Below are 144,179 nucleotides of genomic sequence, written 5' to 3' on the forward strand. Positions count from 1 at the left end.
TTTTTCATGCTTTTCAGGGACCACAATGGAATAAATTATACCTTGTGTCATCATGGTTTTAACTATTAAAGCAAAAATGAAAACACACCAAACAAACATGTAAAATTGAATGCAATTCGAGGAAATGCCATCATGGCAACCTGTGACTGTTATTGGGAATCCACTTAATGATTGATCATGATACATAATCAAATTCAATGTAATCTAATAGAACTGTCAATGCGACAACCATGTGGCAAATGCAAAAGAGGCACATGATACAAAAGTCACATATCACATGATTTGTTTTCTCCATGCTGCCCATGATGTCTCTATGTAGGTCAGCGACAGCACGCAACAAACCTGCACTTTATACACAGACTAACACATCCAAAAAGGTTATATACCCAACTTCTGCATGAGTATTTCAGTGTACTGAGTGTATTATTAGTAGTTTATTATATTGCACTGATTGAAGAAAGGTCCCACCTACCTTAACTTTGCTCTGAATCAGGGTTGGCACAAGGATGGTCATCTGGTACGCGTTTGACAATGGAAAACACCAGACTCCTCTGTCACACACATTGAAGCAAAGAGATCCTTTTCTTGTATTCAGTTTCGCTCCACAGAAAGGAATTTGCCGTTAAGTAAATTTGACACTTCTTCATGTGTCGCTGCTCCTCCTAGCATCGCATGATGTGCTCCTCCTGCACAGAGTGAGTTCAAACAGAGACTGGCTGCCTCAGCTGACAGACTGTGTCTCTAAAGACCTCCCACCTCTCTCATGTACTCGACGAGATACAAAGTCCCGGACTTGGCAGATGTGTAGTGACAAATTGACTCTTGGGTTTTTAGATTCAATGCGGGCCTTTCTCTTCAACTTTTCTAGAAAATGTGTACCTGAGAGATTGGAAAAATTGGAAAACAGGAAAAAATGTGGGCCCTTGCAGTCGGTGCTAGTAACATCTGTTCTTGAATGTGGCCTATCCCTTTGTAAGTAATCTGCATTCAAAACACTGCATGGTCCACATCTTCCACAGCCTTTCTAATGGGAATCAATGACATGACCAAGGGACAAAAATAAGCCACTTTGACCTGGGAGATCTGCACATATAGATTACTTTGGAAATCTAGAGAGGAAAGCATGTTTGTTCAAGGCAGGTGAAGATGTAATTCCCTGCTGCTTATGGAATCCTGAATTTTGTAGTTTTTACCACTGTTATGTAGCACCCAATAAAGTGCAGCTTAGTAGGGTGGGTGTGTACTGCTATATATGTAAGACCTGAACTGACCCTAAAGAAAAAGACATGCACACACACACACACACACACACACACACACACACACACACACACACACACTCCTTTGTGAGCTATTTTCGATGGGGGAATTCTTCTGGTAAGAGATCAACGGACTCCAACAGAGAAAAAACCATTTGGCCTGGGACGTATTAACACAGGAAGTAAATTCCTACACTACACATTATAAACACATGTATTTCAGTCATTCAATACTGTAAAGTCATGCACTATTGCAAAATTACTGCTTTCTTCGCTTAGATTTTATTGAATGTGGGCAACTGTCTTTTTTAAAAAACAGCTCGACTTAAAGGGTAGTTTACTCTTTCATGTAGTTTCATGTAGTTTCATGAGGTCTGCTACGCTGGTTTCTTTTGGACTATGAATTGTTACAAGTGGAAACGATATCGGTTCTCTTTGATGATTGTTGCTATATCCAACTCTGGTGGTTGATGTCATTTAAGGTGCAAAAAGTAAGATAGTGTTGGATGGATACAAGATGGAAAAGAATAGATTCCAGCAACACTTGCAATACTGGGAACAAACATTTATTAGCAATTAGCAGCTTTGCTAATACATGTTTGTTCCCAGGACTGCAAGTGTTGCTGGAATCTATTCTTTTCCAGGGTTATCTGCCCATTCCATGCACCTTGTCAGTAAGTGAAGTTGTGCCAGAATGCCTTTTCATCCGTAGCACAAAATTACCATAATATATCTACAGGGGTTTGATAGAGTTGTTGATCTATACCAACGACTCGACGATTACTTTTCCAGGTGCTGAAATTTCTGCCCAGTAATACTCAATTTCAACAATGCCAAATAACATAAAAAAGGTGCATACCTGATAATAAAACAAAACAGATACAGCACCTTGGGAGTGCCCAATAATACTCTGGCACCTATACAGGCAATAGACAACAATACAATACATAGGGGAGGCTGATACAAAATGCAACAGCAAGCAAGCAGTAACTGTAAAAAATAAGTGGTGAAAATAGGGGTAGAGTACAACATTACAAAACAAATGATGGCCAGAATAAGTAAATTATGAGATTGTAAAACAAGGGATGGATGGTCATTATAAATATTGAGAAAATAATGCCCATCTCTTCCCATATGAAATATTGCAAAAGGGAAGACGGGTCACCAGAGAAAGGAGGGGTTCAGGAGGAGGACTGTTAAGGATCAGGCTAAGGCTACTGTGAGATTTTATATATTTTATAACCAAGACAATATCTTACTGTATTAGGCCACAATAAGCTGTGCCAGAGACCTGTCGATGTTGCAATGCCATGATCGCCAATAGAGGACGATAAAAGTAAAAGATTGCTTCATGCAACTTCTGGAAAGTCACTTTTTTCTAAATTGTTTTCAGCTTCACCTCGCCTATATAACTTGGCTATATAACAAATATTTACCAGAAACAGTGTGGATTTTGCCTTCAGAGAAATTTTCTTCCTCTGACTTTGGGATGTGTCAGAGTTGTTGCTTGGGCAGGATTTCAGGATGAGTAGTTTTGTTGACTCATACAGAGAGGAATGTTTTCGCATGAGTTTAAATATACTGTTGATAAAATGCCAATAAATCCATCTTCACCCTCACCTCGTTGCACACTGTCCCCAGATAAAATCTAAACCAGACAATTCATGGATGTGAGAGCAAGGAAGCGGCTAGACATGCTTGGACACTCACTGTCCCCTCACGGTGGCATGGAAGGACTTTCCTGAATTCCAAAAAGAAAGGCAGGGAAAAATCTGACAAGAGCATCTGATAAATATGAGTGCTTTTATTGTTTTATTATCTCTCCTACCTGCTAAATAAGCAGAAATGGCAGTCTTTGTCGAGCCAATCTTAAAATCGCTCTGAAGAGGCATGTTTTATCTCAGCAGGGTCATCTTTGTAGGGCTTTTTACGATAAGTTTTACCCTGATGCGAAGAAATACAGGATTCGAGGATCATCTCCAAACTGTGGTTTTCTGTGTGGAAAAGGAATACATATGGCTCTTTTACAACCACGACATACCTTGTCTTTACCTCCGACAACAGAATCCTGCAGGTCACGGATTACACACATAATGTATGTAACATAAATTCCTTTTGACACTTTAATTGTGACATTATCTCAGGTATTTGCTCCCAGTTGTCGCATGAAAATAGATACGTGGGTACCCATAAAGAAAAAAAAAATAAAGGAAACAATAAAGATGTGTTCATATTTCACTGTGGGTAACTTTAGTGGGAGTGCGCAGTGGGAAAAAGTCACAAAAAGTCAAAGTCGTAAGTCAAGCCATCCACTGCCATTGTAACTGGCATTGTAATTGTAAGGAAAGTGACTGCCAGATGTGAGACAACTGTGATTGTTTTATCTTTTGTTTACCTAGAAATAAAAATGTCTGGGTGAAATATTTGTAAAGAATCACAGAGATAAATTTTGTTTGACATATATGTCATGCTTCATGCATCAAAAATCTGTTTTCTATTCAGTCTTTACTTTCATATTCACAAAGAAGCAAAACGCATTTGACAGTGTTGGAAGGAAACAATGTGCATTATTCCAGTCAAGAATGATCCATGGAAATCCAATTAAACAAGTTTATTCTTGTTACGTCAATACAGATATGGATTTGACTGCTATTATAACGCTATATATATGCTATATGACAATATTATTGCTTAATAACTGTACTGTATGAAATTGCGTCAGCAGAACCACACATGGAGAAAACCTGCATTTACTAGTCAATGCTTACAAATTACAAATTGAAAAAAAAATTCAAAATGTAGTCAGTGCAACAGATACAAAATGTCTTTCTGATACTTCTACATCTTTTTCCCATACTTCACACCTATGCACTCTGCCCTACCTATTATTAAAAATAGGCTTAGATTGATCATGAGTGTTCAGAAAAGCAAGTGCACACTGAAATGTCTCAAGAAACACTGCGGGAGATAGAGAAAAAGAAGGAGAGGGAGATAGAGAAGACATGTCTGACGTGGAGCTTCCCGTCACACTGCTGTAGCGAAGCCTATCCGGTTACTGCGACGGTCAAACTCTGTGTAGTAGCGAGCAATGAAGTTGGCTCCCAAAATCCAGATGGGACCTGTAGGGGGCGGCACATCCAAGCCTCTGAAGGTGACAGTGCAGATGTCCCCTTCAAACTGTGACTGCTGGAGACACACAGGACCAGATCCGTTTAATCGCAAGTCAATTATAATATTAAGATATGAATATCTAAACGACTCATTCACCCTGCTTACCCATAAGATATAGTCCTCCTGGGTGAGTGCGTACTCCTGGCCACCCAGGTGAAAGGTGACACTGGGTAAAGTCTTCACAATGTCACAGTTTACTTTGTACTAAAGAAGAGAATGAGGAAAAAAAGGAAATTACAGTGATTTCAAGTATTTAATACATTGGATTTGATGCGCAATGCAAGATTTTTTAACCGACAAACAAGTCGTCGTTTCAGGGAAAGTATGTTGCGTGCGTAAGACTTACTCCACTTTCATCCAGCTGTGCTCCAATGGTTTTCATCAGCGCAGACACAGAAGAGGCAGGGCCTGTTATATAGGAGGAGCCTGTGTCAATCACAGCAGTGCAGCCCTCTTCACAGAACATCATCTCCGCCCCCACAGACACACTGAAGGAGAGGAAGGAGATCAGTGACAGAAAGGGCAAGAGATGCTGTCGCCGAATGTGTGTGGACAAGTTACGAAGCGGAGATCTCTCACCCTTTCATGGTGACGTCCCATTTGCCCGTCTCCTTGGTGTCCACATAGTTGAAGGCTCCAGTGTAGTAGTTTGGGTCCGTGCCTCCCAGCACCAGCTCTCCACCTGGAGAGTGCTTTGGGTCCCTGAAAACAATAAAGCACTCTCATCAGGGCTCTTCAGGCTCATCTGAGGACATACAGAGGCGTCATTCCTGTAAATATGAGACTTTAGGGAACATAGAGGTTTGTTTTTATGTTCCAAGCGGGCAAATTATCTCTGTACAGTATCACAATGTTGGTGGCTAGGGACAGCATGAATTGTTTGTGTTTGTGGCCGTGGTTTAGAGCAAGTAAGTACTGACAGGCTCAGTCATCTGAGGACATATTTACAGAGGTGTCGTTGTAAATATGTAAATATGTCACTTTAGGGAACATAGAGTTCTGTTCCTCTGTCCCAAGACGGTGATTGATAAGTCGTGTAGGCATAGAGGGTCATTCCTATGCTGGAATGCGATAAATCATAGGTATATAGGTTTGTTCCTATACTGCAGTATGATAAAAGAATATTTCTATTTTTCATTATCATCCTTGCTTACCTATTTTTCTTTATTTTTCGTTCTTTCATTCTTTATTTTTGTGATTTATGTGAGGCAGATTGAATGCCTTATTTATGAAATGCTCTGTATAAATAAGGTTTGCCTTGCCTTGCCTGTAACTCATTGTAAAAGAACACAGTATTGTACATATCCTACAGCAGAAATGTGTTAATGCGACTCAGACGAGGCTCCAGCGGGTCAGCTGGCACAGTTCAACCCACCTGCTGTAGTAGATGGAGAACACTTCTTCCTTGAGGACATGCTGAGACATGATGCGGTCAAACACCGGGGTGATTCCGTCGATGGCCACGTTGGGGTAACCCATCCCCAGCACCCCGTCGAACTTGGCGAAGATGAAGGGCATGGCAGACAGGGAGGTGGCTTCAGCAAACACCTGGACCACAGGGATCCCACCAACCTGCAGGAATAAAACATGGAAATGAGACTATCAATCAATTTGAAGTGCATTTATAAACAGAGGATAATTAAAGAATTTAGGTGTGCGTGTCACAAAGATCATCACTTTCAGAGGGCCTTGATTTCAAACTCACCACAACCACATCCTCGCTCAGGAATCCCCTAACATTTCCAGACGCATACTGAATGGAAAATCCAGTTCCGTTCTCAACGTGAGTCCGGGATTTGGAGCCATCATACCTGTTGTGAGTAACTAAGAGTTCAAAATTCACTGAGTCATAAAATCACCATGTATCTGGGAAGTCATGTTGTGCTTTTCTTTGTGTTTTTCTTCATAAAGAATCTAAGAAAATGCAATTATGTGTACTGCATCTCTGTGCGCATATGTGTGTGTTTGTGTGTGCATACATGCTCACTCACAACAGGCAGTGGAGAAAGGTGAGCAGCTGTGCGAGGGCACCCACAGGTTGGCTGAGCCTGTGTCAAACACCACATTGAACATCTGGGCAGGAGAGCCAATACTGATTTCCCCAAAGTACTGTGTCTGACGGGAATAAACACAAAAACAAGTCATTTTACAATAAAAACTCTGACTTTCATCCCATGCCAGTTTCATTTTGTTCTCATGCCTAAAGAAGTTCCAGAATTTATCCATTTTTTAAATACAATACAGACAAAAGTGCCAGCAGTGAAGTTCTGGTGTCTCACATCCAAGTAGTTGGTTAAAGGCGTGGGAACCGTCCCGTTGCTGGGGTCATCTGTGCTCTTCTGGGCCAGCTCAGCGAACACCTGGGCTGGTGAAACGCCCATCTCCCTCAGCGTCTCTCTGATAGTCGGCATCTTCTTTAGCGTGATCCTGGAAATAGAATGAGTGAGGAAATGTTCCCCCAGAGGACAGTAATGGAGTCATGGGGAGCGGGATGAGGACTTTGATGATAGCAGAAGTGTAGGAGAGGTCGGTAAATCACGCAGATGTATATTTTACATGCTGCACATTTGATACATATGTCCGAGCATGATCCAAGGGCAACAACGCCATGAGGTTGTAATAAAGTGCAGACTTTGGTTTCAGTGCCAGGCCAAAAAACACATTTTACAAAACAAAGAAAAATACCAAAAGGATTAGCTTTTATTATGAGCAAACAAAACAATTAATCAAGTAAAAATTAGTTCTTCTGTCTTTGTTTGTTGTCACTGTTTTGCTGTGTATTAGCAATGTGTTATGTGAATGCAGTGAAATATATACAGTACACCCTTACTCTGCAGGATGAGATTTTCACACTTTTGTCAAGCACACTGGTCTTTATATCACAATTTGAATAGCAGGCATATAAAACACTTAGAGAAAGAGTTGCTTACCTTCGCAAAGCATGGCTAGTGGTCATTGTCACTGATAGTGCAACCACACACACCCAGCAGTTCATCACTAGCGCCATGGTGAATTCTTTGAAGACAGGCCGGTGATGGAAGCAGGTTGTACAAATACAAAGTTGCTTTCCCCCAGCCTTGTTGTAACTCCACGTTTTCTGAGTCTGAGTCTGAGTCTGTGAAATCTCTCTGTCTTTGCAGCCGGCTCCCTTGCCTCTTTTTATACCGAGTCCCCTTCACGTCGCTCTGACCCACGAGGCCACTGGCTGTGGCTGGGAGCTTTCCTAGAAGTGACCACCGAAAACAAGCTCTGTTTCCCTCCCCCCCCCCTCTCCTGTCCATTCTTGGTCCCACAACCCCTCCCCTGATAAACAGGTCCCAGTGAGAGGTTTGAACTTTGACCTCTGGGGGAAAAAATGGGAGACAGAAAGCAGGGATGCAGAGCTCTTGAGAGCGCTGACTCGCTGGTCACCTTGTCTGCGGCGCTGTGAGAGGCTTTATGTGGATAGAAAGGTGCTCCAAACTGTCAGGACAGATTCACAGCTACTGATTACTAGGGTGTTACAAAACGTTCCACTAATTCACAAGTAATTTTACATTTTGATTAATTTGCTTGCCATTACATACTGCTCTACAAATGGCATTTGTTCGTAAATCTGTCGAACATGTATTATTTCATTAGATGGTGCCCGCCTTGCTGTTTTGGTGCAGATAGCAGTTTAATTGCCTCATGTAGTCTTGTCTGTTTTTCCCACAGCCATCCATTCCTTATCTGTGGAGTAGACAGGCTTCACACCCCTCTGTTTACACTCTAATGTAAAGTTAACTGCAGCTTGTCCACCGATTTAGTATTGATTCTCACATAAACATTTGGCGCACCAACGTAAGGGGGAAAGACAATAAACGTCTCTATGTTCAATTCAAGATCTTAAATACAAACTCTTGGCAGGAGATGGAGTCCATGTTGAGTATATTATGGGATGGAGGGGGATTGGCAGCGTTCCAGGTTTTCACAGCTCTCCCTGAGATGCACAGGCAAAGCACCTAATCACTTTCTGCTGATTCTCACTCTGTTTGCCTCAGGGAGGATTCCCACAGTATCTGGCCTGTCAGGACGGGGCCGCATGTTGGCACTGTACTGACCACCCAGTCGAGCCAGGAGATATGGGGGTCCATGTCAGGCACAAACTCAGACAGCCATAGCCGAGGTCAGAGGTCAGTCCGAGATATTCCCTGTGGGCCAAGCTGCCAGAAAACTGATAGCGTGGTCTGATGCAGCTTATAGAGGCAGTGATGACTTCCTACAGCATTGTAGCGCTCTTGATGATTTCATGAGGTGTGGCAATGACGCTTGTTTACTGGTGTGAGAAACATCTGAAATGTTTTGATGGGAAACAGATGATTGTGGAAGACCAGGTAAGAGGATGGATCAACAGCTTTTCCATCTGGACAACAACTGAGATCGCCTTTATTAGATTTGATGTCACCTCTTTGAAAAGAAAATAATCCATATTTTAATTTGTAAGAGGCCAGTGTACCTGTCCTATCCGTTCTCCAATTAAGCCTTGTAGACACATTTTGGCAGGATATCTTGGGGACACTCAGAGACATCTGACTCTTGACCCACATGGCAACATGGATGCCGACAAGTTTCTTTCCCACACTGCAGGACAGACCCATGCGTCACTCCTGCCTGGCCTCCCACCTCTCCAGCGAGTATCGGCTCCACTGGTGGGCATGGGAAATGTAAAACCTTCTCTTGGAAGACTGATAACTTTAGCTTCATATGTTTTGAAATGTCACTCATATTTGCTTGGAGACCTTTACGTCAGAACAAAACTCTTGTCACTGACCGTACAGAGGTCTTCAGTCAGCAGGCCCCTCAGAGCATATATGAGATCTATAGTTTTGTGAACTGAGATTACCTTGCAGTCATGTATTACCAAGACAAAACAAAAGACCTTTCTGTGACCGGGCTACAGAAGATGAGGTTGTTGGGAAAGGTGCAACAGCCCAAACCGCAAATTTGGACTTTCTGCTGACAGACACTCATCAGAGGCAGAATTCAAGAAGACGCATCTTGTAGGGTCGTCAGCTATCCATCATGATAAGGGAGATAAGAGGGGGAGCAGTGGTGGTTGGCAGGAAATGGGAATAGAGGGGAGTTACCATGCAAACAAACAGTTTGATGCCGGAACCCAGGCTCAGCGTAAACAAATCTAAACCAGCTGACATTAGCAATTAGATGCTAACAATGTATGTATTTGGCTTATGCAGTCGCATCATAAAAGTGCACAAATACCAGGAGAGGACAATTACTTTACCGTGAACTCTAAATTAGAGTTGAAGAGATTATGATTCCATCTGGAGACAACATGTGGGTGTTATATGTCTGAAAATATGTGAGATTTTTTGTTATAGTGCGGAATTAATAGTCACATTGTAATTAGCAAAATTCAGCATAGTGTATGACATATAATATCCATAAAAGAACTCACAGACACTGTATATGATGACAATAGTTGATGTATTTGTAGGCTGATACAGTGTAAGTCAGTGTAAGTCAGTGTTTTAATTTTTCCCTCTCTTTGTACTGTACCTTGTCTGGAGTAAACATGCCGTACCTTTCCCAGCCAACAGGGGGCAGCATTGGACTAAAAAACCCATCAGCCTTTGCTAAACACAGCAGACCGCACATGAAGCTTTGTGTTGTGAGCAGACTGAGACTTCACCTGAGGGAGTCAGCCTGTACCCTAATTCAATGCAAAGCCGAGGGTAGAGATTGTGTTTGTGGAGTGTGGGTGTGTGTGTGTGTGTGTGTGTGTGTGTGTGGGAGTGTGTGTGGGAGTGTGTGTGTGTAGGAGGGAGTGGGAGTGAGAATCAAAATTATTCACCTACTGTATCTTGAAATTCTGTGCCGGGTGAATTACTTACAATCAGGCTTTCCACACCTCAGACAGACAAGAAACAGTGTGTGTGTGTGTGTGTGTGTGTGTGTGACCCAGCTGGCAAAACACTTGAACACTGTCGAATTTATTGCAGCAACAACTACAGGTGTCTCCCTTGTTCGAGGTCAATCCTGCCTGACTAGTAGCACAGAAAAATAAAGAGATTTAATATCAGGTATTTGGGCAAATAGGACAAACTGTAGGGAATTTGTGAAAACTGAATCATACCTGGTGACTCATTCCTAAGTTTATCTATTAGCCGAGTTTCATTAAGCAGCGTGAGCAGTATGCATGTAATCTTTGGCCTACCTAGTAAAGATAACACAGTAAAATAGCTGGTTTGTGTCGAGCCACTCCAGTTAGATTCCCAGAGACTCCATTAGTGAAGCAGAACAGGTGCTCTATAAAGACAGAGGGAGAACATCTGGTGAAAACACAAGAAGCCATGGCAACTAATCTTGTTTTTCTACTTAGTGTTTGCGACACGACAAAGTGTCCCAGTCCATCTCCTGGGCCCATGAATATTTCATAACAGCAGGCCCACAGTTGCACAGTAATGTTGTGTGTCCATGCCCTGGATAAACCTTTGGATAGGCTTATTACTATTAAGCAGCTCTGATGGGTATTCGTTAGCCTCATACATCTTGTTGACAAGCCACTTCATTTCCTATTCATTTATACAGTCCCCAATGCAACACATACATCTGTATCCAGACACTAAGTTGTGGTTCTCGCTCCATAGAAAGACTAGTGTAGTGGTGATCCATTAGGGTTAATGACATTTGTGAAATGGATATTTTGCATTAAATAAGAAATATGAGTGTCAATTTTTTTTTCATTTGCGTGTGTGTGTGTGCGTGTCTGTGTGTTGTGCATGGGCAGTAGCATAAGTGAGTGTGTGTGTGTGTGTGTGTGTGTGTGTGTGTGTGTGTGGCGTTCTTTATGGCTCTGTGCACAGCATCACAAGATGATGATATCAACAGCAGCCAGCTGATATAAAAAGACACACAGCAGTGACTTTGGAACCAAAATGATTAAATAAATGAGAGAGCAAAGGCCTTGTACAAAGCTGTGTGAAGCCAACTGTTTTGTACTTCAAAGTCTTTGCTAATATCAAAAACGAGGCCAGTCGGGCTGCCAGCCGTGTGAACACATCCCATGGCTTATAGAAAGATCCAGCAATTAAAAGCTTGTTGCTTTGTTGAATAGTGCCATCCTTACAAATACATGCAATGCTTACTTGCTACAGAAACACAAACATATTGGCAATGGGCCGAGATATGCCTATATTCAGTGGCTTGATACGTCACTGTTGCTCTCTGTAGCTGATATTACTAAAGCGGGCATATTGCTAAAGAAATAGTAAGATTACAGCACAGGTTTCCAAAAGGGTTGACGTCCTAATTTGGCCTTCCAGATCTGACCACAGAGTCTATCTTAACATTACATTTTGCATTGTCACTGCCCTCTGTAGGCCAATGCTGGTATGCTATGAATGATGCTAATGAATAAATGCTCAATCCAAATTCTACAGAAATCAGTTAAATAGCTGTTGTTTCCTTCTCATGTTATGTATCATCTGTTCATGACATTAATTGAGGGCTCTAAAACACTGACAGCACACCATTTGTAGGAAAGACATCTCATATTTTGGGAGATGTCTCCATGTGGAAGCTCCATAGGAGTTTATAGGTCTTCCCTGGGGGATACATCCATCCTCTTTCCTCCTGTTGAAATAAATGCATTCAAGCCAGTAGTCCTTAAATCTGCTCTGTGCATCTCTGCGGCAGTGAACAACAAAGCTAGTATCTGTCAACACCATTGTATCTTTCAAGAGTCAAGCTTCTCAAGGCTGTTGTGGTTACCTTGGTCACATGACAGGATTGTGTGCACAGGATATCCCCCTGCAAAAAAAAATGCACTCTCCTCTAATTGCTTGGCTTTGCAACTTCCTCGACAACAAGCTTCCATATCCTCTCATCCAGCAAACATCCTCTCTATAGGGCTCAGAGTGAAAGTCTGACTCATCCCTGAAGGGAGATCAGGGAAATGTCTCACACTGTCATGGCATCACTTCTATTATTGGCCTCTGTCTCCGCTTAGTGACCATATGTATATTCTTAAAGTGATAATCTGTGGGATTCTTGCTTTTCTTGATTTTGGCGACACCCTTGGTAATAAGCCTTTCATTGCTTTGTTTTTTGCACCGCATTTCCCAGCAGCCATCACTGGACTGACAGCAGCTCCCACTGCCAACATGGTGATTTTGTTGCGAGATTTAGAGGCTTTTCAGTATGGAACGACCAAAATAAGGAAATTAAATTGCAAATGTGAACATTCAGAGGAGTGCATGGAAAACTAAATGTCAATGGAGTTTTCGTTTTCATTTTCATTTTGGCAGTAATAATGCATTTTCTAACATGTGAATGAAAATGAAATTCGGATTATTTGATTTTATTTTTATTATGGTCTCATATATGGGAATTGAAATTGCAATTCTATTTCATGATTTCAGTTGAATTATGTCACTTCTCAACTTCCATATTTCAGATCCCTATGATTGACCTATATAAGAGGCACATTGTTTACAACATTACATCAACTACATTACATAATAGACATTTGGCTAAGGATAATAAAATGGCTCTCTGAATGTTAGAGTTGTACGATCTAATCTAATCTAATAAACTGCAACTCAATGTTGGCACTAGCCCAAGACAATAAAAAAGACACTCAGTGTAGAGTCAGGCTAATAAATGATAGTGAAACTTACTAGTCGAAAATATAAAGAGACACGTCTGCATCTTTCATCAGTCCCTTCTCATCTTTGAATGCTTTTCATCTTGGAAAGGCAAAACTGATGTTCATTCCGCCCCTTTGCTTTTTAGCGTGCTTGCCTTCCTCTGAGTGCAGGCTGGTTTCTGTTTCCTTGGATTTTCAGTTGATGGAGTTTGAGTTTCTGTAGGTACTGGTCTTTTCTTTATCTGTTTGGCAATGGTGGCTATCACTGCTACCCACAACTTATAATTGTTGTTCTCGCAAGTGTTGTCATCATTTCGGGGCTTTCGGCCTAAGGTGAAAATGAATGGGGTTTTTGGATCCTGTTTGCCAATCATTCTGTTTTTAAAATGGGTGAAATAATCTAAGTTGAAATGACATATGACAAAGTTATTACATATTTTAACACATTGAAACCCCTTAGATCTTTTAATCATATTATGAATCATGTATGAATAAAGCAATTTTAGTGAACTTGCACAATTTTTGAAGTCTTGGAAGTCAGTAGAGGTATCTCTACATTCCTGTCAATCAGATTATCTTGTCTTTTCCCTTTTTCTATATTCTAGCTCAAAAATCTTTCATATACCTCCCTGTCCCATATACAGTACAAACCCACCTTCAGTTATTAGACTGACAGCCTTGTCAGGTGGAGGGAGGATGCCTTAAAGGCAAAAACGTCCCTCATTTGTCATTCACACCCCATGGGGTTTCACAGATAAGAGATTAAAATATGAATTGTGGGAGTGTGGTTCATTACTGTATCATTATTGCACACCACTGTTCATTAGCATACATTAATATGCTGCAGTATCCAGGGTCGGGTTGACCTTTGATCCCAGAGGAGCTCTGAAAGTGTTCTGGAGACAGAACAACCACCTGCAAAGCAAACAACCCAAACAACCCAAACACTCCCACATACACAGTGGGGAAAAATAGAAGCATCTCTGGTCCAAATAATTCTGAGATGCTGAGTGTGATCTCAATGTTTACAGCATGGAGAAATTCACAGCATTTGCAACAGATGTTTTTTGTTTAGTGTTAATGGGTGGTAGGTAAGCTAGATTCTGGGATTTGTCCAAGACAATGAGTGCCATAGTGATAAATAACATGATTTCAATGGTTAGGTGTGTTGTGTGGTGTTCAATTGTGGGATTTCAGTAGTTAAACATGAAGCTTTGTGTGAGTGTTAAATAAGTTCACATCAAAGATCCTCCAGCTCCTGGGAGGCTTCTGCGAAAGAGAACAACACTCATAATTTGCGGAGAGACTTTATGTTCTTTTTACTGGGTGAATTGAATCTCTAGGCATAACAAGGAGCTCCAGACACAGTTGTTTTGCTTGGAACTGCGAGTCAGAAGTAGAAGAAGTGGGAAAAGGAAGAAAGAGAAAAAATATGTTGATTGGTGAAATAGTTTTAAACCGAGCATGAGGTCTGCGGGTGATATGAGCCTCGTGGCTGGTAATAAAATACATCAGGGTGGGCTTTGTGTGTGTGTGTGTTAGTGTGGTTTTGCTTGTGCTTGTGTGTGTGTGTATGTGTGTGTGTGTGTGTGTGTGTGTGTGTGTGTGTGTGTGTGCGTGCACATGCCCACATGCATATGAACGACACAAAAGATTAAAAAGAAAAACAGAAAATGCACCTACAGTTGCTACAATCAAATAAATTAACAGTATCACAACAAATGGGACTGGAGCCAAACAGCGCACAGAGAAAGACTCAGATCTTGTGACGCCATGGGGAAAATACTTCAGTAACCAACTTAGCCTTCTGCAAATTCTGGTAGGTTGGCTCCAGATTATAGTCAACAGAACCTTAGTCTTTCCATTGCTGCCATGTTCTCTGTCCCTGAATAATTCAATATTGCTCACTGTCTGCTCCTCTTGTGCACTGCATGGTGAAGAAGCAGTGAAGGGGAAGGCTGGATGCATGGGGACAGGCCTGGTTTTCTGCGCCCGCAGCCAAGCGTGTGTCTTACGTAAGCGAAGGGGGTTGCAGGGCCAGTGTGTACAGCATCCAACCGCATGAAAACTCCTGTCGCTTTGTCATCGCGTGCCTCCCCCTCCCCACTCCCCCTCCCTCACTTCCTATCTCTTACAAGCTCGCTAATGCCCCAATTTTTAATCAGCGGTCAGAATCATCATCGTATGCGCCGTCTGACTCCTCACACTCGGCTCTCCGCTTCTGTTGTTCTGTCGACCTGATGCTGTCGGTCTTTGTCTCCATCTCTGCCTTCATCTCTGTTATCTCTCTCTCTCCCTCCCTCTCTCTCTTTCTCTCTCCCTCCATCCCCCCTCTTATCGGTCTTCTCTTAACAGGCAGACATTTTGTCAGATCAGGATCACCACTTTAAACTCCTCAAGAAGGATTTTTATTTTAAGAATTTTTGTTTTAATAATTCTTCTATGAAATGTTGCCACTATGGCTTCTTTATATGAGCAACTCCTATTCATGCATGCATCGTCTATACACCGAAAGGGAAGATTGTCTCATTCTCATTAAAATGCAACCGCAGCCACTGCATCTATAACAGGTTTCTCTAAAAGAGAAGATTTGAACCTTGTATCCTATGAGACATCTGGAATATGAGAATTCAGCTGGTAACTTCTGCATTATTTAACAAACCCTCGAGCCATCTGATTTCTCACAGGTGTATATGATGCTGTTTCTCATTATTTCACAGCACACAAACATCATGCCCCTCAGATGTTTCTCTGAATTACAAAATGGCATTGAATTAATCTTTCTGTTAACTTAATACACTTTGTACATCACACCTTGAAGTTGTTCTGCCTGCCTCGGCCTTCTCAGACTTTCTGGTTGTGAACAAAGCCAAATTTTTTCATGAAATGATAACACACTTTACCTGATACACCCATCAGGTGTATGGAAAATGGTATGTACTAGCAAATGCAATTGATAACACAAGCAGTGTGCAATGCGCAGTCAGGGCATGGTGTGTACTTTTTTCCACAAAGAACAGAAATAAATCTTGCTAAACACCACTGACCAGCTGTTCACTAATCTCTCTCACATGCAGAAGAGGGAGACTAACTGAACAGACATCAGCATGCCCAACACACACTACAGACCTGCTGTACTTTACAGTGGAAAGTCAGGAAGGTCTGACTCTCAGGTTTTCGGTTTGTGTGTTGTGTTCAGATCTGACTGTACATTCAGATTCATGAAGTATAAAATAAATACAGACTGACAATGAATAAATCTCTATAAATGTGAGAGAATAAAGATTGTTTTTAGAAGTGAATGGATGGGATTTAACTAAACACCTTAAGTTGTCCCAGTGTGGTCTCTCTGTTACTTTGTTGTCACCAGGGAGAGCTTTGATGCCGTATTCCTTTATTCCCCGGCCGCCACAGCAGATCGATACGATGTTTGACTCGCTGGTTAATATTTAATCACTCTGCATTGATTGTGGACGCATGGCATTCCAGAGGTTTGGACACCCAATTACTGTCACTCATAAAACTAAACACAGACTCTCTTACACAATACTGGAGGGTTTGCATTCATTATTTCAACAGTCTTTGCTGCAGGCTGGCCTCTATGTACCACTCAGAGTCATGCTTTTCTCATTATTCTTAACATGCTTTCTCATTATTCTTAACAAACTGACTGGGTAAACAGCGTGTTACTGTTTACTTTCTATTCTTATCAAAACAGTTTGTCCAAATTGCTTAATCTTGTTTAAAGTCTCTAAAAGGAACAGTTCTCCATTTACAGGCAACAATGAATAATGAGTAGAGCGTCACGCTGCTCTTGATCTCTGTCAAAAAGAGGGCCTCCATTATGTTATCTGGGCCTAGCAGACAGTCACCTCAAAGCACGATAATTTACTCTAATGCTCTTACCACAAAGACAACACTCCATCCATTTAAACGGTGCCATTATACAGATAAAGCCCGTGTATGGATTTGAGTTCAGATTGAGCCTGAGTTTTGCAGATGGCGATTCGGGAACAGTGTTCACCTTACCAGTCAGAGCGCATCACTGCCCTACATGTGTGTGACGCGTTGTGGCCGGCAGCGATTAGCGGCAAAGTTGTGACCGGCAGAACAGAGAAAAAAAGAGATGACATTGTGTTGTGTTGTGGGATCTTCAGTGCGTTTTGAATGTCATGCATGTTGTAGTGTTTACAGACATGGATGCATACATGACACAGGTGTAGAAGACATTTTAAAGAGATAAGCATGAATCAAATGAATACAGGCCATACAATCAAAACTAGAGCATGGCAGCCCTATTCAAGGCCTTTTGAGACCAATGCCATCCGTAAGCAAGACAAGCAGCAGAGATAAAAGTGCGATAGGCTCCGGTCCCACAGTTGAGTCACCATGCACACTCCCAGCACTCAACATTGAGATGAAATGGGATGGAAAGCTCCCTTTCATACAACGCTATTCAGGCCACTGCCCTCGCAGCCTGTGGTAGAGTGCCAGTTACTGTACTTTATCTCAACAGGCAGGAAACACACAGATATATTTTTTTTTCCCACAGTGCCATGTGTTTCTCACCTGATCCCATCTCACTCACTCCAAACTGTAGACTCCCCAAATAGTAATGTTATAAGATAATGTTATCGTCAGCTGTTAACAATGATTCATTTTTCTGTCTAATGTCAAACATGTTTTTTCGTCGCCGTCGGGTGAAAACCTCACATCTCTGAAATGTCAGCTATTCAGGAGCTAAGAAAAGACGCATTGTTTTTAGCTTGATGGCAGTGCATGTATCCTGTGGGTGTAGAAAGGGTTTCATAGAGGTCAGAGAATTTTCTCAAACCACACAGGGGAGAATTTAATCCTTCAATTGAGGCGAAAATTTTGAACAAATCTTTAAAAATGTAGGTCAATATAGTCCCACTCCCAACCCAGAGGAGAAATAAATCAGTGTTTTTAATCTAATTATAATACGAATTAATCAAGTTAAATGTAAGTGTTGCAACTCTCCCTTCCCATTATGAGAGGAAAAAAGGGAGAAAAAAAAGCAGGAGTTTAATGACCTGAAATTTCACAGCCAGGTCAAACCACAGGTTAATTACCCAGAAATTAGCCCTGTCCACGTCAAATGGATAAACAGTATGAAAACAACAAGGCTGTTTAGGTTCCCTTGTCAACAAATGGCACATGAATTTACATATCTCTTCTGTTGAGTAAAGATGAGCCAAAAGGTCAGAGGGCGGTGTGTGTGTCTCTAATCCTCTGTGGGAGGGAGGGGGGGAGGGGGGGGAGTCAGAGGGCGTGACTTGCCCTCTGAGTGGGTGGGTGACTCCCTCAGATTAATCAGGTAGGAGGCGACACGCGGCCCGGAGACTGATCTGCTTCATCCCTGCTGAGTTCATGCTGGCACACCATCATAAAATCCAAGTGGTTCACAGCAGGGAGATTACAGGGAGAAGTGATAGTGGTGACTGGTAAAAGTTATATATGGAGAACCCTTTCTTTTTAAATTCATACTTGCATGTGTTTGGATTTATTCAGAGAAAGGTGACCTAGCATATATCTACTCTTTCCAGCAACGTCCTCCCTCACTCACACAGTTACACACACTCCCACCAGGGGGACTGCCCTGTACAGCCACAGTCCTCTGCTGTTGTAAACTGAAACTAAAACTAAGATGAAACGAGGCGTAACACTGATTTAAAGATTAAACACTGTTGTAAACTGACAAAAATAAAGAAACTTAGAGACTAAAGCTGAACTGAAACCATCTTGTCTGGCCTACTTAAAAACTAAGATAAAATAAAAATGTAAGTGAAATGTTTTTAGTGTTTGTGTTTTTGTTTATGTGCAGGATAAAAAGGAGAATATATTTTGGGTGAAAATTTTTTAAGTGGTCTCAACTTTAAGTTCGCTGAGCATGTATTGAGAAAGTAATGTAAATACTTTTCATTATATTTTTACAACTTTCTGATTTATTGTTTGTATTACACAATACCTGTTTTTATACAAAATACCTGAACTTCTGTCATTATTATCATTTAAAATATAGGCTACCATCCCTACCAAAAACACAATAAATAAAACTGAAACTAAATTAAGACAAAACTAAAACTAAGCATTAGTTGCCACATTCAAATAAACAAATCCCTAGGGCCCTAACCCTAACTACAAAAAGACTACATTTATTAAAAAAAAGCAAGGCAGCAGGAAACTGAGGAGCTTTAACGCCAGCAAACACACCCTGACCATACAGGTCACTCACTGAGAGTGTCCTCACCTTTAACATCGTCTCCTGGTATGGGAACCTCTCAGTTAGACACAGGAACAAGCTGACCCAGGTGGTCAACCAGGCCAGCAAGATCATTGGAGACAAACAATTGCAATTCCAGAACCTACACAATTGGTCCAAAACCAAAAAGGCAACCCAGGTCTATAATGACCCCACCCACCCCCTTCACTCATCATTCCAGCCGTTGCCATCTGGCAGGAGACTCAAGGTCCCACTAGCCAGGAAAAATGGGCACAAGAAATCATTTGTGCCCTCTGCTGTGACTATTCTAAACAGGGACATAATAAAATAACCCCCCCGCCTCCCCCCCATAGCCCATGAGCACTGCTGCTGCTGTATGTAAAATGCTGTAAAATGTGTTTTATGTATTTTAGTTGCTCTTCACTGTCTGTTTTATTGTGTTGCCAAATTGCAGAAGACAAATTTCGATTTTATGTAAATTGAATGGACAATACAAAATTTCTTATCTTATCTTATCTTCTTAAATAACACAAGAAAAAGTAAACTGAAACTCACAATGAAAAGTAACTAAAACCAAACTGAAATTGAGATTAAAATTGAAAACTACATGAAAATAAATCATCCACTTTCTCCCTCCTATATCCCTGCTGGTTTGGGATTTGAACCTACAACCTGTCAGTTATAAACCTACTGTCATTAAGACTGCATTTAACTTTCACACTTTAACACTTGTGTAGAGCCTATACACGGTGTGTCAAAGTCCCTTTGTGCCATTATTTATGAATAAAGAGCAAAGCTCCTGAGGGGGATTAGATGTGGAGATCGCTGTAATCCGGTTGGAAAAGCGTGTGGGCAGAAAGGCAGGCAGGCAGGCAGAGGCAGAGACAGGGAGGGGCTTTAGGACCCAGTAGGTGGAGGGTCGGGTAGGATTTCCCCTCGTAGAGTAGCAGCTGGACGCATGCGTCCCCCTGTACTATTTATCCATTCCCAGTGCAGGAACAAATAGGATGAACTTGTCATGTTACCTGCTTAAAGGCGCCGCTGGTTGTGTGAAAAGCTCAGCCTACTTAACTGGATAGGTAAAGGTAACAGTTTCTGCTCATAGAAAGTTAAAAGAGGAAGAGAGCCGATAGAGGAGTCAAAACAAGGAGATTAAAGAGAAGAAGAGCCGGGTCTTTGCTTTGGTGAAAGTAAAGCGGGCAATCAGAGAGCGGATTAGATCCTCTCCCCTCTGATAGCGTGCGTGTTATTAAAGAAGATGTGGGAACAACAACAGAAACAACAACAATCGGGATTTTGATCCAATGGGATATTTACATCTGCAGCTTCGGGAAAGTATGCCTTGGTTTAGAAGAAGGGTGAAAATATTCCAACTTGGAGTGATGTCCAAGCAACCTGAAGTTGTCTGTGTTCTGGGACTATCTGTGTGCTATGCATTGGCTGATTTTTGTACCATTCCGCGGAACTAACGGGTTTGGTTTGGGCGTAAATCATCATGTCAAAAGTCATCCAGAAGAAGAACCACTGGATCACCAAAGTGAACGAGTGCGCAATTATCCGGGACGCCCGTGGGGAGCTGAATGCGGAGCTGTGCGGCGGAGCTGAGAAGGGAGAGTTTCCATACATTGGACAAGTTAGAGAGGATGCTGTGGTTTACCAGAGGGGTAAACTCCACGAAAGGGAATTGCTCTTGGAAGTTGAGGGGCTGTCCGTGTCTGGATTGCCACTCTATGACATATTGACTGTGATTAAGAGTTGCAAGGGTCCCATTAGGTTGAAAACTGTCCGTCAAGGTAAGTGAATGAAATACAGATCAAGGTGCTGATGAAAGAAACTCAGATAAAAGTCAAGTTACCACCACACACACACGCACACACACACACACACACACAGAGAGAGAGAGAGAGAGAGAGAGAGAGAGAGAGAGAGAGAGAGAGAGAGAGAGAGAGAGAGAGAGGTGAAAGCCCAGAGGAAGTTATTTTATAATTGCCATGTGGCACAGCATCTTAAGCACACAGTGAAATGGTGAACTACATGCATGTAAAGTAGGGCAGAGGAATGTGGCTCTCGCTGGTCATCTCGTTTCCAGCAGCATGGGATCATGGCTTGACATGAAGCTGCCCTGACAGTCATCCTGCCCCCGTTTGTCTGAGGCTGCCAAAGCCACACTGGGCCAGACCTGCAGGGTCAGAGATTAAGCCACTTAGAGCGACTGCAGCTCCACAGCCTCAGCTGTAGGCCGCTTCATTCACAAGATGCACTGACCAGAGACAGTGTGCTGCTCCCACATGTGAATGGAGCAAAATCACAAACTTTTGATGCTTGGTCCTCTTCCTAAAGACTCTTAGGATAAAGTCACCTCATAAGTTTCGTTGTTTAACTCTCACTGCAGGTAGAATCACAAACGGTGGTTCAGTTTGCAGTGACAGTTTCACGGTGCTTCATGGTGAAAGAGAGCATGTTATTGTCTAAGTGAAAGGTGTGTTTTTTGCGAACCCCTCAACAAAGTGATGGATGCAATCATGCTTGTGAGAGAGACACACCACTCATGGGCAGCTGGGGTTATTTCTGGAAGTGCTCACTGCCTGTTAGATGAGCTTGACCCATTGCCCACGGTCTGCTGTGCATCTGTCTGAGAGACAGCTGGAGGGAGAGAGATGCAGCCACTGATTGTAACCTCTGTTTTTTGTCAGTGTCTCAAGTATATTTTGCATGGCTTGGTGTTTTTGTTATTATCCATCCCAGCTGAGTCAGCATGTTATGTGGTCCTGTGTGAGCAGTTAACACTGGAACAACTCAAGGTTTAAGCTCTCATTTCAAAAGGCATAAGCTAGGTATATTTCACTTCAACTACCAGAAACAGCATTCTGTCTGCCATCAGCTTTCCATGCTGGTTCACACAAACACACACATACACACACACACGTACACATTGTGGACACACATTGTGCGCATTGATAGAGCTAAGAGTGCCTCTCTGGGAAAATCATTAACTGTGTTATATAACAGAGGGTTAGTTTCAGTGCAGCGTTATTGCCTAGTGATGTACTGTATGTCCATTAGTGGCTCCACAGTGAATGCTTGGCCTCTCAGGCTAAAGTCCTGACCCGTCTCACACTGGGACAGGAGCTCAGCTCTAAGCTCGCCTTCTGAGTGCAGAACGGACGTTTGGCCGCCGTTTATTTGACACATGATCACACTAGGCCTGTACTGCTATAATAGCACCATGGTAAATATTTAATATTTCTAAACAAATTTGAAACTGTTTTGAACTCTTGGGAAAACACTTCTTAACTGCTTCTTAACTCTGCTTCACAATGCATGTTTAGATGTGAAGGCAGCGGATCATCCGAGGCAAAGATAAAAGCAATTTGTCAGACTGTAAGCATGAAGAAAATCCTGAGCCCCCTTCATGCCTTTGCCATCCGTCTCTTGCATGAGTCAGCAGATTCCCCTTGACTCTAATTAAAAAGGGGGGGGGGGGGGGGGGGGTATTCTTTGACTACCTGAGTAGCTCTCTAGCTCACAAGACCTCCATTGTGCTTCAACCTGTTGGGCTCCCATGCAGAACCGGCCCCCAGGGAGAAGGGCGGTCCAGTCCCAGACCAGGTGACACGCTGTCGGGGCGGATCGGATCTCTCTCCCTTCCTCTCCAAAGGGCTGTGGGTCTTATTACAGGGCCCGATCAGCTCAGCAGGGGGAAACTCTATCAGTGTGAGCAGGTAGGCAGGTCATTGCTGTGGTAGACTGAGGCCCCGCAGGTGTGTTGCTCTCTCTCTCTGGAATGCAGCGTCGAGCCCCCTGAACGAAGCCTGAGCATTCCTGTGGAGAAGGTGGAATATTACACTGTGACTCCTGTGGCGTTGACTCTGTGACTGTGGTGTGTGTGTGTGTGTGTGTGTTTGTGTGTGCTTGACTTGAGTTTGTGCTATTGTGTTAACTCGGGCTTTTTGTTAAGCTTTGTGCAAACAACACTTCAAATTGGGCAGGAGTGAACGAGCAGTGAGAATGTAACAGGTTCAGTGGTTTCCATAAACATCAAACTGTTGTGCAGAAATATTAATGCTGCCAGGTCATATCAGGGCTGTGGAATAGAGAATAAAATGCTCAGTACTCAGAAAACAGAATTCACATGTTTACACATCTGATGTCTACTGATACAACTATAATGCCTATAGGCCTTTTGTTCTAATTGCATAGGCCTGGTGTACAAAAAGTGAATAGCTCAATAGTTAAATTATTCACGCCAAAATACATATTCACAGAAAGTACACAATGAAAGGCAAATATACTCATTGTGCAACTTTATCCTCTTTCTTTCCTCTTCAACAAGCTATAGAAACTTTATATTTATTTATATAAATCATGCTTTGTTTCCAGAGGCCCAGGTGAATGACAAAGAGATTTATAGAATGGCATAATGTTCAGGTTAAAGTACATGGAGACAGTATTTATTATTCAGCTATGCAATGCTGAAGAGGGGATATAAGGACTTTGACCCAGCAGAATAGCTCTTATCTCTTAATGTCAGTTGAAGCCGGCTCACAGGTGAAAGGTTTTTATCAGCAGTGTCTTGTCCTGCCAGGATTTCAATGACACAGCACTTGATAATGGTGGCATGCTTGTATATTTAGTAAAGCAAAGTTGTGCATCAAGCCATATCAGGTTAGTAGATTGACGATTATTGGTTCAATCTTACATTAAATCAGTCCTAATCTGAAATACTTTGTACACAAGTAATACAAAATCAAGATACAGGTTAGAACAAAACAGTGTTTGTGTTGCTCTGTTTTACACCTTGAAATTCCTCTTGGCAGTTCAGTTGTTTACCCTACTCTTAAACCACCAGCCCCCTCCAGCAGCCATACCTAAATTCTGGGACTTAGGGTGACCTGGATCCTGGGTGGGTGGTTGGCCAGGTGTCTGTCCGCTCTCAAGGAATACTGGGCCTCGGACACCTAGAGCTCAGCCCCCCCAACTTGAACACAGCCCAGGGGGATCGGGACTGCCTGCTGGGCGGGATGGATGCCAGACATTCCTGAGAAGTGGGGCCAGGAGGCTACTGGTACGCCCCACTGAATCATCTCATAAGCCCCTGTAACCCAAAAAGTGTCCATCTCTCTGCTGCTGCACCCCTCCTGTCAAGCCCCCGCACCCTCTTGCTTTCTCCCGTCGCCCCACTCACCCCTCGGCAGCAGGGTGGGATAGTGATTAGGGGTCTAACTGAAAGTCCTGGGTTCAAAACCTTGTGACAGGGAGCAACTGTCCTGCTGAAGTGTCCTTGAGCAAGACACTGAACCCCTACTAGCTCCTGCTGCTCTGTAGCTGAGCCTGACCTCTGACCTCACTGTGGAGGGAGGAAAAGATTCCTTCGGGGAATCAATACAGTATCACAAAACTGTCCCACTTTAGACCTGGAAATGCTATTCGAGATGCACATTTCTTCATATTTCTTTCATTTCTGGCACTATCTTTGATTGCACATATGAAAGCTGATTCAGTTACGTAAAGACAGAACTAACTTCTACCACTGAAAGCATGTCTCTGATTATAGCGCTTGGCTAAGAAGGCTTACACACATCCAGGGGATGTGAGAGCTTTTCAGGCATAGATCTTTTCTATGATGTGCTCATCTAGGAATGCAAGTTAAGTCCCACTTATATTTTCTTAACTATGAAGACTTTGTCAGTCTTGATTAAGTGCAGCCGACTGTGTAAGTATATCCCTGAAAGGCTTGTCAAAGGCTTGTGACATGAATCCCACAGCTAGCTCTCCTCCTCCTCTCTGTACAGCCTGCTTTTTTCCCAACCCTTCCTCAGCCTCCGTCCCCTTCTGTGCAGTCTCTCTCCAGCAGCCAACAGGCCTCTCAGATGTCCCCAATGTTCAGCCTATATAAGCCTGCTCTTATCCACAAACAATAGAACGTCACAGACCCAGAGTTTGAAAGTGTGCGAAACTCTAATAAGTAGGAGGTCTTTAAAAAAAAAAAGGTCACTCTAACCCATCTTCAAAGGAATCGTCAGAATAGCTGTGTGTGCCTGTGTGTGCATGTGTGTTTTAGGTTTCTTTTTGGCCTCAGTGAAATATGGGCTGACTGCCTAACATTGCTCTTAGCTGTGGCAGCACAGCAGCGAGAGTAGGGCAGCACCACCAGACACAAGCAGCTTGTGTTATTTAAGCTCACACAAAGGGCGGCGTAATTCAGAGATTCTGCCTCAGGTGTTGTGAGAATGAGGTTGGAATGGAATGGAGGCTGAAGGGGTAAAAGTGGATGTAAGGCTTCAGCTGTGGTTATATAAATAAGGCCATTCACAAATTCCAACCTAACTCAAAAAGCGCTGGACTCATTACCAAATAAATACATCAAATATATCAGAATTGGCCATCTATATTACTCTTATATTTTTTGCTGTGTTTGGATGTCATGTTATCATTCAAGCCTAATACTGTAGGTTTTTTATTTATTTTTCCAACAAAGTATTACATAGCTATCTAAAAAAAGTGAATTTCCCTGATTTCTCTCCACCTTTTCAGTACCTTTCTATGTCAGTATGTGGACTGGAAGTGTAGTGTGAGTGTGTGTGTGTGTGTGCATGTGTGTGAGTGCGTGCGTGTCAGTATGTTTGCACATGTGTTTGTCTGGAAGATGGATGGAGAGGTGCGTTGTTTCAGTGGTGCAGAAAACAGGTGTTACCCCACAGGGAGCCAGGATGTCTAGTCTGGCCCTGGATGCTCAGACACACACACACACACACTGAGAGAGAGAGCGAGAGAGAGCTTGCTGTGTTTGAAGTGGCTTCAAAATGTGGTCTGAATGCAGAGTGGGTATTTCTCATCGATATTCTCCTGTAATGAAGTGCTTGAAATGTAGAAATGACCTCGGCTTGAAAGGAATGCTCCGAGCGATAAAGAAGAGTAAATCCACTCTTAGGGCTGCCGGAGTATGCGTGTCTCTTGTCAGGTTCACATGCATGTTTACCTGTTTATCTACTGTATGAAGCGAACCAAAAGCAGCAAAAGAGGCAGGGTGTCAAGGTCAGAGCTGTCTGCGTCATCTCACACTACGTGCTCTACATCTGCTATATTTGTTCATGTTAATCCCACACATTTACTTCACCCTCATGTCTGTGTCTCTGCATTTAGGCATTTGTTTGTAGTTAAATTATGATTTCGCTTAAAAAACGAAACCACAATGATAGTACAGTAAAATTGGCTTTGAGCAAGAAGCACTAAATATATGTTTCAGGCTTGTATATTCATTTTTTTTTTTAGAGGTAACAATTTTCTTTGGAGGGGATGCGTGGACTGGTGTGCCTGCAAAATAAATTATCCATTGTGATTAAAGGAGTTTGAAACCAGCTCATGCTATTTGGTCACATTTCCCTCTCCTCTTTTTTTTTTTTTGTCAGTCTTAACTGTACTGTCTGAGTACTCACTTTCTCTGGAGTACCCCTCCTTCTTAAAACAAAAGGTTTATTGGATGCTGAGCACAAACATAACAGGTATATTTGTGCAGCACAATCAAAATGTTAGCCTGCGACCTCATGAGAAATGACTTGCTCCACTGCCTCAGTGTTGAAACTGCTTCATTAAAGGACAATGTATGCTGGTCCATGTGTTTTTCTCAAACTGGTGAATCATACTTAATTATAATTCTCTAATCTTTGGTATCAGGATGACTGCCCATATGTGGCAAGAAGTAGAGAAATAGAAACTGGAAAATAATGGCCGTCAGTATTGTTCCAAGCTGTCTGCTTTTGTTTGTTTATGCATCCAGTATGTGAGAAGTGGTTGGATTTCATATTTACGTGCCATTCAGGTGTAAAATTTGCATCGCTAACAATGAATAAGATGCATGCATATGCAGTATGGAAGTGATGCATGGAGCACATTGTGTATTTCACCCACATACGTAACATAATGCCATATGGCCATGCTTCAGATGGTAATTCCCAGTTTTCCATATTGATTGACAGGTTAGCCTATAATGAATTGCGGTTGTGCCCAATTAATGTGTGAAAAGGTGACATTGTAAATCCATACGCCTATTATGACATTCAGTACAACAATCATGACCTCTGAATGATAAGATGCCATAGAAATGTTTGATTTGCATAATGAATCACTAAATTATGGACAATAAGAGTAGGTGTTTTGACACCAGCCAGCTTGTGCGCAGACAGTCACGTCTCTATGTGATTCTCTCTGGTATTGCTGTGTTCTTATGAATAGCTGTGACCGATTGACAAAATAAATTACACTCTTATTTCTCTCATTTTTTTTCTTTGTGTCTCATCAAGATGCTTTTTTTGTCCAATAAAAAAAGGCTTTCCTTTGATGTTCCAAACAAGATCTGCCTAATCTGTACTCTGCTGAATGCATGCAGGTCTTCTGAGACTGGCATGGCATTCAGACTGAGAACACAGAAAGCCTTCAGCTGCAGGATCTTGATTTTGGTCCCCCAAGCATCTCGCCTCTTGGGGTGAAAATGCGAAAAAAGAGTTTGCAATAGCTTGTCATGATTTTTGGGCTAAGGTAATATTGAGATCCTTAATGATTTACAGATATTATATTGCAATTTGATAATTGAATTATTAGGATTTTTTTCTTTTTAAGTTTGACTTTATGGTCAAAAGCTAGAAAACTTATGTCTTAAAATCTGTGAATCAATTAAATTTAAGATCTTACAGACTTTCAGACATTTTTTTCTGAAACCTGTATTTTTTTTAATATTCATTAACAGAGTAGAAAAACATATAAAACTATCAACATGTAATGTAATTGTATCATAACATGTTGAGGGAGAAGTTTTCACAATTAGGGTTGTAACGATTCACCGATTTGAATCAGTGCACCGTGCTGAATGTCTAAGATACAGCTGCATCGATTCAAACAGCTTGTATCGGGCAAAAGTTGCTAAATCGATGCAGGCTTCTCTCTTGGCTTGGAAAAGCCCGATATATGACATGCATATCTTTTTTTTATTTTAGGACCTAATAATGCCATTTACTCCTCGTGTGTCATTTAGTCTGTGCGTGTTTCTCTCTCTCCGAGTCCATATACTTGTCTCTGCCCGTGTTTTTCCCTGCTCCTCTGACCATTGTTTTGTCAAGAATGACGACCCACGGACAGCAAATACGTGCCTCATCAAATACGTATATAAATTTCAAGTGTAGGCCCACTTTGGGTTTTGGAAATTTGATCCAAGTGTGGCAATATGCAAAACTTGCTGAGCAGCAGTGAAGTATACAGGTAGCAGGACTAACTCACTGTGGAACTTCCTGCCCCTCTCCACCTGCAGCTAGCAGCAGTGCAACGAAAAAGCGATCAAACTGTTCTGCCTCCACTCGCCAACTGCTCTGCACGGTCAAAATCCATCACTGAAGCTATTGCACATGTAAACATAGCAGCATGGTATTATTAATAAACAATGGCATGTTTGAAAGGATTATTTTTAGGGGACGGGCTTTCGTTTTGTACTATCAACAAATGAGATTCCAAATAGGATGTTATCATGAAGCCATTTTTATGTACTTCTTCCTGGCAAAACTGTAGTGCCAGGAAAATGGAACTGCATTATATTGAATTACATCATATTGTATTGCATTGAGACAGGGCTGAATTTAATTCTTTTGAATTGTTGGCTGAGTAAAATGTATCTTTGGTGCATTGAAGATGCATAATCGGTCTCAGAAGGAGAGATACAGCTTTCACTCTATCAATGTTTTCTCAAATGTGATAAAATGAGAGATGCTGTGACTGGCAGCTTATTTTGGGGGGGATATATAAACACATAACAACACATAGTTATGTTTCAGGCATCTGAAAGGCAGGAATTTGAAGTAGGTGAAGCATGAAGGCCTCGTTGCTATTCTGACTTTCTTAGGCATGGTGTTATCTGGTCGGGTTTTATAGTTTTTTAACAGTGGTCATGCAGTCCTGAGTTGAAGTGCTCTTACACAATGTTTTCCAGTCAGGCGTGTAGTGGAGGTTAAACTGTTTATCCACCTTTTTATTTGTGGAATAGACCACCTTTTTAGGCTGCCATGAATCTTTAGGAAATTAATTTATAGTATACATCATACTAAGCAGTGTTTGAAGTTCCCTGGTTTCCTGATTTGGTAAGTCGTTTTATTTCACAACATTAGATTGTTTAGTTTAAGTTTTGCATATTGTTTGTTGCACTGTTTCACTGCAAGTGGGATTAATCCTTTGTCAAGGCTGTAGTTGGCCTTGCTAAGTGCATGTTCACAGTAGTTAAGTTGTTGTGGTGAGCTATTATTAGTGATTTGATTTTATTACATTATTTGCCAAGACAGTTTAACTGTATTTGTTGGAACTGTGGAAAAGAAACCTGGTTCTTCTTCTCATAAGTGAGAGGATTTAAAGCACAGTGACGGCTAGCTAAGGTTGGTGCCTGTAAGACACATCTGATACTGTAGCGAGGCTTTCTGTTGCACCTCACACAGGCGAGTGGCACTTGCTGATAGAGAGTCAGTGATTGAATGCATTCAGAGCAGAGTCTCAGGACTTAGGTGGGAATAGTATACTGTCCATATCCCGTCACTGTTTTGAGTACGGTTCTGTGATGTGAAAGGTTCAGTGCTGTTTTGATTCTCTTCCCCGCTCTTCTCGCTGCTGGCTTTAAATAGCCAGACACTCAAGAGAAACGCTGACAGTCTACAGTCTCCACCCAGCCCACAGGAATAGCCCGATGATTTGAATCAGGTGATCTAGAAAGAAAAGTATATTGGGACACAGCGAAAAAAACATGCCATGGGATTCTCGCTGTCACCTTTCTCTCTCTCTCTCTGTCTTTATCTCTCTCTCCCCCTCCGTCTCTCTGTTGCACAAACATGCATGTGCACTCACTTAAACACTCGCACATACACACATACAAATGCTTCTACTATGTCACAAAGTCAATCAAACACACACACACACACACACACACAGTCCAAGGGGTCCTGTATAGTGGAGATAAATTGACATCTAAGCTGTGCTACTCCTAGATTCACACATCTGGAAAGGATTATGCCCCATTACAGGCTTGGCTTTATAGACATGAATCATAGTTCTACTTTTGGTCTGTTTCTTTAGTTTTGTTGTGGTTTTTAGGCGCAGTAATTACACCTTTTTAAGATGCAAATAGAACATGATGTGAGAAACGCTTTAATTTTCCCAGAGGTCCTCTATCATCAAGCTTGCTTTTGCAGGCTGGAGCAGGACCTTCGAAATGACAATATCTCTAACGGGATAGCCAGCACTCATTTGAATATTGGTAAAACTAAAATGTTTTTACACTTGTAATGTTATTCCTATTATATCACCATTGGTCTGTTTTATGTGCATGTCCTGTTTTCCTCTCAGTTGAGGTGAAAGGTTTTCAGATGATCCTTAGAGGATTTCTCATCCCGCTGATCTCTCTATCCCTCCCCTCCTCCTGGTCAGTCAATCTGTAGAGATTCAGGTTACTCATAAGCTCTTGAGAGGCTGACCTGACCCGGGCCGGTTTACCAGTGTATAAAACGCTTTATGCACTATCATCTGATATCCTGACACTAATGTTCACACTGCTATTTAATCTGAGAGCACGCTTCTTATGTACTAATAAAATGTATCAAGTTTTTACCTCAACATGGGTGATCAATTATCATTTTCAAAGCAGCACAAAAGCCAATGCTTAATAATTGATACAGGACACCCAAGACTAGCTTATGAGCAACTCCACCTTAGCTTACTTCTATTGGTCTAATTTATTTACACTGTATCAGAGTAAACTGCACAGTTACAGTTATAAGGATATGAGGCTGTTGGGTGGAGGCTTTCTCTGGGCGGGACACTGCTGGTTAACATCTAACGAGTTACAGTGGTGATGTAATGTAATGTTGTAAGAGGGTAACTAGTGAAGATGTGGACACATAACAGTGAGAAGGAGGGTGGAGAGGGTAAGGAGGAGGAGGAGGAGCAGGATGACCTAAAATGGACACCATGCTAGACACTATAATTCACATTTTCAACATTAATGAAAATATTAAAACCTATCAACTGGCAAGAAACATTAATTCCAAAGTATTGAACATGTTTTTGCTGCAAAACCCTCAGAACTCTGCTGTCATGTCAGCTCAAATAAACACAAAATAAATAAATACTGCTGCAAGTGGACAGTGAAGCTATTATGACTTGTAAAAAGGTGAAATTGGGGCTGCTGAACCATCGGTAGCCACAAGTATGGTTGTAAAGTTGATTTTGTTAATTTTCCACTTTGGGAATCTAAGACAATTGTGGAATTTTCAAGTAGATGCAAAAAAACACCTTGTGTAATGTGCTTCTCTTCAGCTGTCAAACCTCTCTCACTTCACACCGAGGCAGGTGTGTCAACCTCAAGCTCACCTCTGCCTGAGTTCACTAATTAACTTTCTTACAAATGCCTGCAGTCACAGCAGCCCTAAAGTAAATCCCAGACAAAGCAACATTTTCATTTGTTGCTCCATGATGTGGGCGTTGTGAAGCCCTTGGAGGCTGCAACTATGATTAAGGGCTGCACAAATAAACTGGACTTGACTTAACATCTCATCTGTTTGAAGATCCTGCAAGCAGCGCATGTTGGATTTGCAACTAACTGAGTTAAATAAGGTTTTAGCAGAGCTACTACACTTTTTGTTTTTATCCAACTGAATGCATTCTTGCATATGTATTGTTTTGCTCACACCTTTTCTTTGATCCTTTTCCAGAGGCCACGGCTGCCATCTGTCGTGTGGAAGCATTTCACTGAAGTTGATACAGATGAATTAGATGCTGTCATCTGCCATTTTTGCTCAAGTACATACACAACAAATGCTACAAAACTACAAAGCATGTAAGAAAATACAAAAATTACCAGCAGATATTAACAAAGAAAGGGCAGGCACAGCAACTGTCAGTCCTAGTTTTCCATCAGTCACCTGGTCCTTTAAGTACTGCCTCCATTGCTTTAAAACTGCTTTTAAACAGCATCATGTTTATTGAAATTCTATTATAAAATATTTTTTGGCCTTTTATCCACTAGTGTTTCCCAAATTAACCTCAGAACTTTACAACCCTAGCCACAAGTCAAGGTGGAAGAGCTATTTCAGCTGGATAGACAGGCTTGTTACATTGAACTACTAGCTAGCGATCTCTAGTGTAGCGACTCAGTTATCTTGATTTACATGTAAAAAAAAAACATAACAGAATAAAAACGTTGATGACAGACTCCCCTGGCTTTTCTCAGCTGCACTCCAGACTTGACCTCTTCATGATGCTGCGAAAGCTCAATTTCAGTACAGTGTTACTTTTCACAGCATTTTTAAATGTAGTCACAGTCTTGGCAAAAATGGCCATTGTTTTAATTTAGTCAGATTTTAGTCATGACATTTTTAGTCGATGGCATGGCAGATTTGGTGACGTCTTTGGTGAAAAGCGGTCATTGCTTTGGGTAATAAAGACTGTAGACAGTGTTCTTCTACTGTACCTTCTTATGTAACAAACTGCTGTTCTGTAAACGAAAAATGATTGAGATTTCCCGTGAAAGAGGGAACCTCGCATAGGTGTTTAGAACAGCAAATGATGTCATGAAGCTTTCATGAACTGGGTATAGGTTGAATCACTATCGTATGGTGTCAGTTGGAGAGTAGGGTTGGGTGTGATACTGCATAAATGCATTCCACAGGTGAAACCTCTGTCAATATAGCTGTAACATCATTCCCAGAGCCATCTTCTGTCAAATTAGTGTGTCATGAAGCTGGCTCAGGTTGAGCAAAGCACTGAAAATGGCCCTTTGTTGATTGATGCAGAGAAGTGATACATTTGTGAATGCAAAAATGATGTTGGCTCAGGGTTTTGTCAGTGACATCATCATGGGGACGTATCATCCTGCTGGTGCAATGCTCTTCACAAACCTGACCATGATCCACTTTTGAAATCCCCTGCACCTGGCAATTCTACGATAAGCTGAATTCAAAGTTTGCACCACACTCAACAGGAAAGTAACTCCGCTCCATATTACACCTAAACCCACATGCACGCTGGGACTAGGTATAGTCAGTGTAACCAGAGTGGGCTTTGATCTTTGAGCCTGTCAGTTTAGAGGAGCCTCCTTGGATTTCCCAGGATCTGGTTCCCAGACTTCTCAGCCTGGTGTCTCTGGAAAAGGTTAATCACAGCAGACGACTGACGAATTCAAACAGGTGGAGAAGAGTCTGTCTGCAGCCAAGGTTCAAACACCTTTATGAGCTTTGTGTATATATGCATATACGTGCGTGTGTGTGTGTGTGTGTGTGTGTGTGTTCAAGTGCACATGCATGTCGTCCCAGCATCAACATTATCTCCTTCATTCCCAATCATATTTCTGTGTGTTGTGGCAGGTGGAACGACTCCTTATCTAAATCAAAGCAGCTACACAGGAACTGGCCTCCTCCCTCTGATATTCTCATTAGTGTCACACAGCTTGAAGACTGTTCCGGTCGCTGTGGTTTGAGTTAGTCACAGCATTAGGAGAAGTAGGCTACAACAAGGAAGATGATTTCTGATGTAAGGGAAGACTCTCTGCTCGAGTGTGTGGACTAAGAGAGACCTGAGCAGACTCTGGGCAGAATTAAGTAGGTTCAGTTGATGCTGTACAATCTGTTGCAACCCCTGCAGCTCCTCCAAGGTGCATGAATCAAAACGAACCAAAGAAATGCAAAAAAAAATGTAGCTACTCTAGGAGAACAGTTGACAGAGCTTTAATATTTAAAACCAACGCATCTCGGGTGCAGTAGCCTTCGTCAGGGTTGCAGGATTGCATGCGTAGTGAACAGTAAATATATTAAATGACATCCAACGTGTTTAGGAGCTACACACTACATGATTGATGTGTTGTATGTAAACAACTGTGTGTGTGCAGCTGGAACTCATTTGCATAACACCCATAAGACATCACTCTTGTCCTTCTGGCTGTTGACTGACACAACTGGCTGATCAATCTCCCCTCAGTTTCTCTGCCAGTGTTCATTTTCTCACTCTGTTTAATGTTTTTGTGTCCTAAATCTCTGTGGCCTCTTTCTCTCTCCCCACTATATGCAGTGGGTGTACATTACTCATTTTTCCACATCATACGGCCAAACTGCTCGGTTAGCAGAAAAACACTCACACACCGATAGGGAAACAGGTTAACCTTGGTTTTGTTTACACTTTGTGGAAATTATTGCTGTGTTTCACTGGATCAGGTTTGCCTCTATGTGCTGCAGTTTAAGTTAATCTCAAATGGCAACTTGAAAACACGAGAGTATCCATTTTCCTCAAAATAAAACAATCATTTGTTCAGTATTCACAGAATATATTTTGTCAGTGTCTCTTCTGTGATTAGAGAAACTGACAAAACACATTTTTTCCAAGTCAGTCTGACATAAAACATATTTTACATCAAAACAAGCTCTGATTACAGGAGTTGGGAGCTGTAAACTGACAGAGACAATACTCTGCTTCTCTTCTTGCTATCTCTACACACCAGGAAGTTGTTTTGTGATTTATTTATTTTTTCCCTTTTTGCCTCAGGAAGCTACTAAGGCTCTGGTTTGGATGGTATGCTGACCCATCACTGTTTGATGAACAGGATAAACTGTCTGAATTTCATCCTATATCCTATTAGCTGAAATACAGAGTGTGTTTGATGTGACCATTTGAATAGGAAACAAAGTTGTACGCATTACAAGATGCTTTATGCCGCTGATTTGTATTTAAGTTTGTATTGAGTAAGAGATGGCTTACATCTATCGTTGGAGTCGTTACTTTGGCCTTTTCTATATCCTGTCTACAGAGCTGCATTCTACCTTTGCGTGTATGTGTGTATGTACAATCTGCAATCTGCGTATGCATCTGCATATGCAATAATTGTGAATGGATGAAGGACACCGGGCAGAGGTTTGACTTTTTTGGCTGTCTTTCGCTGTGTTTCTGTTGATCCTTCTTGATGAACAGTGATTTCATTCAATGATTTTGTTTCTGGTAAAGTTTAAAGTCGCATATGCTGTACTGTGATTGTTACAAATTACTCTGCCACTAATTAAAAGCCCACACAGTTCCTCTTACAAATACATCCAGATTTTCAGGCCTATACTTGTAGTTGCTGAGTGACGCTGCTGTCCTGCTACACACAACTACCATCCAACTTTCTGACCATGACCAATGGGTAAACATATCAGATGAGCCATCCTAAAGGCCAATATTTCCCTTCAGTTCTCTGGCCTGCTTTCAGATACAAATCCACCATAATCTGACACATGCCTCCGCCAATCAAATCAGTTGATGTTTTTCTTTCAGCCTTGGCCCTGAATCATCGTATTTCCAATGTAAATTTAGACTCTTTTGACAAAGTGAGATCACGATGGAAACATTTTTCTTGAGCTGTTGATGTCAGCTAAACTTACTTTGAACACTTAACTTGTGTAACTCTCTCCTTCCATCTTATCCTGCGTTATCCCGCCTTCGTAAACCTGACCTGAAACTGTTGTGCAAACATCGTCTCTCATCTCATTCAGCTCTCAGAAGGAGAACAGTAGTTTGTTCTTTTGCGACTGGCTCTGTTCTCAATATAGAGCTTCGGTTTGAGGTTATATATGGTAGCTAAGTCCATTTGATCAGTAAACTGTCACTGCAAATGACCGAAATGTCTTCAGATAACTGTTTTTAAAAAAAGAAGCGCAGAGACAGAGGCATTTTTAAAACCATCAGCTGGCTCCATTTTAAGAACATAAAAGGTAAATATCTGTTCCTGGCGCTCAAAGCTGAAATAACAGATATATATGGTTTACTCCAGCACAAACACAGCGAGATACAGTATATTTGTCAGGATGTGCCTCCATGGCAGAGGTAGCGGCACGGTCCGGGACAGTTTGCGAGCTTCTGTCCGTCCGAGGGAAGGAGTCACCTTGGGCTGCAGCTGTTCCTCACGAGTCGGCAGCATCTGGCGGTGCTGCGGGGCGAGGCGGGGCGGAGGGAGAGCTGGGCACACAGAGATGAGAAGTGCTGAGCAGGTGAGGCAGGGTTAGACAGAGGACAGGCAGGATCGTAGTGTGGCGGCTGCATTCAGGGTGAGATGGGGTGAGGCCGGGCGACGGTGTGACACTGATGCATGGAGGAAGGGTGGGGCTGGTAGGAGGAGGCTTCCGCTTGGCGGAGCTAATGAGTTGGGCGGAGTCAGAGCGAGGGAGTCTGCCTGGGGCGAGGGAGGGGAGGTGAGAGTTTAACCTTGATGGAGTATAGAAGCAGAGGGCAGGTAGGACAGAGGGAGGCCCTGCCAGCACCTCTCTCTCTCTCTCTCTCGCTCTCTCTCCCTCTCTCTCTCTTTCTCGCTCTCTCCCTCTCTCTCTGTTTAATGCACACTTTATTTACTGGCTCTGTGCCTGAGACACAGACAGCTACTGTATACAGACACAGTTACACAAACACAGCAAGTGATCTTCATTATAGTCGGTGGAAAAGAAAAACTGTTATTTGCTAGCAGACAGATCTACTACACTCTCCACAACACTTTTTCCCTCCATCTCTCTCGCTCTCTCTCTCTCTCGCTCTCTCTCTCCCTCTCTCTCTCTCTCCCTCACGTGGAAATGGACAGTTGTTTTCTTTTTTTGTTGGGACAGGCTAAAATGGCAGTGCTTCTGAGCAGGAAAAAGAAGGTGGATGCAGAGGTGACATACAACATTGTGGAATATTTATAAAGCACAAGTTAGGATATCATTAGATTTTGATGCAAGATCTAGGGTTTTTTTTTAATGATAAATGATGCTACAAGGATGCAGTGTGTATATATGAGTGGGGGAGAACTACTGTTTACTGAATTACTAAGGTGATGATTTGTAAATAGTTGTGTGTGTGTGTGTTACTTACTGTGTTTGTACTTTATGTACATGTAAGAACAAGATGAGACTGATTGTTCACTTTGAGGGTTTTATTTGCATTTTAACAAACTCAAAATCTCTCTCTCTCTCTCTCTCTGTCACACACACACACACACGCATGCACAAGCACACACGCACTCATGCATACATGAACACTGAGCCATCTGGAATATTGCCACAATATTGCCTCTTGGACTCTACCCATATTGCGTGCTTGCATTGTTTTTTGGGTCTGTGAGATGAACACAAGGCAATATATCTTTGAGGTGAAACTTATTCCTAGCTCTCCCTTTGATTGTTTTACTTCTGCTCTCTGTGCGGAACATCTAATAAAACAGTCACATTAGTTGTCTTTCAGCGAGTCAGCTGGAGTGTGTAATCATGTTTTTGGTCCACATCTGTTTCTGTGAAGTTCCTTCTGTTGGCGCTGACCTCTCTGGGCCACAGGTCACACACCCTGACCACACATTGTCTCAGCACTTACTGCAAAGAGTTTGTCAAGCTGTGATTTTAAGGCTGCTGCTCATGGTATTGTGTGTGTATATAAGTGAGTGTGTGTTTGTGTGTGTGTGTGTGTGTTTGCTTGATTGTGGGACTTTGAGCGTGTATGTGTGTCAATATCTAGGGCCGCACTCTTCATAGTTTTGTGGCTAGAGCTGTTTACTGCACGTTTCTGTTGAAGCAGTTGGTATACTGTATTATGTCAAAGTAGTTAGATGGAGTTGAGCCATCATCAGATATTACCAAACGTATTATAGTTTTTTATTTTGATATGGTTTTCAATTTCAGTGTAATTTTATTTTTTCAAGTTTTCAGTGTGAGTTTAGTAGTTTTAGTTAAGTTTTTATTTTGTTTCAGTTCTAGTTTTAGTATTTTTGGTAGGAGTGTTTTTTTTAAAGGTAAATAAATCATTAAGTCTAACCCTTTTTTAAAATGTATTAACTTTAATTTTTCAATTAGCATTCAGTGAAAATAGCCACATTCTCTGCCCAAAATTAATTCTCTGTTTTTTACTGTTTTTTTACTCAGTACAAGTCTAACTAAAAAAGTCAAGTCTAACTAAAACATGTAAAATATATTTTTATTTTATTTGAGTTTGTTTCACAAGTAGACAAGTTTTAGTTCAGTTTTAGTTTTTTCACAGTGACATTTTTTTTCTATTTCACTTTACAATGTTTTTTATCACCTAGTGTTCATCTTCGTTTTAGTTTCAGTTTTCTATAATAACCTTGCTACCAAACTGTCAAGATGTCTCTCCTCCAATCAGAGAGCTTCCTCTCCCCAGGGAAAAGTTTAGTGTTAGTAGAGAAGCACTCCAGTACTGAAAGTTGGAATCATTTTCATGATGAGCACAGTGGAAGCACACGGCCACACTGTTCTGACTGCAGCTGTTATCTCAATGACCAAAGCTCCAACTCATTTTACAAATACTAAAGAAATGAACCCTGAGCTTAATAAGATAACAACCCGTAACTATCCCCCTCCGACTGGAACAGAAATGGGATAATTTGAGACATTTTCAGAGAGGAGGTTATTAGATTTCATCAAAAGAAACTTCCTCCAGGTAAATGTGAGCTGCTGCTGTAACATGTTGACTGAAAAGCTCCTCAGTGAGCCTATCAGGGCCGGACACCTGCTCGCCACAGTTAACACTTCAGATGAGCTTCTTCCCTCCTGTCTATTTTTAAACTCTCCTTAGGCAGATCTGAATAGTGTAATGATCTACTTCATATATCTTACTGAGTGGACGATGATTAAGTGTCAATCATCTTCATGTTCATATAATGTCACACATGCCTGGAACCATAAGTGTGTGAGTGCCTTCTCATTAGGACTGGACACTATAGATAATTATATTGCGATTATTTTTGCTGAATATTGCAATTGTGATATACAGACACAGTTTTTTTTTAGATTTGATATTTTTTAGCAAACAAGAAACATTTTTAATAAAAAATGTTGTTGCTTAAGATTTGCTCTGTTTGAATACATTGAAAGTTTTTTTTTACTATGTGCTATTTAATTATTAGGCCAGAAATTGGGCTCAGCACCAGAATACCATGTTTAGGAATCCATTTTGAGCAGCCACCACTCAAAATAATTGCAGTCTTACGCGATTTAGAAATAGAAGTAGTACATATTGTGATTGTATATTTTTGTATATAATTGTGCAGCCCCACTTCTCACTTCTCTGTCTTAGTTGTTGAGGATCTTACCTTTCTGGCTCAGAGTTGATTTGCTTTTGTTCAGTGTCTCATATCGTCATTGAGAGACAGGAGAAAGCGGTCTAAACATTCAAGGTCTTTGCTGTGTGTAGTTACACATCCTTTCGTCTCTCTCAGTCCTTGAACTCATCACTGATTTGAATGTGACAGGGTAAACAGTAGAAATTCTCCAATCCTGTTGCCATCCAGCTCTGTTGGATTTCTCATCATTAATAACAAAAGGAAGGGGAAAGGAAGAAAGTATGTATAAAAAATTACTACTCAGGTTTTAGGCCGTTTATGGCAACAGCGTTGAGCTGCATAGCAATATGTCATGCATGTGAAAATGGGCCATTTTAAGATTAGGGAGAACACTCAAATCTATTCAGCACCTAATGATGAACCAGTGGCAATCTGTGCACATTCATTTAAAATTATTTGGTATAGAAAATAGGTTATATCAAGTGTTTTATGCTGGGCCATTGGATTTCTTTCATAAATCTCCCTAATAGGTTTGTCTGATGTGCTCTAACCCGACGTACGGATGTCCATTATGGGAAACAACAGGAGCTCATTAAGAGAGAGCTCAGAGGACAAGGACTTGAGATATTATGTCACATCAAACACAATGAATCACTGCCCCATTAAGGCACTCAGCAGCCACAATTAAACACTGCAGAGAGGGGCTATAAACGAGCTGTGCCCAAATGCGGTAGGGCAGAATCACTGTGTAGACAAAGTGTAGTGAGCTCAAAGTATTAACTGTGACTGTATAATATTCTGATTTCTCATCTAGACCAGTATTTCATTGTGTTTATTTTTAAACTCTCCTGATCGTCTACATCAAAAGTTCCCCCCCGCTTTTTAATGTTTCATCGATACAGCTTAGGCCATTTTATAAGATTTAGTCTGAAGGCCCCCCCATCTGAGAAGATTTGTTATTTCACATCAGGTGCAGAACTGGAGAGCTGTTAACCTTTTAGGTGGGGAGCGTAGAGTCGAACCTCTGATCAAAATAGACATTCCTATCTCATTCTCTCCTAACTCGAAGAGAATGAAATAACAGTGAAATCAAACTATTCTTCGTTCTGCACCTCACTTTTAGAATCACCGCTCTACATCTCCATTAACTCCTCTTGACTTGGTTCAACAGCAAAACTGAGTGGACCGCTGAACTCTCGCTCTCCTCATCTCTCCATTACTTTGAAACTCCTCTCTCTCTCTCTCTCTCTCTCTCTCTCTCTCTCTCTCTCTCTCTCTCTCTCTCTCTCTCTCCCTCTCCCATCTTCTCTCCATCACCTGTTGCTTATCTCCCTTCATCCCTCCGTCTCAAACCTCTTACCCTCGTCTATCTGTCGCGTTCTGTTCATCTCCCACCCCGTCGCCCAGTGCTGTGAAGCTGAACCTGCGATCTCTTACCTTCTCTTACAGTCTGAAGGTCAGCAGATCAGATATTTCACGGTGTGACGGGTGATAGTAGACGTAGGATGCGCAGTGCGTGACCGGAGTGTGATATCAGGCAGAGAGACGCGTTCAGTTCTCATCCGGAGCGGTCCATTTGAGGCCGAGATGGGCCGTGTCATCGGTTTAATGAAGAGCTCCAGTGCTTAACCTAATTACAGCAGAGCCTCGTCTCGTCACTGCGGGGCGATCAGAGACACTTGACATGGTTTGTGTCTCTATAAATGTCTTTTTAATGGCGCAATGAACGTTTTGTGGCTAAAGCGTCAGATGCCATCATCTATCAGTCATAGTCAAAGATGAAGTGTCTTTCTAATTTCGAGTTTAACAGCAGTTCATAGTTTGCTGTATCTTCATCTTTGCCCCGTTGGTTGGTTATAGATCCATCATTATGTTTTTAGGTTGAAGTCTATCCGTTTTGAATGTTTCTGTTTACACACCGCATTCCCAGAAAGGCTTAGACTTATCTGTTCTCCCGACCATCTGTTATACAGTATCGTTACCCATGGGGGATACTTGGTAGATCTACTGAACCGATCAATCATGTTTCATCACCGAGAGCCAGAAACACTGTGTCGTATTGGCATGCTGCTTTACCGTTTGATTGTTTGGTGGAATTTCACAGTACTCTTTACGTTTATAAATTTGTCTGATCAAAAACTATTTTCTTATTAATTGATACTTGATGCGTAGAAACAGAAAGGGTTAGGTGATGGGAGATGTTTTGATGTCATAATTTAATTTGTCACTCTCTAATTCTCTCTCTCTCTCTCTCTCTGCCTTGGTTTAAAAAGGAGAAGGAATTTGTGCCTGTGGTATACTGCTATAGATTGATGATGATTAGTTTTGAAGAGGCAGGATTGATCTCCAGAATTACGCAGCTATGTAGGTTGGCAGCATTATAACAACAAGGCCAGCTGCTGAGATCCAAGGCCTCTCAGTGCAGAGCCGACTGTAATCTCATCACCCGGGACCACTAGCTGTCAATCTGCAGTATGACTGGATCTAGTCATGGCTATTATGCTATCAACAATTATGCTATGTGCTTGCTTTCAGATACTTTTGATAGGGATTGACTGATAGAGATGTGTGAGCCGTTGTCTATCATGTTGTATTGTTGCCATCCGTTTGAAAAGAGTTATCTTGAACCAGAGATTAAACCTGCAGTTCTTAACAGTGTTGCTTCAGTTGCTGGTTAAGAACACGTTTTAGCACGGTAGCTGAATCCACTGACGAATATGCCTTGCTGGCATTTCTGAAATAGTGCTCCCCCTCAGCAGAAAGTTCTGGTGGCGGCATCCATTGGGTAACTGACTGAGGAAATTCATGTGACAGATTAATTTAATGAATCTCCCTGTGGGGCCTGTTGTCTGTCAGCTATCTCCATACACACAGCTCTGTATATCTGATGGATAGCCCCTCAGTTAGAAGGGCTATTCTTGTAAATGTGGGTGTTCCATATATGTTAATTAATGTTGGATTTAACACTGTAGAGGATCCGGATATAGGTCAGTACGTGTCTCATCTCCTAGTCTGTCCTTCAAGCGAATCACGTTGGTTTGTTTGCTAAAACGTAGCTGGTGTTGCCACATCCACTGCACAAGATATACGAGAGGCTCCTTCAATTACAACCCTCAAGGTACAAATTATTGGTTGTTGCACCCAATCGAAAGGCTGTTCTTTTCTTGTCTGCGCTTCATCCAAAATGCATATAAACTATAATTCAAGCCCGATCTGGTCATTTCTTGTCCCGTGTTTTATTGTGATGTTGAGTTTCATCATATCTGCTGGCTGGTGATGACACGCTCGTCCCTGTGGTGTGATGTGTTCCAGTCTGCTGCTGCGGTGGAGGGAGGGTTGGGATGTCTATCTCTTCTCCGTCTCATCGCCCAGGGTCATCGGCTCCTGTGAAAGAGGGGACTTTAATGACAGAGGGGCTTTTTGTGTGCGACAGCCAGGCAGGCAATGACATTTAACAGAGGCAGCCAGTTAGAACTGATGGCATGCTCACATACCGACTGATGCTTTATATTAGCGACAAGGAGGATTCAGCCAACTCCTAGTTTTAGCGATTTTACACATGTAGCCCAAGGGAGGGAAAAAAAAAGGAAACAAAGGACAGATTAACATAGCTGCTTTGTGTCCATTTTCTACAATATATGAACCATGGCACATTGTAGTAATGGGTAACCTAACGTTTATTATGTAGGCACCCCTGATGAATCACAGCGTAAATGAAGATGTGTTTTTCTTTTACTTTATTAATGGACCCGTGGGGTATGAATAGGGATCCAACCATCTGGACTATGTTGAGTTTGGTATTCTAGTATTTGACAAGAGTAGCTGTCCATGTTTAGTCTGTGTTATATTTGAGCACAGGCAGAATTTATAAGTGGTATCTGTGTTTATTTCGGACAGTCGATCAAGAGCTGCCCGGCCCTCCACCCTCTCTCTCACTCTTCCGCTCTTTCTTTCACTCTATATATTCATACCATCCTTTCTTTCTCCTTCCCGGCTCGTTTCTCCCCCTCCATCCTCTGGCCTGCTCAGCTAGTAACACACAGCAATATGGGAGCAGTAGGCCTGGGTTTTTCTGGCTATATTTAGCAGTGAGCAGATGCAGCGCACTGGAGCGGAACACACTGCCTCTGCTCGCCTCTGTGTGCGCTCATATGTGTGCTCCTGTGTGTATGTGTGTGTGTGTGTTTGTCTTTGTCTGTGACTCTTCCTTCATACCAGCTCTCCCATCATGCACCGCTGACTCTGACTCAGCAGCACAGCAGTGGAGAACTGGGTCAGAGCGGCCCTCGTGCCTTCAACTGCTGACCAGTTTACACAAAGCATCCATACCATTCTGCATGCCCAGTAGAGTGAAGCAGAGGGTCCGTTGTGCCCAAATGTTTGAAGTGAACTGCCTCGTATTCTCTTTTTGTAAGTCAAGCCTGTTCAGAGAGCTGGGTCAACATTGGCTCGTAATTGGTCTTGGCAGAATTTCCCTGTGCTTTAATGTGGTTCAATTCACTCTAAAGGGAGATGGGTCACATTTAACGTTATTCTGCCCTTATGTCTAAGAACTAATGCAAATTCTTAAGTTAAACAATGCATGACAGTGAGACTGAAAACATTCTCTGATTTATACTGAATCATTTGATAAGTCTTGTTAGCTGTTAGGAATATGGACCAATTATGTGCCAAAAAACACTGGAAACACTGTTGGTTGCTTTTAATCGACTTTTGCTCAAATGGATAGTCCCATCCCAGACTCCTCTCTGGTGGCTTCTCCATGGGCGCCCCAGGCCCACTGAGCTTGGAGTGGGCATACATGAAAGCAGCTCTGGGGTGTGGCTGCTTATGGGGGTAATTATAGTAGGAGAAGGCAGAGGACCGGTCCAGGGCTTCATGGCGGACCTCTCTGTGATTGTTGTTTTTTCCTCTCCATGCCTGCCACGCTGATTGCAGGGCGCATGGAGGGCAGCGATAGATGGTGGCTGTAAGTGGCTTGGTGATGAACATGTGTGTTTGGCAGAGGAAGCTAAACCAACTACTCCCAGTTCTGCGGCTGGTGTGTGTGTGTGTGTGTGTGTGTGTGTGTATAATTGACATAAGAACGAAGCAACCCAGTCCCATGTTTAACATCATCATTATCATCTCTGCTATATCAGCTGTACAGAACTTTCAAACTCTCTCAGCCAGGATAATGGATACATAATAGCTGGAGATTGCAGCTACTTTATCACACCAAGAGTGCCAAGTGAATCCCATCAGTGAGAGCAGGAGGATTTGATTAGCCTGTTTTGTCTGTTGCATCCTCCCCGATGTTCACCTCTCCCAGACAGCTCTTCCCTATAGTGCTGGTTAATGTAGAGTTAAATGCTCTCATCTGTAACTGGAGAGTCCAGTGTTGACTGACGGGATGTCCTGAGACCCACAGGAAGCTACTGGAACAATGGATTTTACTGTTTAAGAACCAGCATTTCCAGTTCCTACTCTGTGGCTATTATTTGGAATTGGCGAGAGGAAATACAATATTATTCGTCCCCTTGAGGAAATGCCATCTCTTTGTGCTCAGTTTGAGTCCTGTGTTATCAGCCTGAGATGGCTTGGGAACCATATGGCACTACGAGAAAGAAACAAATTTTTCTCATGGCGCAATAAACAAACTGTGTTGGACAACCTGTGTGTGATTTTGTGTGTTGAAATCCACATGATGTCTTTATGTGTGTGAGTGTCTGTGGCTCCCATGCTGGAGTGCTACGGCCCCAGACCAGATAGAGGGATACAGACAGAGTGGAGCCTTCTTAATCAAAATGTGATAACAGACGAGCTGAAATCCCCAACAGGACACTCCTTTTGAGATCCTGTCTTTTTATTGTTTTAGTACAGCTATCTAAGTGATGGTCCTAAAGTATCAGGCGGCATCAGTGCTGTCTGTGTTCTGAAGAGCGATGGCCGGCGCACCTGGCTCCTTCACGGCCCAAGATGTAGACAGGGTCACCTCCAGGCCCAAGAGCCTCTGGTGGGGACCCAGCTTGGGAGGGCGTCTTGTCTTGCGCCATAAGCCTCTCTGTCATCACTACAGGTGGTGTTTCATTAGGTAGACCAGTGTGTGTAGTGTGTGTGTGTGTGTGTGTGTGTCTTCTAATTACCACAGGGTTCTCTCTGTTCTCCTCTACCCAGAGTGTTTAGGGCAGCCTGGCTGTCATTTAACACCTAATCTGTGCCAGCGACACCCTCCAGGGAGAGAGAAGCACACAAAGCCCGGCCTGGCACACAAGACTAGCGATCAAACAGTTTCGAGTTACAGAGGTGATTTCTAATTGGTGATATCTGTGTTTGTTTGACAACTGTTTATACTGCAGATAGAGGGAAAGAGACAGTTTGAGTGATCCCATTCACAATGTTACCATGGTCATCTTAACCACACGTTGCTGTCTGTTATCATGTGTATTTTGCTTACAGTAATTAGTCAGCTCCCAATTGCAGAGTATCACCAAGATAGCATTCTCCCAGGCAGTAGCTGTAATTTAGGGATTATTTTGCTAGGTGGTTTAAATCTACACCTGCCCATCTCCATGTGTGGTCCATTTCTTGAGAAAGAACAACTGTGTTGATCTTCCACTAAGCCCATCAGAATTATTTGTTACAGCTTACCCCCAAACTGTTTGTGCTTACTAGCCAATTGATGTTGACTGCCAAAATGTAATGGAAAAAAAGAGTCAGTAGGCTACAGAGAAGTGCAGCACATACACACAGGCACTTTGGTTTTATTTGCTGTCTATTTCACTCTCCTGCTCCTTGTGGTGTGATGGTGAAAAAACCCATCTCACTTTTCATTTAATTGGGTTGACTGAATGATATGAGAGTAGTTCATGTTGTGTCTTTAAATTAGTTCCTACTCCAACTGCAATGCCAAGGGATTAAATATCATATTTCATACTTTCAAGCCACATTTATGGGTCTTCTTTTTTTTTCCAGAGAATCAAGCTTCACCACTGGGGGGCAGCAGCCCATAGTTACCACACACGGCTCATCCCATTTGCCGGTTGGCCCTGGGTTGCTATGGTAACGGGTCTGTGTGAAGCAGACTTGGTGGTGAGGCTCGGAGACACAGAGGGCAGTGTTGAGCTGGAGGACAGGAGATGAATCCCAATCAGCAGCTGAACAGCACCACACACACACACACACACACCAAACACACTAATACAGATGCTTCCTCAAATTAATACACTCACTCTGTATGAACTATTGATATATTTTATTTCCCTTTAATTGTATATCTGAAACATGAAAATACCCCCAACTGCTGCTGGTGTTTGGAAGCCTTGCACTCTCTCTCCTCTCTTCTAGCGTTTCATTCCCACAAGCCTGACTGACACATAATAGCAGCGAGTTGTAGTGGTGACAGCTGTTGTGTGGTGCCAGGCTGCAGTTGTTTGGCTCAGTCTTCTGCTGATGTTATAGGTAGCCACAGCCAGATGTTTTTGTTCTCTTGCTATCTGGCTGGCATGTTGTAGTTGTCTTTGACTCCTTTCTAAATGGCAGCTCTCACATACTGTGCTGTGAGAGATATTTTCAGCCAAGCAGTTTTTAAATATCTCCTATGACAGTATCTCCAGTGGGAATGTATTGGTGAATGTGTCTGTGTACACATGTGCGCAAAACTGTATATGAGAATGTGTTCAAGCTCACAAGTGCTAGAGTGTGAATCAGTTTCTCCTCAGATGTTTGAGATGATGCACCCCCCTCCCCCAGCCCCTAAATGAGACAGGGATGCATAACTAGATTTAAGGTTATGTAATGGTGACTGGAGGCAGGGAGGATGTGTATAATCCACTCTTATTTGGGTTAAACCCATCTCTCTGTCTATCTGTGTGTGAGGGCAGAGGCCTTGCATCCTCATATCTCCCCTACTGCTGCTTAGCCTTCCACAAACGTGCCCCATGCAGGGCTGCAAAGCACCGATCTCTGCCACACACAATCTTCCACCAGCCAGCTCCAGGAACATCTCAGCTATCTGGAAACATTTCTCCACTGAATTAATTAATCTCACTGGGTTCTCAGATTTCCTCCGATGCAGTGATTTCATTGTTATGAGGACCAGGATCTCCTCTCCAAGCTTTTGAAATGGCCCATTTTATAATTTTCAGTCATTTTCATTGCCAGAAAAATATGACATTTTATTGACTACGACACTTTTGTTGGTGTAAAGTTTACTTTACACCAACTCTTTTTAACCCTTATTTATCTAGTGAAAGTCAGCTGAGCACACTTGCTATTTTCCAGCAATACCCTGCTTCACATTTGCACCTGGGAGATGCCCAGTACGACCACAGTCATGCTTTTACATGCATGTCCCTGTAAAAAGCAATGTGGAGTAGTTGTAATTGTAGTTGCAATTTCATACTATCCTTAGAGTGTAGATTCTTAGGAGGCTTCATTAGTTACATGCCCTCTATAGACTATTTACTAAAAAAACATATTAGTAGCCTATTAATAAAAAACTGATATTGAGATGTGTGTGTACGCTACATTTGTCTGTTTTGACTTGGTTAACATCTGCGCATAAAAGCAGAAACTATTCTATTCAAACCTGTGCCTGTAACAAAAGGTACAATATCAGAGAGTTTTTTGTAATAAGACAGAAATATATCAGCAGTGTCCAGGCTATATTTGGGAGGGACAGAAAGATGTGGAGTAGCAGAGGTGTGTGTGTCTTTGTGTAGCCTGGCTCTTGACCCCTCTGTCTTCCTGCTGCTGCTCCTTATCTGGACCAGAGTGTACCAGCCAGGATTTGCCTCCTTGTCGGCCTCTCAGTCCACTCATGAACTCATAGTTTATCAAGAGAATAACTCCAACTAGATATCAGTATCTATTTATGACCAGACTACTCTTACTATGGACTATGGATTGGTCCCGGTCCGTCAAACTGTTTGTCCGTCATGCACACCATCTTGGAAACCACTGATTGGATGTTGTCAAAACTTTGGGGAATGATGAGTCTCATTGCTCCATTCTAGTATTTTTAAAATTGCACTGGCCTAAGGGGGTATTACAACATTTGTTTGTCCATGTGTCACACAATATCTCAGATGCTGCTGGTAAACTTGGGGAAACTCGGTGGACATGATGCATCTCACCACCATGTTTCAGCATTTTCAAACACTAATCGGCCTAAGGAGGGCACTACTTTTACAGAGCAAAACAAAGAGACATATTGGTTCCCGACTGGCCCAGACAGAGAATGCATCATTCGTGGGGGACGACATGTTTACTGTTTGCTTGTTTGAGGTTGACATGCAGAATATCTAGTCAAATGAGTGACCAGAATACCTGGTCATCTGATTAGAGAGAGAGAGTTGATGACTGAAATTATAACCAGAAGAGAGACTAAGCAGCATACAAACTGTACACATGCACACACACCACAGAGTGGTTGTAATCTCTGCTTCATGTGGCTTTAATCCTCATAAATATTGAATATTTGATGACTCTCTCATTGATGGAGCATGACACCTGGGCCGCCCGCCCTCTGCTCGCTCTGCCCACCCACAGGAGGGGGTTGTTCTGCCAGTGGTCCTTACCTTGAGAAAAGCATCTAAGCCAGCAACACTGATATGGCACTGAATGATGCTCTGCATGTTTATGTATGTGTACCATGATATAAGCATGTATGAATGAATATGGAAATGGGTAACAGAGGATGCACCGATTGAAAGAATGTGTGCGCGCGCGTGTGTGTGTGTATATGTGTGTGTGTGTGTGTCTAAGCGTGCTGTTGTATCTGTTTTTTTTACAATCTGACTGCTGCTTGCCTAGCAGGGACCATAATGATGGTTGTCAGCACTGGCTGGTTGCTAGGTAACAATTACCTGACTGTGCTTTGCTTGCACTGAATTACACAGAGGGCTGTGTGTGTGTGTGTGTGTGTGTGTGTGTGTGTGTGGGGGTGTGTGTGTGTATGTGTGTGTGTGTGTGTGTGTGTGTGTGTGTAGGGGAACGGAAAAATACAGCAAAGTAGACTGCCAACCAGTGTTTCCACTACTGGGCAAAAATGCCTCACACCAGAATCAGATCCATGACTACAACAACATTAGCTACATGGTATCTGTTTCTGTGTGTGGAAACAATTAGCATGTTTCTAATTTCGGTTTGACAAATCAGTGGATGAATGGTGATGAAAACCTACGTCTGTTTTTAGTTGTATTGTCTCTATTTTCAATTTGACAAATGTAGCAACAGCAGATTTTGTTTAGATTTCCCAACTGCTCGTAATCAAGGCTGACCTGTGTTAGCTGTCAGTGTGTGGTTGTATACTGGGACACAGTACTGCACATCATCAGTTTTACCTTGTGGGACATATGAGCATGTGGTATTTATCGTAGTGTTTGTGTCACTCCATGGGAAGAGGAGGTGAAGCAGGAGCACGGGCTGGTTCGACAGATGATGATGTCACGGTCTGTCTGCACCACAGGGCCACACCTAGGGGCAGGCGACAGAGAAACACAATGCTCCTCTGCTTCAAGACCAGCTTTCCTTCCTCCGCTTCTAGACTGATGTTTCTCCTCTGTCTGTCCTGTAGCTCCCAGATTTAAAAAGAACAAGACAATATAAAAAACTTCCAAATGAATCGAGATCTTGAACCGGCTTGTAATTCCTATAAAGTAAACTACAGTTATTCAGTAGCAGACTGACCTTTCCATCCCAAAGCACAGAAGCGGAAGAGAATCTTGCAGTGTGATCCGAGTCTGTCGGGAAAGCATGGCAGCTCCCCCAAGAATAGCTTGCCAGCTCCCCAGACATGGATGATATATTTGGAGATCATTAAATGGTCCTAAATGAGACCCTGGCGTGAGAGCGAGCTCTGACCATCTGGCCCTATTGTGACTGCCGGGGCTCCGTTCAAACTCAGCCAGCAGCATCAGCACCTCTGATTGGATAGATGCTGACTAAGCCCGGGAGCTCGAGCCAATCAGAGACCCTTTTCATCGATTACCTCACCGCCTCAATCTCTTCGTATCTCTCTACATTAACCATATTGTCATGGACGGTGTCGCTCTCCCCATAACTGATTTACTCTAAACTTTATTGATATGGCACATGTCATATGAATAAATTGTAATATATTGTGCTTAACGTTAAGTAGTGCATGCAATACGTAAAGCAAGAAAAATAGATTCAGTGTCACTCAGTGCCTCTCATGCTTGTTTGATTCGAATGATAATGAATTTTTATATCACAGGGATTTACAAGAGACAGTCGTTTGATAATATTTATTTGCATTCTTGAACTATATCACATTTATATGCAAACCCAATCCAAAGCACTAAAGAATTTGTATAGCAGAGGCCTTCCTTCCTTTTTTCAAATGATCTAAGGAAGGTAAATATCTCTTTCTTTTCCTCCGACATTGTTAGCTGTTTCTCATGCTATTTCAGTATCCAAGGATATTTCAACGATGGAAATGTCACAGCCTTTCATGGCCTTATCTTTGGTCAAATGACAGCATTGCAATAGTGAAGAGATGACCAAAACATGTGACTGCACAGTTTATGCACGTCTTTGTCTGTCTGCTGTCTCCAGGTCACAAGCTGAACAAGGACCTGAAGCACTTCCTCAGCCTGAGGTTTCAGAAGTCTTCCCCGGACCATGAGCTGCAGCAGATCATTCGAGCCAATCTGTATCGCCATGCCGTGCCTTGTGAGTACTGATAACCATGATGTTCGGTGGTGGATGAGTTGAGTCCCCCCCCCCCCATATGTGAAGCGCTTTGAGTACCTAGAAAAGCGCTATATAAATGTAATCAATTATTATTATTATTATTATTATTAATGTGATACTTGATTGATCCCTGAAGGGAAGTTCTTCTTTTGCTTGCCCCCCATCCACAGTGCAGGGTCAGCATCTGGTTGAAAAACGGTCTCTTTAGCCACTTTATCATCATTTCTTCATCTCATTTCATTTCCCACTTCCTGTAGCATCTTTCTCATCTGTTAATATCTTCTTTTTAAACTCCTTCTACCCTCTCGTATAGCCATTCATCCTCAACTTATTCTATTGTCCTTTACTTACCATTCACCATTTTCATCCTTACATTAGGTGTATCAAAACGCTAACCCTAGCTGTAGGTATTGTTATGATGTTACTGTCTGTGTCTATGTGCTGGAGTACCACACAAAATGTATGAAATGCGTGGCTTCAGCCAAACATCCAGCACCATGCCAGACCCGACAACTGGGATTGGTAATGTCAGGAACAGTTGGATCTGTGGTTGGATGATACAGTCCAGCTGTATTCAATTTTTGTACTCTACTAATGTCATGCTTCTGTTTCAAAAACCTTTGCTTGAGTGGCAATGGCCATGTGGCCCAAGGCTTAAAGTCTTTCCGCAAAGTGCTGCAGTGCATCGTCTTGAGGATATGACAGGAATGTGTGTGTGGGTGTTTGTGTGTGTGTGTGTGTGTTGGGTGTGTGTGTGTGTGTGTTGGGTGTGTTGGGTGTGTGATGTGTTTTCCCATGAGGAATTGTTTTCATTATCACACATATGCATAGACATGATTTAATCAGTGAAGAAAGAGATCATCATTCCCGTCACACACCACCTCTTCCTGGATCTATAAACTGGGGCTTGGCTATTTGTGCGTGTGTGTGTGTGTGTGTGTGTGTGTGTGTTTGCATGTATTTGAATGCATCTTTGCATTGCGGTGCTCCCAAATAGAACGCAGTTTCTAGACTAGATTCATTTTTCTCATTCTCATTTTTTTCCCCTCCCTCTTTTTCTTTCTCATTCTCTCCTTTTTCACTCTCAATCTCGGGCTGTCTGTCCTTCTCTTGCTCTCAGCCATGTGACTGGTAAATCCTCGTCTCTGAGCCTCCCCCCGGTGGCCTGCCTGGGATTATGATGTTCTGATATATTGAAAATAGATTCCTGCCTGATTATGTGATGAACATGTCGGGCTCTAGCGAAGATCACAGGCCGATGGGCAGACCGCTGAGCCAGAGGACAGCCAGTGTTGAGATTCAAATTGAACATAGCCAACAGGCTACAAAAGGGGAAAAAATGGAAACGTTAGATATATTTTCCCAGTGAAAATAGTGTAAGACATGCTGATTCAGACATTACTCTTAAAACGGACTCAATGAAACCCCGCAATTCAGTTGTCTCTTACAATAACAGGATAATCCTTTAGATTTGGAGCCAATGCACATCTGTTACTTCCACTAATTTGAGAGAATAACCATTACAACAGTGCCTGCATTCAAGTGTGGAAGCCGTATCATAGAAGAGAATGGTGGAGGCCATTATAAAGGAACACATTCATGCAGGAACATCAGCCCATGCTAAATCATTAATTGGAAATAGTCACTCTTTCTGGGTTATTATCTTAAAATATAAGGCTGCAGTGCCATTGGATGAAACATAGTTGAATGGCTGAAGAATTGGTTGTGAATCAGTGAGGATGTATGTGTGTGAGGCTGAATTTTCATTTTCAAGTAATGATGCAAAGTTTGTTGGATCTACATTTTGATGGTTTATTTACATGTGTTTCTGCCAATGGGTAAAACCTGTTATCAGGCACAGGTAGGCAAACAAAAACCTAGATAGACCCCAAAGCAACCCTGGTCAGTCTGATACTGAATTTCTGGAAATGTTTACAGCGTTTATCTCTCTCTTTCTCTCTTCCTGTCTCTCCCTTTCTGCGACCTACTGTCGCTGCCACCTCCTATTTATTGTCTCTCTCACACACACACACACATGCAAATAGTTTCTTGGCATGACAAGGCAGAATGACAAAGGCAGGGGAATAAAAGCCACACTTCTCTGCCCTCTCTTTCCCTTTGTCTCTGTCTCTGTCATGTGTCCTCCCCCCCCTCTCCTAAGCACATGTGTTGCTCCCTCTCTCTCTCTCTCTCTCTCTCCCCCGCCTGCCTCCCCATGCTTGACTCGAACAGGTGCCTTTCCCTCCACCAGCAGTTTTATTTTGTGTGTGTGTGTGTTTAGGAAGAGGACACTCACCATGTGAACTCCCCAACCCTCTGTCAACCCCCTCCCTCTCTCTCTCTCTCTCTCTCTCTCTCTCTCTCTCTCTCTCTCTCTCTCCTCAACCCACCCTCCTCTTTGCCCTCCACCCTCCTTCATAGCCCCGCTGCTACAGATGGCCATTGTTATCATGTGCTGCAAAATGTCACAATTGATAGAGAAGTCGCTCTCTCGTGGGATTCATTTCCCTCTCACGTCTACAGCTGCTGCTCGGGGATGAGGGTTATCTCAGCGTTATCCCAGCGTTTGAGCCACCGAGCAAACCAATCCTCCCTCCCCCACCTGATCTCTCTCTCTCTCTCTTCCTCTCTCTCTCTCTCTCCCTCTGCTCTCTCGTTCTCCTCTCTTTCACTTCAAATCCTCCAGTGAGTGTCAGCGTCCCTGTGGCTCAGTGGTGGCTGCTGCCTTCGTCTCTCTTTCTCTGTCACACTCTCTCGCTGCTCCCTCTGTCTCCCTGCCTCTGCTGCTCTCCCCCTCTCCCTCTCTCTCTCTCTCTCTCTAGCTCCTTCTCTCTCTCTCTCTCTCTCTCTCTCTCTCTCTCTCTCTCTCCTCCCTCCTCACTGTCCTTCACTCTCTCGCTTCCTTGTTTTTCCACTCCACTGCCGATCTTGGGGAATCATTGTTGGAGACAAATTTTTCTGTTTGCCGCTCACACAAAGAAAGGATTACGGCTTGATTCGCTTGGCTCCGGCTCGCTCTGCACCCAGGCAAGTGGCAGCTCCTTATTCTCTCCTCCTTCTCTCCTTCTTCTTCGCTCTCGCCATCCGCCATCCATTCTGCGAAGCCTGTGATGTATGCAGGCAGGGAAGATGCATGGCAGAGAGTGAGGTTGATGGTGTGTATATAGGCTAAGGGAATCAGGGAAGGTGGGGGTGGGGGTGGGAATTATGTGAGGGAAGAGGGGGGCAGGCACACTCGGAGCAGGCACGTCCAACCCAGAGGGACAGATGGCCAGTAGCCCTGGTGCTTTTTCCTCTTTGGTTTTCTAATTCACCCTGCAGGCTTTGTGTAAGGCCCACTAGTACACAGACCTTCTTTTCAAGAAGCAAGAGACGGCTGCACTCCTTAGCTGAAAGAGGGAGGGGGGATGTGTGTGTGTGAAGAACGGACAGGGTATAGAGAGAGAGAGTGGGGGGGGGGGGTCTTGCTGTAGAGGCAGAGCAGGTTTTTAAGGGGCGGATAGGAGAGGAGAGGAGAGGAATAGAGGGAAGAGAGAGGGGGGTCATCAGCCTCGAATGCATGGAGGTCAGGTCCAGATGCTGCTCTAACAAAAGGGCTTTTCTGGGGGAACGGCAGGGGGAAGCGTGGCACTCGCCATTGTGTGTGTCGCTGCATTGCAGGGTGCTGCCGGGGAGCCTCATGCTAATGATGGCCATTCAGTCTCGTAACGGATGAGTGGGCCCCAGCTTTTGTTTGCCTGCTTTTCACACACATACACGGTTAATATTTTGTTCATGCAGCCAAATATCTACTGTGCTAACATGCAATTTACTATGGAAGGACGAGGGATGGGAAAATGATGGCTTCCAAGCTCATTGAGGAAGCTGGGCAAATATGTGTTTTTGCGTAGCAATGATGTATGGGGACAGGTGCAGACTTTGTGCGTGTGTGTGTGTGTGTGTGTGTGTGTGTGTGTGTGTTTACACGGACTATATGTGTGTCTGTGGTGTGTGTTTATTGCATGTGTCGGTATATTCAAGGCCATATGTGACATATTTTACACATAGTGACAAACAGATATAGGGACTGCAGCTCTTCCTCCTGGTTTTCTTGCCAGTGTGATTGGCAGATCAACAGTGAGGCTGGGTGGAAGGGGGCAATGGGGGTTGTGGTCTCTGACGTTGTTTTTGTTGTTTGGCAATTTCCTCCAAACCCATTTCAAAGATATCTCATGTCTTCTGGAAGAAATCACTACAACAACACGACCTTAACGTGCCATCTGATTCTGCACCGAGAGATCAGGATAGGCTGCACTCCAAGCTTAGTCTTGAATACGTTGACTTGATCAGTCTTAACGTGGAACCATCAACTGTGATCATACTGTGGGTTATGTGACTATTATGTAGTGCTGCTCACAATAATACCATTGTTACTCACAATCACCTCAGGCAGGTTTCCTTGCTAGGCTTGTGTAAGACTACTATCCTTTAATCTTGTGAATACCATTAATACCTACACTGCTACAATGTAAAGCCTTAAGGCTGTGATAGATGTTGACAGGATCACCCCAGAGTCACTCAGGTCCATTTCAAGTGATCAAACCCTGACTAACGAGCTCAGTATCTTGTCCCACAACTGCAGAAATGCTTCCTGTAGTTCTCTCTGTATATCTGGGTTGGACTGCAGTCCCGGCCTGCCCAGACCAGAGTGATGCTACGGCCAAATCTGGGAGCCCAATCCACCCAGCGAAAAAAGAGAGAGGATGGCATTGCTGAATAAAGCAGAAGTCTAATTTCTTTCCACTACTACACAGAGTGAGGAACCATGACATTCTTCAGGGAAAGCCATATCCATTTTTTTTTTTTGTCAATAGATCGTAATGATGTTAGCCCTGCCTTTTGAGGTCAGCGACATGAACTACGGTAATTCACTGAGTGAACAAAGATGCTGTTATCGTCGTGTAGTCATTTACTGGACTGCTTTGTGTGTGAGTGTCTTGTGATGGTTTGGATATGCATCTACTGTGCTAGCCTGCTACCTTACATAGTTCCTAAGTGTTAGCTGGCCTTGATGCCTGCAGGCGGTGAATGTGATAACTCCGGATTGATCTAAAATAGGTAGTGCTCCAGTGGCCATCTAAATTTCCTCACTAAACAATCAAAGGATCAGAGGGTGAGGAATGATTCATCATCCGTCACTATAAATAGAAGCCACTCTTCCTCTTTCTCGGCTTTGGGATGTCTCACACTTTGTTGTGTTCATCTGGCTGCTTATCTGTTCTCTTTCACTCATCTTCATTTCTGTGGAGGAGCAGATTCTTCATATTCCATGAGCTCATTTGGTGTCCGTCCATAAGCAGACATTAACTCCTGAATTAAACACAAATCCTAGCTTCATCAGTGCAGTCTCATCTCCACTGGCTTTGTTATCCCCTTTGTGTTCATGACAATAAGGGTTTTTTTTATTCTCCATGTTATTCTGTTATTCTCCTTCAGTATCTCAAGTTTTAATGTCTCATTTGCAATTAGTGCAGGTGATTTTACCTTCTTGCTCTGTGGCAGAACATTTGGTTGCCAGAATAGCTGACTAGTACTTTGTGACTTTTGTGACAAACTGTGAATGACAGATGTTACACGAGTGAAGAATGTTTGATCTGTCCTCACACCACAGTGCTGCCATTTTGTCATCCCACATAATCCTAAAAATAAAGAAAATTCTGCAGCGTTACTTTACATGTAGAGCCGTTATGAACAAGATACCAAACACTGCATGCAGAATTTTTGTTGATTCGTTTCAGGACTGCCATTAAGGCTACTGTTTCTGCTGGGAGCTGTGGTCGAATGAGGCCATGTGGCTGAGTTTGGGCCATGTGAATCCAAACAGAAAGCTGCAGTCCTCTTCCCTCAGGGCAGCTCCTGGGTTCGGTGGTCAGCTTGCCTGGCCAGCAGTCCATGCAGGTACAGGCCTGCCCTGCTAGGTACAAGCTTTCCTTTGGTCTGCCATCGGGCTCTTAATCTCCCAAGGTCCTAACCAAGTCCAGGCTCTGTGCTTTCGTCCCGCCATGGACAAAGTATAGTAAACCAACTCCAGCGTACATCCACTTCTCTAAGCCCAAGCCCAACCGTCATGTTCATATACCACTAGATCCATGCCATATCTACGTTTAAATCATGCACTTTTATCCCAGATATCTGTATCTTACTCTCTTGCGCCATCTTTTACACCATCATGCTGTACTCCTCTCCCTATCCCTCGTCCTCCACCCTCCACACCCTGCCTTAACCCAGCGCTCACCCCTGGAGTGGTTGCCTCAGTCACGGGACCTGCATGACGCTGATGAGGCTGCCTGTTTATCAGAAGGGACCATGTGTTAGGTAATGTCAAGAGAGTGTATTTATGGCTAAGATAGCGAGAGAAGGGGTAACAACAGTGGAAGGGAAGGAGAGAGAGAGAGAGAGAGGGAGGGAGAGGGAGGGAGGGAAGCTGTGGGCGGGAGTATGCGGGGGGCTGTGGGGCTGCAGCCATTGGCCTCAGACAGGAGCTGGAGTGTGAATAGCTCACATTGGCTTAGCCTCTAAGCTGGGCTGGACCTCTAATTTGCTCTGCTTGTGGAGCTTTGAAGAAAAAAGGCAGCTGCCTACTAGCTGCCTGCCTGAATGAGCTAGCAAGCTGCGAGCTAGCACTCGCTCACAGGCGACTGGATGATCCGTGGATGGCTGGGATGGTGTAGAGAGAACAGAATTCAGCCTGTTTGGATTTATCTTCTGAGGAATATCTTCTGGGGAATTTCTGTGGAATAACGCACAGAGGGGAAAGGAGCAGCAGCGGCATAGAGGTAATTCTGTGACATTTACCTCTCCTCCTGCAAGTGATGCCCCGGCTTCCGGGATTAGATTGGAGGGGATGTGGGTGGGGAGAATAGACAGAAACATAGAGAGACAGAAATATAGGAACAGATACAGAGGCAGGTGATTTTTTTTTTGTGTGTGTGCACTAAGCTGTGGGAATCAGTGCCTATGCAGATCTGTGGAGTGATATTGATGAGCTGTGATGTGTTGTGCCGTGTCTGTGATGATGGCGGAGCTGTGTGTGTGTGTGTGTGTGTGTGTGTGTGTACACATGCGTATGTTTGTCTGTCTGAGATGGTGTTTGGTTAGCGGAGCGGCCGAATTTAAACACTGATCTGTTGACACACTCGCCTATTGTTAGAGGACATTATCCCCCACGCCTGCCCAGTGGCTCACAGAGGCACGTCTTCTCCCTCATCTGCTCTGTGTGCCTCTCTTTCCTTCCATCCTGCCTTCATTTTATCTCCTTGAGTCACCCCTCCTTGTGCACTAGCTCCCTCCTCTCAACCCTCTTCCCAGCTTACTCTTTAAAGGGAAGGTTTAAAGCTCCTTTCCCCCTTTCATCTGGCTTGCCTACACTGCAAAGAGCGTTTGATAGTAAAGAAAAACAGAAACCCCTTGCATCTTTTGTGTAATTTTTGTGAGGTTTCTGGCTAATTAAGCTTCAGATTGTATATTCTTTCCTGCTATTCACATGCAGCCCCTTCCTCTGTTCTTCCCCCCCTATATTGAAAGGGGAGAGGTGGAGAGGGAGAGAGGGAACAGCAGGAGCATAGCGGCTGGGTCTCAGCTGTGAGGAGTGTTGTGGCGCGAGCTGAAAGAATGGCCTGTTGTGTTGGGCAGCAGCAGTATTGTGTGTCTGGCCTCTCACTCCCTCTCTCCCTTTCTCTCCCCCCCTGTCTTTCTCCTCTTTTACGGTTCACTCCATCACGCCTTCATCCAGACAAGCACAGCCAGGAACCTGCTATTCTTATAAAAATAAGCTCTTTGATGAAGACAGCTAGCCGGTCCCTAAATGTGACTCTTTGTTATAACGCTGCTGATATACTTGACAGAAAAAAAGGGGAGTATAGCGAGACTTATTTATATCAGCTCTCCCAGGAGCTTGTTCTGTTTCATTAATAGGGAGTTTTGAATATTTTTTAATAGAGTTTTCAAGACTTGAGGTAGGTTGTACATAATTGAATGTGTGTGCGCGCGTGTTCATGTGTGTTTATGTGTGGGAGGCATGTAGGGCTGCAGGGTGGAGAGATAAGGGGCATTATAGCTCTTTGCAGTCGAAGCCCCCCCCCCCCCCCCCCCCCCCCCAACCCGTGGCAGTTAATTGAACCTACTATAGCATGGCGCGCTCTTAGCGGCACCTTGGCCCCTGATAGGATCTGGAGTGGGGCCGCTATTTGCTTCATCATTAATCTGTGGGCCTCCGCTACATTGATTACCTCTCCGTTCTCCTTCATAAATCATTATGGGCCAGCAATCCCTTTAATGGGGGATGGAAGTGCTGACAGAACACAGCCATGGTACTCGGGACATAATACTCACCTTGGCCCCCAGGTCAGCTTATCAGTGCTGGAGAAACAGGTCCAATACCTGTCCGTCTCAGCACAGTGGCATTAGCCAATCGAACTAACCTTCTATATAGGAAAGATGTTCTGTTAAGATGGAATAATACCTCTCTCAGTTCAATTAACCCATATTCAGCCCTTTCTTAAAAGCACACATGGAAACATCTGTGTATTGTAAACACAGCTATATAGGCCTTAATAGCATCTCTAGAAAGATTTGTCCCACTGACACCATAATGGATGTAAATGGTCATATATCCATAGCTTGTGGTTGAGATGCTTCCATCCTCTGACCAGTGTATTAAGGGACTACTTGTGTAGATGAGGCCTTAAAGTGCTGCCTCAATCAATGCTGCTCCGGTAATTGGCTTAGAGGCCCAAGAGAGCGTCCTGCTAACTCCCCGTGTGACTGTTTGCTGTTGCCCTGCCCTTCCCCGCTCTGTCTGAGAGATACTCCTGCGCACGTCATCTCTCTGTCTCTGTTTTCATAACACACACTTCCCCATCAGCACCGAGCATGTGTTTACCCTGGAAACACACTCCAATTTATGCTGTGGCTTTGGCTTTTTATCCTGCGGAACGGGATATTTTGCAAACCCTAGTGATATTAATTTGTTTTGAATCCTACTGGTTCAAGAATGCAACGTAAAAGCTTGATGTATCTGATTTTGACCTTAATCTAAGACATGAGCCAGCTACTATTTTCATTATTTATTTCTTGCTCCTTCTTCTGCAAAGGCATAGGATTATGTTTCTTTAGAAATGATCTGATCCCTGCATAGTTTGTGTGAGTTGCTCAGTCTCATGTAGTCATGAGACTTCCAACCAGCAGGGGTTAAAAACGGCAGATGTTTGGCTGAACCAGGGTGCGTCTGTGTGTGTGTGTGTGTGTGTGTGTGTCCACGAGTGTGAGTGTGTATGTCTGTATCAGACAATGAGTGGAAGCTCCCCAGACCATCAACAGCAGGAAGGCGATTGAGGATATCAGATGTCACCAGAGTGCTCTCAGCCCACCGCCTATTGTTAACACACAAATTGAAGAGTACATTTTTCACCTGGTTTTGTTTGTGTGTGTATGGGTGTGTGGGTGTGTGTATGATTGAAGTAGTGGTGGCGGTGGGGTGTTGTCTCTCACTCATGGATCTAAGGTGTTGCCATAAACACAGAACTGACATATAACTGAATTCACTGTCATAGTCATTATTGTGGACATAATCTTGTGCTGTACCCACATTGACCCAAACCGTCTCTGATCTTTGATGACCATTGGCTGAGGAGGAAAGATTCTGGGCAGCCAGCTGTGCAGGAGGTGATGTGGGTGTGGATGGAGAGGTATTCTGGTTATCTTGGCCCCAGGTAACACTGGACCCATTCAGAGCCAGAGGTCAAAACAGGCCATTAGGAGGGGAGGCTTAGTCTGGGAAAGGATGTAGAGATGGATATCACCCTCAACCTGACATCTTGAACCTCACTTTATTTTGACTTGGCAGCTCCTTCCTAACATGAACCAGAAAAAAAATATATCAGAAAAATGACACACAAGGAGAAATCTTTTTGAATTTAGATTTCTGAAGCATGCTCCAAATTGCACACAGAGCGTTCAGGAATTTGTTTGCTTCACCTATCTCCCTGAGACGGATTTCACCATAGAGGTGAAGTTTGCAAAGCCCTGGGAGCAGCTAGCTAGAGGTTGAGTGTGTCGCTCAATGTCACAATCAAAACTGCAACTTTCAAGTTACATGACAAGTCAATCCACTATAAATTTAGCCTTAAAACTAGTAGTCACAGTAACTTGAGGAGACCCTGAGATCTTATTGGGATCATCTCATGTGAAGACTAATTAAAAGTAATGTCACATGGACTCTGAACATTACAGAGCATCCATTTTCCACAAGAAGCTCGATTCTTTGTGACATTTTTTAATCCTTTAGTCTGCTGCCCTTGCATGTAGGCTACATGTGGCTCTCACAAGGAGGCCTGGAACACTTTTAGACAATACAAACATTTGCTGGGCCACACAAATTAAATATTTAGTCAGCTTCCACAGATAACAGCTTCTCTCTCAGTATAAGCTAGCACAGCTTGCATCAGCCCACCAGAAAGAGCTGCAAAGTGTCACTTTATTTAATGGAAAAAAGATGTACAAACAATTTTTACAGCGTTTGTGATCAGATTTTGTTTAGTGTAATTTCAATTGCGTAAAACCATCTTTTCTTTGTTGTTGGATCACTTAGCAAAATTAACAGATAGCTATGTTTTAAATATGAATGCTGAGTTCTCTCGCCTATTTTACATTGTATATGTGTTTGCAAGATTGTGTGATTATATGTGTTGCAGTACCATTTCAACAGATCTATTTTAGCTCAATATTTGTGGTGATGAAATGCGAAACAATGTGGACCAATATGTAGGAAAATGTGAATTTGTGCCTGTCAAAACAGTGACTGTTGAGCCTTGTTGTGCATTGTAAAAGATTCAGTAGCCAGATGGCCTTAGAATCTGCTTTTCTCTGAAGCCAGACAAAATGGCCTCTAAATGTTTTGCCCCTAATGTTCTACCTCTCATGTTTATAACATAGCAGAAGCTTTCAAAGGCAACTGGAAAATGCAAGCTCTCCTGGACTCTGTCCCAATGTTCTCATCTCAGGTATGCTGAGATGAAGGAACTCAAAGATCTCTATTTAGGCCTGAGTGCCTTAACTGTACAGTATGTTGTGGTGAGATGCTACAACTGAATGTGCGTTATATGGTATGGTTCAGGTGGAAGTGCGGTTTTAATTAACTCTGAAATAGCCAAAAACCCTTTCTGTCCAGTCTCATATAATAGAAGATTCTATATATTTCATAACAAAACAGGAATACAATGATGTTTGCCACAGCAAGGTTATGTACAGTATAAAAATAGCTATGTTTACGGAGTACTTTAAAAGATGTACTCCTTATTTTTGCAATAAGAATAAAAATATTTCAGTAATCAAGAAGAAAATGGAAAAACTGAATCAATCGTTCCCTTTGTATCATGACATGTGCCTGCACAGTAGACTGGGACATTGTTGCTCTCCTATAGGTTTGAGGAGGCCATGCAGCTCCTTCATTATGGCAGCTGTTCGCTTGTTCCAAGGCTCAGTGATAAGGGCCGTCTCAGTCTTATCAGTCCAGAGTCACAGCAGGGCTGCTGCTTTCTGTGCCACCTCACTGAGAGACGATGCTGCTGTTGCTGCTGCTACCACATCTCCTGTTGGTCTCTACCAGCGATATCAATCTACCGCTCATACATCTTCTGAGGCCTGGGTATTCTCCACGACAAAGGCATTTATGCATGGATAAATGAGAATCTTTACATAGTGTATAAAAGAATGGATTTTCAAATTACAGATTAAGATTATAACTGCATATAAAGATGATTGTTACAGTGTCCATGATGATTAGAGTGCCTAGAGCACAGAGAGCATAACAGACAGTTCTCCAAGGTCTGCAGCTTGTAATTAATGACTGACGACAGCTCTGTTGCTCCTGCAGTTTATGATGTGTGTTCTGTAGGAGTGAGGTTCAAGAGTGGCCCAGTATTGGGAGGCAGGATGTGGGTCATAGCATGCACTCAAACAGGCCACTTCAGGGACACATGTCCCCTGCTCCGGAGCTTTTTATGAACTGCCAGCGAGGACAGAAACTGGCTTCCACTACCTGCTATTTATAGTTCACACTCTGAATACCGTATATGTGTTTACACACACACACACACACACACACACACACACACACACACTCTCTGTCTCTCTCTCTCTCTCTCTCTCTCTCTCTCTCTCTCTCTCTCTCTCTCTCTCCCCCTCTCTCTCTCTCTCTCTCTCTCACATGCACTTGTGTTTACAGTAAATTTTCATGCTATGTACAAAGTTGTCACAAAATCTAGAGCAGAGTACAGTGGGGACTAAGGGTAAGTGGACATGCAACATTACTGATTACTGTTAGGCACTAATTTAATTCCTGATGTGGCTTTCAGAAAAGCTTGTATGTATTCTCATGTGTTCTGTATTGACTCAGGGAGAGCTTGAGGTGATGCAGCAGTACAGTGACAGGGCATAGAGACAATGTTGATGACGTGACAGAAGCGAGGACAGGCTTGCCTGAGCTCCCTTATCCTTTTAGCAGTGCTAGGATCAATACCTCTCTCTCTCTCTCTCCCTCTCTCTCTCACACACACACACACACACACACACACACACCTTCAGTCTTGTGAGAAAGAGCGAGAGATGCTACTCACTCAATAACAAGATGCCCAGACAAGATGAAAGTGAAGATGTGAGGAGAACCAGCACAGGGAGTGGAACAGAGAGTGCTGCAGAACAAGCCAGAGGTGCTGTGTTTGTGTTCGGCTGGTTGGTGGTGCAATGATTGTTTGTCAGACAGCAAGAAGGTGAGAATGAGGGAGAAAGTGTGAGTTGTTTGTTGTGAGAGGGATTTCACATGCCCATTAGGTGATTGTTTTTCCTGTTGTTCTGTGATCCTTGCTGTCATGTCTCTCTCCCGCCCTCATTCTCTCCGTCTTTTTCCCTCTGCCATTCCTCCATTTGGCAGACGCCCCCTCTAACAACAGCAGCCCCGTACTTCTTCCTTTCCTCTTCCCCCGTCGGAGTGGACCGGAGCTGCTGATTGATGTCGTTGTTGGGAGAGGGATTGATGCTGATTGGACGATGAGTGTTCCATTTCCCAACCTTCCCCAGTAGCAGGGAAACGTCAGCAGCGTGGCGGGCACCTCATCACACCTAGTGGCGTGTGCTGAGCCCGCCGCTAATACCTACTAATATTTGAGGAGGAGAAAGACGGAAATAGAGAAATTGAACTTCCATGTAGAGAGAAAAGAGGATGAAAGGAGAGGAATTAATGGTGAGGCTTTGAGTGTGCACAATTAGCGAGAGAGAAGGGGATATAAACCGGGGATCAGAAGAGATGGTGTGAGAAATTGGGAGAGACACCAGATAGACTCATAAACTATGCTGAAGGAGCAATGAAAATTCTATTTATTCATTATACAATGAAAAAGTGAAGGGCAATAACGGAAAGGAGCTGAAACCACAGGGAGCTGTGTGCCATAACGCTGGCAATTTGAGTCATTCCTGTTGAAAATAACATAGTAATAAATATACTTTATGTCACAGAGCAACACGGCTACATAGGATAAAAACACATGGTAATACCAGAGGTAATATAACCTACAGCAATGGCATCAGGCCAAGTTGCATGATTACCTGACAATAACATGATGCTTTCATCACTTTGTTCAAAGGGACAAAGGAATCGGGTTTATACCTGGTTATACTAAGGCTGGTAGTTCTTTAAACAGGAATTGAGAGCTACTGGCAGCTCAAACACTGATGCAGTGTGCTTACATGTGTACCACTGCCTGCATTACTCACCACAAAAGACATGGCACATTTTATCACATGACTAATAATCTAAATCGTCATACAGTTATATAGTCATAAATCTTACTGGTTAAATACATGTTCCAGCCTGCTGTTAGCTTCCATAAAGTAAGGCTAGCTGTGCTTTATTGGTTGCTATGCCGATTTGTGGTAACCAGGGAGCAAGTCGATGATCTTTCTTGTTTTCCCCTGTTTTTCTTATTTTATCCTGTTTTTATTCTCATATAAGTAGGTGAAGAACACTTTTTAGACAGTACACATGGAAGTTGTTGGATAAAAGCCATGATATCTTTGAAGAATTTATTTATTGTGATCATTGACTTTGGTGATGCCAGTGGAACTTGGATGCGCCTCCTACCTCTTGCATCACCATCCTACACATAATCACAATAACAAATGCCCTCTCACGTAAAATTCCTACATTCAATTTATATTTCATGGTGGTGGTGGAATCAGTGGTGGAATCTGCTAACAGTGTATGGGATTAATTCTGTAAACTCACAAAACCCGTAATCTGTTTGGTGTTGTGTTCTGTGTCACACTCAAGATGCAACTTATAAACGTCCTATTTGGTTGTCCTTAGCAAGAGGAGTACATGTCTGACTGAGGTCATACATCTATAGCTGTACAGCATGCAGCTGTGTTTGGAATACTCCTTTTTGTATCAACCTTCACTTTGCAGGGTTTTTTTATACCCACGCAGGTTTTAGAGTTGCCTTATTGCGGTTTAACATTATGTAAGGGCAAATGTACAGGGAGCTGGTAATTATCGCAAAATAAAGGTGGATCAAGACCCCAAAGCAAAGCTTACATTGAGCTGCTGTCCTGTGAAAACCATGTAACTCATAAAATTTTGGTGATTTTCATGTTTTCACTTCAGTTGAAGGATTACATGCTCCTCAGAGGGCTGAGAAAATTCTCCGACCTTTTGGGCTTATGATATCAAAAGAAAATCCACAGGATGAAGTCAAAAATGCATTGTGATCAAGCTAAACGGCTGTTTTTCTTTGTTCCTGAAAAGTTTACATTTTGGAGATACAGGGTTTTCACCTGACAGTGACGATATTAGACTGGGCTACTTAACAAAGACATTCATCTGTTGACATTATATATTCATTTAAAATGTTTTTAATTACAACGTACAGTATTTGCAAGCTTCGGCATCCATGGGCTACACTGTCCCACAGCTGTCACCATAGAAATGTAAACAAACCTCTAACCCTCAGTGAAAATTTTCATGCTCTCCAAATAAATTAAAAGTAATACTGGAAAAATCTTCAGTATTTCTAACTAGGTTAGAGTGTTTTGTCTGTGTGACGAGTAACGTAATATTGGCACAAGGTGTTTAGTCTGCTTAATTTGATAATCAGAAATCAACAAAATCGACTGGACTTAACGGCAGAGTGATATGATAACATGTGAAACGGTCTGTTAAGTTAAACAGACCTCAGAATGCATTCATTGCCCAATCAGAATTGAGAATTTAGCATAGTCATGTAATAAATGAGAATATAGTAAGTGTTCCATATTAATACTGATGATTAATAGATCTCTCAGAACTTACTGTTGCATTAATAAGCATTAGACGTCCTTAAACCTTGATAGTCAATAAATATGATTAATCTCAGGGAATGAAATGACTTCTAAGCTATGAAACACTCAGAGTGGAGTAGAGTGAATATGATTATGTGAGATTGTACAGGTCCTGCGATCAGGACCAAAAGTGTCAGAGCTACTGTGAAAGCAGCTGCTGTAACATATACATATTTTTGCACTGTGTAACCTCAGCTTTCCCTGCTGGATGTTTATGAAGCCTCTCTGTAAAAGGCTGCAAGAAGGCCAGAGTATCTCTTAGTCCACCTTTTTATATGACCCTAAATTCTTTGTTCCAATATGTCCCAACTCTCTTTATGTATTGTTTGTGCATAATACACACATTACATTGGTGGTGTAAGATTGCCAGATGTGAGTCATTCACCAATAACATTGTGATATGTGACCCACTTTTGTCTGGCATGAAAACCCCAGCATCAAGGCACTCAAATGGTGAGCAAAAATACAGAATGAATGCATCTTAGCAAACTATTAATACTTAGCAATCAAAATCTGTCCTGATCGAACGATAATAATGACACAGATGCATTGGTCAAGCTGGTCACCATTTCTTACTACCAAAGAAAACTGCTCATGGTGCAAAACACACTAAAGATGCACCTGCAAGTCCTGAAGTCACATCGTTTAGCGTAGGGTGAGCGTGAGTCTCCTGCCTGCCAGAAAGTCACACTTTTTCCAAGAAGTCTGGCACATGCCATCTGTACTGTGCAACGTTGTTGTGAATTCAAGCTATGGAGGCACTGCCTGTCTGATACTGACACCATCCACTATGTAGAGGAAAATGACAGTTTACTGGACAAATGACATTTGGCACATACAGTTAGTGACACTTGTGCAAATGCTGGCCCTCAATTAATATGCCTGCAAAAAAAAAAAAACACTGAAAACATGACATGATTAGAAACTAGAAACTGAGTTTTCAAGAGCATGGTTGTGATGCATCTAGAAGAAGGCCCAGGTCTACCATATCTAATTCTCCAGAAGCAAAACAAATTCCAAGATGCAAAATTGATTCAAAGAAGTGTCATTAAAATTAATTTGTAGCATGAATTAGTTTTTAGAGATTTCATAAAAGCCTGGCCCATGTGGTTCCACACATTCAGTCTAAAGATCTTCCAATAGAGCTTAAACATCACACCCTTTTAAGAAAACTAGATTAATTATTTTAAGAAATCTATAGCATAGGTCTTAGCTTAGTCTTAGAAAGCTCCTAAACTACAGACTGCAGGACAAGATGTATCTTGCCTTTATGAAAGTTCCATACTTAAAATTAAGAGGAAAACTCCTTCTTGTTGATCTTACCAGTACAACAAATTTAAAAATGATAAATCTGACCTCTGCAGAAAAATGAACACACTTACATTTTTATATTGTCTTGTATGAGTGCTGGGTGAATAAGAGCCCAACTTTGTCCTCGCAAAGATTATTCTCTACTGCACTGGTGGCATTTGAAGACTGTAGAAGTTTCCAAATGTGCTTGTGTTACATTTTTCCATTCATGCGAGCACTCAATGGCTTCTCACGCTCAAATAAAGAATGAGCCCATTGATGACTGTCAGTGGAAGTTAGTTCATCAGAGCCTGGGTCAGAGCTGAGTACGGTCCAGTCATTGTTCCTCTGGCCAGAGAAAATAGAGAGGATCCACAGTGATAGTAAGGAGACAAGCCGGAGCTCACTGGAGTTATTGTCGTTCACTGGGAGCATTCAGACTCAATCTGCTGTGAGTCCAACTGAAACCAAGCTGTTGGGGTTTGAACAGGAATTGGCTCTCAGATATGACAAGGTATATGTGGTTTGGTGTATGTTGCTGACAAAATAGCCTTTTCTAAAAGCAGGACATCTAGGCTCTTCTGCAGACATAAAGCTCAGTAAATATACATTATTCTATTGGCCTAAATGACCGAGCGGTCAGGTGGTGACCAGGCAACAGCAATATTTTATCACTAAATTTCTGTTTTAGCATGTCTCAATTGAGGAAGATTTTCTGTGGAATATATCTCTTCTTGTGTCTTCAGAAACTCCTAAGATTGTTTGCTACTGTATATACTGTATATAGGCAATGATATATGACATTATAATAACACATGATGATTGTGCATATTAATATGGACACTCATTATTTAATGTTATATTCAAACTAGTACTACTCCTACTACTACCTAGACTATTCCACATCGGCCATATTACATCGCCTACTACTCCTACTACCGTTACTACTACTACTAGTTGTACTACCAATTATAATAATTTAATTATGGCTATTTGATTTCTTAAAAGTAAGAATATGTTTGTGCCCAGTTGGAACGAGGCTCCGCTGGTTGTGGAGTGTGTGTCTTTCCTCTTGCTGTCTGTGCTCCATTCTCCTTTGCTCTTTTTGTAGATAATGCTCAGCTGTTTGCCAGCGATTTTACTGCCCAGCTGACATCTTTGTTGAAGTTGTTTAGGTTTAAACTGCTGAGCGATCCAAGCAGTGCGCTGATGTTTGAACAATAGTTGAACAGTTGTTAAAGACCCGGTGGTTTTCTCACCTTCTTCAGAAAGAGGATATGCTGCTAACATTTTGTGTCGATGTGTTCCCATTTGGGTTTAAAAGGTGGAAAGGTTTTAGAGATGATTGCTTTTTTTTGTATTACAACGATGCAGTGACGTAACGCTTAACAGAAGCTCTTGGATTTGCGTTAATGAGGCAGTGTTCAGTCTTCAACATAATATGAGCGCACCAGAATTAGTCATCCTATCAGAGGCCTCTACTGTGGGAATAGCCTGGAATAAAAACTCCCTTCCCTGCTCAGTAGACGGCGTCATTAGACACACTGAGCCTCAGAACCATCTCCCACCGTGGGACCACCCAGTCCTATGACTCAAACTCCCAGACAACTCCACTTTCATCTGTACCTCGATCTACTGAGATGAATACAAATCAGCACTCTGCTGTACGACGCTGGTGCATATGGTCAATTAGATGGTATTTCATATATAGACTAGTTTTTGAAGTGAGGGATTTGTTTTTGCTCACAGTCTGAGTACTATATCTTCCCACCTAAATTGCCTCTCCTTATCAATGTATCTTCACTGTAATTTCGGGAAAAGGCTGGAAGAAAAGCGATAAAGAGTATCACTGTTCCCCTTGCAGTGCAGTACAGGTGTAAGGCTAAGCAGTGCACAGTAAAGATGTGCTTATTATCAGGTGTTTGTGGGCTGGATGCAGCCTGAGGGATCGAGTGTGTGCTGCATATTGGAGAGGATCAGGTAACCATTTGGATATTTCCAAGAAAGAGCCTCGTGTCGAACATGAGCTTTCTCACCTGTCTAGAATAGTAGAGCACAGTGTTGTTGTTCAAGACAGAAACATTATAATTTCTGTTCATGTGGTCTCATCTGCTTTCACATAGTAAGGTACTTTCTAACCAATTATTATGATAGGGCTGCTTTTAATGATTATTTTCGTTGTCAATTAATCTATTGATAGATTTTTTTATTAATCAATGAATCATTTAGTATATAAGGTATAGTATATATTATATAAGGTCAAAAATAATTACAAATGGCCATCACAAGACTTAAAATTGCTTACTTAGTCTGACCAGCAGCCAAAAAACCCCAAAAGTATTCAATTTATAATGATATAAAACAGAGAAAAGAAGAAAATCTTAAAATTTGTGAAGCTGTAACCTGCAAATGTTTTGTATATTTACTTGATGACTAAAGCGATTAATGGATTATCAAAATTATAATCCTCTCTATCTCCACCTTTGTCTCCACTTTTACAAACAAAAAGGAACTTATTGTCATCAAGATCTGCTGTGTTAAGACATATTATTTACAATGACAATAAAAAACAAATTCTGAAGATCGACTAATCGTTTAACTGACTAATCGTTAGCCCACTAAACGTGGTTCTATTCTTCAAAAAGAAAATCTGTCCCAGTAGTATGACACGTGTCTTTATCATCGCTGAGACCCAGTAAGGAGCATTTACAGAGATGTGGAAACTGGATAACTGTCTGGCCTACATTGATTCACACTGCTGCGTGTGTTACAGTAGAGCCTAATTCCCTTGAGAGGGGTGTGTGTGTACATTGTGTTCATGCGTGTGTGTATAGTATACATGCGTGTGTACATTCTTGTCCTGATCACAGATGGGTTACAACTTCCGTCAACCATCTGGCCGGTCATCCCATCTCCTCTGTGTAAAGGCAGAGACACAATGGCCCCTGTCTCCATTGTCTGGTGTCGGCTCCCTCCTGCTCTTATGACCCCAGGCTTCCCACTACAAAGTAAAACACCGCAGCACACTAATCATTAACTCCAATGGGGGATCAGGCTCTGGATAGTTAACCTAGCAATTAACATTTTGTCGTTAGCCCACCTTTTAAGAGAAGATGATGACACATGGATGATTGAGAGCAGTGAGCGGCCTTTGCATCAGACCTCTAATCAGCAATTCTTGTTTCAAATCTGCTGTATTTTATTGTCTCTTATTGTCTCTGTTTCCCCAGCACAGAGGAATTAGTCTAGGTTTCAATTGTGTTGGACTGAAAAGGCCTTTATTATGGTGCAGTTAAACCTAACAACACCTAAGAAAGCAGCAAGCGCAGTCGTTTAACAATACAGTAGTAACAGTAACAGCTTGGCTATAACAAACAATAACAGTTATCCTAACAATCGCAGTGATACAGTTATCATAGTATTGTGTCAGTAAATTTTACTACTCTAGACCAAGGAGAAATGAAATGCACTGACAATAGTATCAGGACCTGTGTATTGATAAAGATGACCTTTATTTTTATCTTCTGACTTTGAAGCCAGCAGTTTCCCATCAGGCAGCGAGCCCGATAGGGATGTGAGACTCTTTTTAATTTCCTGACATCATGTCCGCAGCCACTCGCCGTTCACTTCACTATCAATCACAGCCGATGAATGACGATCGCACTCTTCTTGATTTCAGATCCCACTCATTTCCTGTTTTGGAAACCGTTCCCTTTGACTGGCCATCTTCTGAAAAGTTGAATGAATGTTGGGGATGTTGACTGCATTTGAACGCTCAAGATAGGCTTGTAATGTCATATGAGCATAGCTGTGAGAAGAGCAGGGAGAATTTATGTTTATGTGGATGCTGCTTTTCCTTCTGCTGCTGTGCCATGGATCACCAAACTAATTTACCTGGTGATTGGCAGCCACCTAACCCTGTTTTTGTTTTGTTTTTCTTCCTGTCATCAGGTACGACTCGCCCCCCTCGAGACGGAGAGGTCCCAGGGGTGGATTACAACTTCCTCTCTGTGGAAGATTTCCTAGAACTTGAGGAGAGCGGCACACTACTGGAGATAGGAACGTATGAAGGTGAGGATGATAGTAACTGACACTCCATGCAACTCATTATAGCGCAGGTGTCCTAATTCTCCACAGATACAATGTCTGCAGCGTAGGAGCGATCAACATTTATTTTTTCCTACATGCAGGCGGGCTGTAAGACTCTGCACTCGGTTGATTCCGATTAGACTGTGTGTGATGGGGGGAGATGCATGCAGGAGACAGCAGGTCACTCCACATCTGCCCCTCTCACTCTGATTAGGACAGTGTTGTGCAGTACTAAGTCTCATACTGACACAAACCTGTGTGTGTACAAGTGTGTGTGTGTGTGCATGCGTGGGTGGATGTTTTGCACGTTGTGTGTTTCTTTGCAAGGCTGTGTGTTAGGCAGTGCTAAGTCTCATGCTAAAACAAGCGTGTGTGTGTGTGTGTGTCTGTGCGCGTGCTTGTGTGTGTGTGCGTGTGTGTGTGTATGGGGCAGGGAGAGAATGTTACAACGTTAATCTGCTTGGCACCGGTTCTACTGTGGTGTTGGCACGTTCCTCCCTTTCCCGCAGACAATGTCAAATACCTGTCCACAGGAGTCTGGGGCCATCCCAGACAACAGGAGGAAGGCTGGGTCTTTGATACATAACCAAAGAATGACATTAGTGTTTTATGATTTTATAGAAACATCTTTGATCATGTAACTCTTTATAATTTCTTCCACATTTGTAAAGAATACATGAATTTATGTCCTTTATACCATACTAGCGAATACTTGATAAGCTGTTTGTTTGTTGTACAAAACTTCACCACTGACACTGAGTTAACGCTGAGGTGTTACAACAACAAGTGTAATCTTTAAGGGCTTGGTGTTGTGAGATGATCCATTGTTTTAGCTCTGCATGCTCCCTGTGGCCAGACAATACAGCTCCACACCCCAGCCCATAACAGGCACTGGAACAGCTTTGCTTTCCCACCAGCTGCTTATTTCCACCATTTTTTGGTCACATTGTGCTCCAGCTTTATTCCTTTTCTCTCTCAGCCTAAGATTAGGAGATTTCAAAGATCCTCTGCCTGCTATCGTTCTGTCCCCCGCTCTGTCTGTTTTTATCCCCATCTTCCTCCTTTCTGTCTCCGTTTCTCCTTCTCTGTCTCTCTCTCTCAAGCATGCTAATGTCCTTCTTGTTGCCTAGGTAACTATTATGGGACCCCCAAGCCGCCGAGGCAGCCCGTCATTGGGACAGTGATTCTCAGTGATGCTGGCTCCCAGCAGTCCACCCCCAAGCGCACCAAGTCCTACAATGACATGCAAAACGCCCGAGTAGTGCCTGCTGACGACGACGATGACGACCAGGCCACGGAAATGAACAACAGTTTTACAGGTGAGGGAGTTGCTGCATCTTTAAGACAATCTCTCCATTTGCTGAAGTGTGTGTATCTGCTGCCTTTGTTTGTCTGTGTGTTTGTGTGTATACAGCATGTTCCTGTGTTGTGTTGCTACCGAGTGGATGTTTGTTCAAGGGTGTCTGGGTGTATACATGTGCCTCTGTGTGTATGTGTGCGCCCAAGAGGGTGTAAGGAGAGGGAGAATGTGTGCGTGTGTGTGTTTATGATCCTCTCCTCTCCTCTGTTCTACGTTGCTGGGTGTCTGGCGGTTACATCATGTCTTTGTGATGCTGATTCCTTTTTTGTGAGCCTCCAAACACTGCCATCTGCCTGCGAGGAGGGGTGTAGTGGGGGAAGAAGTAGATTACAGCCTAACTTCACAAGATTCATCATTCTCTCTCCAGGCTTCACTCCTCATATCCTCTCACATACATTTTTAATTCTCATGTTTTAATCATTAAATTCCCTCTAACGCACGTATATCTGTTAATTGAGTATTAACATTTCTCACTTATTAAATAGGTGATAATGGTGTTTGGTGTTGTGTTAGCCTACTTTTTATGTCAGATATTTGTCAAAACCTGTTACCACCATTGCTCAACTGCATGCAAATCCATTCAAGAATTTGAATAGGGAGAGCAAATATGTGATAATATGAGATTTTTATGTAAAAGGATTAGTGTTTTTTTCTGTTCCACATCTCCCCCTCCCTCCTTTGAGCTCTGTCCTGTTTTTGTGAGTGTGAGAGACAGTTGCTGGATGGTGTTTTCTGTTTCTTGATGGTGTGAATCTATGCCCTCTCTGTGTCCCCCTGCCAGGCTGCCAGAGTGTTGAATTAGCATTTGATCAACCCTGAAAGGCCCACGGAAGTGGTGGAGGACAGTGGGGCAGTGCTGGGGGACTAGTGGGGGATGGGGATGGGGGTTGGGTTAATAGTTGGTTTTTGGAGAAAGAGGCTTTTGGGTGGGTGGAGAGGTAAAAGAGGGTGGGGGTCAGGGGTAGGAGAGAGTTTGGGAAAGACTGTTGCTGAAGGAATTAGCATATTCCTGGGCCCCATTCAATACACTAGAATTGGGCGAGAGCCAAACTAGGGATAGGGGGAAGGGCTTCGAGTTAGATATAGTTTTAGTTTGCATGCTATCTACCATAGACTAGCCAACCACTGCTTGTCTGCATATTTCATTGTTTCTTTCTTGCATGCCTGAGACATAAACCATATTTGTTCTTTTTTTTGTTCTGTGTTGTGCTTGTTATGTGACCCAGGATCCTTAGTGCGTAGTCTCTTCCCCTCTCCCTTGTTGTGCACAGGTAACCCTAGTGACCAGGACGAGAGCCGCGGCGGCATCCTCCGGCCGTACCCCGCGCGCGACAATGCTCCATCCTATGGTCTGAACAATGCGGCCACCTCCACCGCAGACAGCGGCCAGCAGACCCTCGCGGAGCCCCAGGCCTCACCGGAGGACCCGCTGGGCCCGCTGCCCGAAAACTGGGAGATGGCCTACACAGAGAACGGAGAGCTCTACTTCATAGAGTACGCACCCTAAATTTACGCTACAATGTGCTGAGATTGTTCTACTGTATACAATGCTATGATGGCCTGAATAAGCGTTGCTTAGCTTAGCCCATAGCTGAAAGTCTGTCTTTTGTGTATTTTACCTGCACAATCATCAGGGCATTGTGTGCCTGTTTTAGCCCAGTGGCTTGTTGTTTGAGGCCAGCCCTCCCCTCCTCTTCACAGCCAAGTTGCCCAGCCCTCTGGGTGCTGCTGCTCTCCAGGGCAGCCTGTTAATCCCTGCATGCCCTGATCTCTAAGGAGATCACAGCCGGATCACCTGACTGTACCTCCAGCTCTCTGTCGTCACTACAGCACAGCACAGGCACAGCACCAGGATATGGCTCTGTATTTTCAGAATTTGTATGTTTATTTGTGCGATTGTCGAATTATGTTCTCGCCTAACAATTAGGGATAAACTCAGCACGCTTGTTATTGTTGATATCCTGTCTGCAATGCTCTGTTATTTTCAAGCTATTCTCTGTACCGCAGATGCCTTCCGTCCTCTGCAGGCAAACTTGCTGACATGGTTTATTTTCTATTTCTTGTTTATGCATTCATGAGCCCCTGCTGTGCTTGTTTTGTTGGTTAAATGGCCTGTCTTGAATTTCTTCTGTTGTCTTGTTTATTCTCTTTCAGCCACAACACAAAGACCACATCATGGTTGGATCCTCGATGTGGAGACAAAGCCTCCAAACCTCTGGAAGAGTGTGATGATGATGGTAAGCTGCTCTTAGTGCCTAACTGGTAATGTACTGAATAGAAGTGTACATCCACATTTGTGTCTAGTGATTTACAAATCAGTAGGTGGTGCACTTGAGCTCCCATGGATTTAGCTCTTTTTGTGTACTGACTGGCCTCTCTGATCACATTATGTAGCCTTTCATTTCTTACTAGCATATTCAGAACGTAAAACCCAAAGGAATATGCTTCTGTCAAACTCTTCTTTTGGTTTTGATTGTGAAATGTGTTGATCTAGTCTGTGTTTCACAAAAGGGAGCTCAAAATTTCTATACTTTCTCTGTTGATAGTAGATGGTGTTGTGTTTTATCAGAACATATGATTATACAAAAGAATGAAAGAGTATCTCAACAAAATCAAAAATGGAATGACATGATAGATGAGTAGTTTAAACAACAACAATTTAAAACACATATTACAAAATTGCACCATCAAGTGGTGATATTGAAAATGACGCATCTCACTCAGATTGCTCAGGTTTGTTTAGATCATGGATGTTGTTACTTTTTGTTTATATCAGTTTTGAGACTAAGGGATTTCTTTTTCCCTATTTATCTTTCTCTGGACTGTCACTTCATTCTTTATTTACTTTTGACTCCTCCATCCCCCCACCCACTTCTCTCCTACTGTCCATCCATTTTCTACTCTTCATTTTGTTTTCTTTGTTTCATCCTGCTTTCTTCACATTGGAGAAGAAGGGATACATACGGAGGATCTGGAGACTGATCTAGGTGGGTTTTCTGATATTTGTTTTTGGAACTAGGGTTTACGTTGATGCTCATAAGGGCGTAAGATGTTATAACTTGAGTTATAACTTGGGGCCAAACCTATCCGTGCTTTAAAAGTAATCAGAGGAATCTTAAAGCCAGTTCTGAAACTAAAAGGTAACGAGTGAAGTGATGCCAGAATTAGGGTGATATGATTTATTCAGTGAATCCTAGCTGCTGGCGGCAGTGGAGATACTTTTGACTTAGGCAGGAGTAAAGAGACTTGCAGTTGCCTAGACAAGAGGAAATAAAAGTGTGATTGATTTTCTCCAGATTCCCGAACCATTAAAATGGCTCGATTTTAGAGAAAGTTCTCAACTGAACGAAAGAAGACTCAGGACTGCAAAACTGTCTTGTATCTGAACGTCAGAAGTTAGGTCAACATCAAAGATGGCAGCTGCCTTTATATAACTGTCTTGACCCACTCTTCCTTCATTTTAGTCTTCTAATGGAGTCTCACAGTATTAGTGTCTCACTCGTCATATTATGAGATATTGATCAGTGGTATAGTGATTCTAAATCTACCAGTTATTTCAGTGTTGCCTCTTAAAAAGAAAATGTTGTTGGCCCTAGCACTGCGTTTGTTTCCAACATCCATTACAAGGGCCACATCACAACCATGCGCTTTTGGGATTTTCAGACCATTCAATTTGGTGTGGAAGTAATTTACATGCTATGCTGCTGCTCACTGTTCATAAAGTGAATGACAGGGGTTATTTGTCTCTTATGCACAAGAACACATTTGGAATGTGTTTGGCTGACGATGCAGGTTGATGTATGTACTTCGAGTTGCTTCACAGACTGGAAAATGGCTCTGCTGCTGATTCTCGGCCCATTTGCAGGTGGCACAAACAAGCCTGAAATGGAATGAGGCTCATACAAAGCCTTGGATGTCTGGCTACAAGTCCCTATTATTTCTGGCTGATCAGATGGAGACAGTCTGTGATTATTGATTGCGAAATCCAGCCTGCTACAAAAGTGTTTACTGGACTTGGTAGAAGCCCACAGTAACACAAGGAGCTAATGTCTTTGTCTGAAATCAAATACAGCGAGGAGGAAAATTGAGATGCCAACATCTTAATGGGAATGTGTCAGCTTAATAAGCCTTATCTGTCAGCCTGTTCCCCTGCAGCATGGCGGGATGTGTATGAGTGTGTGTGTGTGTGCATGGGTGCGTGTTTGTGTTACACAGTGAGGTAATGCTGAACAAGGCGTATAGTAACATTCAGTCATCGGCCTTGAACACATTGCCATAAGCTGCTGCTAGATTTACAGTTCTGTTCTGGAGATTTATGCAGATGACTACAGCTGTTAGCTCTTCAATTTTAAAACCTCCAGACCAATCCCCAATGCTGGTTGTATTGGTGTATTACTGGTGTATTACACCCATAGTTTTGACCTGTGTAGTATTTTTTGGCCTTGTTGAGTTATTCTAAAGTGTTTTAGTCTTAATAATAATAAGCAGAAATGTGGTAGTAGGCAGCAGGAAGGAGATCCAGGTTGTAATTCAGTTGTGAACGTTCCCTGACAGCTCCCTGTTGAGTTTTTGACTGCATGAGGTTGGATTGGCAAAAGTTTTCATAAAACATCTGTACTACTGGCAATACTGGAATTAAAGAAATACAATGGAACCTAAAATGTGTGATCAAAATAAAGAAAAACAAAACAAAATTGTCCTGCTGCAGTGAACGGTTCAGGTGACGTGCTTTTCTTGGCATTTGGCAGCGACTTTAGCCTCATGGCAGGGCCAGAGAGGATCCAAGTGTGTTTATGGGAGAATCTGAAACAGCATCTGAGACTGTAGTTTACATCACCATCATAAAGAAGGCAGGCACCAGATGAACCATGCCAGATAACGGGCCAAGAAACATAACAGATCCGATGTCTTAATGCATACCTGTTGGAAAAAAACATAAAATAAATTAATAATGTAGAACTTCCTTTGCTATAAGGGAAAGGTGCCCCAGTACAGTTGTTCTACATACTGTATCTACTGTATTAGATATGTTTAATGCTTATTATTGCCTCTACAGTTTCAGGCTGGAGGTAAATGTGCTGTACAATTTTCTTTACGCTGTGTGTGTCTCTTTCTTTCAGAACTGCCTCCTGGATGGGAGAGGATAGATGACCCAGTGTATGGGGTGTATTATGTAGAGTAAGTTGAACACTTCACCTCACAGCTAAAACATAGAACGCCTGGGTTACTCCAAGTTACACAAAGTCCTTTTCAGACCTTATAGACAGTTGAGTATTGCCGCTTTTACGCTTGACTGTAAAGGCTGAACCTTCACACTGATATCGCCACATTCGCTGAGCTTTGGTATAGCTGTCAGTCCCATTTAAATTAAGTTGAACAAAGCTGTTTCAGCAGTGACTGGAATCCATTTTGTGTCTGAAGTGTGGACCTGCATTGCTGTCACTGGGAGTCTGCGAGCCAGAAAGACTGTCAAACATTGTGCACTGCTATTTATCACTCTGACAATAAATCTCCCACTCATCTCTTCTCCTTTTCTCATCCATCTTTACCCCCATTATCTTGTTTTTTTTCTCTCTCTCTGTCTCCATTCTCTCTCTCCCTCTGTACACGCCCTTATCTATCTCAGTCATATAAACAGGAAGACCCAGTATGAGAATCCTGTAGTGGAGGCTAGGCGTAGGAAACACCTGGAGCAGCAGCAGCAGCAGCCGCAGCCTCCTGAAGGTGAGCGGTACATTCGAGGTTCGTTTCCTGCCCTGGCACGGCACCATTTCTTTCTTTCTTCATGTCTGTGAGTGTCATGTCCCTCTAGGTTGTCCAGTTTTCTGTTCTCCTGGGTTTGGGCCAGACCGCTTTTTCTGTACAGTCCAGTCTGGAAGTGAATCAAAATCCCTTGTCAAGACTCGGGAAAACGCTGTCATTTCCTAAATGCGACTTTTGATTCATGTACTGACGAAACTTCATTCAAATGGAGCTGGCCCAAGCCCTGGTTTTATTCTGTGTTTAATTTATTTTTCATTTGATTAAAAATCATAAATGCTATATATCATTTTATATTATTTTTTGAGACATGTGCCAATCACAATATTTGCTTTACCATGAAAATCCTAGAGAAGATTCTTGCTTCAGCCTGTGCTATCAAGTTATCATCTTTATATGCAACGTTTGTTACATGTTATCATCAATATTATAATTTTTTTTGTTTACAACATTTACAACAGTATGTTATTTTCAATGAGGTTTAACAAATGACACCTGTACCTGCTGATGTAAATAAGTAGGTGATGACTATTGAGGTTTGGAATTATACCAGATGGCACACTGTTACTGTTTCTTTACAGTATGTATCTACTCTAAACTCTACATGTTTGTGTTTGTGTTGCTGTCAAGTGTTTCTATGTGTGCATGTGTGTGGCATGTACATACATGTGTGCGCTGAGTGTGTGTGAGTTAACGCCGCTGTGTGATTGTGTCTGTGCAGAGTGGATAGAGGAGCACTCCTCAGCAGGCGCTCCCCTGGCTAACTATGCTCCCAACCACCTGGAGACCTACAGGGACCCACAGGCCCCGCCCCCTCTGCCTCCTGGCCCCGGAGCTGCCAAACGTAAATCTTCACACACACACACACACACACACACACACACACACACACATACAGTGGTACACATCATAAAAGCCGCTCCTAGCCCTGCATCTATTATTGCATTACTGCAGCATGATTTTCCAAACATATCGTCGCGGTGGCTCAACAGTGCAGCATGTAGTTTAGATGAGAATAGGATAATAATAGAGAATGGAGTCAGAGCTACAGCCTGTAAAATGTATTTATGTATTATGTTTTTTTAACAGAGGCAAAAAATACGCTTGTTTATTTACAATGCATCTACATCGGAAATTAAACCTGTGTCTGGACAATTTCCTCTAAAATAATTTTCAAATAATTTTGTGAGCAGAACATATAGGTCACTGTCGCTGATTTGTTTTTACAGCCTTTTTGTGTGACCTTTAACTAGGGTGCCAGTGATTCTGGAGGGTGCTGTACTCGGAGGAGACAAGCCTTTGTATACAGGCCAAATGTTGTTAGACACATGTCAAGTTGTCCAAGCTGCACATGCATCAGCACATAACACTTTTAATAACCAGACAGATCAATCATCGTACGTCACAAGGGGTGTTAATGGTGTTGAGACCTCCACCATTTGAGGAATCCGTTACTATAAAGTTATAATATATTAATATAAACATTTTGTCAGCAGAAGGACATGCTGTTGTGTGTATGTTATATACAGTTCACAAAGATTGGGCAGGTAAAAACAAATCATGACTGACGGTTGGAAATTGCACTTGTTTTGGGGTCTTGTTCATTAAACCAGTTCAGTGAGACATTAGTTTCCTTTAGGTTCATGTAGCTGTGGCAGCACCCTCAGCTGGAAAACTACCCTCACAACTAGATAAAAGTAAAGACAGTGAAAATTCATCATCTGGCCTTATCTGTCAGCCCATCCCCAAAAAATAACAACACTTACTAGATCTGATCTTGGAATGGGCTCAAGAACGATCCTGGGTCTCACAGCAAAAATTTCCCTCACCGTCCACATCTACAAATAATTATTCAGGAAACATTGAGTTGTTGTCTGTAGGATGTGTGCAGAAAAACAAGGATAAGAGTTTCCCCCTGTGCTCTCTAGGAGGGAAGCCCTTCTTCACAAGAAACCCAGCGGAGCTGAAAGGAACCTTCATCAACACCAAACTGAAGAAGAGCCGCCGCGGCTTCGGCTTCACCGTGGTCGGGGGCGACGAACCGGATGAGTTTCTCCAGATCAAGAGCCTGGTGCTGGACGGGCCTGCAGCTGTGGATGGCAAGATGGAGACAGGTGCAGTACATAACAACAATCCACAGGGGGCACTGTTTTCATTCAACGAGATACAAGTGTTGTTACTTTATTAAAATAAATAATAGAATTTCACCACATATGGATTTATACAAAATTATCTCACCAACAGTGTTGATAAAATACATTTATTTCACTTGATATTCAAACTTAGCCAACACATAGCTGCCTGTTGTGTAAATCAGTGGTTTTCAGTCCTGCTCCTCAGGACCCAAACTGCTGGTTTTCATTGTAGTCATCTAATCAGGGACTATTTCACACCTGGGATGCCAGGTGGGCACAATTAACTACCTGGTAGGATAGAAAAGCAGCAGCACTCTGGGTGCTGAGGACCAGGACTGGTGATTGCATTGCTAACAGTATTCTCTCCTTGCTGCAGGTGATGTGATCGTCAGTGTGAATGACACCATTGTGCTGGGCTACACCCACGCCCAGGTGGTGAAGATCTTCCAGTCCATTCCCATCGGTTCCATGGTAGACCTGGCCCTGTGCCGCGGTTATCCCCTGCCCTTTGACCCCGATGACCCCAACACCAGCCTGGTGACCTCGGTGGCGATCCTGGACAAGGAGCCTATCATTGTCAACGGACAGGAGACGTACGACTCGCCGTCCAGCCACAGCAGCCAGACCGGACCCGTTAACGGCATGAGGGAGCCGCGGCCCCACAGCCCCTCGGCCGAGGTGGCGTCTAACGGGTCGCACGGCTACTCCAGCGATGTCGTCACCCTGGCCTCGTCCATCGCCACCCAGCCCGAGCTGATCACTGTCCACATGGAGAAGGGAGACAAAGGCTTCGGCTTCACCATCGCCGACAGCCTGACGGGCGGAGGCCAGAGGGTGAAGCAGATAGTGGACTATCCGCGCTGCCGCGGCCTTAAGGAGGGGGACATTCTGATGGAGGTCAACAAGAGAAATGTCCAGAACATGAGCCACAACCAGGTGGTGGACCTGCTCAGCAAGTGTCCCCGAGGCAGTGAGGTCACCATGCTGGTGCAGAGAGGTATGTACCCCTAATATTAAGACGTGTATGGAGGGATGGATGAACAGGTGGGATTTGTGTGAGTTTTTCCTTGTCCTCAGTTGAGGCTCTAAGGCTGGTGGGTGTCATTTCCATTTTTCATTTATTGTTCTCATAATGTGGCCATTGCGAAGCCCTTTGAAACTGTAACAATGATTAAGGGCTACACAAATAAACCTGACTTTACTTGACGTGCAGGAAGTTAAGTTTTGATGGCAAGGCAAGATGTCTGATTAAGCTACTCCACCGCAGACATAAAAGAATATGAAAGAAGCCTGCTGAAAAGATAACAGCTTGAATAGCTGGCACAGAAAGAGTGACATAATGAGCAAGTGAGAGAGAGAGAGAGAGAGAGAGAGAGAGAGAGAGAGAGGAAGAGAGTGGGTGGCAGGGTGAAATGCTTGGACTGGATGAGATGAAATGAGGAGAGGTAAAAAGAGGATGAGCTGAGTTAGCAAGGGAGTGGATGAGCAGATGAGTGTGGGAAGGAGTGGGAGGTTGGACAAAGAGGAGAGATGGATGAATGAGAGGGGAGGGGTGGAGGAGCGCATTAGGTCAGGGACTCTTATACGTTATGAATATGGATGCTGCTCGATTGCTCCTCGGAGACTTCGTGAGTCTCCGTGTGTGCTGTCATCTCCCCGTCTCTCTGTGTTGCCTATATGATAATTGGGTGGTGTTTATGGTGTCAGTGTTCATTGTCTGCTTGTGATGTGTCTCATTTTCGAATTACCTGGGAGCGAGGGGGATGAATGAACAAGGGGAGACAAAGAGTCAAGACAGCAAGAGAGGAACAGTGTATAGACAGTACAGCCAGAAAGGACGAGAAGTGGAGATTTGTCATTGATTTTGATTACGATTGTATTTGGGTGGGTCTGATAGGCCCACTTTCACAGTTGTGTGGATTTCTGCTAATGGAGTCACACATCATTAATGAGGGTGTTAATAGTGGGCCTTTGTCTGCACTTCTCAGCCTGCACTACCCAGTCCATACCACTAAACTGCTGCACTGTGCCATTCCTGCTGCCATCCATTACACATTTGGCCTCGAATGACCCAGAGATAAATGTTTTGCGCGTTGAAATTTCAAAACAAGACAAACTGTTTGCCGGAGTGTAAACTATCCACATACGCACTGCATGACATCAGAGGTCTCTCATTTGTGTCCGGCCTTCATTGTTGTTAAATTACCGTCCATGCCGACTGGCCCAGATCTCTATTGGTGGCAGGTTTGGATATACTGCCGACATCAATTATGCCCTCTAATGAGTTGACCTTGTGCACTGCTGCTGGAATAACACTGCTGTATTGTGTTAAATGTCAGCATCATTATGGGTCTGTGTGTGTGTGTGTGTGTGTGTGTGTGTGTGTGTGTGTGTGTGTGAGTGATATAGATACAAGGCAGTATCCTTGCTCCCGGGACATTCAGAGAGAAAGAGAGAGAGGGAGACAGAGCGAGAGTGAGACAGAGAGGAACCGAGGGGAGGGATAAGTGGGAAGGCATTGGGGCAGACAGGCTGACAGACAGCAGCATAGATCATCTCCCTTAGCTTTGACACCCGGCTGTCATTACCGTGGACCCAGGTCAGCGGCCTCCTGATGAGGGGCAGGAACAAACACACAGACACAGAGGCCGCCACGGGGTCATGATTTAGATGAATAGAGCGGCTATCTGTCTGTATATACTTAACACCATGTCAAACTACAGATGCAAGACATGGACAGAGAGGCAAGCTGGTAGAAAAGACGCAGATGCAAAATAGGCAAGGAGCCTGGTTTTAAGGGGCTTGATAATGAGGGTTCGAGGGACAAAGACGTACGCCCGGCTCTCTGTCTGAGAATGATGCAGTGACCTTTCGAGCTTGCTGGCAGTAACGCGTAATCATTCACAAACAGCGATTATGGGAGCTAAGAGAGGAAAGGTAAGGAAGATAAGAGGAGAGAGTAGAGGAGGAGAAGCAGGAGGGCTTGGGATCAGGTATTGAGAAAGTGGAGGTGGAGGATTAGAGGAGAGCGTGAGATTTTGCAGAAAGGCACAGTAAGTTCAGCAAGGCGGGGGAAAGTGAGGGGGTTGGTTTAGAGAAGTATGGGCGGAGGAGAGGAGGAGGAACAAGGTGGACTTCAGCTAGAGGAGGAGAAGTCTTAATCTGTTCATCTGTGACTCATCAATCTGGGCTGTCTGACTCAGAGCCAGCAGAGTCCTTTTTTAAAGAGAGGACACAAAGCCCAAGGTCACACAAACATAACATCATGCCATGACAATGGATTCTCCAGGACAATTTGTATCTCTAGAAATGGCAATGCTTGTGAAAAGACTGCTAACATTCAAATTTTGTATCTGAATGTAAACTCTGTTCAAATCTGTCAGAAATATCAGTGTACTTTTTTTTTTTTTTTAATAGTTTGAGTTGTGACACACAGAAGTCAAGTTTGGATCTGGAATGCCAACACTTATGTAAAACATTCTGTGTTGAAATGAAAAATATTTCCTTATATCCTTTCCAAAATGTGAATTCCACTGTTAAAACTGGAGCTAACATACTGTAGCCCAACTGTTCTTTCCAAGATTCCTTTCCAAGATGAAGTTGTCAGATATATACAGGCATGCGCTAGGGGAAAAAACACCTTTTGTAATGATACAACACTTCACCAGTTTATCCTTATCGCCCCAGGAGGCAGGATCGCTCTGAATCGAACAATGTAAAAGTGGTTTGCTTGTGGCGAATTTAGACTCGCTGGCTTGGCAGTAAAAATTCAAATGAATGTATTTTGTCACACAGTATTTACGGAAGGCTGTAATGCATTTTGCCATTACCTCGATGCTCTGTGCGATGGCAGAACAATGTGTCTGAAATGAACAGAGCCACAGTTTGGCTTTTGGATTGCCCAACAAATGGTCGTTCCAATTTCAATACTGTGTTCACTGAATACTCAGAAGAGGGGAGAATGGCAACATATAATTTGTGCAATGTTAAATAGAGAAATAGAGAGGCTGTTGTGGTAATGGTGGAAGTAGTTGCTAAAGGATTTGGTGGTTTTCAATACAGACTTTATTGTCTACATCTAATAACATTACACAAATTCTGAAAGGTTTAAAAGTTGGAAATATACATTATTGCCATACGCTTTTTTCTATTCTCACTCTAACAAATGGTTTTATTTTCCATTTAAATGTTAAAATGTCTCTCTCAAGATAGCATCAAATGTTTTCACATACAGCCGGATCCTCCCCTCTAAAGGAGGCCAGCTATGACTCTCCTTCATCTTGCCTTCCCATCGTTGTTGCCATGACAATCCTGCACAGCACTTGTGTAGGGTCTGTCCCCAGAGAGACGGAGAGACAGAGGAGAGAAAATGAAAAAGAGAAAGAGAGAGGGAGGAAATAAAATGTAGGGTAAATGAAGACAGACGAATGAAACGTGAAGATAATAGCTGACAGAGAGAGAGAGAGAGAGAGACAATAAAATGTAGAGTGGATGAAGAAAGAGAGAAGAGCGGCAGATGTCAGGATATTCTCTGATGTGTACAGCGCCCCGAAGAATTGAAAAGAGCAAGGACAAACGTTTAAAAGTTTGGCCAAACAAAAGAGAACATTCTTTGTGCTGGATGTCCTCTAACAATGTGATGCATAGAAAAGCTGGAGGAAAGGCCATTCACTCGCCATGTGTGGGCACTGCACAGACCCACCAAGGCCGCTGCTTCAACAGCGTATTGAAACTCTAGGCCGCTCACCTCAGCGCAGATTAATTTTGAAAAGCTCAAGCTTATTCACTGCTCTTATTCTGAGATGAAAGAATGACCTGCCCCCACACACACTTGTACCCACACACCTGCGCACATCCACTCCCTCATTTTCTCACATTTTTATTCAACTAGTGCTGCTGCTGCTGCTGCTCGCCAGTGATAATTATCACAAGACACCAGTTTGCGATTCTGAAATGCTAAATTCTAAATTCCTGTATCTTTATTTTACTTGAGAGATGGGATTCAGAACACACACACACATATACACACACACACACACACAAAATTGTGATGTTTATGGGACAGATGGCAAGGACATCTTTTTCAAGGCCAAGTGCGATATAGGCCTGCCCCACCCCCTTATCACATGCGCACACATCAATTATGCAAACATATTAAACACAAACACTAATTGGCATATGTTTATATTGGCAATATGATAATACAGTATGAGCATGTTGTCTTACACAGAGGCTGCACATACATCCACATTCCCTCTCTTTAGTGCTGATCAATTATCTCCTCATTAATGGTCCATTTCTGAGTTAAAGAGGCCAAAGAGGAGGTCTCCTCTCCTCCACTGTGACGCTGAGAGCCAGTCTAGGTCACTGAACAACTTACGGCATTCTCTTTCACTTCCAATATGTTTACTTCCCTTCTCATTTGAATGATAATGGGCACAGTCTATTAGTCATTCTGCTGAGAAGGTCCACTCAGTATTCATAAAACTAGGCCTTTTAAGCCCATGTTGCATCCTTAGTGATCAATTCAGAGCCTTTTAAATGGAGCGACGGGGAAATGGATTAATTGTTCTGTTTCTGTATTGAGCAGAGCTTTGCTGTCATTCGGCAGCTTCGGCAGAGGAAAGAAATCAGGAGTGTGAACCTTATGCATAATTTAGATCCTGTGTGTGTATATATATGTGTGTGTGTATGTGTTCTCTGTGTCTGTGCATGAGGAAATGCTCACATTCTTGCAAATCTTGCCCGTGTTTGGAATCATGTATGTGCAGTATGCATGCATATATGGATGCATCCACAGAATTGCGTGTCTAAATGGTATAGTGTGTGTGCGCGGGAACATGTAATCCCCATCCTTCTCTCATTGTGCTTCAGTGGCCAGATTTGATCCTCTGTGGCTGTGTGTGTAGATCTGAATTAAATGTATATTGTATATCAACATCGCAGTGCCAGAGTTACATTAGTAGATTCAAACACTGTGCCATGCATGAAGATGCATTCACACTTCACAGCGTGTAAAAGCTAGATTAATGTAGTTTTTGGGTTTGTGGGGGTCAAATTGAATTTAAATCAAATTAAAATGTTTTAGCTACTTCAGTTCCTATTCAAGTCCTATTCTCCTTCTCTTCCATGCTACAGTTTATTCACCATATAGTCAATTTCCATTCGTACATGCCTGATGTAATTCATATTTGACCTCACCGCTGGTGTTAAAATCGGTCAGAGGTTGTTTCAAAGTGAAAGGTTTCTGTTGGTCTCCCACAGTGGTGTAATTTAGGGCTCCAGGGTCACATCACCTACTGTTGTAATGGGGAACACTATTATTGACATCTGACCTTCTGATGTGCGTCCTTCCTGGGTCAGACACACACACATACACACACACACACACACACAGGAACATTCATCAGCACGCCAGCAGCTGAGATGTTCCACTTACTTCAGTCAGAGGCAATCCCATGATCTAAGAGAGCGGGAGAGACAGAGGGAAAATAGGGAGGATAAATTATGAATCGTATAGAGAGAAGGGCTTTGCAGCAACAGAAAGTTTTAACATTTAATGATTTTTCGCCGATGCAGCAGGATGACTAAAGAAGGAGCCTAAGATGGATGCTCGCATGCCGTTGCATGTGTTAATGTTGCTGGAACATTCCATTAATATTAGGAGTAGGTTTTCCTTGTGCATGTTAGGCAGCAGCTGCAGTAGGGAAGAGTGGTTTTCTTGGTCTCATGTACAGCAGCGGTGAAGGAGAATGAGGCTCGAGCAGAAGATGAACCAAAGTGGAAGATTAGAAAAACTGTGCCATTAATGTAGATGTAGTATGCTGCTGCTTACTCCTCATTTTTAACAAGCTAGACTGCTGTCACCGTATGTAGAGTGACATGATTGCCTTGGCAACAGCAACTCTTGTCCCAGTACTACTTCATGTTATTTATGCATTCATTTCCTCTCAATATTTTGTACTGTAATAGCTGGCAGCTTCAAGTGAAGTGAAATGATGTCATTAGAAAACGGTGCACACTGCATTCTATGTGTAAAAAAATAAACAGGTGGAGTTTGCATGAAATTTTGAAAAGGTTGCTATTAATATGTTTGACAGAGACTTTGAGAGGAAACATGAAGGAATTGTGATGGGTGTGAAATAAAGCTGTTAACTGGGAATGTAGATTATTCCATACCTGATACGCTTTCAATCCTCTCCTCTGACAATTAACTCGTAGTGTTAATATTTCATTAGCAGGTGTGAGATTGATCTTCTTGGTGACTCTGTGTGTTAACTGGTGTATGAGAGAGAGAGAGAGAGAGACAGAGAGAGAGACAGAGAGAGAGAGAGAGAGAGAGAGATAGAAGGGGGTGGGTGCCAGTGAGCAAGTCATGGTGCACGCAGGAGGAAGAGGGGGAGGGCACAGGGAAAAAAGGAGAGAGAGAAGATCAGCTTCTCAGTGTATAAGCCTTGAGCAAAGCAGAGGAGTGGAGAGGAGAGGAAACAGTACTGTAGTCATTCAGCCACTCAGAAGATGTGCATAGTAAGGGAGAAGCTCAGGCTTGCCTTTGATATAATGCTCAAACTGCTGAGCTCCTTCTCTATGGGTAATAGTTGAGATTCTGCTTGAGTGCTCACTACTGTGGCGGCCGTGGAGAAGGCAGCTGGCAAGCGGATTGGGGGATCTGTATCTGGCTGCAGGGACCTGTGGCTGGGACCAGCCCTCCAGGGCTGCTGCAGCATCAGCATCAGTCTGCCTGTCTAATGCAGATAGATCAGTAGCTCCTCTCCTAATAACAGAGCGGCACGGGTGAGAGCACTGAGCGGAGCGGGGCACGGCGCAGGGGGAGGAGATCACTTAGGCTAGCGAGCAGCCTAGCGCAGTGTTGCTCAGAGAGAGAGAAAGAGCAAAAAGGGAAGAAGAGGAGAGAGAGCGGGGCCAGCTGCGCTCAGCTCTGCAGCAGGAACCGGGGTCCATCCGTTCGTCTTGGGGAGTCGTTGATTTTGCTCAGTGGGGACGAGGGAAGAGCACGCCGGTCATTAATGCTCTCTCTGTCTCTCTGCCGCTGCTTTGCAGGAGTGGTGCCAGCCAAGAGGAGTCCAAAGCTGGTGGTGAGTACCAGACTGACAGTCTCCAACTCTTTCTTGTGTGTGTGGGTGTGTGTGTGTGTGTGTGTGTGTTAACGTTTGACTGAGTGAAAGGAGGGCTATTTAAAGAACAAAAGACTTGAGGATATGATATTCAAATTTTGCTCTTCTGCTCTGTATTCAGAGCTCCATAAATCTTCCTAGCTCCCTTTCTGTCCTTTATCCTGTTACTACCATCCCTCTTTACTCCCCTCTCATTCTCTGCCACTTTGCCTCTTGCTACTTCTGCCTCTCTCCTTTCTTGTTTTTCTCCCCTTTCTATTGTTGCCTCTGCGTTTTTTGTTTCTTCTTCTTTTATATCCCTCCGTTTCCCCCTGTCCTTCTCTTCATCCCTCCGTTTCTCCCATGCTGCCTTCCTGTGACTGATTAAGCGTAGCCTGGGCTTAACAGTGTAACAGTGACCAGCTGTTGGGGAGGGCAGACGGCCACAGCTGAGGGAAGATGGGAGAGAGGTATGAGGCAAAGACAGGAGAAAGGGATGAGGAGAAAGAGGAGAAGGGAGGGAGGGGAAGACCAGCATGGAGAAGGTCTGTCCTACAGCAGTGAATCATAGTGATGGCCCACAGCTAGAGAGGAGACACTGAGGCTAACAGACTGGGAGAAGAGGGCAATGACGATGGAGTGAGGTGGAAGCGGAGGAGAGGGAGTTTGGGGAAGCTAGAGGAGAGATCGCAACAGTTCCCCAATGTGACTTAGAGTTACAGTAGATAAAACAAGTGACGGATGAGAGAGGAAGGGTAAAAAGGGGACAGGCAAAAACGGAGCAGTGTGAGGTTTTCTCAAGGGACAGTGCAATTATACAGCAGTTTAAAGAGCAAACGCCCCCTCATTTTTACGACTCATCTCGACCTGATAAAAAATCAATACAGACTCAGAAGAGATGCCAGTGCAGCTTTAAATTACAGTCACCCCAATTCACCCCAGGACAGAACACAGAGTTAGAGCAGCAGGACATTTCCTCCAGACAGGCTCGCCCAAGGTCAGCGGCGGGTTCAATTCCCACCACTTGAGTGGAACGAAACCTGATCGCAGGTCTCTCGATCAGAGCGAGGATCGACATTAAAAACCCTCCCCTCAGCAGGCAGGATATTAGGATTAGGATTAGTTTGAAATGGCATCAGTCAAAGCTGTGGGTGTCACCTATTGAGGTCACATGGCACGGCGGATGGAGGGGGAGGGGCGGGCGCTACAAGGGGGTCGAGCGGGACCAATAGTGGCCCTGCCTGGCTGTCACTGTCGATTAGTTTTTCTCCGAGGAAAAGCCGGTTTTCCCCCCTCTGCGTTATGTCAGTGAAATGTCACGCTGCATGCAACTCCGTGTCAGCCTCCAAGAACCATCTTGCCTCCAGTTCAGACTCTAAATAGATGCTCACAGTAAACTCCCATATGCAGAAGAGACCGCTCTGTCTCAACTCGTTATGCAAGTCTCTAGTGATCAAATGAGAAGTCAGCTTTGCATGGCTGTTTTCCTCATTAAGAAGCATTACTGGAATATTTGACCTTTCAACTCACAGAATGTGATGAGTGAGAGACTGGAAGACCGTGCCAGGACTTCTCTACCATTACATGTATAGGTTTATTATTCATATCAAATAAAATATGATTCCATATATGGATCCTGTACATCTTGTCTCAGTTTTCAAATGTGTGCTAAGAAGCTTTTTCATCAGTAATGGCATTCTCTCAAATATAGGCTAATTTTTAACAAAGTCTTTGTAAGCATTAATCACACACTGTGTATCAATGATAATATCAGTATGTGCAAATAAGTACATTTTGTGGTTTTGGAATCAGAATACAAAAAAAAATGTTTTTACTCAGATGACAGAAAATCACAAGGGGCCTAGCAGCATTACAATAGCAGACACAGAATGGAGTCTGGAGAGTCATGCGACTGAAATGTAGAGTTTAACATTTAATCAGCAGTCAAGGCTGTAGATGTTTTTGAGAAACTTCAATTAACTGAATAGAAAGGAAATAGTCACACTACTTGTCACCAAGCTAGCAAGATTCTTCACTGACGTTTTTATGTCACATTTTCCACAGTCCAGATTTCCAATGACTCCCATTCATTCCAACCTTGATTCTGGACCTTTTCACGTGAAACAAAGACTCGTGGGATGCATAGAAACCTTGGGCAATATCTTCTTTCATTAAATTCCCTCACCTTTTGAATTGTCTTTATCTGGCAGCCATAGAAACCAAGTCATTTTTCCTCGCGCTCCAGCAGGCGTTTTTAGTGAGAGATGTTCTAGTGCAATGTCTAAAAAAGATGACCTTGGATGTTTTTTTCTTCCTCTTTGTCCTCCATCACCGCTTTTCTCACTCATCTTTTTCCCCTCTATCCTACCCTTATCACCGACTCACTTATCACTCTCACTTTTTTTCTCCTCTCTCTGTCCTCTACCTCCTTCCTCTACTTCCATCTATTAACCCCCCCCCCCCCTCTCCCTCTATGTCCACCCAGCAGCAGTTGGAGAGGAAAGACAGCCAGAGCAGCTCCCAGCACAGTGTGTGCAGCCATCGCAGCACCCACACCGACTCTCCCAGCCACCCGCCCTCCGCCATGCCCAGCGAGGCTGTGGCCCCCACTCCTGCTGCCCCCACCCAGCCTCTGCCAGGCCTGCCACCCCAGGACCCTGCAGATGGCACCCTCACCCTGCAGAAGAAGCCAGACCCCTTTAAGATCTGGGCTCAATCCAGGAGCATGTACGAGAGCCGGCGTGAGTAGAATCCAAGTTTCTTATTTTTAGAATTTAGTTTACGATTTAACTGATTACGTTTAAATCTCAAAAATGGTTCTTCTCTGGCTCTTCTGAGAGTTCCTCGGTCTAGACTCAAGATTAAATATGACCAGCGTTTGCCATTAGGGCACCTAGATTGTGGAATGACCTGCCCAAGGATTTGAGGACCTTATTTTATTCCATTCATTCTGCTATTTCCTTTTTTTATGTGAAGCACTTTGTTTTAGATAAGTGCTACATACATAAAGTTTATTGTGTGAGTTTGGCAGCGGACATATGGAGAGTAGGCAAAATGTGATGTGACAGATAACTTTAAAAGTTTTTTCTTTACTATAATACCCACTGATTGGATGATCAGGCCTTTTTTTATATGAAAGATGTGAGATGTGAAAGAGGCTCTGGAATTATCTCTGATGATTTTGCACAGAGTACATGGCAAATTAATTTCTTTAATTGTGGAGATGTTACATTGAGTGCAAGAATCACAGCTGTGGGAGCAGCATAGAGCACATCTGTGTGTGTGTGTGTGTGTGTGTGTGCGCACGTGTGTGTGTTGATACTGTTTCAGTGTGTGCTAAAGAAGTGTGAGTCACAACCCTGTGACCCTGTGACAAAAGGTGCCTCCAAGAGTGAAGTCTCCTTGAAACACACAAGTGCTTGCTGATGAGTGGTATTGTGGTGTGTGTGTGTATGTGTGTGTGTGTGAGAAGCACGCTTAAAAACACTCAAGCACAAAAAACAAAGTTGCATGTATACTCTGCTGCACCTCAACCACTGGAGGGACAAGGGATCATGTTCCCTTTAAACTGCTTTGCTTGAAGTTAAAAAATTGGCTACATTTATCACTGACCAAACAGCCGGTGTCACAAGCTATTTAATTATTGGCTACAGCTTATCCAAAATTGGTACACAGGAAAGTAGGTAGCGTCCCTGTAAGGATCCTCAATATAATTTGCAATCACGGCCCATTCTTACATTATTCATGGAAGAAACATTGTGAGGGCACCATCCCACTTATTTTCTGTTCTTAATGGAGGAGACTCTTGAGAGAGAGGATCACACGCCTGTTCTGGCTGAATTAGAGCTATCAGACCTCCAGCAGTGGTAACGGTGATGATATGTAAAAGGGGAATATGTCTTTGTATAGGATGGAATACATGTCCGTGTTGTAGCATTATATTGTGTTGTAATCGTAGAGGGGTGATGTCGGTGGCGGGCCGAACTTCAGTGTGTTTTACTCGTCACATACTTGTGATTGTTGCCAGCCAGCCGTGCAGCCAGGCGCAGGCTGTGTATTGCGGTGCTGGTTAATCACAGTGGCTGCCTGTAGAATCTAGGGCTGCTGCTGATTAAATATTAACTGGGCCCGGTGAGGGCTGCTTTAAGCTCCGGCTGATTGGTATATCTGTTTGATAACCCCTGAAGGAGCTGCAGCCCCTTTTTGAGTTGGCTGGATTATGAGAGCGGGGAGGAGGGGAGAGGCGATGAAAGAGAGAGAGAGAGAGAGAAAGCACGAAAGAGAAAGAGAGCGAGGACGACAAAGAGGCTCTGCTTCTGTGCATGTGTGCGTATGTTTCCTGCGTGTATTTTTGTGTGTGCATGTTACACACAAGTGCTCATTCTTGAATATGTGAGCGGGTGCATCCAGGCATCCATAAGGCAGTTGAGTGCACCAGAATAGCAGCATTTCAGTGTCTCTGAGTGCTGATGTTAGTGCCGGGACAGGGCCAGAAATAGACTGAGAGGTGAGCCATACTCTGAGCCTCCTGTTGTGGCCGTTTGGTTTTCCTCCAAGAGGCGGCCCGCCACTCAATTCTCTATGTCACCTGTATGGCTGGATGTGCTGAGAGTCCATGGTGTGCACTTCTTACTGTTAGTTTAAGTTGAGCTTTGATCACTGCTCTATAGAGACGGGTCAGCGGAGGGTTAATTACCAGTCCAACAGCAGCAGTCTAATTCACACTGAGACGGTTAGGGAGAGATAGAGCGCTGAGGCTAATGGGTTCGCTACTGGCCCTGTGTGGCAGCCATGTAGACAGCAGGCAGCGCAGAAGAAATGGCCCATGCCTCCTGCGCAGACTGGCCCTGTGGGTGAACAGACTGACACCAAATTGCCTGTGTCCTCCCACAGTCTGCTCCAGCAATGCAAATATGTGGGGGTTTACGTGTGAGAGGAAGGGAGACGAGAGAGAGAGAGAGAGGGAGGATAGATATGCATGTGCGAGAGAAGGTTTCAGTTAGGGGGAAGCAGATAGCGATCGTGATTGATTAACTTTTTTGGATTGCAGGTCTGAGAGTATGGAGGAGTCACTTTGCGGCCTCGTGTGCGGTCCGCATCCGAGAACAAACAGCCAATCTGTCCAGTGAAGCTGAGGGGGAGGAAGGAGCAGGTGTTGATGCTGCAAATTGTCTGCTCTCATTCTGATGCTAATGGCCAGAACAAACACCTTATTGATCAGTGATTACACAATTGCAAGTGGAGTTGTGATAATTACATAAACGGGAGACATTACTTGTTGATTAGTGCAACAAGCATTCAGTGATGAGCCTACATAGATGTAGATCAGTCAAAGCGAGCGGAGCCTGCGGGTCTTTTGGCGCAGCCTGTGGTTCACCTGCCTTCTCACCCCTCCTCTTGTGCATTGCAGTGCCAGATTGCCAGGAGCAGGACATCTTCCTGTGGCGGAAGGATACGGGCTTTGGCTTCCGCATCCTGGGAGGAAATGAGCCTGGGGAGCCAGTAAGTATCCCTCCACCTTTGTCTCACTGTTAATTTTGTCCAGTTTACATCACATGCAGTTTAGCCTGGTTCAAGTTGGAGAAAAGCAGGGCGTGGAGAACTGAGTTTCATCTAATTCATTTTTAGTCCTTGAATCTCATCAGTGGCATGTCATAAGAAAAATCACAGTTGATGAAGAAAACCGTGCAGTGTAAACAGACACATACCATGCATGCTATTGTTGATAGCTCTGACTCTGAATGCTCTGTCCTGATGCTAGGTAGATTTCTCAGTTCTGTGAGAGGTTCTTCTTCCGTTTTATTTGCATCACTTTTTTCTTCCATCCTTCTTTCCATCTGCTTTTCTATTTGGTCTGCCTTCAAACTATAGAGCAGTGGAAGGTAGCAACACTGCAATCTCTCTCTAACTGTAGCTGTTGCTCCCCGGAGGTTCATATAGACAGCTTGTTAAGGGAAGCAAAGGCCTTACCCACAATCCTTTTGGTTGTGCGCCATATATTTGTTTGAAAAGGAAGAAGGGAGAGTGAGAGCGAAAGGCAGATATTGAGAAATAGAGGGAATTAAAACGGCAGCAGGCTGCAGGTCTACCCCAGAGGAGTTAGTAGTTGTTGTTTGTGCCAAGGATGCTGCATGGTAGTTGCGCACTTGTTTCCATCAGAGCGCGGTAACCTCCCACACAATGCCAAAAGCACACAGCTTCTCCACGGCCCCAGTAGGCTGCAGCTGCCTTCTTGGTTTCTCCTAACAGCCGCCACAAATAAGTTAAAGTAATACACCATTAGCTTCTTAAACTCTGCTCTGTTAACTAGATTAATTCAAAATCAAGAAGGAGATAAGTCACACCAAATCATTTTACTGTAGGTCCCCTTGGGTGCTGTTTTTATTTACTGCAGTTTTATGAATCTTAATAAGCCGTAATATCCTATTGTATTCATGTCACTCTGTTTATTGACGACACAATTAATTACAGCGCAAATGTCATTTAACAAAAATCTATAGTCAATTACAATATGCATTGTGTATGCGTGCCTTGTTTCAGATCTATATAGGGCATATAGTGAAGTACGGGGCTGCGGATGAGGATGGGCGCCTGCGGTCGGGTGATGAGCTCATCTGTGTGGACGGCACGGCGGTGGTGGGCAAGTCTCACCAGCTGGTGGTGCAGCTGATGCAGCAGGCCGCCAAGCAGGGCCACGTGAACCTCACTGTCAGACGCAAGACCTCCGGATATGGAGGTGACGAGGGTTTAACATGTAACCCGTGCATACATATGCATGCACACACCCCGGCACAAGCAAAATGTATGCACTGTCACAGGCATGTCATGCAAACATAATGTTCTCTGTCTCACTTGCCCTTCTGTGCACATAACCTACACTCACACACATATACTGTCATAGTCACCAAAAAGCTATTGGCCTGAACAACAGAGACCCAAAAGGTAGAGAAATGCAAGTGTGTTGCTGTAATATTTGTCTTATCTGTCTTTTTTTTTCTTCCCCATCCCCAGTGTCAAAAGGGGAGGGTGACGTTCCCCCGTCTCCAGCCTCTTCTCACCACAGCAGCACCCAGGCACCCAGCCTGACGGAGGGGAAGCGGACGCCCCAGGGCAGCCAGAACTCTCTCAACACGGTTAGCTCCGGCAGCGGATCTACCAGCGGCATAGGCAGCGGCGGTGGAGGTGGCAGCGGGAGTGCAGTGGTGCCTGCCAGCCTGCAGCCATACGACGTGGAGATCCAACGTGGGGAGAACGAGGGCTTCGGATTCGTCATTGTGTCCTCTGTTTCCAGGCCTGATGCCGGCACCACCTTCGGTAAGTGGGGCAGATTGAGCTAAAGCTAGTGCCGGATTGACTAGGATTTCTATTCAGTCTGACATTTATTTGACCAGGCTGGTCAGGTGAAAATGATTTATTTTGTTTACTATTGGCTGACTCTGTTTTACTTGAAAGGATAATGTGGTTCGATTTAGACTTTAATCTGACTCGACTGTTTGATTGGGCCTTGGTAATCTATTTTGGTGCATGTTATTTGAAAAGAGCTTTTGTGAAGATTGTTATTTTTCTCTGTGGTTAATTTATTCTCCAATTGTGAGCAGCATGCACAAATAGCTGCAAAACAGGGCTGTATTTTGGGCTCATTTGGACTCATTTGGCCATATGCTTCTAAGTTAATAAACGGGCACTAACAATAATGCTTTGTTTTTAAAGTTTATAAACTATTTGAAGAAGATAGTTCATACTTGGTGCATGAAAGAGACCTACACTGCTATGCAAACAAACACATCCTCAGAGAGTGTAAATGCACCACTCAATGACATGATTGATGCCATCTCCTGCCATCTCCTTTACAGTCTCTCCTCACTGAGTTTCCTCCACTTTATGAATAGCAGGGGAGTGGCTTTTGACAGGAGTGCACTTAATGCCACAGACTGAGGTCACAAACCCACTATCATGAGCTTAGGGAAAAAGAAATCTCTTTATGTGCAGAGCGCATTCGCTCAGGATCAGGCCGGCTGCAGCTTTATCAAAAACACCATCATCACAGATTCAGGCCTCACAGCTGCCCTCACCAATTCACTCAGCATGTAATTGAAGTCTACTCAGCACAATCCATAGCTGTCCATACTCCATACCATTTATGTACGAAGGCAAAAAAGCAGAATTGCATCTATTAAAGTTGCTCAGCCATTGATGAGGGATTGTAGATGTCCTCTTCTAAACAAATTTGGTACCATAGTCACTGTGATGAATTTGCAACACCAATGTCATGCCAAGGTCCCTTGTATAGTTAACCATCATGATGATGTACTACGGCGTGTCACATGCGACACATAAGAATGGATGAGATGTTCGCCACACTGGCTGCTCAGGGAAAAAAATCATTGATCCCATGGGTTAATGGTGTTGCTCTGCAAAATGGAATGCAAGTTTTAATATATTATTTATAGTGACACCAGAGACGCTGCTAGTCAACAACCTATTCTTGAATGTCTCCAGGTCTTTTGAGGTTTACTTTCTCATTCCGCTGTTTTTGCTGCTGCCTTACCCTGCTCCTCTGCTCTGCTCCGTCACTATTCCTCTTGGGAGGATGAGATGAGTGGATGTGTATATGTGCTGATCTGGGATCGGGCTGTAGCATGCTGCGCTCGCTCCTCTAATGGAATCCAATCACGTGGGACAGGAGCTGGAATACTGAATGAGGAGCATGTGTTGCTAAAAGATAGACAAGGCTCTGACTGAGGACTCTTCCACCTAGGAGGGCTAGATGTTTGTCAGTCCTGGGATGAACAAGGACCTTTCAGCTGTATCAACCTCCCATACATCACGGACGCGTAAACCATTTCGCTCCAGTCCAACAAGCCCCATCCCCCTCTCATCCCCTCCTCCTCTGACCTGGGTTGGTGTTGTGCTCAGCAGATTGGGTATTAAATCCTGGGTATTTGTCACACCCGGTAATGCCCCATATCTCATTATTTGGATAGAGTGGCAGGAGACAAGTGCATTTTTTAATCAAGACAGAGGGAGAGGAGCTGGGAGGAAAGGTGATGTAATAAATATGGATGCTGCAAGAAAGACAGGATGGAAGGGAGAGTGCAGAGAGGGAGGAGCGGAGATAAAGGGAATGAGATGGAGGGAGGGGGAGGAGAGACGGAGATCCCTCGTGTCTGAGAGCTGCTCTGTAAACAAGATGTGCAGTATTGAACGCTGTCACTCAGGTGTAGTTTGTATTTCCTGCATTGCTTGCATTGTCCAAATGACTTTTCCCTTGCTAGGATTATCATCATAGCCTTTGGTATAGGTTGCAATGTGTCACTACTTCTGTCACTAGGAGTCCTTGAGATTCCTCTCCAGGAATCCTTATCATTTTCTGAGCCGTTCAAGGGCCCACAGCTCAATTAATCTACCTGAACATCTTAACACAACGCAGCAGCAGAGATTGTGTCCTCATTGATCGCTGGCAGGGAGGGGTGAGGGGGGGGGGGAGTCGTAATGCTGTGACTTGTGTATTGATAGCCTGTCAAGCGCTAGCCACCAAGGGCTCTGACCAGTGGCATATGATTCACACTCCATCGATTAACGCATCAGGGTGGGGGCACGGAGCAGAAGACGGGTCCTGCATTTTCCCACCCTGCCCATAAATTCTGTATTGACGTTATAGTGTTCTCCCCTCCTCCAATAGGGATGTAGTATTTTGCATGCAGACTGTTTGTGTCCCTGGGATGTGCAGGCTGCTTATTGGTTCTCTGTGGGTGAATGGGCTATGGTGGTTTGGATGATTAACCCTTCTCCTTTTTCTCTCTCTTCTCCCTTTTTTCTTGTCTTGTCTTTTCCTTTTTTCTTCTCCTAAAATATACAAACAATCCAATATAACCACTCAACACAATCAAAAAAATCAAATCATTGTATTAATCAAATTAATCACCACACAATGTATTTCTCACCCACGCAATAAACTCTCAAACATACAAACATGCATGTTAACACAAAAGCTGGAAATGCTTGTGTGGCCATGCCCCACAAAATAGGACGCATCATCGAGGGGAGCCCAGCAGATCGCTGTGGGAAGCTGAAGGTCGGGGACAGAATATTGGCTGTGAATGGCTGCTCTATCACCAACAAGTCACACTCGGACATCGTCAACCTGATCAAGGAAGCTGGGAATACCGTCTCACTCAGGATCATCCCGGGTGATGGTAAGGCTTTTGGCTTTCAGCTTCTCATGGCTGTTTTATAATGCAGCAGGATGTGACTTATTCATGGATCTGGTGGGAAGGAAAGGGCATTGCTGCTCTCCACTGGCAAGAGCACTTTTCATCAACCTGGATAGAGATCTAGGAGGGTATGCACCCTGGTATCTCACTGTGAGAGAGTGACTCATTGAGTAGGAGTAAGGTGAAGCTGCCCCCAGAAACGATTCTAGCACTTTGCATTCTTCTCTCTCTCTCTCTCTGTGTGTGTGTGTGTGTGTGTGTGTGTGTGTGTGTGTGTGTGTGTGTGCGTGTGCATGCGTGAGAGGAGAGAGAGATAGGGAGAGGTCAGATGAGCTTGTTTTGTTCAATGATATCTGATAGTATAATGAGTTTTGTTTATTGTCTTTGCAGGCTAGTCTTGCCTTGCAATTATTTGTCAGTTTGAAAGGATTAAAAAACATCGCTCACATCTAATCAGTGTGTCCTGTCGGTGTTAATCCCTTCAGCCTGGCCTGGAAAAGGAAATGGAACTGCATAATATCACAGCACAAGCTATTTACTACTTGAAGCTCCACATTTTGCAATAGGCCAGTGTTGTGTCAAGTCCCATGACAAGGATGTGGATTCTGTAACTGCTTGTCATTGGTTGAGTTCAGCTTCTCGTCAACCAATGAAAACACTGAGCAAACTAAGCTCTAACAAAGACAGAAAATGAAGGTTAATTAAGATAGGGATGAGAGAGGTAGGAACAATCCACAATCCACCCACATGCTCACACACATGCATGCTGACTCCCTCACAGGCTTGTGGATGCAAATGCATACATGTGTACACACACACACACACACACACACACACACACACACACACACACACACACACACACACACACACACACACTACACAAAAAGCTTAATGCAAGGTTGCCTACCAGAAAGCCTGGCACTTAATAATATAGGACCGATGGCATTCTAATGTGGGTGCAGCATAGCTGCTTAGCAAGTTGTTTACCCCAGAGAGACAGAGAGGTGGCCATGAGGAAGTCATGTAATGAGGGGAGAGTGAGCAAGGAGCCTGAGATGAATGAGTCAGGCTCATGTTCTCGCTAAATTCAGGCAGAGCTATATTCATGCTATAAGCAACCAATGTCAGTGGTGACTAATGTGTGCTGCTGTGCTCTTGCTAGTGGAGGAAGTAACCCTGGAGTTACATTTGAAAGGCAAGAAAAGACAATTGTCCTTTTTTGTTTTTTTCTTGTCATCTTTTCCGCCTGGAATAGCAGATGAAACGGAATGATGCAAGTCAAGAGGTTTTTTTTTACTGCTGTTTTTCTTGCGTGCATCATGGCCAGTGTTGCCCATGAACAAATGGCAAATGACAACATCACAGGCAGTTAGCATCAGGTTGAATGGAGTAGCCTTTAGGCAGTTCAAGAGGTCCTGGACATAAAATTTGGTTTTCTCCACACTGTCTTTTGAAAATACAGTTGTAGGCTAATGCATATAATAAAAGCAGCCAGTTGATTTAATGTTTTTTTGTTCGCCTTCTTATCACAGCCTGTTCACCAAGGTCTTGACCCCTACCCATAATCCCCTGTGTTTCTCTCCAGAGTCCTCCAATGCTTCTCTGCTGACCAATGCTGAGAAGATAGCGACCATCACCACCACACACACACCTCAGCAGACTGCTACAGAGTCCCGGTGGGTGATGCTGCCTCTGTCTTATGAATATACACAAATGCTTCTTTCCTACAATATACTCTGAACTTGCTATGTGTGTTCATGTGAGTCTCTCTCTCTCTGTTTTTAAAGGAATAACTCAAAGTCTAAAGGAGCTCCCCCACCTCCCCCCACACAAGCTCATCCAACACAGGTAAGAATAGATGTTTTCACTCTGCACTTACCATAGCAATAAACAGAAGGGTTGGGGTCAATTCATGAATGAACTCAACTGAGGAATTGGAATTGGAATTTGAAAAAAACTACAGCAAACAGATTTGGAATTTCGGAAAGTTTGAATTAATTCAGTGAAATTCTGTAAAATTCCATTCCATTCCATTTTTTGTTTTTTCTTACCACATAAATAGTTTTTACACATACACATAGTGTTATACAGTATATTATCATTACTGAATATCATAAAATGTTAAAGGTACCTTTCAGGTGGTATTTGATGCATAACATGTAATCGTAATATATACATTGTGATTGAATGTAATATTAATTAATTTAATTTTAATGTATTTTATTTGATTCATAATGTTTGATTTATAATGTTTAGCAAGTCAAGACAACCTCTCCTAGAAGTGGAATTTCATGGAATTCGGTTCTCTTTCATTCCAATTCAATTCCAATTCCAACTCCACGAATCCAATTGGAATTAAGGCGTTCTCAATTCAGTTGATGAATGGCCTCAACCCTGCCACCAATCGTAACTCTACATCTGACCTGTGATGTCTAACATGATACAGGTTCAGTGTTGGGACAGTTGGGCGGGAAGAGAACTTTTGATGAGTGTAGTAAGTTTTGGGTCCAGCCCTTGCGGTGCCCTTGCTTAGCGATCTGCACCCTGCTCACAGGCTGATGCAGCATTAATTATTCATGCCTTCCAGGGTATTGTACTCTGCCATTGACATTTTGTGAGTTTTCGTGGGACATGGCTTGATTAGTCCTGAAGTTTGGACTCACCTTTTGACTCTCACGTGCTCTGTGGATTTTGGCCATTCGCAATTTCTCACTTCCCTGTGTAAACTGGGAGCAACTTTGTATCTCTCTCTGGCTCTCTTTCTCACTCTCTCTCTCTCTCTCTCTCCGTCTCTCTCTCCCCCCTAGGATGCTGAGTTCTACTCTGTGGACCTGGAGCGCGACAGTAAAGGCTTTGGTTTCAGCCTGAGAGGAGGGCGGGAGTACAACATGGACCTCTATGTGTTGAGACTGGCGGAGGACGGGGCTGCTGTCAGAAATGGCAAGATGAGGGTACGATTGTAGCAATTATAGCTGAAATTCCTATTCCCCCCCCCCCCCCCCCTCTTCTAGATCCCAATATATCCAGTTCATCTCCTCTATATATCCTGTCAGTCTGAAGACCTTTGAATTTCCTCTTTGCACACCACTCACGATGTTGTTTAGCTAGTTGCCATAGTAACACGGCTGCTGTGTTTTAGGTGGGAGACGAGATCCTGGAGATCAACGGCGAGAGCACAAAGAACATGAAGCATTCACGTGCCATTGAGCTGATCAAGAACGGAGGCCGGAGGGCGCGGCTCGTGCTCAAACGGGGAGACGGATCCGTACCTGAATATGGTAGGTAACGATGTGTTGGAGCGTGATGTTTATTCCCCCTCCTTACTGTGAATAACACAACACTAATGCCAGTGTTGAAAACCTATCCCTATTCCAGCCTTAGACACCGGAGACCAGAATAAAGCCTCTCTTATCTGCTTAATGCACCTGAGGGACATATTCTTTCTTTCTTTTTTATTGATTTTCATGAATGTTAAGTGCAAATTAAACTATAAACATTTCACAGGAAGACGCTTTGTGATGCATTAATTTAGAATGACCGATCATGGTATCAGTAAAAAATTGGCTTGTCATATAATATTGATCAGTGAAGGAATGGTTGCTACGGTAGCTATTTCAATGATTTATATAGAATCTGAAGCACAGATGTTTTATAGCTGAAATAATATTCCCTCCCAAGAGCTGTATTCTCTGTTGATGGATTATTCCTCATGCTGTGTGAGTCCTGACATGCCATATTATGTATTGTATTTCTCAGCTTTATTTTCTGGTTTAGCTGGGGTTTCACTTTCTGAGAACTTTTTCCTCTCAGAAGGCTGTTTGATACTGTACAAAATGTATTACTTTCTTTTCTTTCACAACAAAACCCCTCCTTCTCTCTTTGAAGATGCACTGTAAACAGTCTCTTGTCTGTTTTATTTGTTTTCTCCTTTCTATTCCTCTCCCTTTCTCTCTTATTGTCTCTTGTTGCTGGGCTCTTCCTCTTCTCTCCAGCGATGATGGCTCCTCATCTCGCTGTTGGTACAATGAGGAATGACAAGATGGGAGAGCCCTGTTTCTACCTAATGGGCCAAAATCAGACCACGGTTTGTAGCCAAAAGTCTGTCCCAGTCCACTCTCCCTTCTCACCCTTTTCCTTTCACCTTTTACCTTTTGATTTAATCCATCCCTCTTTCCAGCTCGTCCCTACCTGCATCCCTCTTTGTGTGTGTTTGCGTGTGTGTACACAGTGTACATGCTTTGTGTCTTGTCACGCCTGACTTGTACTGTACTTCCATAAATCCTGTGAATCCCTACACATACGATGCTCCTCCCCTCTGCCCACCTCAGACCAGCAGTTTGTACTGGGACTGATTTATGTCACTGCTCATCACATGCTGCTGCCATAGCAACCTGTTTCTAATTTGGCAGTCTTGTAGCCAAACACACTCTTGTTTTTTGTTTTGCTTTTGGTTTGTTCTGCTCTTCCCAATGATGCACACTGAGTTGTTCACCATTTTGTTTTTAATGATTTCCTAGGTGCCTGTTGTGTCATTGATAACCCCTTGCCCTACACTTGCCGATGTGTTGCACCTGCTGTTGTTGCTGATGTCTACGTGTGTTTCAACCCACAGCCCCCATAGAAAAAACATATTGAAGTGATCTGTCACTTCAATATAATTTTGCTATTTATATAGATGTATAACAGAATGGTTACACATGTAGTTACAGTCCTCAATTACAATAATTTAGATTTGTTGTTCCAAATATTGTTTTGATGATTTAATTATGAAAGTGCACGTTTATGCATGATTTCCAAAAAATCGCTGCATTGACTTTCTGTCAGTATCAATGCAAGTACTTATATGGATGGACATAAAAAGTCATGTTTGTTGATATCTGTGAATAGCAGTTATGAACAAAATAAATGTAATATGTTTATTTATGTGCTATGTAATGCTACTCCACAGCCTCATGCTTCTGTAAGTTATTTCCGGTCAGCTGACTTGTCCTCCTCTCTGCTCTCCTCCAGACGGCAGCAATGACGGGCACCCTCCCACACCCGGGGCACAAAACACTCCGGAAGTGAGAACGCTGCCACCCAACAGCCGATATCACACCTCATCGGAGTCCAGTTATCCACCAGACCTTCACAAACCATCACGCCAGGAGGAGGCTGCGCGTGGCCGAGACAGGAACAGGGACAGGGACAGGGACAGGGCTGGGACAGACCAGATGGACTACCAAGGCCGGCAATTTAACCCCCACCATCATCACACCTGGAACAACAATCACAGTCAAAGTACCCCCAGACAACAGTCTCCAGACAACAGTATCAGCAGTAGCAGTGGCAACAAGAAGAGCCGAGGCCGCAAAGTCAAGAAGTCTGAGTCGGAGAGCGGCATCTCTAAACTCCTAAAGACTCTGAGGAAAGACTCGGGGAAGAAGGCTGCGGCTGCCGAGAAACTGCGGGGGCGAGAGCTCTCGAGCAGCAGCTCTACTTTGGACCAGAGGTTTGGCCGGCAGCGCCGCGGCTCCCTTGACCGTTCACCGACCCGAAAGCGCAACTCCTCCCCTGATCGTCGGCGGGCCAAGTCGATGGACCGCAGGGCGGAGCGAGCGCATCGGGACCGTACGCCTGAGAGGGAGTATGACGACGGGGGGTTCCTCGCAGTCACCCCCGAACGAAAGCTCTACGAGCGCAGGCTCTTAAAGGACTCGCAGACACCTGGCCGAGTCAGGGAGGCCACAACGCCTGAGCGCGCAAACAACAACGGGGATTCCTTGTCTCTCTCCAGGGGCCGAACACCTGATAGAGCCAAGAACAACGGCAACCTCCTGAGGGACTCTTCCTCAGAGAGATACGGGATGAACGGGACGCCAGAGAGACGATTCAGAATGGAGCGGGACTCTTCCCCCGACAGCAACTACAGCCGGGAGGAGCTGAACTATGCAGCAGCACCCAGACTGAAAGACTACTATAGCATGATGAAGAACAACGCTGCGCACAACAACGCTGCCTACAACAATGCGGGCCATAACAATGCGGGCCACAATAACGCAGTAGGCCGCAGCCTGAACCAGCTCCCGGAGCCCAAGAGAAGGCTGTACAAAGAAAGCCCCAAAGACCTCAGCATCTAGAGCAGAGCAGAGATCCCCCTCGCCACTCTCTCCTCTATCTGTGGAAACTATGTACCATACACTGGAATTGGACTTCTGAGGATACTAACTCTTGTGATTTATTTGGTCGATTGGTTTATTGATTGATTGATTTGATTGACTTCACTTCTTGTGATCCCAGCCAGAGATTCATAAAACAGCAGGAGTACAATCCTTCTTTCAGTTCATACTGGTTGTTTTGTTATCGTTATAGTTATTTTGAGCATAACAGAGGTTGTTGTACTATAGTAAAGGTATTGTATGTGCCTGCATATAAAATCAGTGATATTGCTTTTTGTAGGCATTTCTGATTCTAAATATTTGTTCCCTCAGAGGTTTGAAACATGCTTCCAATTGTGGTAACTTGTTCTTCTAACTACTAGGCTTGTTTTAAACATGTTTTTAGATGTCTTTTCCACTCCTGAATTGCTTTACTGAACAAACTATAGCACAAGACACTGATGGTTCACAAGTATTGTGAATATCACGATGGACTTAAGGCAAAAACTAAATTTAAGATCTGATGGTAAAACTAGAGTGATAAATATATATATATAATATATGATTTTTTGCATTTGCTCACTATTTATTTTTTAATTGGCACATATCTTGAGCAAGCTTCATTAAACCTTTAAGGACCAAGGTATAAGTACATACTGTACCTGGGAAAGCATGGTGTACCTCTACTTGAGTTGCTCAGAAACTGTCTTCTTTTAAAAGTGTGGCAGCTCACCTTGCTTTGCCTAAACTCCCCCACAGTCTCATCCTGCATCAAAATTAAGAGAATAAATCAGACAACCGATGTGCGAACCGGCAAAGGTGTTATTGGCTTTCCTCTCGGAGTAGGGGAGCAAAAAAAAAAAAAAACACACACACATACACTGGCAGCTCTACTACTCTGGCCCTTTGTTCCTCAGTGTGTAATGATATAGCAGGGAAAGGAACCTAACTCACTTTCATCTGCAGGCAAAGCTGTTCTAGGAAGATTCCCTATGGGGGGAAATGAGAAAGTTATCCGAGTTTGTTGCTCATCATAATAAGAGAAATGAATCAGTACTTTACCTGAGTCTGTGCTGTGCCAGATTTAAGCTGCCATAAGATAACATGATTTAAGAGATATGCCAAAAAAAAGATTAAATCAAGTTTTATCTAAAACAACAAACGTGTAAATCATCTCCATCCAAGAGGCATGTGTGGATGAGCGTTGTTATTCCACCTCATCTGGCACATCCGAGTGAGAATAATCAACAAGGAAGATGCACTCTGATCCCATAGTAATCGTTCTCCCTGTCCTCATATTGATACCCACATCTGGGCACCGACCACTTCCTGGGTGCCGACACAGTGAGCTGATGTGATTGGTTAAGGAAGTGTCTTGTGTTGGTAACAGATGGAGAGTCCCGGTACAGAAGTCAACCGATCTGCCATCCTGAGCCATGCTGTCACGCCACTGGAGTCTGACTGCTGCTTTATAATGTGTTTTGTGTGTATTCTCTGTTTTATGTTTCACTAAAGAACTAAAAAGATATTGGATAAACCACAACAAATGCATTGTTTTATCACTGTTGTCACCATGGTACTGTATTTAAAAAGAAGAAAAAAAAGAAGAAAAACATTTAAGAAGTTAACCTGTTGGCCATCACCTGTAAAGAATTTTACTATGTAACTAATAGGAACCTGTCAAGGAATAAAATGTTGCCTTTTTCTTGTACAAAAGAGAAATTTATGAAAAACCTCAGCAGTGAGGAATGTGACATTGTGTTTATATTTCTGAAATGGACCTGATGATTCATGGGAAATATGTTCATTTACTCTGGATCAGGTATGTAAAGACATTTTAAAATGAAAGACTGTATTTGGTCAATCAGAAGCTGTTTGATGGTTTGAATCTCTCTCGATGGTTAGCCTGCCTTTGTATTATAAAGCACTTGTATGCAGTCTGTGTTCTTTAAGCATTATTTCTTGCAATGTGCTCCAGACATAATGCTGTCTCTGTGTTGATAAAAGCAGTACCTGTATATGGGCCAATCTTTTTATAAAACTATGCATATATAAATACTACATTGTTCATAGCTTTATTTGACCCATGAAGCTATACATAACATTAGTCTAAGTACAAGTAGATGTGGACTTATCCAGTAAAGCTTCTTTCCTTGAGATGGATCACAATGTATATGTAGCTATCAAAAGAAGTCTGTGAATGCTATTTTTATTATCAAATAAAGTTTTCCATACAAATTCAAAAGGATTTCATATTTCTGCACAGCCATTTTGTAGTAATGTCTCAGGGGAGGCTTCTGATATTTTTCACCCCTTTCGATCAAATCATCCAGTGCCAGTACACATTATCTTTTAAGTCCAACATTAGAGACTTCCTTTTAATGCAGATCTACACTGGAGGGAAATTTTTAGTCTGGGACATTCATCGATGTCTGTATACTGGCTCATAAAGTTCCAGAACAATAGGAGGAATAGCAATAAATAAAACAGAAGCAAATAAAAAATAAATAGCATGGGCTGTCTACTGTATTTCTGTCCACTTAGGCTAGATATCAAGTATCAGTTTTAAGAGATGAGGAGACAGTTTTTCATTTGTGCTGACAATCAGGACTCTTTTTTGACATACAGCATAATAATATTACACATTAAATTTAAAGCAGAAGGTCCAGTGAAGGTGACGACATTGACAGTGACTGTAAAATTCCACATTAAGCTAATAACAGGCTGACCTGAGGTGGGTTTCCAGCAGGTTGTTGTCTTTCAGTTGTACAACACACACTGGTGTATTCTTTAGTAGAATACCATGTAATAAATGAAGACAACAGAAACTACTAAAAAAAAAAAGATGATGTTGTTATATCAACAATGGTTAGGAGACAAAGACTGGAACAAGAAGCAGTGAAAGAAAGAAATGCATTAATGCTAGCAGTTAAACAACGACAATAAGGCTAATGATACCACTGATATTTGGGGAAAAATTATTTTCCATCTCAATCTATAAAATACAATAATTCTATACTATAATTAATGGGCACAAAAGCACATGTCTGACACTGAATTTTATAGAACTGGGTAAAAGTTTAGGAGTTAAAAGATCTATAGGACCTTACTGAAGATTATCATTGGTAAAGTATGCACAGCAGACTACATAATATCTTTTCAGTGAGAACAAGAATTCATACTATTTGCAGTTATCAAACATTCTTCAAATAGACTTTATTTTTTTCCAGAACATGAATGTGGTTTTCCTCAACCTCTGTACCGGAGACTTGACTGGAGCAGACCGCTTGGTGAGCGTATCTGTATTCCAAGAAAGATCCACTGGTATGATGGTTGCTATAGCTACGCATGAAGGTCATTATGGGAGAGATCTTGAGGTGTTTGTTTTGCTCCAGTCTGGCAGACTGCACAGCCAAGCACTGAGGAGGAGAAATCACATGTCATTCTTTGAGTTTCTGTCATTTATCACAGTGGCACAGCTCACGGCAACATCTTCCACACAGTGAAAAAAGCCCAGCCTTGAAGAAGTTACCGTTATAGTCGAATAATGAAGCTGCAAACTTACATAGACCTCCAGAATGGGCCTGTAGTTATCAGTGAACTGCCCCATCATCCATTAGCTGGTATCTAACCTCTATTGGGACTGCAGTGGTCATCGTAAAGTAGAATTGAATTGGCGCATTGTAACACAAAACTTGTCTTCAAATCTTATGGTTCCTATATCATTCTTAGCACATGTTGACAGCTGAAAAGAGAACGAAATTATTATTTTCTCGAGAAATTATCTTGGGTATGGGGCAATAGTGCAGCAGTAACTCATTCCTTCACTCTTAAGGTCTATGTGTGCATATGCGTGTGTGTGTATGTGTGTGTGTGTGTGTGTGTGTGTGTGGGTGTGTGTGTGGGTGTGTGTGTGTGTGTGTGTCCATGTGTGTGTCCATGTGTGTGTGAGATATTTAAAGTGAGGGGTAATTGTTTCCACTCACTAACCCTTGCATGAAGTAGGCTTGTTATGACAATATTGATATGCATTATCCAATAAGTCCTTGTCCGTGTTAACCTTTATTTAATGTGCTTAATATGCGTCATCAGATAATGTGGGTGCTGTGTCATGTGTGTGTTATTCATGTGATAATCCCTTAGCTGGACCAAGTTCTTAGTCCAAGGTGACCTGTGATTGAATAGAGATTACAGCTGCACTGCAAGTGAAACTCAAGTATCTCAACTACTAAACTTAACTATTGGAAGTTCATACCTTCAGGTCCTGCAGTGTAGCTATAGAGTAGTAGTTACTAGTAGTATAGTTTAGAGTAGTAATTGACTCAAGACATGAATGCATTCTGAATAGATCATTCACATTTATTCATTTGATATATACTACAGTCATTTGTACTTTTCCACCCCGGTTGTAAGTAAAACATAAACAGGGAGATTCATTTGCAAAGTGCGTTTTATTTTACGTTGCCTTGATTACATGCCTCTACATTCAAAAATAAGCCAGTAACATATAGGATCCAACTGTAAAAGATTAACAATTTTTCCTTTCATCTCAGGAAAAAAAACCATCTCATAGATTGTTACGTTGGATATTCTGTACATACAGAAACAACTTTGTAATGGGCTGCCATTTCCTGCAACTGTCTTTAGGTTGAACCAACTGGTTTGTAAAAATACAAAAAGGAAGTTATTTCTGTAGACATTAGCCTTCAGTCGTTTCCCGGGGGGAGTAGAAGTCTTCTTCTTGGATAGTGGATCATGGAGCCTCTGCCGAGGGCCCATTTATGCAGGGGAGACAGAGCTGGAGGATGCAGAGGAGGCCTCGGTCTTGGAGGCAGTACTGGATGCTCCCTCCTCCTCCTCGAAGGGGTTCTTCCCGCAGCACAGGGTGGTGATCATGCAGTTGCGGAACTGCTTGTTCATGCAGATGTAGATCATTGGGTTGTAGATGGCTGAGCTCTTGGCAAAGAAGGACGGGATGGTCATGAAGACTGGCCCGAACTCACTGCCCTGGTGTGTGAAGATGTACCAGGCCACGCTAGCATAGGGCAACCAACATACCAGGAAGGCGATGACCATGAGAATGACCATGCGGGTGACTTCCCTCTCAGCCCTCTGGGTGGTCTCAGACTCCTGCTGGGCAGCAGCAGCCTCCTTGACGGCACAGAGCAGACGGCCATAGCAGAAGAAAATAACAGTCAATGGAATACTGAAGTGACACAAGAACATGTAGATGACGAAGGACTCATTGTTGACACCGGGGGCACGTGTGTAGTAGTCGATTCCACATGAGCACTGCATGCCCTCGGGGATGTAGCGAGACCAGCCGACAAGAGGGGGAATGGAGCAAGCACCCGCCATTATCCAGGTACAGGACACACCCATGATGGCGTGGTTCTCCCCGAAGCGGAAGTTGCTGATGGGCTTGCAGACGACCACCCACCTTTCAATAGCCAGAATAACCAGTGACCAGAGCGCTATCTCACCACCGTGGGTAGCAAAGAATCCTTCAAGGTTGCAGCCGGTGCGTCCTAAGACAAAGTAGCCGTGCATGGAGCTGTACATCGTGGTAGTGAAGCCCCCGAACACCATGAAGAGGTTAGCCACCGCCAGGTTCAGCAGGATGTAGTTTAGAGGGGTTCGCAGCTTCTTGTGTTCGATGGTGACGTACAGAGTAAGGAAGTTGACAGGGAAGCCAACCAGGATGAGGAAGAACATGTAGGCAGCTAGAGCGGAGTACGCCGCTGGGTTGACAAGGTAGTACTGAGGGTATTCATAGGGACTCCGGACGATGCCAGTGGTATTCACCATAGGAACATAGAAATCTGGTCCCTCTGTGCCGTTCATGGTTGCGGTTTGCGGTTGCGCTCAGCCCTTCTGTGGTGTTTCTTTCGGCCGTACAGGAGAGTGATGGATAGGGACTTGCTACAAATGGACCCAGGTGGCAACGCTCTGGCTTTTAAAGGCACACCTTGGATTATCACTTTCCAAATCCGTCAGCACAAAGTGATTTAGGCCACAGTTAATATCTAATCCAGCCACCACTGCAAACATAACTGACCACTCATCAAGATATTAAGGTTACACCTGCTCATACCTGTTATGGAGCTATCCGTTGACTGCTTAGCCTAAAGCATGATTACAACTTGGTAAAGCTCATACTGCACCTCACCTGGAAGAATTGATTAATTTTCATGTGTACTGAATTTAAAAGACAATTCCAAAATACTTTGAAATGGGGGGTGTTGAACGCTTCTGTTCGTCCTTTATAAATTGATATTAAAATACTTGACATTACCTTTTAATAACATGAATTCAGAGGGCAGCGCGGTCGCTCTCAGCAAGAATTCCCGGCCCCAGCCCTTTCTGTGTGGAGTTTGTGTGTTCTCCCTGTGTTTGCGTGGGTTTCGTTCCACAGTCCAAAAACATGCATGGAGAAAGGTAGGTATGAATAGGTATGAATATGAATGTGCGAGTGATTTTCTGTCTATCTGTGTTGGCCCTGTGATGGACTGGTGACCTGTCCAGGGTGTATACCTGCTTTCTGCCTAGTGTATGCTGGCATAGGCTCCAGTCCCGCTGAATAGGAATAAGTGGGTAGAGAAAATTAATCAATGTAATTTCATTTCATAACTTCTAATCTCAAACCCCAAATCTAAACACTGAATGCCTAACCCTAACCCAAACTGTAACCTTATTTATCCCTATATCGAAAGCTGATCCTGATCCTAAAACAAGCTTTTTTCATCTGAGTATTTGCAAAAATGTCCAGTAAATAAGTTGATATTAACCATATCAAGGACACATGGTCACGTGTATGATGTTACTTACAAGGACCCAAATATCTCATACGTGCTGAAATATAGTTTAGCCAAAAACACACAATATGCCAGGACAATAATGAACGCAACGAACGCCTACACTGATTCATGAAATAAAATTATCTTCAATAAAATGCTTCTACAACTATTTTAAACTATTTTAAAATGCATCAGGTATGCATATCAAGGAGTGGATATAATGAAAAGATTTTTTAAGCAGTACAGCAATTTTGTTTAGTATATCCTGGTCTAAGTCTTTTCTTTTTTTATATATATGGGGTATAACTTTATTTTCTGGATCCACAATTTCCTAATAATTTCCTAGAAAGGAACTGTTAATTTCCTGGGAAGTTTCCTGGAAAGAACCATGAAATTATGTAGTAGTTATACAAAAAATAAGCAGTCAGTTGGTGGAGTCAATAACATACTGTCAATTTCTAAAAGAGTTTCCTGGAAAGAACTGCAAAACTATAAACTATTTATTGGAAAAATAATAGGCAGAGGTCAATTTGGTAACCCAAGTCATTATTCATATAATTATATAATACAGTTATGTGGTGAATTCCTTTCTCTAATTTCAAATTTTCTATATAACTACTACATAATTTCATGATTCTGAAACTCCAAAAGAACTTACCAGGTACTTACCAACTACCAACTACCATTGAACTCTTTCTTGATTAGTATATAATATAATGGTTCTTTACAGGAATCTTCCTAAGACATTAACAGTTCCTTTCTAGGAAATTATTAGGAAATTGCAGACCCAGAAAATAAATAGTTAGTAGCTTATTATATATACAGTACTGTGCAAAAGTCTTTGCACAGTAAAAAAAAAAATCCATAAAGCAATGATGCTTTCAAAAAATAATGACATGGAAAGTTTCTAAATATCAAAACATTCACTATAAAGAGCAGTCTACAGAAAACAAATAAATAAACATCTAAGACAAAACTTATATAAAAAATCTAGGGTGCCTAAGACTTTTGCACAGTACTGCATATTGAAGCGGTGGGGTTGCTGAGTGGTGAACCATCTTAGTGGCTAGTAGAGAGCTCAGCACTTTCCTAATGGGTGTTGTATTAAAGAGATTTGGGGCTTATGGGCGCGTTACTCTCTCAGGCCTGTAATAGACTTAATGTCACAGAGGTCTAATAGCTGGTCATTCTCTCACAGTGGGATGTTGCTGTCTTCAGACTTTCTCAGCTTTTTGTTTTTCTTTTTTTTTGTGGAACTTAGGAAATGGGTAACACTTCAGAATAATGAAAGCATAAACTTGAACAAACTATGAGTTATTAATGATTAATTAAATAAGGTCCTTATTATTTGGCTATATTATAAATATTTGTAACTTAAACGTCTGTCATTAGTAGCCTATTGACAGTTAAAATTTTATATCTGATTTGTAAGTGAAGAATACTATATTGTAGTACATCATTTGTAGCTTAATACACAGATCCTCAGCCAATAGTTGGACCTACATACCCTTCTTTAGGACCTCATAACGTTTTTTTCTTGTGTGTGATGTGTTTTTATTTATTATGTAGGCCTATACATAAGTAGCTGATAATTAACAAGTAATGCTTAATGCTTTAGAAAGTATTCATGAATGTATAATTTTGCATTTGATTACAGTTTTAATTTAGCCTATTGTTTTACTCCTGTATTATAAATGATTTACAACAATTAACAATTGTTAGAGATCTGTTAAAATCTAAAATCTAAACTGTTCCTCGTGCACAGACAAGCAGGAGTGTAAGTGTTTTGAAGCCATGTCCTATATATTTCTAATCCTTAAATGTATACATAAATCGTTTGCTCCTCGTTAGTAAAACTGTTTACTGCCTCTAATCTTAAGTGGCAACAAATTACAGTGTGTAAACATCTATAAAGGTTAGTAAGCCGTTTGATGCCATCAGGATGGAGGAGAGATAAAATGACGATGCAGTGCTTGCAAATTTGCAATTCATTTATTTATTTATTTATTTATTTTTGTTGTTTAGGATTTTTTTTTTATTATCATCATCATCAGCATCAGATATACAAAAATATCCAAAAGCATAAATGGAGTAACAGAACAGTAACAAAGAATAACAGACATACAAATATACAACATCAGGGGTTACAAACAAAGTTTGACACAAACAAATACAAAATAAAAATGGTGCAGTAAAAATTATATTAAGATGTTAAATTTGGAGCACAGATTTAAGGTTTTCACAGCTTTTCTATTGCATGAGGTAGATAATGTTCTAATGTAGGACTCTGCTTCCTTTTTAAAGGTACAAAAAAAGGGTTTAGTTTTTAACACCTTACATTTATGGATATAAAACTTGGCCAGCAATATGATGAGATTACACAGAAAAAAATCATTTTCTAACTCTTTCCTATAATTTGTAAAACCAAACAATACATCCTTCAAGCAAAGTACAAAAGCATCATAGATAGAGTCCAATATAAAATGACAGATGCCTTGCCACATATTCCGAGTGTGATCACAAGATCAAAACAAATGGAAGACAGTCTCTGGGTGCAGGTTACAAAAAGTGCAGGTTACATCAATATCCTTAAAAAAATGACTTGACAGGATAACAACGATGAATTATCTTAAAAGAAATTTCTTTAACTTTGTTAACCAGTAGATATCTATTAGGAAGAGACCATATCTTTCCCAACATATGTCCTGAACAAGCTCATTCCAGTTTGCAATTACATATGGGACAGAGACACATTCAGTTTGGAATAAGGTGCAGATTTTTCTGTTATTTTTACAGGAAGCAGGTAGAAAATATAATTTTCCTATAGGTGTGTCAACTGGATCAAGCGAAGGTGTCACAGCAGAAGGTGGAGAGGCATAACCCTTATAGAGCATGACAACACCAGATGGAATGGCATCAAAGACTGTAGCAAATTGTTCAGGGCTCACAGGGATCTTATAATGACAGAGAAATTCTTGGTAACCAAAAAGCTTTCCCTCCTTATTGAATAGCTAACTCACCAGTACAATACCATTCTTGTACCAATTGTCAAAGTTGCCAAGTTTGCCAAGTTTTCTTTTTGTAACACACATCCCTGTTGTTCCATAGCAATTTGTTTATACGGAGGTAAACTCAACTAGTCAGTGGATAAAATATATGAAATGATTCCTTTAATAATAAAAGTCACCTGACCAATTTGACTCTGTATTTAACAAGTAAACTATAGGCCAATAAACCAGTGTTAGAGAATAGGTTATAAGGTTGATATTTAGACACTTAATTGACTATGACTGGGCCTAATTAAAAATATAAAAGTCATATATATCTGCCTAGACGCTGATGTAAGATTAGGATTGGTGTTTCTATTCTGGATGGGTGAGACAAAGTTTGGTGTGATACAAGTTTATAATCCAGTGAAAGGATTTCACTTCTTGTTTGTTGGTGAACTCTGCTCTCTAGTGGAGAGGTAATGACATGACTAGCCTACTTAACAACATGACTAATGCCACAACCCATTTGCAGTAGAAGTAAGCTACTGTTACTTTGCTGATATTTTACTTAAGTAGAAGTAAAATTACCAGTGTAAAAATCTACTTTAGTAAAAGCAAAAAGTAGCTAATGTAAAATGTACATTTAAAATGGGTAAAAGTCACTGAGTTTCTTTTTACAGAAAACAGAACACTGGTAGATGTGATATTTCCCATGCAATTATATATAATGATGTGTATATAATGTGTGTGTGTGTGTGTGTGTGTTTGTGTGTGTGTATGTGTGTGTGTGTGTGTGTGTGTGTGTGTGTGTGTGTGTGTGTGGTGTAGAGAGAGAGAGAGAGAGAGAGAGAGAGAGAGAGAGAGAGAGAGAGAGAGTAATATGTTTCATTCTAAATCACATCAAATCAATTTAACTGGCCATGAGTGATTTCCAGTCAAGTTGTAGAGACATCTCAAGAGCATAGAAAGGAATTTGGCTCTGCCTTAGTGTCACTGCAAAAGAGATGAATACATACTGATTCAAAACATTTCAATTTTAGTTAATTTGTTCAGTTGAAAATTAAAAAAAAATACTGAAAAGGTCAAAGGGATTGAATATTTTCTGAAAGTACAGTAGATGGCCTAATGTTGCTATTGGCACAATGAATGAAACATGATACATACAGACAACTGGTTCTGGCTGCTAAATTATTCAAAATGCCTTTCAATGTGGCTGATTTTGGTTTTGTTCGCAGTAGTTCTCATTATAACCTAATCATCAGTATTGACCATGAATCACCTTCTGATCAGATTCATAGCAGAGTCAGCAATGCCTCTCGTCAAGGCAACCACATGCAGTAGAAATCATTACAAATACATTGTCCATTCACATTATCCTATTGACACAGGATTCCCAGGTCTGTCTTATAAACATCTTGTCTTATAATATGTGTTAAATGTAGTGGATTGGGCTGTCCTATGTGTTATACTCTGTGACTGTGGTGATGTGTTCATGCTGGAATGACGCCTTAACTGGATTTAGTCAGATGAATCATGACGCCACATTACAGGACCTGAACAAGAGGAACACACACACACACACACACACACACACACACACACACACACACATTCACAATCATTTAAGGAGCCATGCTTTTGTTAACAAGCAGCTGGATGGAACACAGCTTGTAGAAAGACCAGTTGTGTGAATAGTCCTTTAACAGAAGGTTTTGTATGGAGTGCAGTCAGGACAGAGGAGGGTGACACAGTGGCCTTGGGGTTACAAAAGTCTCAGAGTGCAGCACAGCATTACTTCACTCTACTGGCCGGGAGTTGTAGCCAGCTCCCTGCCTGCTTGTCTGCTTTTTGTTCACACTAGGCAAGAAATAGGAGTGGGCTGCTTATCTGTCTGTGGTTGAAGCAGCAACAGCCCGACAGGCTGCTCGGTGTCGGGTATCTGTGTTGATCCTTCATGTGAGTCTGCATGTCTCTGCATCTGCTTGGATTTCTTGTCTTAACTTATGTGTGAACAGAAAAACTTTGGGATGTCATTTTGAAACTATAAGCATTAAATCCTCTAGTCTCCGTACTACAACTCAAAACATGATACGAAAGGCAAACCCCGCTCACCTGCCACTTCAGGTTGACTAAAACAAACTTTGAGAAGTATTTCAAATAATTCACCCAGGTCTGCACACAAGCATGCAGTGCAGAAAGCACAAAACACAGCAGACAGCAATGCCAAAGGGGCCAAATCAAAATGCTTCAAACCGGGACCACAAAGTAATTCCTACCACCCCCACCCCCTCTAAAAAAATAAAATCAAATAATTTAAAATGTGGTAACAAGTACTTATAGGATCAAGTTATGATGAATGGTGTGTTTATGGAAACAAAGTCAATTACTAAAAAAGAAAAAGGTTAAAGTTACATATGCAGCAACAATCTGAAACAAAGCCTTATGTTAACATAAGGCTTATGACGGATCATGATGGCAGCAAAACAGCAGCTGACCAATGGCTGCAATTACTTCAGCAAATTAGGCCTGTACTGGAAAACAGAAAAAAATCACATACAGTTGTATTAATTTTACCAAAAAAAAAGCTCAGTTGTATTGGCCATGCTTACCTTGATGCAGGCAAAATAAAAACCATCCTAAGCAATGATACTGTGCACAGGCCTAGATGCCTCCAGGCCAGCAGTGTGGGATACACACAGTACAAAGAGATCTGTCGCTGAAGCCTGAACTGCAAGAACATGAGTCAAAAACTAAAGCCAATAGCAGAGGTATAAACCAGTGCTGCACCCTCCATGTTTGTTGCTCATCCACATACTGTAAATCCAACTGCAGTAGAGAAAACACCTGGGAGATCAAGAGAGACCTGTTGCTGAAAGCAGAGCAGAGCTGCCAAGTCCTGCTTTTCAGCAGATGGATTGGTGTACTGCTGCCCTCCACAGGAAGACACAGTAACTACACTTATAATATTTACAGTTTTGTTTACTTACCATCTGTTAGCAGAGTTTTCAAAGAAAATCTGAAACATGTGACTCTATTAGCTCCCTTTTCCGCAAAATCCTTTCTTTTTCATGAACAATAATAATAATAATACTGTCTCCGACCGTCCCGCCATTCATCGGCCACTTGTGTGCTTATTTATTAGAAACTGGTCTCCCTTCACCATACCCCATATGTCCCAGTCTTAATCTAGCTAGTATTACTTCATCCCTTCTATTACCGACAGAAATTTATTTTCCTAAAATGATTAGGCCTTCTTTCTTCCATCCACTCCTTCTCCCATTTCTTACAGTATGTGCCTTTTTTTTATAATGCTTCTCCATTACATTGCATCTCTTGGAACCTCTATACCAATTGTCTCTCTCCTCAAAACATGCAGTTTTATCAGCTAACTTGTTGTTTTTGCTTCCTTTGTGCTTTTTTGTGAACCCTGGAGCCTTTTTTTTGAAGGACGTGAACATGGTGTGCCAACAGGAGGGCTGATTGGACAATATACAACTGTACTGCCTGTCACAAAAAGTTCATTCAGGTTGTTTTTGCCGGAGTTTCTTGTTATGGCTCTCTTTCCTTTTCTGTAAAAAGAAAAAAAAAACAGATGCTGCAAAATTGTGTTATGTGTAGAAACGACAAACCTCTTGGTCACTGTCTCTCTGGATTGATTGGTTGATTAATTGATTGACAGCTTGATTACAATTTCCCTTAAACTCCCTTATGCTAAATCGATACTAGACAATAGCGTCTAAAAAAAAAGTTAAATCCATCCACCTATTGTGTATGGATGCCTCAAACAAGGACCTCTCCAATGAATAATACACTAAGATTCTGTCTTATGCTTATGAATAGTGCATGACTTTCTCTCCAAAGAGAAACACACAGAAACACAGGAGATGTATTGTACTATACTGAAATGTAGCCTACTAGTAGGCACAGTATGGAAGGAAGCAGAATCTCTAATTTTATCAACACCAAATGAGATGAGATTGGATGTAGCGGACAAACACCTACTGCATTCATTCTTAAAACTCTTGTCACTTCATCTCAGGAGGGAAAACATTCAAGTGTCTCCAAATTCAGGTCAGCAGTTGTCAGTCCTGGCTAGGTTTAGACATTTATTAAATACAACTTTGATTATGTTAATCTCTCAAAACCAGCCACAGCCTCACTGCCTGACTTTTTTTTTTTGCATATGAAGATGACTGTGGTTTTTAGAGGACAAATGAGTGGGCAGAGTGTGATGCTCTCTCACTCTGCCTACAGGATCTCTCTTGCTGAGTGACCGGTACAGAGGAGGGAACACTGTGACCAGGACATGGCACATTCCACACCACCAGCTCCCACATACATTTCACACTGAGGGTTATACATCATCGCCGCATCGTCGCATAAGGGCAAAGATAACAGATATCGGTGTCTAGATTGATGTCCAGATTCATTTGCTATTTGGCTGAAGACACATTAAAGTTCAATATATGATGGTAAAGAGTGAGCTTTTCGTTGTTTGAGCTATTTAGTGTTCAGTGATGCTCTGATGCTTGACTGATGAGAAACACCCATCATTTTACTCATGTGTCTTAGGTTCGATATAACCACAGACAATGAGCCAGATTAGCAAACAAACAAGTCAGTGGACTAAGTAGACCATTATGATCTTTTCTGCCATCTCTCTATTAGACAGGCTCAGCTTTCCCAGTTCTTCTAAACCACAAATGTGACTATAAATTCATGTAATAGGCAGTTGTATGGATATCTTTGGTACTGCACATGCTTACAGCATATTTGCCAGTAGTGGGAGCTATTAACCTACAATGTGCTGCATCAAGTGAAAACATGCTCACATTTTGGTTTCTTATTGATTCTAGAGGAATTGACTCTGAAGCGAGATTCACATCTTGATGCTGAATTGGCTGCGCTTTATTTTGAATGTTGGTTTTTATAGCTGCCAAGTCACATCTTGTTAATATATTATCGTTTGTAACAGCAGTCCTACTGATGCATCATGTAGTGTGTTAAAGAAAAAGCAGAATAATGGATGTCTCTCTATGCTTCTTTCGTCAGTTCAGGCTTTTTTTAGATGAACACTGCTATTGCTGTGAGGAGAGGATGTGTCAGCAGGCAGTAATGCATGTTGGTGAGCCTCGTTGATGTCTCTCAGACCCTCCTCTGCTGTCAACAAAGACTGCTGTTTGTCAGGAATAGCACTCGGGTCTATTCAGCCACCTGAAAGTGCAGAGAAGGATGAGGTCAGAGGTGTTGTTGTGGTTTCATTCACTGGAGCCCTGCAGTGAATCAGAGCACCCTGCATCAACACCCTCCATTTTCGCCACAAATCATCAGGAAATGGAGCATTTGTCAGATTGGTTTTCAGAATGTGAATCAGATGAAACACATTTCTATCTGGTCCTATATTTGTATGTGTGCATATCTAGCTGCCTCTGGTGTTCAACAGAGTGTAGTTTATCAATTGGCATTTCATACTCCTTTCAGAGTGAGTACCTACTAGTACGCAACTATTGCTCATTTCTATTGAAAAGACCCAGTTGTATTCTGAGAGTCGTGAAGAAATCCCCTTCAGCAAGCAGTCAGAAGCGCGGAGAGAGAGCAGTCATTCTGTCCTCTCTTTAGGAAGGATTTTCTAATGCCTCTTTTCCTTTCTGTCTCTTAGTATATCTACGCTTTCTCCAGTGAAACCATTTTGGCAATCTTTCAGTTCACACACACACACACATAACACATTGTGATGACGTTTCTGTGACTGCTTCTTCTTACCGCCCATTGTTCATGTTTGATAACTGCGAAGAAATTAGCAGTCTTTGGCATGATTCATCATGTTTCAATCGGCTGGTTGCTAAGGTGATGAATCCATGTTTTATGTGCAGAGTGCTGAGGTCCTGTGGAGTAGGTAGAGAGCAGTGTCCTGTCCTCACTTTAACGCACGCACACACGCACACACACACACTGAATTTGTGATAGAAGTGTGACTAAACCTTGGGCTGTGCTCTGTCCTTAAGTCTCCTGGCTTGGTGTTTAGGGCTGAGAGCGCGGAGCCCCAGATGCTGGTGGTTAAACCCCTCGCTGTGAGCCCAAATGTCACCCTCATCAGCAAACACTTCCAGACGCACACGCACACACTCACACACACACACACACACACGGAACCTCCCACGCACTCATCTGCACACGATCACACGACAACAGCATCAAAGCTACACATATTCATCAGCCCTCTCCAATCTCCTTTTATTATACCTCATTATTCATATGCTAAACCACCACGCAGATTTTGGGGTTTGTCAGCTATAGCGGACGGCAGTCGGCAGCTAGTCAGGTGAACGCCCATGCCTGGCCCCGGCCCAGTGTGAGGCTTTTGTTGTACTGTCAGGGCCTGCGTGGTCAGATGTCTGCCTTCCTCACTGCTGGTGCGCTGTACTGTACCAGATCCGTCTACCGCCAGCATCTGCCACCCGCATCTCGCTGCTCGCAAACACAACACGGCACACAAAAACCATATGACTCATGTATGTTCGACTTCTTTCCACACTATCATGTGATTTTTCATTTTGTCATATTGTTTAGACAGGATCAGGGCCTACGGCGACTGACAGTAATTATGGGCTGTCCTTTGAACCCCTTGTGAATACCACATTATTTTCACATGCAGCTCGTCCCCGGCCGCTTCGCGCTACAGACCGACTTATTGTTGCGTTAGGTGTGGCTGCCTTCATATTGGCAGCACATGGGTGGACCGCACTCTTCTCTCTTGTTGGGTCCCATTTGTCGCAGTGCTCATTCACACACACACACATCTCTAGCCAGAGAAACCAGAGAAACACAGCATAAAGCATGATGATACTCTTTTGTGTTTTAATTCTAGACATCAGAGGTCAGAGGAAATGGGGAGGCCTTTCAAGCAAGAAGCATGAATAATATTTAAACACAGAGAGTGTTTGAAGCTGGTCGGCACCTGTACACACACGTGTACATGTGTGTGTACGTGTGTGTGTGTGTGTGTGTGTGTACATGTGTCCTACATGAATGGAACAGTAGTCTACCACGCCACTGTGCTAATCACCTCAAAGATGAGCTTTAGTTCAAAACAAAATTATCATTCATTAATGCAGCACTGCAACAGCAACTACCCACCACTCATCCCAATTTTCCACCACAAATGTATCCCACGATGCATGTAAGTTGAGACATGGATACAGAACTTGCTTTGGTGAACCAGAATGCTAGTAAGTTTTTGATAGATTAATCATTGTGATCCTAATGTCGCGTGAATAGTGGAAAGTGGGCGAAGATGAAAACATTTAACCAGAATATGCGTCAGTGGAGCTGCCTCCCCAAATTTGTCATGTGTGTCTCGTATTTAGATGAAGAGAAGAGGAGATGGAGGTTCAAACATGATAGAAAATTAACACAATTTCCAATTAAGGCTTTCATTTCCCTAATGAGAGGGAGGGACTGCTGCAGAGAATCTGCTAGTTCACTAGATGATGGATTAGGCTCTGGAGGGGTGTGACTGGGAGAGGGCTAAAAGTGCTTTATACCCCATCTGTTGAGCAACCTGATTTGAATGCTCCACAGCGCAAACACCATCACATTGACTTGACTATGAATGAGCTGTTTTGAAGTGGTGTTTTCCTGTAAGCATGTGTGAAAATTTAAAGTTTAAATGCTTCACTGCTCTAAATTCCATACATAGCAGGGGGAAAATATCAAATCCACAATTTCCTTTGCAGTGAGGATTTGGCGTTTTGCTAACTCACTGTTATGAAAGACTTTACTCCAGCATATCTCTCTGGGCCGGAAAGAGTGACAGTTGTGTTTGAAGAGCTTTAGATATAGCCCGCAAGTTGATTGAAGTCTGCTAGTTAGCCAGAGTTTCCGTCTGCTTATTGAGTTATATGGGGGGTCTGATGATTGGCATTGGTCTGCAGGGAATCTGACTGCGATTTAATGGGAGACATGTGACTTGGTCCTCATGACCAGCTAATGGAGGCCGGGAAGAGCATCATTGCATAAAGATCAGACATTCTTATGGTCCCACTTTAAATAAGCTAGACAGACACTGAGGGCTCTTCTCAAGTTTTAAGGGCTTACTTTTCAGGTACAGGTCCTGAAAAAATCAGTTTGGCTATAGAAGCACACACAGAGGGGCAACTGGTTACCTGTGGGGAACAGTGAGCTCATTAGCAATGCTACAAGTCTTTCTTGATGCAGGTTAGTATCATACATTCCAGATTAACATTTCCAAACATTTTCACCAGACAGTTCATACAGTCAGTCCCAACAGTGATAATAAACAAAGCAAAAGTGGGTGGAGGGTTGACGTATTTAATCACACCTAGTAATCACACAGGGAATGGCTGCAAACACAGATGCACATACTGAATGTACACATGCTTGAATTAAAATGCCGTCTTTGAAGGTGTTGATTAGTCGTCGTAAAAATGGATGTTCATTCATTTTGAACTTCTCTCTATTTTCTGAGTGCAAATGTGCTTTGATAGTATGGACCATGTGTTTATGTACGGCGGCTGATCAAAGCTGGATTGGATGAATATTTATTGTGTGTGTTCGTGTGTGTGTGTGTGTGTGTGTGTGTAAACTGAAGGACTGCATCCCTGGCTGTAGATAAAAGCTGTGCATCATCTTGTGATATTCCTCATGATCATGGGAAAGGTTTAAACCTGCTATTTTCAAAGATATAAGACACATAATCATGCACTATACACATACACATAGACCCCCCCCACACACACACATATACACACACACACACACACACACACATCCTCACTCCTTCCATCTCATCCTACTCACTCACTTAATGACATAGCTCATATTAGATAATTCCTCTTAAATTATGTTGCCAAAAATATGATAGGCCTATCAATAATCCCTGCGAGGCTTGAAATAGAATTGAATAACCCAAATGCTAACATGATCATCCAGTACTTAGTTGCGTAAGTGGCAGTGCTCGCGCACACTGCGTGGTAAGTACTGCTGTCCTTCACCGTTGCTCTCTTCCCTCCTTCTCAATGCGTCTGATTCTGCTGCCGCACAGTGCAATCTCGACATTTTCTGATCTGGTTGTTGCTCGTCTGTGAAGCTGGCAGAACGCCTCCCCAAAGCTCTGTGCTCATACAGGAGACAGAGCTCTTCACTGTCTGGGCTCGTAAAATGACAGTGTCATACAGATCAGGGCCAGACAGTGGGCTCATGTCTGCTGAGCCTCAGTACCAGTCTGCCCAGTCCAATATCCCAGTCAGCCATGTAAGCTTTTACCCAGTAACACAGCCTCTCCTCATGTCTAGCCCTGGCCTTTGTCCTGTGTTTTTCCCAGGCTTGTGACAGCCAGTGGTGGGCTTGTGTTCGTTCAACAAGCAAAGGTCTTGTTTTTGTTTTGTTGTACCAAACATGAACCAGAGACAGAGCGACTGATCATGACTGGATCATGCAGTTCAAAAGTGTTGTGTTGTGATCATCATGGGACATAAGACCGTAAAGAACAGCAGGGCAATCGCTGTCCCAGTTTGTGTCATACAACTTTACATTCCTGCCTATCGTATCTGTCTCATACAGTCTCATACATGTCTCATTTTAACAATATTTTAATTGGGTTTTCTCATTTTTTCCACAAAAACAATAATGATAATGATAAGACAAGCACATCAACAATAATCAAACAAACCAAACAAATGAATACATAAATACAATGAAATAATAAATAATAAGAATAAATAAGTAAATAAAAAATAATAAGGATGACAATAATAATACACATAAACTCATAAAGCTGAGAAGTCACAGGATGCAAGAGTTCAGGTTCAGGAGATTCCTTTTAAAATAATGGAAGATAAATCAGGAATCAAGATGTTTAAAGTTCCCACACTTTGTAAAACTGATCTGTTTTAGAGTGCAGACTATGTGTAAGACATTCCAATGGAGTCAACCCCCATATAACCCTATGCCAGCTCACATCGTAAACATTTGAATGTACAGAAATTATTTTTATTATGCCTGTAGTGTGCATTCATAATTACAAGAATAGCTGCTATTTGTTCTTTGTGATAGTATTCTTCAATGACTCTTTTTGCATAAAGATAAACTGTCTAAGCAACTGTATACGGAATGTAACCTCCAATGGCAAATCCTCCTGTGCTGAATGTTTACGCTGCTTCTTGCCTTGTTTTAGGAGTTTATCAGGAAGGATTTATCTCCACTTAGAGGCCGTCCCCCTGTGGTGGCGGCCGCCGGTGCCTCAGTCCTACTACACAGTCCTTTGATGTCAGCCAATATCACAAAATACAACATTTACTCGGGTATATCAAAAATTGTTTCTCAATCCTTGAAATTGATGTCAAGAGATGCTAAATATGTATGAGTGAGAGAAGACAGAGAGGGAGAGAGAGAGAGGGAGAGAGAGAGAGAGAGAGAGACTAAATGCATATGTGCATATGTGGCCCGGCCCGTTTCACCAGAGGGAGAAATTACATCAGTTGATCCTGGCCTGTATCAATGGCAGCTTTCCCCTCTCTTTATCCATTCCAAAATATGAAAATGTAATCAAATTCAGAAAGGGGTATTGAGACGGCCTATGTGAGAGCGAATGGAATTGAATTTTTCCTCATGTATCAAATGACCCATCCGCATTGGCGCTAACAGTGTTATTGTGACCCCCCCATCCTGCTTGATGAGGTAACGTCCTATGGTAGCTGTTAATCCATGACCCTCCCGGAGACTTGCCTGAGAGCAGACGGAAATAGAAATGCAAATGGAAACGGTTTCATAACTCCTCATATAGAAATCATTATCCTCTATCTTTTCATCTGCTTCGCGTGTTGTATCCCTCTGTGTGGCTCTATGCGGGTTGTTCTGTGTGAAACATATACAAAGCGGTTTTCATGCTTTTCATCAGTTCAGCTTGCTTAATTAGTAAAGCAAGAGAATTTAATGGCAGAAAATTGATTCGCTAAATATGCGGGCTGTGGGACAGGCAGCCTGCAACGATCTGGATACAGTTGGAGGGTAAAGCTGCTACAATCGCTATACATCGCTCACATATGTGGAAAGGATAAGACTTCATAGTGTGAAGGTTTTAGTGGTAACAATTCAATATCATGCCATAGGAAGGTTTGGGATACTCTAAACACATTTTCCATATGAGACCCAATCATGTGTGATTTACTACCAATGTGGCTTGCAGGACCGGCAACTGGCTGTATAATAAAGAAATATGATACCCTGATGTGACTTTCTCTTTTAACAATTACTGCGCTGTAGCAGTTTCAGCCAGCAGTTTGAAGGTTTATAGTTATGCTAGTTTGTTTTTGCAGGTTGCGTGACTAATTTGTACAGTTATAAAGTTGGGGCTTTGTCGCCTTAGATCTAGTAGCACACTTGTGGCCAGAGATGAGAGGAGGATGACAGATGTTAGAATTTACCCCTTGTGTATTTCTTGTGATGGTGGCGTCTTGTGAAAAGGGGTAGCAGATAGGCAGGATTAGAGGGCAGACTGCACACAGAGCCCATGTGGCTCCCATCTCTTCTATTCAATGTGTTGTCATTAAATGTCTTGTCTAATTAGATCTACCCAGAGTGGATGTGGCAGATCCAGAAGGCTTGTCCTCAGGGCTCCACACTGTTGATGTAAAGCCTCGGTGCTAAAAGCAGAGGGACTTCCAGCACACAACAGGCTCATATATTTCACACTTACATATGTTTGAAAATGTCATGAGGCACGAGTTTGTTGTTATTGATATTCTGCTCATAAAAAGTGAAATGCTGAATGGGAAAGATGCACTTGATAAAACAGTTATCATGTGATACTTGTAGACTATTTCTCAAAGCACTTTGATACACCGTGACACCTGTTTAGGTATTTATCAATCTAAACAGTCTATGTACCATCACTAGCCACAGATACATGATTCTCTATGAATGTATGACCTTCTATCTGATTAATTGTTGATACTAAATTATTTCAATCTGATTTTTTTCATGATTTATTATTCATTCATGATTTCAATTGAGGGACAAGATCAAACAGCTGCAACTGAACTAAATTTGTGGAATTTTGTCAGGTGGAACGGGGCAGGGGGCTGAAACCGAGTTGACATCTGAAAGAAAAACTGCTTTAGACCTTGCCTATCTGTCTTCAGCTATTCAATTTCATTTTGTCTCCTTGGAAGAGAGAATGCACACAAATGGGTTTTTCACTTCAATGAAAAAGTCACGGACTCACAAAAAGGCAACTACTGAGAATCTTGAGTTTGGGATAACACAGCAAGGCAGCGGACCATTTCAAATTGACTATGTGCCACGTCTTGTGTTTGTTTCACTGTGTACACTGCATGTGCGTGTCTCATCCTATTATATATATACTGTATATATATACATATAGTTTTTCACTCAATATGTGTGTCTGCGTGCACAATAGTATGTCCATGTGCGTGTATATATGTGTCTGTGCGACTGTCTTTCAGTTGTTTCTTCTTTCTTAGGAAAAAAAATAATATGACAGCTCAGTTCCCAGGGAGTTGTGATAAAGAATGATAAGAAATAAAGATGTCTGCTAGTTGACATCTTCTTATCCAGAACAGTAGAACATGGAGTCCCCCTGGAGAAGGTCTATTTTTACATGTGCTTTGAAGGGAACAGGTGGACAGTTGAGGATGTGGAGGAGCAAGATGTGAATAGAGTGAAAAGGGTTGAAAGACGTGGAAAGAGGCAGGGAAAGGGAAAGAGGTTTAGAGAGCGAGGCGAAGAAAGCATGTTTCAGCGTGGCTTATTTTTGCCCGTGCGCATGTTGGGAAAACTGTACTGCACGTTCGTTGTGTTTTACTTGTATTGATGCTCTCTGCATCCTGGGTTTTAGCGCAAAAAGCCATCTAATTCTACCTAAATCTCCTTTCTTGATTTGTATGGTGTGATCCAAATGCTTTTTCTGGCCCATGAAAGTGGATTATCTTTCCTGCGTGACGTTCCTCCTCCTGTATTGTGGCTGTGTGGTTGTGCATTGAGCCACCAGGGAATCGATGGCTCATCTCCTGAAAGCTCTTAGTGGTCTTAAGCTTGAGTAGTTATGACCCAGTGTTAACCCCTTAGGTACCTAATTCTTCACTGAGACAGATCCTCAGTAGCCTCAAATCTAACACCAAGGAAAAGAACAGAAAGCCACATTTTTAATGCATTTCTTAGACTACTAACCAAGAAAAGTACAGATGCATACCTTATAAAATACGTTTCTATGCTACAGAAACTTCACAGATACAACACTGTAATGTTTTCTAGTTTAATACCAAATGACAGTACAGAGGTAGATACTGCCAAATCCCTCCAGTTCAGGTGTAAACAGATGTAGCCCCTAATTATTGGCATCATATTCCATGTAATGGCATAGACCTGATCTAATGAAAGCATTCAGTTAAAAAAATGTTGATCATATCAGGGGACGTGCTGTTGTGGAAAATTAGATTGTATTTAATAGCTAGAAAAATATGTTCTTCAGCTGAGCAGGAGATGGTATGAAGTGAAACAGAGACAGTATTGTTGACGCTTGATTAGATTTCACTGGAGATGTAGATATTTCAAGTATTTAGCTGAAGCAAGGCTCAAAGCAGACCCATGTCAGCTGAAAACAGAAATGGTAATTGGAAGAGGGACATTGGGACATAATCACCTCATCACAATCCTGATGTGGCCTGTAAATATTCACACATTGGTGGCACAAAATAGCACTAGCTGGAAATGGTGATGTTTTGTTTAGATAGTGAAGGTCAGCTATAAAAAGCGCAGCCTAACTGAAGTGAACATAACGTGTGTCACGGGCCACACCGCTACAACAAAATGTGTTTTCACCCTGAGGAAATAAGAATTTTTCATGTTTGGGTTTTGCGTATGTTGTGTTTGTGTATTTTCTGGGCAGACGATGGCATTTCCACCTTTCCTGCAATAGTGTGAATTGTTTCTGGTCCCGGTGGAATAACAGCAGCCTCAGAGAAGGGAGCGTGTGTAGTCGATATTTTTGCGGCTGCGGACTCAACAGTCCGCCCAAACATGACCATAACAGCCAGAATAGTCATGATGGGATAAGAGAATTCACTTTAGCCAAATAAAGGACTCTTGGTGTTTTGTGTGTATTTTGTTTAAAGGCATACTGTTGAAATAGCATAAACTCATCCAAAAACTATCCTACTCAATCATTACTTGGTATTCTGTGACAGTGTCTGTGTGTCTGCCTGCCTTCTGTCTGGATTTTCTTATTTCTGAATGTTCGGGACGTTTCTGGGCGTCGACCTTTTGGAAGTGGGTGTGTACGTCTGCAACCAATAAATCTTTTATATCTAAAAGCCACACTGCCCACAGTATCTGAAACTCTAATACAGAGTAACTGGAGTTCTGGTCAGAGCTAGTGTGTGTGGTGAGCTGGCAGCTAGCCACCGTTGTTAGCTTCTCTGTGGTAGAACAGCTGATATAGCTAGCTAAGCTCACTGGCACCTACCTGTCCAACACAAAACAGGCCAACTCTGTGTTTCTCCTCATCCCCATTCTCTCCTTCAATACTCGCCAACGGGTGAAAGCCAACCCCAGGTTCTTGTCTGCTTTGCGTTTCACCTTGCTGTACTTTTTTTACTGTTTTCTACCATTCTGGAAATTGCATTGAGGGGGAGTGCACAAACATGCGTCTTGTTTGCGTCTTACTGAAGCCACAACTGGCAAAATCCTACTCAGTATGCCTTTAAATTTATTATTTATTTACTTATGTTGTGTAAGAGCCTCTGCTCCAGAGATAGTCTAGGTGTCAGGCCTCCACGTTGCAGTGACAGTGAGGGATGAGAGGGCTGGTTATCATGCTGTAGTGCTGGTTGTGTGATCAAATCAAAGGGCAGGCAGGATGACACGGGCTCTAATAGACTCAACACATCACTGTCAGACTCATTATCTCCCCTCTCTGTTGATCTGATCACCTCACTGACACCGTTCTCCCGGCTCACAATGGGTTATTAGTGTACTACAGTGGATGTAATTTCCTCACTGTGTTGCTAAATCATACCTGCAGATACGACTGTGTTCTTTTTTTTATCAAACACAAACCAACTGAATTCATACGTACCAACACACACGAGTGCACACATGCATTGAAACGAGCGTGAGCACACCCAGACACACACACTGATACATACACACACATCTATACGTCTTTTAAAATTACAGCCTTGGGGTCGGGGCCTGAGAGCTTTGTCATCCCCATGATGCGGCCCAGTGATGGAGTAGATAAAACCCCCACTCACAGTCCCCCGGAGCGAAGAGGTTCCTCGGTAACTGAAATGGAGTATGGCAGGACGGAGCTCCCCCTTGCTCAGAGCATTTAACATCAGTGTGCTGGTATCAGATGTCGAGTTTCCCCGAGGGAGTGAGAAGTAAAGCAGAGGGAATGTGTTGTGGGTGAAGGCATGACAGAGAGAGAGAGAGACTTTCAAAAGTCCCATATGGGGTGTCATCACCTTGACAGACAGATACTGGTCAGAGTCATCTCCTGTGGATAATGTTTTTCTTTCGTTTCTTTTTTTTTTTTTTTGTACTTTTTTGGCTGACAGGCTATTGTCTTTGAGTCCAGTTTTGCTGACACTGAGTACTTCTGACTCCCTTTCCTTGACTGGTGAATCACATCCCTTTGACATACAGTGCTGATTCTGAAGTCCTATTGTACTATTAGCATTTTTAGGTCATCTCACTCCCACAGGAACATGACCAACAGCATCGGGGGGGGGGGGGGGGGGCGCAAGGGTGATTGAGTCTATTCAAAGATGCAAATGATTAGCCTGCCACACTAATGTATTATAAGTGGCCAGGACATATGATTGTGTTATTGTAGGTGTACAATAGCCACTGATGAACAAATGATTCTGAAAAGAGAGTTAATGCAAAATAGCAAAGGCTGCCTGCTTTCGCTCCAGACTGTGACTGTGATCTGCCACAGAGTAGAATATCAACAACAGCAACTTCAGCCTTTTTTCTCCTAGTAAATAAAATCTATGAGATATTAAGCCTATGTCTGTCTTTGTAACACATTCTGAACCTTTGATATTTCCATAAGTTGGTCAGTACATAGAGTTGTGTAAAAGGCCTGAGCAACATCACTCCAGTATAGACAGGCCAGTGGCATGAGTAATAATTTCACATCCTGGTTGATATTTCCAAGTCTCCGATTTAAATGTCAAGTACAGTCTTATGTGGCTGTCATGTAATCTATCAGCGTCAGCCGGCTACAGCTGCTTTTACGAGGTCCAGCATTGTGCAGGGATGAGCAGAGAGCTCTTCCCTGCTTTCTGCTAGAGCGTGAAGCATAGCGTTTTCCATCATATTCCCGTGGAAGTCCATATGCGTCTCCGCTACATTTCTGAAATGAAGAGAAACAGCTGTGAGACGGTTTAACCAATGCCCTCCGACAGTTTGATAAACATCCTCAATAGCCCCCTTTCCACTGAGGGCCAAACCTGGTGCTTGGACTCAGTTCCAGAGTTCCTGACCCCTTTCCACTGGGTTGGCCTGGGCCAAAACAGGGCTAGTCCAGGAACTCATGCCCCACTACTTGGGCCTTCCAAATCCTCAGGGCCAAAGCTGTTAGCCCTGATTCTTATACATCGTCACATTCTATATTTTTTCAAAGGGGGTGTTGCTTAGTAACGTCTGTAACTGAATGCAGTCATTTCTACATTAATGAGCATCTACTTGTTAGAAACTAGGTATGTTAATTCTTAAATCTGCATTACTTTCAGCTGCTATCTTATAAACCCCCCCGCAGGCAAGGCAGTTTTTTTTTTACTTCAATGCCTTCAGTAGGCGTTTAAATCACTGCCCAGCAATGACACTTTGTTTTTTTATGTGAATGGTGTTAGCCTCATCCTGCAACCTTCTTGTTTTTTAAAACTTCCCACAAAGTAATTAAAACTAATGTTAACAATTATACGGTACATTTGACAGCAGTGTTGTCTGCCATGTTTGATGACAAGCAGTTGTGTAAGTTAGTTGTCATGGTTACGCAGTGACCAGGTTGCTCAGTGGAAACACTTTAACAAGTTTAGCCCAGTGCTTAAGTTCCAGGCTAGAGTTCCTGGGCCAAAGATCTTGGGCTTTTGGCTTTCAGTGGAAAGGGGGCTAATGAGACGTTTTTGTCCCGAGAATGAGCCACTCACCCTAATGAGTTCATCATTTCAAGACCTTTGTCCAGAGGTTTTACAGTTGTCATATGTCTCTGACCTAATGGACTAGAGTCAGTTGCAGCGGATGTCAAGACTAGATTAATCCATTGTGACATGTTGACCAGACACAGTTGTTTGCTCTTTGGGGAGAGCAGCTCTTGTCCTGTGATCAGCTCTTTCAGGATCCTTTTTTTGTCTTGACAGAATCAAGGTCATTGTAACTAATTTTCCTTTATTTTAATGGATACTTTCTTTGTGAAGAGAAAGATCCTCTCTTTCTCATTGTTTGTCCCTCCCACTCCCTCTACTTGTTCTTTTATTCTGAATAGCTCTACCAAAATGGATCCATCAGAGTAATTTTTGCAGTGATAATGGAAATTTGAGGACAAAAAAAAGCCTTGTTAGGAAAGAGTGCAGTCCAGCCTTATAATCATCAGGATATTCTATTATGTGCATCTGATGGCAGGGCCTATTTTCAGCCTGTAACAGAAATTTGCGGAGGGGAAATGACTTTAACAGCTACGCTGCAGCGTTCCTTTCGGTCATATGGAATGGGCTCCGCTTCTCCTCTTCACACGCTCCTCCTTTTTCTGTTTTTATGCTCTCTGACTGTCATCTATTGATCTCTTGTACATTATTGTACCTCCTCTTCCTCTGCCTTACCTTTTGAACCTACTCTCATTCTCGCTGTTTCATGCCCTTTGGCTTATAGTATTTCTCCACCTGGACCAGAGATGAAAGAAATTGATTTGGATGTGTGGCCCGGGAAACAGACCACAGTACTGGCTCTGCAGCTGTTTAAACAATTTTTGGTGACAGTTATTGAGTCTCTTTTATTGCATTATGTGCCCTACACTTCACAGATGTCCCACATCTTATCTGATTTTATATAAGTCTGGAACCAAATGAAGTCCTGTCTTCATCATAAGCACTGTTCACAATTGATTTACAGTGCGGCCCTTGAAAATAACCCCTTTATTCAGCAAAGTGGGATGTCAATCAATATTAATAGTGATGTTTGAAGGATTCAAATAAAACAAATCCACTATTGTCTCTCTGCCAGCCCCTTGTTTCTTTATGACGGCTGGGGAGTTGTCTGTAGGTATTCAGTCTGACATGAAGCCAGTCTGGTCAGCTGACGAGAGGTTTTGAGGACGGAGGATGGATGGATGTTACGAGGATTTCTGTACTGAATTGATTTTCAGTTGTTCTCCTCAACAGGTCAATCAAAATGAAACATTCACCACCCTGAGTCACATCTTACACTGTACACAGAAATAATGTACACCTATGATCACCTAAATGTTACCTTTCTCTTGCATTTTTGTCAGGGGTTTGTGGAATTCAGCTGAGTTTTCATATCAGGTCACTTGCAATACTCCTAGCTTTCTAGACAAATGGGGTAATAGCACCTTTCAGGAGAAATGTTTGCTGCGACATAGTTTTATATAATGAAGCCTGCTGTCATTCACTTCTTCCATCACCCAGTTGGCAGACCTTAACAGCCCCCCTCCACCCAGAGTGAAGGCCATTAAACCAACAAGTATGTCAAGTCCTGCCAGACCTTCTCCATTTCATTTTCATCTCCTCAAAATAGGAGCACAGAAGCATCAGCTTCAATAAATACTCCTGTGATTCTAATCAGAGGCAGTGTGCTGCCGTACGATTGGCTGAGAGCCGGTGACTCATTTCAACAGGCTGGTGTGGGGAAGGCAAGAAGGGGTGTGTGTGTGTGTGTGTGTGTGTGTGTGTAGGGGGGAAGGTGGGGGGGATGCAGGAGGTGGGAGTAGCTTTCTCTCTCACAGTGAAGAGCCTGTGTGCATTGTGGCTGTCAGTGGTGCTCAAAGAATCCTCTCTCTCTCACTCTCTTACACACACTCACACACACACACACACACACACATAAATACTTGCAAAGGGAGTCAACCTAATCTATATACACTTTCTCCCTGTTTCTGTGTTCATCTCCCCAGCCAAGCTCTGCCTCAGTCGCCTCTAGCCAGCCTTGAGGAGAAACACAGAGCCTGGAGGAGAGAGGGAGAGAGTCAGAGAGAGAGACAGAGAGAGAGAGAGAGAGAGAGAGGGAGGGAGAGAGAGAGAGAGAGAGAAACAGAGAGAGAGAGAGAGAGAGAGAGAGAGAGAGAGACTTGAGCTGATCACAGAGTCTGCAGCCCCCAGCCTTCCCTCCGTTGCTGCTACGTGTGAAAGCCAGAGGCAGAGCTGGTGTTTGTCTCTGAGACTCGGAGGCGAGCAGAGCAGAGCAGAGCAGTGCAGTGCAGTGCAGTGCAGAGCCAATCCACTGGCATGACTCCAGTGTGACCGACTGAGTCCAGTCCCTCCACACCTCTACCGCTCTCTGCTCTCTGACCAGCCTCCAGCCGGGAGACTAACACCAGGCGCACAAACAGGTGAGTCTCGCAGCCTTCCTTTCATCAGACTGAAATACTCTGGGTAGCGCCAATTTGGTTGACAGCTCAAAATGCTTGTTACCTAAATTGAAAATTACTGTTCCTTACTGCTAAACTGGATTTTTATGGTTGAATATGAATGTAACGTTTGGCATTAAGTTGTTTTTTGTTGTGTTTTTTACTAGAGTACTTATGTAAAATATGTTGCAGTATTTACAACAAGGATTCACTGATTTAATAAATGCAAGTCTGGGATGAAGTAAAAGTTTTCCTAAGCAATGTGTATCCATTATCAGTCGGGGTGTGTGTGTGTGTGTGTGTGTGTGTGTGTGTGTGTGTGGGTGTGTGGGTGTGTGTGTGCGGGTGGGTGTGTGTGTGCGGGTGGGTGTGGGGGGTGGGGTGTGGGTGTGTATGTACGTTTGTGTGAGAGCTTGTTTACCTCTTGACTGACAAGTGAAAAAGACCACTGGGACTTGGGGAAGCTTTGCTTTTTAAAGGGCTGTATCCATCTTGTTTCATCCCGTTTCTGTGTGTGTGAATAGGTGTGTATCCATGTGTGTCTGAAAGAGGAGGTGGGCGGAGGGAACGGTTACAGCAGTGGCTCTGTTACTGTTATCTCAGTCTTGTTCAGAAACAGAAAAAAACATGAGGAAGACGTTGCCATATCAGCTGCTGCGCTGTAGTCAGACTGTTTGATGGAATGCAAATGCACACATACAACTAACAGTGTGTAGACACAGTCGTCCGTAGACAGCTGTCAGGAAAACCTGCAGTTGTTTACATCTCAGATTTACGCCGTTTCTCTAGGGCTCAGTGTGAGCCTTTTGTCTCAACTGCGCAAGAGAGCCTTCTGCATCTGTAGCATGGGATCACTGTAGTATAAGGCTGTAAAAATATGCTCAGTTCAAAGTAGAATTCATTACATAATACTGAGTTCTAGATGCTGGCATGATGTCAAAAAATGGAACTGATATTAAAACAAAGATCCCTATATAGAGCAAGTTTATGCTTGGCTTCTTATTTCTTCCATGTTATGAAAAAAATGTATTTATGCAAAGGACAATGTGTCACCGCTTTGGCATGAGGTTGCGATATTTAATGGGAAATTTTATTGTCCACTTTGTTATCCACTTGAGACCATGGCTGAAAGTGATATGAAAATTGATACCTTTTTATGATTCATCATTTATTTTGACTTTTCTTACAAAGCACAGAAACTGTATTGGCCATGGCTGAGGTCAGCTGGCTCATATTTCTATTGGTCATGTGAGACTGTCATCTAATCTATGTATAAACTGCTCTCTCGCCCGTTTAAGCATTTAGCACCTTCTCCTCCATGTTAGTATGTAACACTTGTCGCTCCTACTGTTGCCTCCTGGAATGTTGTTTGTGTGTAATGGCAGCCCCTGAGTGTTTACTGTAAGGAATCTGGTTGATCCGAAATTATTTCTTCAGCGCACAACTTGTTGAATCGGCTCATGTCCCATCTCAAGCTCTCCTCTGTTGTTTTTCTCTGAAGTAAGTCATAATCTGCTATGACTTACTTCAAGTGATTTGCGTACAGAGGGGACAGAGACATACAAGGCTTTGAATAGGACCATATGGCCAAATGAGATTTCACAGAGAGACAGTGTCTGTGTGTCACATTTCTGCGGCCCGGTCTAGATGCTATAAACCCCTGAGCCATGACTGTGATCTGCGCTGCCATAGGCAATCCACAGAGTGTGAAAAACCCCCTCCATGTTTGTCTCTCTCACTGTGGATGCTGCTGCCGTTTGCTGCTGCCTGTCAATCTGTCACAGACTGTGATGTTCAGGAATCAGCCCCAGCTCCCCGTTGACCCTGCCTCGTCCGTTTATCACTCGTCCCTCCATCCCTCCATCCATCTATCCCTCTCTTCATCTTTCTCCCACTGGGTTTGAAATGTTGTCTCTTCACTTTCACCGAGCGCCTCCCTCCACCCCCCTCTGCTCTGGTCGCCACAGAAACGGCTGATTCAGGAAGGGTGGGCGGGTGGCTCAGAGCTCTCGCTGCTCTGCCCCATGCGGTGCTTTCACAGTACATTTCTGCCTCTGTGCTGCCTTTATGGCCCTGATATGCTGACAGTTCAGGTGGCTCAGTCAGATGTTATACGACGGCATCGGCTACACAAAGGGTGTTTGCTCAATTCCCTCGGAGGACAGGTTCAGTGTTTACAGTTGAATTCCTATTCACAGTTCAGTTTTTCTGCTAACGACGGTACGGACATAGAGAACGCCTCAAGATTCTTGAACGCTGAATTTGTGAGGAGACTATTAGTGTTTATGAATTAAGAAGGTGGAATGTAAATGTACCTATCATATGGTCTTCTAATTTAGTGTCAGGTTGACCCTGTGGGATTGCAGGCCTCTTTCTGCTTAAACATATATGACACCCAGGTTGGAATCACGCTGTGTGGGTTAAGAGACTACATAGAGGTGATTAATAATGTAATATACCATGACCGAGCCATTTAATAATAGATATGCTATGACCTTTCTCTTACATAAGGTCGATGAAGCAGGCTGAGAGTGATGGAGAGAAACAAATAGACCCACAACAGGAATGTGTCCTTGCCAAATACACACTGTATGGCATTTCATGAAGAGAACACAAAATATGTACTCTATATACCATTATACCATTCCAAAGTTAGTTCAATTAAATAAATGATTAGCAGCTGTAATTACAGATGGTTTTATCAAAAGTGTCTTTTTGTGTTTGTGTTATGGTTTTTACCTCTTTTGTCACATTTTGGGTCGCTCGATTGTCATTAAAGCCGCAGAGATCGTTTGTACAGCAGCTAAAACAAAGCCTTTTGGAAAAGGTGCCTTAACAGGAAATGAAACCTGTGTTGCACTGCAGTCAGTTCCATGCAGGACCCCATGAGCCTGTCCTGCTGTGCCTGATTAAATTAAAATGGGAATTTGTATTCACTGAGGAGGTAATGGTGAAGACCAGGTCTGTCTAATTTGTTTTGCTCGGTAAAAATCAAGCTTTTGATCTTTTTTTGCTCATTGCACAACACATGACTGATCGCTGACACAGTCTTTCTTCAGTATATCCTTGACTACTTAGTTGTTGCAAAAAGTTATTTTCTGATGCTATTATCTTAAACCATAAATAAGATACTTATCGAAGAACAGTGTCTACAACAGCAACAAATATGGATATTAACAAGTTGCTCGAAACACTATCTGGTCTCATCTTAAATGATAAAAATGTCTCAGATAATGTGTTTTCTAGTTTTGGATGGCAAAAAGATTGAAATGTATGCAGGCTGCAGTGGTTTTCCACCCTGCAGTGTTCAGCCATTACAGTCAGTGGTGACGCAGCCCCAGACTCACACAGCACACTGCAGACCCGTCACGAGACACAGCCAGAACAAAGAGCACACACTGTCATCTGAGAGAAAAACTCAACATGGATGAAAACACAGATGTCACCTCTCCACAATACCTCAGAGGATTGTTGACTGGGAGAGTGTGATATACGGAGCCATGTGCCAAGTCCCTACTCCTTTTAGGACTCTGTCCCGGGCACCCAAGGGATCTCTGTGGCACTAGAAGCCTCAGGTGGGACACAGATGATTTTTATGGGCATCATTAGACCACTTTGATGTGTGCTAGTGTGTGTGCATGTGTGTCTATACCCATTCACTCTGCCGTGCAAACTTGTGAGGTGTAAATCCATAACGAGGAGCTCACAGTTGATGGCTATCCTCTGGCACTTTAATGATATATATGCTTGCCTTATACTCTATAGAGTCTGAAGGCATAGAATACCAGTTTGCAATCACAGTGGCTGTTTACAGGTTGAAATTCCTGACATGGTAAATGTGAAGCAGAACTGGTTGGTTGACATCCTACACTGCCATGAAAAAAGGGGGTGGATGTTCAGTGCAGACTGTGGAAGAAAAAAGTAAAATATCTGAAGAGAAAGGTGAACAAGGAGCTGAGTGGGAGGAAGTCATAGTGTTGCCCCTAATGATAAATGAGAGTGAGATGAAGGCTTGGCCCACCTCGCCCTCACCATCCTCATCTCTCCTACTCCTTTCTCTCCCTCTTGCTGCCCAGAGAATCCATATTCTTGGCAGAGTTTGTTGCTCTGGCAGAGTGATGTGATGTGGAGGAGCAACACATCCTGACTCGGCCGTGTTGATAAGAAAGAGAGGACATTAACTGTGAAACTCACTACTCATGTAGAGAGATGTCTTCTTTGCTTTGGTGGGCAGATTAATGATTATTGAGTGTGTCTTTCTTATTGACTTTACTTTCTTATTACTTACACTCAGCAGGCACCAAGATTGATTTTTCCAATAAGTTGGACCTGTCTTTTAACTGAACTGTTCTGGTGATTAATTGGGTAATCATTTAAGCTGTCTGGGCAGAATAATGTTGACATGTGTAGTAGAATGACTCTAAAATGGTGCCACAAGGAATTAATGCAGATAACCTCTGTGGTTAGAGAGGTAAACAGGGTCATCTTGGTTGGAGAAAAATGAAAAGCGGCCTAAATATATTATTTATAGTCCAAGCAATAAAACGCTATTTGCTGACTACCTGCTAAAAGAAAAGTATCATCAGTGCTCAGCTTCAAAATAAATTGGGAGGAAATCAAATGAATCATACTTGATTTAATGCTGGAGTGTTGTTTGGAGTGCATAAAGGGCTTGATTTGATTTCCATGTGGAGTGAAAGGGTGAATGTTTTGTCTCCAACTGGTCGTTAGGAAAATCAAGTTCTTCTTGAAGTGGATCTCAGATCATTCCCAGTGGCTGACTGCTGCCTGATGACTAATTGTTTCCCAAGCCCCATATTAGAGTCCCTTAATTGGTTAGAACAAGTCGGTCATTACCTTACTCATTAGAGCTTATTGTAGTGCTGAGACCGCTGCGACTTGATCATGGCAAACTTCTTTAACTGCTCCCCGAGCCTCATCTTGGTCTGTAACATTATTCGATCTCATCAACACCAACGTCCTGACTCACTTTGGTTCTTTAGAGATTCCATGGCACTTAGTGTCAGGGTGTCTCGGCACTAACCTCACTGTTCTGGCCAAAAATTCCCATCTGGCCCCACTCTTCCTGCCATCTGCCCCTCTCCTGTCTAATTGGCCAGTCACGTTGACAGTTGTGAGGCCTCCAGTTTGAAATGGCCCACACACTGTTGTTGGATGGAAATAAGGAAGGAGGTGAGCTGAATGAAGAGAAGAGGACGTGACGGAGCCACAGGGCTTCATAAAGCTCTGGGTTTAAACTTGATTCACCACAGTGCCTTTCTTTAGTGCCATGGCACTGTGCATCTCAGCAGTTTCCAACCAATCTCTGTGTTTAGTAGAAAGTGCTGACTGGCTTAGGATAGGGATCACTAGGAGAACAATATGCAGTTTATGCTTAGTCAGAGGAAGACTGTTTCCCTTAAATTAAAAGTTGAATCCAGAGAGGAGTTGAATGAAAGAGGGAAACAGGAAAACAGAGGCTGTAGTCCTAACGCAGGTGTATGGATTATTGCCAGGGGAGGGTGACAATGTGATGCAAATGCTGCTGCTGCTGGTGTTATTGGTGCTGATTGTGGTTGTGGTTGGAGCATGGCCTTCGCTGTCTGATGGACATGAGGAGAGCTGACTGTCGGGGAATCGTCTGCGGTGTTGCTGTGCCCCGAGGTTCAGCGCTGACTCTCTCCTTCGTGGTACAGTCAGACATACTAATGGCATCATTACTGGGTTTCTGAAATGCCATTGTCCCACTCAACAAAATCTATACGCACACGCACAGTGCATACATACACATATACATACAAATATGCATGCACACAGCACGTACACACATAAACGAACACACAGGTGCACACAAAATGCCCAAGGGAAACAGACATGAATAGGCAAAATAAGAAATTGACGCATGCATGCACATATAATATATTTATAAACAGCGCACCCCTTAATGTAGCAATAATGAGATTTTGCTCCTTTCATTTCACATTCATATTTGCCAATGCATATTGCATACAGAGTGAAATATACAGAATAGGGTACTTTTCTATTGCGCTGATAAAGAATATAGACCCACTAGCACTCAAGTTTATAATATACAAAGAAGCTGATATTGCTTTGACTTGCATTATAGTATAACCTAACCCGATTCTTTTCTAGATCTTAGATCAAAATTCAGCATTTTATCCAATTTGTCTTCTTTCCACAAGTCCATCTGTCTCCATAAATCAGTTCATGACTTAACTTGGTATACAATTCAAAAGAGCTTAAAAACAACCTGAAGAATATTTTGCTTATATTTGAATGGGTATTCCATCATTGCAAAAACTGTTTGTTGTTGTTATTATGCAGTATGGCCACACTATCGATGCAAGAAGCAACTCTTATGAGGAGGAAGAGGGATCATCAGCAGTTAAAGGAAGTTTAGTATCCGGAAACAACAAAGCTGACATCAGCAGTAAGGGACGTTGGCAGTATCTGCATTTAAGAAGCCAAATCCAAGCAACTAATCAATACAATACTGACGGTCATAAAATAACTTAAATTAAATGGAAAGAGGGGTTTTTAGTGCACTTTAGAGGCATTGATGTCTACAATTTAAGGTGATTCCATTTCAAACAGTGTAAAAAAGAACACTAGCCCCTGCAGACGATGTAATAATAATCAATATTGCCTGCATGATCCATTAAATCTTCCATTTCCATGAGTTTTCAGTGTATAATTAGTTCATCTTTGGTTTCCTGAATGATTTTTGCGTCAGTCTTAACATCTTTGACGAAATGAGAATGTGATGCAGGCAAAGCTGTTAACTGTTACACCTCCTTAGTGAAAACCACACGCTCTGAAACACACACCCAAATACTTATAGCCAACGGATCTGCTACATTTCTGTACCACCTGCCTCTCATCAACCCCCTCATCAAGCAGAATAAGATCAGCGTTAATCCACTTGTCTCAGCCCACGGCGTACCGACAGCGCTCCCATCGCAGGCCTCTGTTGCTCCCTCAGGGCTCCCTGCAAGCCAAGAGAATAGAAAGGTGCTCACAGCCTACACACACTCCTTTATGTCTCCCTCTTTCTCTCCCTCCCGGACTATTTTTCAATTTTTGACACACATATACATCATTTTCCTTTCATTTTATTTTCCTGCGATGATGGCAAAGGAGCTGGACCTCAAAAAGACAAACACAACCCAGATGTAAGTGTTTTGACTAGATGTGGCAAGCATTGCATATATGTGTGTAAATATGTGTACAAGCCTCATGTGTTTGTATGTGCACACACCTGTCTTTCTCTGTGTGTGTGTGTGTGTGTGTGTGTGCTATCCTGCTGGGAGGTCACTCAGTCCTGGGGGCAACAAATCATGTCCCCTTCATTTTGTACTTGATTTGTATTTGTTTTCTTTCATTGCTCCCCGCCAGCATCCCAAATCTCTCTCTGAGTGTTTCTGATTGTGTTGTTCCATTGATGGCGGCTGCTGAGGTCTGCTCTCTCATCTGGCGGGGGAGTTCGCTAACGTGGGGAGTTGTGGGAGTTATTTTGGCCGCATAGTCCTCCAGAGGACCATCGGGGGGATCCAGTACCAAGGAGGTAATTGAATTTGAGGTTGCAGCTAATGATTTTTCCAACAGCGGGACATTCCCCCCTTTCCTGGGCACATAGTGTCATGTGAGGCCTGCACTGAGCGTCTCTCTGGCAGGCCCTAAATCAGACAGTAATGGCTTTGGACAAGCTAAGCACCTCTTAGTCTTTTAACAGGCATGATTTAATAGCACTTGTTAACCCGACAACATATACAGTGCTTTCCATTTTGTATAGACTTATAGGCTTCGCTGCACGGATGTAAAACTAGATTAATTGCCGGTGGACAAGAGCTTCATTGTTTAAAACCAATTAGGAGCTATTGAACCTCCAACCTACAGGAGTGTGATGTGTTCAATGAGCTCAAGATACTGTATTACACCTTCACATACGAATTCCTTTATTGCTTTGTTTAGGTTATTGTGTCTTAAACTGCTAAAGAAATTTGGTTTACCAGTGATCTGCTCTAACATGACTGAGTGGGGCCTGACAAAAACCTGTTTAACCTCAGATTATCTGGTCAGGTTAGAGAGTGTGACTGGAGCATTTCATTCTGAGTTTGACCTCTATCTGTATTATACAAAACCCCCTTCCAAAATGTCAAATATTGACATCTTGACTTTAAGTTATGGACATTGCAGTAACATTTCTAATTAGCTTTAACACCAGTAAGGTTGTATTTCTTTACTACCCAAGTGTCCTTCACAGTAGTGTCAGTAGAAAACTCTGGACTTCATGTTGTCTTCGGCCCCAGACAGATTGACAGCTTTGAAGCTGGACATAGACTTGAAACCTGGCAGCTTCTAGTCTGACTGGTCTCCATTTATAGTTCAGTCAGGAGCAGGGGCTTCTCCCCTGGGGCCTGTCTCTCACCTCCATTGTTATCCTTTTATCCCTTTTATGTTGCTCCACATAATCTCCATCTCTCTCTCGCTGTCTTGTCTTTCACCAAATCTTATCCAATTCTCTATCCACTATCAGGCTATTTAATCCATTTGTTTATTTTTCCAGCTTGGGAGCCTGCTCTTCTCACCAAAGCAGTGGGTATCATAATTATTCTTCTTACCCCACCCCACTCCCACTCCCACCCAACTCACCACACACACACACACACACACACACACACACACACATACACTATGACCTTCCCTGGTGCTGTACTGTTACCCATTTAGGTTTATTCCCAGCTCTGTGCTACCTCTCCTGGCCCTTCAACAGTGCAAGCACAAAGCTGATGGCTAACAGGTTTTCCTCATTAGTTAATTATGTTTTGTGTTAATGTCTACAGCTTTCAGCTGTTGGCTGAATGGCTTTTAGGCTAATGCTAACTGATCGCCTCTGTACGCTGACCAAAGTTGCCCTTTTTTTGCACTTGTTGAATTGTCATGGCCATCTTTTATGTCTGACTGCATTCATTATTCACCCAGACAGCCAAGCTGGTGTTTGTCTTGGTGAGAATGCATCCTTCTGTGAAAGAGCCAGTCTTGTGAACTCCAGTGAACTCTGCTGTAGTGTGGCTGGGGGTCAGAGGCCGCTGGAGGAAGCTCTATCAGATGGCGACACCCACCTGTCTGTATGTAATCATACTCTTGC

General features: G+C 42.8%; 4 protein-coding genes across 4 annotated transcripts in view; 1 reads left to right on the forward strand and 3 right to left on the reverse strand.

Annotated features, from left to right (window-relative positions):
- Positions 1 to 514, reverse strand: part of csf1b (colony stimulating factor 1b (macrophage)) — a 4,106-nt gene extending 3,592 nt beyond the window's left edge. Inside the window, exon 1 of the mRNA XM_071531687.1 lies at positions 473 to 514. Within this exon, the coding sequence (XP_071387788.1) occupies positions 473 to 514 (42 nt within the window). The remainder of the gene's footprint in view (positions 1 to 472) is intronic.
- A 3,769-nt stretch (positions 515 to 4,283) lies between these two features.
- On the reverse strand, positions 4,284 to 7,437 carry ren (renin). Its single transcript, XM_071531675.1, has 9 exons — positions 7,361 to 7,437; positions 6,710 to 6,857; positions 6,422 to 6,545; positions 6,136 to 6,254; positions 5,806 to 6,002; positions 5,010 to 5,132; positions 4,777 to 4,918; positions 4,536 to 4,634; positions 4,284 to 4,445 (listed from the first exon to the last, which is right to left on the reverse strand). The coding sequence occupies exons 1-9, from the start codon at positions 7,435 to 7,437 to the stop codon at positions 4,284 to 4,286; spliced, it is 1,191 nt and encodes a 396-aa protein (XP_071387776.1).
- Positions 7,438 to 20,798: 13,361 nt separating this feature from the next.
- LOC139654554 (membrane-associated guanylate kinase, WW and PDZ domain-containing protein 1-like) lies at positions 20,799 to 107,733 on the forward strand. The gene is made up of 23 exons (XM_071531661.1): positions 20,799 to 21,096; positions 50,946 to 51,062; positions 71,733 to 71,852; positions 73,001 to 73,189; positions 74,502 to 74,724; positions 75,385 to 75,467; positions 76,182 to 76,217; positions 78,351 to 78,408; positions 78,857 to 78,954; positions 79,712 to 79,834; positions 80,919 to 81,104; positions 81,502 to 82,122; positions 89,187 to 89,218; positions 91,725 to 91,980; positions 94,650 to 94,741; positions 95,780 to 95,975; positions 96,251 to 96,553; positions 99,232 to 99,435; positions 101,042 to 101,132; positions 101,244 to 101,304; positions 102,264 to 102,407; positions 102,596 to 102,734; positions 104,467 to 107,733. The coding sequence occupies exons 1-23, from the start codon at positions 20,799 to 20,801 to the stop codon at positions 105,573 to 105,575; spliced, it is 4,779 nt and encodes a 1,592-aa protein (XP_071387762.1). The 3' UTR covers positions 105,576 to 107,733.
- A 2,194-nt stretch (positions 107,734 to 109,927) lies between these two features.
- On the reverse strand, positions 109,928 to 111,507 carry rho (rhodopsin). The gene has a single exon (XM_071531676.1). The coding sequence runs from the start codon at positions 111,435 to 111,437 to the stop codon at positions 110,373 to 110,375; it is 1,065 nt and encodes a 354-aa protein (XP_071387777.1). The 5' UTR covers positions 111,438 to 111,507; the 3' UTR covers positions 109,928 to 110,372.
- Between the last annotated feature and the right edge of the window lie 32,672 nt (positions 111,508 to 144,179).

Source organism: Centroberyx affinis, unplaced genomic scaffold (assembly GCF_046629955.1).
Source record: "Centroberyx affinis isolate AG114_WGS23_722 - 3 ecotype Tasmania unplaced genomic scaffold, CSIRO-AGI_Caff_v1 ptg002107l_1, whole genome shotgun sequence".
Lineage (NCBI taxonomy): Eukaryota > Metazoa > Chordata > Actinopteri > Beryciformes > Berycidae > Centroberyx > Centroberyx affinis.

Coding starts and splice junctions, on each gene's coding strand:
- ren (XM_071531675.1), bottom strand. CDS start 7,437: ATGGCGCTAGTGATGAACTGCTGGGTGTGTGTGGTTGCACTATCAGTG. Junction 6,255..6,421: donor ACCTTTCTCCACTGCCTGTT/GTGAGTGAGCAT, acceptor TTGAACTCTTAG/TTACTCACAACAGGTATGAT. Junction 6,003..6,135: donor TGAGCGAGGATGTGGTTGTG/GTGAGTTTGAAA, acceptor TTATTCCTGCAG/GTTGGTGGGATCCCTGTGGT.
- LOC139654554 (XM_071531661.1), top strand. CDS start 20,799: ATGTCAAAAGTCATCCAGAAGAAGAACCACTGGATCACCAAAGTGAAC. Junction 96,554..99,231: donor TGATGCCGGCACCACCTTCG/GTAAGTGGGGCA, acceptor TTAACACAAAAG/CTGGAAATGCTTGTGTGGCC. Junction 99,436..101,041: donor CAGGATCATCCCGGGTGATG/GTAAGGCTTTTG, acceptor GTTTCTCTCCAG/AGTCCTCCAATGCTTCTCTG.
- rho (XM_071531676.1), bottom strand. CDS start 111,437: ATGAACGGCACAGAGGGACCAGATTTCTATGTTCCTATGGTGAATACC.